Genomic DNA, 144179 nt, shown 5'->3' with positions numbered 1-144179 from the left:
ATTTGGTCCTGTGAGCAGCATGTCATCGACATAGAGAGCAATGATTAGATGTACACCATCCACACGTTTAACATACAAAGTGCTTTCTGTTGGACTATTCTGAAACCCATGTGCAGTCAAATATGCATGTATTTTTTCATACCAAGCTCGTGGAGCTTGCTTTAAACCATATAAAGCCCTTTTTAACCTGCACACTTTGTTTTCCTGCCCTCTTTGAACAAAACCACGAGGCTGCGATACATACACCTCCTCATGCAAATCTCCATTTAAGAACGCAGTCTTTATGTCCAGCTGATGTACATTCCAACCATTATGAGCTGCTAATGCACAGATGCTACGAACAGTGGTCATACGACATGTGGGAGCAAAAGTCTCATCAAAATCAATGCCCTTCTCTTGAGCATAACCTTTTGCAACAAGCCTAGCCTTATGGCGATCCACTGTGCCATCAGGCTTACGCTTCAATTTGTAAACCCACTTAGTGCCAATGGCCTTCTTGCCAGGGGGCAAGTCACATAAAGACCATGTACCATTCTTCATAATAGCATCGTATTCTGCTTGCATAGCAGCCATCCAATTTTCTGAACTTTGTGCCTCATCAAATGAAACAGGCTCACTTTCATCGCACATACTAGAAACAGCCAATGCATAACAATCTGACGCATAAGAGGCACCATGAGAGCCAGAACGAGTGCGACTAGACAAAGGGGCATCCAACTTGCTGTCACGCAAAGTCTGCACCAGCCATCTAGGCATATTCCTAGAGCCCTCAATCTCTTGTCTCTCATCCTCAAGTGCATCATGCACATCTGCATCAGATATAGGCTGATCTGTGCCATCATTTAAAACCTGCATAGGCTGAAAAACTGCCTCATGAGGTATTGCACTTGACTGTGCACCACTGAAAAGAGGCAACAATGTATCATAGACATCACGTGAGCTGATATCTGTCTCCTTAGTACATGAAACCAAGGGCTGAACTGCATCTTCCACAAATACAACATCACGGCTAACCAAAATGCGCTTTGTCTGTGGATGATACAAACGATAGCCTTTGCTCTCAGCACTATATCCAACAAAAATACATTTGACAGCTTTGTCATCCAATTTTCTGCGATGTTGCACAGGCACTAATGCATATGCCAGGCAACCAAAAACACGTAAATGGCCAACAGATGGCTTGCGGCTATGCCAAGCCTCATATGGAGTGACAACCTGTAATGCTTTGGTGGGACACCTGTTTAGTACATAAGTGGCACACATGACAGCCTCAAGCCAAAAACCATGTGGTAGACTTTGACTCTTAACCATACATCTTGCCATTTCCATGAGAGACCTGTTTTTTCTCTCAGCCACACCATTTTGCTGTGGTGTATACGGCACTGTACATTGGTGTTTTATCCCACGCTCAGCCAGAAATGCATTAAATTCTGAAGACATATACTCCCCCCCTCGATCTGAACGGAGGGTGCCCATCTTACTTTCTGACACATTTTCAGCCATAACCAAAAACTGTTTGAAGCACAAAAACACTTCGGACTTTGCCTTAAAAGGATATACCCATGCATGCCTGGTAAAATCATCAATGAAAGTCACGAAGTAAAGGTAGTTTCCAAATGATGGAGTTTGCATGGGACCACAAACATCACTGTGAACAAGCTGCAATCTGCGTTCAGCTCTCACTGATCCATCTTTGGGAAAGGAAGCACGCTGCATTTTACCCAATATGCAGCCCTCACAAACATGCTTGACAGGTGCCTCAAGCTTAGGCAAAGAAGACACCATTTCAGATTTCTGCAGGCGCAGCAAACTTGCAAAATTCAGATGACCAAAACGTGCATGCCACAGTTTTGCATCTGAAATAGCCTGCGTATCCATAATAGCACATGCTGAATCCTCTACACATTTGCCATCCATATTGAGCTTATACAGCCCTCGACATAGTGAACCAGATGCTACAATGATGTCACCACAAGAGAGATCATGAACAGTACATCTGTCATCCACAAATTTTACAACCAAACCTGTTTTGGCAAATGCGGAGACTGACAGCAGATTCTTTTTGATCCCTGGCACATACAATGCATCAAAAAGTGTAAAGGTGTTGCCATTTGCAACATTCAGCACAATCTGTCCAACTCCTTCAACGGGATAAGAGGAGTTATTGGCACAAGTGACAGTATTCCCTGTGGGAGCAGACTCAAGGAAAGTGAATAAACTGCGCTGCGAGGTGATATGCTTAGTGGCACCACTGTCAAAGTACCATACATCTGAATCTACTGCAGACATACATGTGTCATGCAAAGATGGGTCATAACTGCACTGCGCATTGAATGCCCATTCTGTATCTAGCACAACATTAGCAGATTCATTGTTAGAAGGAGAGGCATCTGCAACAGCCATACCAGCCTCTTTCTTCTTAGCCTCTTTCGCAGCCAGCTTAGGACACGCTTTGATGACATGATCATTTCCCTTACAGTACTTGCAAAATGTCTTCTGTTTGTCACCCTTCTTCTCATCTTTGTCTTCCTTCTTTGGTTGCGCAGCATTTGCAGATTTCTGCTTACTAGAAGAAAAGCCAGCTTTACCTTTCCCGCTTCTCTGACTAGCAACGAAAGCTTGATCTGGGACACGCATAATATTCCTGTTTTGCCTTGACTGGTCTTCTTGCAGCAAAACAGAAACTAACTCCTCAAATGATAAGGCATTGGGATTGCCTTTCATCATCAAGCGAAGAGTGGAAGCAAAACCCTGATAAGAATCTGGTAGACCATTCAAAACAGTCTGCACAAGTGAACTGTCTGACAGGATTTCATCTGCAGAAATGAGCTGCTCTTTGAAATCCTTGATCTTTGTCAAAAAGCTATCCATAGAATCACCTTCGTTCATATGCTCACTCTCCAACTGTTTTCGGAGATAAGCAACACGAGCCTCATTTCTTGCCTGATACAATGTGGCAAGTACATCCCAAGCATCCTTAGAAGTCTTGCAGGAGCGAATATGTGGGATAATGGTACGTTTGACAGACAGCGCAATCAAGGCATGAGCCTGCGCATCTCTACCATCCCAACGAATCTGCTCTGCTGAAAGTGGTGGTTCTCGAACAGCTGCTACAGCACTTGTGCCTGCACCATCATCAACAGTACCTGTTTCTGATGTATTTGCAGCATTCCCAGCCACAATAGGACGTGCATCAATACCCTGCACAATGTTCCATAACCCCTTTGCTACCAATACATGTCGCATCATATATGCCCACAATGGATAGTTGGTGCCATCCAACTTATCCTCAGCAGCCAACATGCGGAATACATCATTGTTGTCAGCCATGGCCAATGACTGTACTACTAGATGTAAATGCTGTCTGTAAGAGGTAAACCTGTATAAAATCGACCTGTGCTATGTAGCACAGCCCAAAACAGACGAATGGGCACCTGTCCTGCAGATTTTAATCTTGACTGAAAATCTGCACAGTAGGACGATTTTGCCTGCCCGGGAGGAGGAAGCCTGCTCTGATACCAATTGTTGGAATTAGGGTTGCAGGAATGCACACACAACTTCAAGAAGATGAGGAAGTTTGAGCACAACACAGTAGTGTATTATGAGTGCCAAAAAATGAAAAGATAACAAGCCCTAGAAGATAATGGGCGTATATACAATGCACGGGGGAAAAAACCTCCTAGTGAGGGAAAAAGTGCCTCGGCGGTCCTAAGTGTGTTCACACACATCACTACTATAATATGGTAACATGCATCTGTAAACTTCTTTATTTCTTACACATAATCATGGATGCTCCTTCTATTCCGCTTCACATATTATGTATCTGTTGTCGCAACTGAGACTTGCGAGCACTCGTGTGGGATTCTCAGCATCATGTATGTGTATGAGCATAGCATCTGAAATACATATAGACAGATAATGCAACACTTTGAATGCTCTTTCTGACCATTGCTTATGAGCTATAACCTGCTGTTGTGTAGGTTGTCAGGGTAGTTCCGGCTCTGGCTCAGCACCTATAATGAGATTCCAAAAACCTTTTCCTTTCAGAAAACTTTTGATCCTGTACTTCCATGCCTGGAAGTTCTTCCTATCCAGCTTTTCACCAACAATCTGTACTGGATTATCCGACATATTGCTCAATGCAAATACACCTTCTGTATACGTCCAAATCTGTAAACGAGCCTTCCTCAGCTCAACCACACTCCAATGAGTGTTCCAGATACTCCAAAGTACACAACAACTTTCAATTTTGATGTAGAAAATCAACCTGTATGTATCCAAAATGAACTGGCTCACACAATCCAAGATACCCTATGTTGATGCGCTTTCCAAGGCTCCAAATTGTAATGTAGTGGTTCAATCAAGTGTGCATAACTTGCATTGACACCTAAACAACCTCAATGTTGATTATCAACACCATCCGACATATGTACATATCAATTTTGTCAAACCCCCTTCTCTATTCTGATAAAAAAAACCAGAAAAACCAGTAGTAATTTTTCTCTAATTTCTTCAATATTTGTCCAAATTGAGCAACCAAGCATTCATTAGCTTAGCAATGATGTCCACTAACTCCATGTAAAAGGAATTAGTCTAATTGTTTAAGACCAAAGAGTAATTGATCGATTAATCACACTCTGTTTCTCTGCAACCACCAGTAGATAGCCTATTTAATCAGCTCATTTCCAGCTCAATTGATGATAATTAATCACACTCTGTTTCTCTGCAACCAGTAGACAGCCTGTTTAATCAGCTCATTTCCAGCTCAATTGATGATAATTGCTCAATCCAATCATATAGCAACCTCCTTGGGTATGTGAATTACAAATTTGCTAAGCCAATTGTGGCATTAATCAAGTGAAAGAGTTGATTTGTGGCCTCCTCGCATCAAAAAACAAAAAATCCGGCCTTGTTTCTCTGTATGAGCTGCGCCGCCTGCTCCTAAGGGCTTTGGGAGTGTTTACAATGTTAATTGATGATGGAATTAAGTCCCCAACACACCTAGGCAAGTGTGCAATCCATCAATGCTTTGATTTTTGCCAAAAACTTACTCCAAATGCATCAAAATTTGAGTTCCTTTTCTCTGTTTTGTGAGAGCTCAAAAACCAGTAAATTTCACACATTCAAATGCATCGAAATTGCTCCAAAATCAGTTTAGGGCTTGCATATGAGTTGCCAATATATTCCTCCTTGTCAGATACATGTGTTTTTGCTAGATTTACATCTAATTTCACCATACATCACCGCTTCCAAGCTTTAATGGAAAGCTTTCAAAAACCAGAAATTTCCTTTGCTTTAGGTTGCCCTAATTTGCTTTGTTTTTGCCTGAATCACCTGCAATCCACTCAAGGGTGTTTAGTAGACCTTACTTGGTAGGCCTAATTTGCTTTGTTTTTGCCTGAATCACCTGCAATCCACTCAAAGGGTGTTTAGTAGACCTTACCTGGTAGGCTAAGCTCTTAGATCCGATAGATATCGGTGTGCTCCAAGCTTCACAGCATCAATGGCAAGCTTCACAGCTTTTCTTCACAGCTTCTTCTCCCTCTTCTCTCACTCACTCATCATAAACCCTAATAGACAGTACAAGGCTCTGATACCATGTTGAAAAATAGGTAGAGGGAGAGGAGACACACACACAGGAGCAAACCCTAATGTATATTGCAAACCCTAACCAAAGAGGTGTTTAGTTGTGTTCCATGTCTTCTCTTTCAATCTCTTTTCATTAACACGGCATGATAATGCTTTTTTATAATTGTCTCATGAATGGTCTACCTAATATCACCTCATAATTTGGATCCTTTCCAAAGTCAACTATTGCAAATGTGTGCTCAAATTCCAAACCAGAAGTCTTGAAAATGTCGTTCTCTAGTAGCCTTGATGGCTTTTCAAGATTCCCATCGGCCAATTGAAGAAACATGCACGTTCTTCTGATTGTCAGCTTCCCCCATGTTTCCCATATTTCTCTCATAGCAATACTAATACCCACACCACTATCTAGGATAGCAGTGGATATTATCTTTTGTTGCTCTGGGAAATGTTGTGTTGCCTTGATCTTCTTCCATGTACTTGCCCACTTTATTGAGTGGCATTGGTGTACATTCTACAAGATTTGGATTTGCAGCCTTAGCGGATAAGAGATCAAATAGCACTGTAATGCTACTTACATAACCTTGACCCTTCAATTGAAGAGCTAATTCATCCCATAATTCGAGTCTTACCTTTAGCAAATCTAAGAGTGGTAATTTGCAAGTCATTGGTGTTGATAGGAATGCATGAAGATTTAGTGTGTCCTTTTATTTTGGAATTAATTTGCCCATTGAAGGCACATGCAAAATTTTAGACTCTTTTTCATACTCTCCCATGTATGATGGCATTGTTCGGAGGGTGAGCTTGCTAGGTGTTGAAGCCATAGTTTGCAAATCCTCTACCAATGATGCAAAGTTGAATTCACCAGTTTGTTGGCCAGTAAAATCCACGATCAAGAATGGTGGTGATCGGCATGAAGAATTGGTTTCCCCTACCTGTTTCTTAACATCATTCTGCATCTGGTTTGCCAACACTTTCTTGAATTTTGGAATCTCATCACTGAATTTTTTTGTGGTCAAAGGAGCATGCAATGGTTCATCTTGATTCTCGTCAGTCACTTGTGAAGGAGCAGCTTGCTCACTATCTTTTTCCATGCTTGGGGCTCCTTCAAAAATCATGTCTAGAGACTAGGATTTTGGGCCACTGGTCTCCAAAGTTGGAGGATTTCCTTCCAAGAGCGTTTGAGTATCTCTAATCATTTATTGAGGGACAGCCAAATTGATTTTCTCTTCTTGAGGGTTTGGATACTCTTGTAACTTTTTAGGTAGATCCACTTGAGCTGCTAGTCTACCTTTGTAGGCTTGCATCATCGTGTCCAAGGGCTTATTGATTTTTTCAACCAAAACCGATCCTCTTGAGCTTTCATCTAACACCGTGACTCTTTCCAATACCTCATTCTCTTATGGTCTATCTTCTCCCGATTTCAAAACATCGTTACTAAGTTCCGCTGGAGGTCTAGAACTCTTCCACTAATTTTTTGGACTTGGATCTTCTATTCCTTGGTCTTTTGCATCTTTTCTTACGAGCATCTATTTTCTTGGATTTACTCTCTATAGCTCCTAATCTTTCCTCTTGCTCCTTGGCGTTCTTCGCTTGGGCTCTTGTCAACTCTCAGCGAGACTACCTCTGGATCAGCTTCATTTTCAGAAGATTGAGGTGATGGAATCACTTTGACATAGAACTCATAGTAATCTTCATCTTTGCCTCACCATCCCCCCAATTTTCATTGGATGATCTTTGAAAAAATGGGTTATCCCCACACTCCCGACATTGCCTCCCGTCAGGTGGAAATTGGTCGTTTACCGCTCTACTTGGTCCAGCAGGCTATTTCCTGAAAAGGTAGTCCCTTACCCAATGGTCACCATTACATTCAAAACACGGACTATAGTTTGCACATGATATCTCCTTTGCTACTAGGGATTACCACGATCATTCTTGTTTGCCATATACATACCGTGTCCCCATACCTAAGTTATCCTCACGATAGATGATCTGTCTCTCACGCAATTCTATTCCCTTGAAATTGGAAGTGGCATAATAATTATTCCGTAGGTCCCCAAACACGACCATCATTGGATTGTCTTGATGGACTTTAGACACTAGGATTACTTTTGAGTCCCCATTATCTGGTTTCCTTCCCTCATTCTTTCTCACTGAATCCCATTTCAAATCAGAAAATAAATCAACATCAGGGTTTGTTGGATGCATACATGTGCTTTCAGCTTCTCTCGATGTTCCCGGTATGTCAAGCTTGGATGTGAATTCTGCTTCATTCCTAGCATGGCCCCTTGGCACTAGAATCCCCATTGAGTTGGTGTTGTCAAAATCCTTGTGGTAACAACGTAACAAGCTCCATCCATTCCCATGTACGAATCCTCTTGGTATAGCTGACCCATGGGTTGGATGATCTACCGTCTTTACAAGATACCTGCCCATAGGATCTCAAAAAATGTGCTCCATGAGTATTAGTCTTCACAAACCTTAATTTTACATCATACTCCAATTCATGTGCTGAGGTTTCAAATGGATTTATGGGTTGTTTCTATGGATTATGTGTCATTGCTCGTGCATGCATATCTTGTTTGCGACATGTCTTGTTCCATAGACATTTCACTCTCTGTTAGCAATATAGTATCAAAAAACAAATCGGTGGATAATTCCTCGTAAATACTTTCTCAATTTGCAACTAATTGAGTACCACTCCCGCTAAGCGTCATCTTTTAGGCAAAAATTAGTTCATTTCAAATATATGTATGTGGTGAAAAGTGTAAAAGTGATTGAAAGAATGTTTTGTGTGTAGATTGTGTTTCTTTTTAATTGCAAATGCACGTGTTTTAGAGCTATGGAGAAATGTTTCTTGCATCTTTGTTTATCCATGTATAAATTTTTGCTATGTTTAGTGAATTGTTCTTGTATATGTGCTTTAGAAAAATAATGGAAATATTGATATACTATAAGTTTGTGTGATTGTTTAGCTTATATGAATGTATATGTTTTTGCTTTTGACTCTTAGATTATATGATAAATTATGTTTGTAATAGTGTTCACTATTTGTATATTATTTGGTGAAAATGAAGATTCTTTATGTGCATAAAATCTTTTAAAGTATCTTAGTAAATATCTTGTTGATTTTGAAGTAGCAGAATATGTCATCATGTCTTAGTGGATATCTTGTTGTTTTTGAAGTAGCAGAAATTGTGAAGTATGAATAATTCGCAAAGGGTTGAAGAGGTTGAAGGTGTTGTACCTAGCGTTGTTATTATCGCTAAAATCAATCATAAACGTGTAGAAAGAAAAAGTCCCATGGTTTAAAGTGGAATTTTACAAAGAATATATGTGGTCAATTTATATAATGGGAATGTAACCTATGTCATGTCGTGAAATCTGGGGGAGAACCTCGAATCAGGGACCATTTTCTTGGTAGCTCAAAAAAATCATGCCACAAATGTACACACATAGGTGCAACTACAATTGCTAAGCGCTTGAGAGAGGAATATGAGAAGAGAGATGTGAAAAAGCTACACACAATGCCATCAAAGATTTACAATACATAGGTACAACATGATTCAAAAATAACCATAGTCCAGAGAACACACTAATGAACACTCCAAATCCTAGTAGTGTCCAAGGAGAGACTCATATATGAAGTGTATCATCAAAACATCATAATACTGATAGAAATATCAATATGCGTCTAACCTCCTTACAAGAGAGCTTCTGAGGTAATGACTTGAAAGATGCACATCTAGCCTTAGCACAAGCTATTTTCTTTACTGGGAATGCCATACTTATGGTGGATAGTGAACATTGGAAAAAAAATTGGTCAATTTTGGCCCGGATTCTCTCCACCTATGTATCACTCTGTGCGAAATTGTAAGATTCCTCCCCAGCTCCTAAAGGTGTGTAAGTTCTCCTTTCAGTCCCCAGTGATCATCCCCTTTTCAGAATGTAAAAAGGCATTTCCCTTGTTTTTGGCCTAGAGAGAGAAAATATTCTAGAGAGAGGTAATAAAAATTTAAAATATTTTTGGATAAGTATTTTCTTCCAGCCAATAGGAAGTGATCCCCTAAAACAGAATTTTTGGATAAGTATTTTCTTCCAGCCAATAGGAAGTGATCCCCTGAAACAGAATTTTAGTCTGAATTTTCTAAGTTGCATTAGTTTTGGACGGTGGGTGAACCAAGGAGGCCCCTAGTTCAAAGTTCTAAGCCTTATTAAATTATTTTGAATTTAAAAATATAATATCCTTATCCAAGAAGGTTGAAAAATAGGATTAAAATAAAAATAGAAAAATTTAAAATTATCCACAAGAAAATAGTAAAGAAAGGCTCACATGAGCTGGAGATTTCATAATTCATGAGTTTCTGATATGTAAAGAAAACTTTTTGGAGCTGGCCTTTTGACACCTCAGTGGAGTGGGAAGAGAGCTTCTCTTAGGCGCCTAGAAGTCCCATCAAACCCCCATTTTTTAATTCAAAAATACTCCAAAAGCATGGGATATTTCATCTCTCCTCTTCCAAACTAGATCAAAAAGTGGGCATAACTAGTCTAAATCTTGTCCAATTTGGCCCAAACTGAAGCTGGAAGCCTCTAGATCCCAGTTGGGCTTGGTTGGTGGCCTCCCTCACCTATAAATAGAGAGCCCTCCTTGTGAGATTTTAGTGTAAAAATGTTTCTAGGCTTATTTTCATTTCCTCCTTGCTCTCCCTCCTGTGGAAGCTTTGGAGCTCACCCTAACCCTAATTTTGGTGGCCAAACCTCTTCATCTCAAGCTTCTCTCACTCTTGGAGCTCTTCCATTGAATCTTGAAGACTCCCTCACTCTTGGAGGTAAGCCTAAACAATGTTATCTATTCCCTCTTCTCCTCTTTTCATGTTTGGAAACATGGTAAGCCATGGTTACCTATTCTTTTTCATGGTTGTTGTTTAAAAAAGATGTTTACTCTCTTCTTTAGATGTTAATCTTCTTCCCAACCTCTCTACATGCTTGGGAAGCATTTTATCTCATGGTTTCATCTTAAAACCATGCCCTTCTTGATTTATGTTGTTGTTTAGATAAAGTAATGTTAATCTCCTATGCTTAAGTGTTTTGTTTATGATTTATATTCACTCTTTATGAAGGAATACTCACTTCTTATGGTTAAATCCTTCTTGGAAGGTTAAACCTTAATTCTAACCTTAAACCTACTTAGAATGAGGTTAATTCATTTAAGCTTGTTTTTATGATAACAAATCTTATATTTATTCATTTTATGATGAAAGAGAGCTTATGATAACATTTATATATCTATTTTCATATAGAAGTTATATTTGAATATTTTTATTAAATAAACAAGATGTTTAGATGCATTTATGTTTATGCTTATGCTTATGTTTATGCATAAATATTCTAATGCTAAAAGAGAAAGTTTCATGATGTTTTTATGTATAAATATTTATATATGTTTATGCATAAATATTCTAATGCTAAAAGAAGGATTTTTAATATATTTTTATACATTCATAGTATGTGTATGCATAAATGTTTAGATATCAAAAGAAGAATTTTTGTTATATTTCCATAATTATATTCATACATGTGTATGAATAATTATCTAGATGACAAAAGAGGATGGTGAATGTATTCTTATGTATATATATTCATGGTATGCTTATGCCTAGATGCTTTTAGATATCAAAAGTAGTTGTGTGAACATATTTTCATGTGTATATTCATGGTATATCTATACATGAATATTTTTATATCAAAAAGAGGAAGTTTCATCACATTTTTATATATGAATATGCATAATTAATTTTAGCATCAACAGAGTATGTTTCGGCATACTTCCATGTATATATTTATGGCATGTTGATGCCTAGGTTTAAATGGAAAAGAGAATGTTTAAGAATATTTTCATGCGAATATTTCAATGAAATGATGCATGCATATTTATTGAAGGATAATTTAGAAAAGAAATATCCATGTTTAAATTCCATTAGTCCATGAGTAGAATTATTTATAGTTCTTTTATATCCAAAGTAGAATGAATTTTAATATTATTGGATGTTTATCCATGCGATTAGAATTCACATTTATTTTATGAGATAAATGGAGAAATATCTATAGAAAATTCTCGTCTATTTTATATAAATTCTAGGAATTTGTGTTTATGCAATTCCTTGGAAAAGGAAAAGGAGAGAATTTCTTATTTTTGATATTAATTATAAGTACGAATACTTATTTTCAAGTTCCTTGATTATTGAATTTAAATTAAAAAACTATCCTAAATACAGACAGGTTATGGCAAAGTTTTCTAAGATAGAAATAGGAAATAAATCTAGGAATAAATTCAAGCATTTTGGTGCTAGACCATGACCACTTGAGAAAGGTGGGACAGTAAGATCCCTGCCCATCTCTTGAATCGTAAATTAAGCCAACAACTTGTGACCATTCCCATTTCTTTAGTATGAAGAAGGGATACCTACTTGATTTAGAGTTTCCCCTAAGACTTGAAATTGTCTAGAAATAAGTTAGAAATTTATTTTGATTTGTATTTGATAGATGGATCACCCGAGATACGAGATTTGTGATTTTCATTGAGGAAGTCTGGGTTTTGAATGAAAGGTCTTGTGAAACCAACACTAGAGATGTTTTCTCATGAAATAGCTTTTCGTGAGATGAAAACAAACTCAATGGAAAAATCCTACTTGCATAGAAACTCTATTTTTTTTTGTAAAGGAATGTCTTACGCTAGAATGCTGGAAGAAGCATTTGGTTTATTTTTTAAATGAGGTCGTGGACCTAAGGAGAGTTTATGTTGCATATACGGCAGGGGAGTCAGTGAAGGACGTCTCTCGCGGGGTAAAGCCTGCCAAGGTCTTGACCAACCTCGGTACGGTTAAAAATGGTGCGCTCCTAGTGCAATGGGTGAGGGATCGACGAAGCGACCTCTGAGTGAAGAGCTAGGACACCTAAGGAGGATCCTAGAGGGTTTGACCAGATGGTGTCGGGCTCGCGATTATCGAGGACACCCAGTGTATTTCAAGGGAGATTTCAAGGAGTTGGAGCAGTGTACTATGTATATCTTTAAGTAGACTTGAAACTATGAAACTGGATCTCGTTGGTTGACTAGCCGGTCTTCAACGGAGAGTTCGGATGACACTTGATTGGAAAACAATGGAGCTAGATTATTTTTGAGTTATGATATTTTGTAATCAATGTATGGGGTCCTGCACAAAACCCATCTATTAAAGGTAGTTTATATTATGTGACATTCATTGATGATTTTAGCAGAATGACATGGATATACTTTCTTAGAGAGAAAAGTGAAGTGTTGGAAAAGTTTATGGATTTCAAAGCTTTTGCCAGAGAAGCAATATGGTTCTTGGATAAAATGTTTGAGGACAGATGGAGGTGGTGAATACACCTCAAATGCTTTTGAGCATTTCTTGAGAAAGCATGGTATAAGAAGGCAATTGACTTGCAGGTATACACCTCAGCAAAATGGTGTGGCAATTGACTTGCAGGTATACACCTCAGCAAAATGGTGTGGCTGAGAGAAAGAATAGAGTCATTTGTGAAGTGGCCAGGGCAATGCTCAATGAAAAGAGCATGCCAGATTATTATTAGGCAGAAGCTTGTGCTACCGCGGTGTATATACTAAAACACCTACAGTAGCCATACATGGAAGTATGCCAGAGATGCGGCTTACAAGTTTTCGGCCAGACATTGGACACCTCAAAGTATTTGGATGCATAGCTTATGTACATGTGCCTGACGAGAGAAGGAGGAAGTTGGATCCTAAGGCAGAAAAGTGTGTGTTTGTTGGATATGCACAGGATCGTAAGGCATACAAATGTTATAATCCACAAACTAGGCAAGTGGTTATCTCACGAGATGTGGCGTTTGATGAGCTTGCTAGTTGGTACAAAGCAAAGGATGAGGGTGTCATTGAGTCACTTGAAGCTGATGTGCATGTGAACTTGCCACAAGAAAGTTCTAGTTCTACTTCTATGTCTGGGCCAGCAGAGGCTGAGAGTAGCACTGTACATCCATGGTTAGGACGTTTGAGGCGTGAGAGTGTGAGCACTGGGAGTAGTGCTGTGGATAAAGGAAAGAAGAAGGTTGAAGAAATTGGAATTACAGGTTATGAGTCATCAAGTTCAGAGAGTTTGGATGAGGAACTTGGCATACCTGTTTTACGCACACCTGGTGCAAGGCAGGATAGATATGTGCCACCACATGCTAGAGTGACAGGTGTACAGAGTGATCCGCATGCATTGCGGAGATCCCAAAGGGTCAGATATCCAGTTGACAGGTTGACATACCGTGATTTTGCTATGCATTATGCATATATGACGTCTTTGGTGAAGCATGTGGAACCTACATGCTATACAAAAGCTATTGGAAAGCATGTATGGGAGAAAGCAATGGATGTTGAGATGGACGCATTGGTCCATAATGACACATGGAATTTGGTTGCATTACCACAGGACAAAAATGTCATTGGTTGTAAATGGGTTTACAAAGTGAAGTGCAAGTCTGATGGTTCCATCGAGCGACATAAAGCAAGATTGGTAGCTAAGGGTTATGCACAAACCCAAGGTTTGGACTATGATAAAACATTTAGTCCAGTGGCAAAGATGGGAACAGTGAGAGCAGTCATTGCTATGGCTGCAGCTAATGGTTGGAAAATGCATCAAATGGATGTCAAAAATGCATTTCTAAATGGTGATCTACAAGAGGAAGTGTATATGGCACAGCCAGAAGGTTATGTACACCCAAAGTATCCCACTCATGTATGTAGATTGAAAAAGGCATTATATGGTTTGAAGCAAGCACCTTGTGCTTCTCGTGCTTGGAGTGATAAGATGAGAAAATATCTTATCTCCCTTGGATTTTAGGTTTCTACCCGTAGATTCTTCACTCTATGTGAAGAAAACAGATCATGGGATTGTTTTACTTGTCATCTATGTGGATGACTTGATTATCACAGGTGATCATGGTACAGATGTGATACATGTCAAGAAAGCATGGAGTGGGCAGTTTGACATGAAAGACGTGGGTGAGTTGAGATACTTTCTTGGAATCGAGGTGATCAAAGACCATGCAGGTACATGGTTAATGCAACGCCAATATGCATTGGATATGTTGGCAAAATATGGGATGACAAGGTGTAAGCCTATGAGTACACCTTTGGAGCAGAATGTGAAGTTGCGGACTGATTTTGGTGAGGAGTTGGATGATCCATCTATGTACAGGAAGATGGTTGGTAGTCTCATTTACATGACTATCACATGCCCAGATTTGAGTTATGCTGTGGGGCTAGTAAGCCAGTTTATGCAAAGCCCCAGAAAACCTCATTGGATGCAGTGAGATGCATTATGAGATATGTAAAGACCACTGCACATTATGGTCTTCTATATGAGAGTGGTAAAGGCTTGCATATACATGGCTACACAGATCGTGATTGGGCAGGTAGCTCATATGACAAGAGGTCTACTAGTGGTTATGCCTTTACACTTGGAAGTGCCGTGGTGAGTTGGAGTAGCAAGAAGCAACCTACAGTTGCTTTATCTAGTACAGAGGCTGAATACAGAGGTGCAGCCATTGCTACTTGTGAAGGAATTTGGTTAAAAAGTCTCTTGGCAGATTTGGGTGAGCCTATTGATGGCAAAGTTGTCATTCATTGTGACAACATGAGCAGTATACAGTTGGCCAAGAATCCAGTGTTTCATGCGCAGACCAAACACATAGAGGTCCATTATCACTTTGTCAGAGAGAAAGTGCTGGATGGTACAGTTGATCTACAGTATGTGAAGACTGACGAGTAGGTGGCAGACATCTTTATAAAGCCACTTAGCAGGGAGAAGTTTGAGTACTTCCGTACTATGTTGGGAGTACGTGGGATGAGCTTGAGGGGGAGTGTTGAGAGCTTTGATAGCCCAAGCTCATCTACATCTTCATCTACATCTTCATCTATGGCAGTACATCATGAGCTTGAGAGGGGCTGTTGAGATTCAAGCTCGATGTCAATGTGTGCAAGTATGCTATGTGCTGGCATGTTAGGTAGGAACATGTGTGAGACATAAATAACCGCGTCCAGCTGGTCATAGAGTGTGGACATTAGCTAGGGTTAGATGTGTGTGGACACAACTCATAGTGTGTTGTGTGTATTATGGATTATGGCTTTATGCATTGTGTGAGAGAAGGGAGATGGCTTCCCTCTTTGGTTAGGGTTTGCAATATACATTAGGGTTTTCTCCTGTGTTGTGTGTGTCTCCTCTCCCTCTACCTATTTTTCAATAATGAGAAGATAGGAATAGTACCAATTCTGACAACTAGTGAGACTGAGTGAGAGTCACTTTTGCCCAAATTTGAGCGTTCCTCGTCATTTCAAGTTTTTGCTACCAAATTGAGTTAAAATATACTTGGTTGATTTTAAGCCTGCAACGGTTGTGGTGGTAGAACTGGTGGTGGTAAAGGTGAAGCGTCTTGTACCCGGAATATCCCCCTAGGTCCGTAGGAAGAGTTGGGTTGTCCTACAGTAGTAGTGATCTATCCAGTTGGCGCAGGTAAAGCCAATGGAGCTCTAAGTGTTGGTAGCTATGTGTAACATTTTGGAATCTTGGATATCTGCACATTGAAGTGTGAGGATTCCCTAATTTTACATAGTGTGCACAATAGAGTAATGGCCTTGCTCTTAATTTTACATAGTGTGCACAATAGAGTAATGGCCTTGCTCTTAATTGTGGACATTCGATGGTAGTGTGATTCAATCTGCACATAGAGCACCACACCAATTCCCTACGAGGATAATGATGCATGCCCAAATGTTTCTCTTCCCTCCTATCTCCTTTAGGCATTTCTGGGAAATGTAGAGATACAACTTCACTTCCCTTTTCCATGCTCCTCTTGCGTACATAGGTGGTGGGCCGTCTATTAGAGTCTGAGTATCCCTAATCAACTGCTTATGGATAGCCAAGTTGATTGTCTCTTCACGAGGGTTGGGATATTCTTGCAACTTCTTAGGCAGCTCGGTCAGAGCTGTGATCCTACTATTATACGCTTGAAGCGCTACATCTAAAGGCTCGTACACCTTGTCCACAAGGACTAATCCTCCTGAGCTTTCCTCAGACTCGGATGCTTTTCCCTTTTGCTTAGTTTGAGTTTTCTCTCCGATTTCTTTCGTTTTCAACATTCCTTCTAGCTCTTTTGGGATAGAGTTTCCTCCATCAGAGCTCTTCTGCTCCTTCAACTTCTTACTCCCCTTACTGCGTGGTTTACGTCGAGTTGATTTCTTTCTCTCTTTTCCATCTTTGGATAGAACCTTAATCTCAGAGGGTTTCTCAATAACCTCTTTGACATTCTTTTACACTTGGGCTCTAGTCACTACTCTTAGCGACACTAGTTCATTCTCCTCCTCAAATGTCGTGGGTGATGGAATCACTTCAACATAGTTGAGGGGCACTTTAGCTTTTTGTGCTGCCGGATCCGCAGGCTTCAACAAGCAATCCTTTGGTAGATGGTCAATGCTACACCCTTGGCAAAACCTCTCTATAAGTGGAAACATAGATGTTGTGCCTATGTTAGCTAAGAGGGGTTGTTTCTTGTTTGGACATTCTCTCGCCCAATGTGGTCCACCACATTCGTAGCATGGTCCTGTTTGTTGCGTGGGGTATAGTCTCTTTATAGGATATGGTCCTGGATAACCTTGAGTCTTGGTTGGCTGAGATCCTATAAGCATCAAAGAGCTTGGGTCTCCATTAAAGTCATGAGCTAGGCTTGGTCCGGTGGGGTTCTCAAAGTAGGGTTCGACAAGAGGATGCTCCATTTCGATGTAGGATGGTTGAGAGCTAACCATCTCCATACCTAATTTAGGATTCTCATATTCCACATATCTAAAGGAAGCTGTGTGCCAGGTGGAGGAGGTTGAGCTCCTAGCACCGGCCGTGCTTGCTCTTGAGCAACTAAGGTTCTCTCATGGTTCACAACTTGCTATCTAGGTGCAGAGTTGGCTACTTGTTCCCTTTGTATCCTTGCAATGTGATTGCAATCCAAAGTCACATGTGTGTAGTTCCATTTACAAAGCTGGCACCACTTCTTTGTTGGTTGATTGCCAACCAATGGTGAGAAGGTTGGGCACTGCTCGGTTTTATGGCTACCTCCACATCCTCCACAGACGTAGGGGCCTGTAGGTACAGTATGCATGTATGATGGTTGGGATCGGTAGAAAGGTCTGTAGTATTGCCCCATCTTTTTCAATACTATCTCGGCAATCTGATCTGGCTTAACTAATGGCACACTAGAGTCAGAGCCCTTCCCAGAGCTATGTTTATCATTCGGATGACTATATCCCATGCCAGTCATGTCAAAGTTGTCATCGTAATCCATGGCATCCATGCAACACTCATTGAAGATGACATGCTTCTTTGCGTACAAGTGAGCATGAAGCGTCTTGTTTCGTAAGCCTTCCAGGAAGATAGAAATTAATCTTCCTTGGCTTGGCTTCTCATCGTCAGGGCATCGGATTGATGTACTGCTTTAGCCTATTTACGCAATCTCGCACAGATTCTTGATCTTTTTGCTTAAAAGCGTAAATTTGAGCTACCGCATTGTGCTTAATTCCCATTTTTGAAAACGCAGCTATAAAGCTCTTTTCTAGCCCATCGAAAGATCGCTTTGCCTCAGGCTCTAAAGTCTGAAACCATGATAAAGACTTACTCTCTAGCGTCAAGCCAAATCCTTCGATTTGCGTATGCGTATCCGTGACTTGCTCCGCATGTATAGCTTGCTTAAAACCTGCTATATGGTCATATGGGTCACCGGATCCGTCATATTTCTTAACAAGCTTTTGCAGCGCAGATGGTCTCAAATTTCTAGAATATTCATCGTCATGTCTCCTATATGAGTCTCAGCCTCTAAATCTAGGCTCTTCAAATGTCAGTTCACTTGGTCTATGGGGTTCTCTTAGAGGTACATATCCACTTGCTCATGGTCTTTCTTCTCCCTTAGATTCTCTAATAGCCCCGGGTCTCCTCATATGATCAATCGTTGGAAAGACTGGTTCTTTAGCAGTTGTTCGCATGGAAGGTGTCAAGCCACACTTGGGGTTCTAGCCCATGGTGGTGCTAGTGTTTCTCCTCAAAAGGCAGATTCATCTAGACGTGCCGTGTCTAAGGTAGACACCTCAGTGAAAAGGGGCCTTCCTTTCCATGTCATTTCCCCTACCTCTGGCCATTCAAGGGTTCTAAAGTCATTCCCCCCATCTATCATGAACACACTTAGTGAGTCCTTCTAGATGCTCTACAGTTATTGTATGCGTGACTGGAAGCTCTAAGCTCGGGTGCTTTGTGGTTGCATAGTAGGTTTCTACCACATCCCTATAAACCTCTTTCATTGGGTCGTCTTGATAGATTTTAACTACTGGAATTTCTTTTACTATGTCCCATGGGTTTTTCTTGGCCTCTTTTTCTTTTCCCGTTCTTTCTCTATCCTCCCAATTCCTGTCAGAAAACAATTCTTCAAGTAAAGAAATGGGCATACCAGGTCTGCGCGATGTTCGTGGCACATTTAGGTCCAATGGAAGCTCCTTTTTCTGCTTTGCTTGTGCGCTAGGTTGAAGTACACCCAAAGCATCCACTTGTTCAGGATTTTTGGTGACCTCGTAGCGTACTCCATTTCTACCCATGTACATATTGTCTTGGTAGTTTATCCATGGTGTTGGTTCAAATGCAGAATGAATGTCTGCAATTTTAACAACAAACCGGCTCATTGGATCTTTGTAGATCTCACCGCCATGCGCGTTTGTATACAAGAAATGGAGTCTCATGTTGTCAATCAACTCCCCATCTAGGATTTCAAATGGATTAGCAGAATCCACCATACCAATGGGTGTGGATGGTCTATTCATGCTAAATGACTCGTTTACGTCCATTGAAATATCACTCTCGGTTCTTGAGAGGCTCTCTGTTTGAGACTCCGAAGATGTCTCGAGAATGCTCTCCAAGTTGCCAACAACCGATTGAGTGCCGCTCCCTTGAGTGGTTACCCTAGATGGTGCACTAGTGTTACGTCCCCCTAGTATTGTTCCCGAGCGTAGATGCATACGCTATTTTTAGCACGTTGCAGTGTCCAGTTTTGAAAAAAAAAATATGTTTATATATATATATATATATATATATATATATATATATATATATATATAAACCCTACCTAACCACTAAATGCAACTAACATGAATATGTATGTAAATACTTTTTTTATTTATTTTTTTTATTTCTTACTAATTACACGAAAATACTAATTATGTAGATTACACTAATTATGCAAAAAAATTATAGAAATTTAAAAAAAATATAAAATATGCAAAAAATGTGGACTCCTAATAAAACACATAATTTACATATTTTTTTAAATTACTATATTTTTATTATTATTATTATTATATTTTTAAAAAATACAAAAAAAACTAAAAATTACCTAGTATGCAGAAATTACAGATTTTTTTTAAAAAAAACTAAAGACTAACAAAACAAAAAAATTAAAAATTAAAAAAAATAAAACACTAACCTTTTTGGGCCGGCCACCTTACCTTCTTCCGAATCCTGCGCGCCGGCCACCTTATCTTCTTCGGCGCTCTCTCTGCTCTGTGGTCAACTCCTCTGCTACTGCAGCCACGTGTCTTTGCTACAGTCGCCTACTCACCTTCGCCTCCTCAGCTTCTGCAGCCGTCGCCTTCACCTTCTTGTGTTGCTTCCTCTTCCTCTGCTGCTCTCCTTCGCTGGCCACCTTCCTTTCCTTGCAGCCCTTCAGTGGCCAGGCACCCTCTCTGCTCTGCGGGTGAGGCAGAGATGGCCGCCTTATCCGGCCTCTCCTCCTCTCTGTTTGCTTCGCCTGCACCTTCTTGCGTCGCTTCCTCTTCTACGCTTCCGATGCCTTCGCCTCCCCACCTATCTTTGCTGCAGCCGCCTACTCACCTTCGCCTCCTCAGCTACACACCTTCACCTCCTCACGGCCCTTCAGCAAGCTCGCCTCCCCGCCTTCACTGACGCCTTCGCCTCCAGCAGTCAGTCAACTTCGTCGGCCACCTCTCCATCTCACCTTCGCTCTGCTGAAGCCCGTCTCAATGAGCCTCACCTTCACCGGTCACCTCCTCCGTCACGATCTTGAACGGGAACTGCGGATCGGCTTTGACCCGCTCCCTCCACCCTTCTGCCAGCGCCTCAACCAGTCCCCATTTCTAGAGCTTGTTGCTGTCCGACGCCCCTTCTTCTTCACCACAACCTCCGCCTCCTTTCTCCTGTGCCCAGTTTACCCCCACAGACAAGGTCAACTCGCTGGACGCTTCCAACAGCTACCTCAACTTTTTTGCTACAGCCGCCTTCTCCTCTCTGCTCTGCGGCCTCCTTGAAGCAGCAACAAGAGTCGACCATGCTTTTCCCCCTCAGATCTAGTGCATATATATAATATATTCACTAGTTGAGGGGTGTATGTTGAACTTGCAGCAGCTGCTGCTCTGCTGATGATCATATGAGCTCAAGCTGCATTTTATAAGTATCTAACATGAATGAAAGCATTGTAATAAACAAAAAACATTAACGGGAGTAGATCTCAACCGCACAAGTAAGTTCTAATCTACTTTTTCTCTTCTAATCACTAGCTCCGAGATTCCACACTCGTGCTAACCCTAAGCCTAAAAACAAAAAGAATTAGTGGTAGTAATGCAAGCTTCTCAACCGGTTTTGAGTCTTCTCGCCGGCAGCGGCGCCAATGGAGAGACGGCTGACTCTCTACACTTGTAGCATGAGTAGCATGATCCGTGTGTAGCTCAATCCAATGGGATTTACATCCCTTTCGGAGCTAGGGATTCAACCCGTACCGGTGCTGCACGAAAGCTTATCCACGAATGGAGAAAATGCTATGAACACCACTACCTTGACATAGACTTTACACACACAAGCTCAATCTCGCCATAGCTCATTCACTCATCATCCCACTCATTCATGCATCCAATACAAGAAGAAAGCTAAGCTAATGCATACACAAGCTCAAAGCATACTTCATTCTCAAGCACTTACTTCCCTAGCATGCACACAAACCTTGAAGCTTAATGGAACTTGAAATAAACATGCATTCTCATTCACTACTCAAACAATGCCTTACCCATGGATAAGCTACAAGCTATGGAGAAGCTTAAGCTTGAATCCACTACCACACAAAACCTAATAGAGAATCCACAAGCATCAACAAAGAAGCATACACACTAGAGAATAGAGATGAGAAGAGAGAAAAACATCATCTCATTGCATTGAATTAGAAGAGCATTGCTCATACAAAAGTGTAGATGGGGAGAGAGAAGAGCTTGCACTTCTATGAACAAGAGGGAGAGCTAGTCTCAAGAGAGCTCAAGCATGAGTTTAGCCCAATGTGTCCATAAGCTCCTAAAACTGTAGATGGGGAGAGAGAAGAGCTTGCACTTCTATGAACAAGAGGGAGAGCTAGTCTCAAGAGAGCTCAAGCATGAGTTTAGCCCAATGTGTCCATAAGCTCTCAAATGAGCCACTATTTATACTAAAACTCCTAAAACTCCCAAAACTTCCCATGTGGGATTATTCTCAAGACCACTCCCACACTCACCTACAACTTGGAACTCTTTACAAGAGCCCTAAATAAGAATGTCAAGTCTCTTGTTTTCCTGCTTGCATCTTTGTGTTGCATCCTTGCATTGATCACCACTCGTCACGCAATAGCGTTCACCTAAAGGATGGGCAATAGATCACAACTGTCGTAGGGCACTTACCAATGCTTCAAACTTGAGTCCCTTGAGGCCTCCAAGCTCACTTGTTAAGCTCCAAACCTCCAAGCTCCACCTCCACGCTGTCACCCTAGAGTCGCTCGCACCGTCACATAAGGCAATCACTCTCCCACACAAGCATGAATCATACAAGCATAGAAGAGGAACAATGCTAGAATGCTCTCTCTCTCTCAATCTCTCTTAAGACGCGAGGAAGAGCTCTCTATACACAAAAGGGGATTGTGTCTATATACACAATCCCTTATTCACACTTGGGCACCCAAAACCTACTTAACTAGGCCTTGGGTGGCCAATATCTCATAATGTACAACATTTATAGTGTCGTTTCATGACACTTATTAATGTCCTCAATTGGAGGATCATGTTTGTTAATCCAAAATGGGATTGACACACACCTATATTGTGAGAGTGCAATACTTACTGTGATTTAGTCCATTGTGTGTGTGTGTGAGAACGATTGAGAGAGAGAGACAACGATGATAACTTTATATTTCAGAATAGAAAGAGAGGGACTCAAGAGTATACTGTGCATTAAGGGGTGGATGTATAATACAGCGTGGTGGATTTTTTTTCTTTTTAATTCCCTAAGTGCTCTCATCTTTTGTCCAAGTTTATTTTTTACCCTACAATCTCCTTTATATATACATAGATTATTACCACATGTATGCTTTGGTTAACCTTGCACTATTTGTATCAATTTTTAATGGAAGGCTTGTATAAAATTTAATGTAATTACTTATCATAAATTTTATTATTTTCACATGAATGCTACAAGTAATTACTTGAACTATAGTTGGTTATGTTTATATAAAGGGAATGTTTCTATAAAGGCTACAGAAATCAATTGAATATGTAAATGCTACATTGAGTATTCCATAGATCCTACAAGTAGTTACATTCTATATATGCTACATAATGCAATTTGTATAATTTGTAGTCACTTTCTATAATTTCAATAATTCCCACATTGATGTCGAGGATCATATCACAATTAATTTTTTATAGTGGTTCACCCAGGTTTGGGACTTTTGCACATATATGAAGGGCACAAATATGAATTAACCATCAAACTTTATGTTATTATTTGGCAGTTCTAGTATGAATATGGGGCTTACCAGGGGCACTTTTCTCCCATTGGGTCCCCCCCTAATATCTGGTGTGAAAGGACACCTTATTTTTTTAGGGTTTTGTACTCTCATATAGATCACATGTTGGGACTATTGAGATATCTCAGTTCAATACAATTCTTCATGTTCAAGCTTCCATGTCTTCTTCTCTATCTCTTCTACTTTTTGTGTGTTGATCTGTTTACTTTCTTAGGTGTGTGTGTGCGTCGATCCAATAGTGGTATCAGAGCGTGGCTCATGCATTTTTGCGAGTCCGTGTGAACACACTTTTCAGGCAGTTTTTTGTGCCAGGAGTATGAATACACGCTCGTCGATCGAGGAGATGTTTGAGTAGGTGTCATGCGGTTCTATTTGTCTTTTGAAGTTGATTCCTTATAATTTCGTTCTAAAAAGCAACATATTGGAAGCTAGTATTTGGTGGCTCTCGGATACATACAGTGTATAGCTTTCTACACAAGGCTAAGGTAAACAAGTTATTTTCTGAAGCAACAGTTCTTGGCTTTGTGTTGAGAGTTTTACAGAGTTTTGTTACAAGAGATTACTATGAGAATTCCTCTCACTACAACCCATTATGTAGAGTGCAATGCACTAGGAAATGAGAATTCCTCACTACAACCCATTATGTAGAGTGCAATGCACTAGGAAATGAAGGGGAACTTATAAGTAAGAGATGCAAAAAATTATTTTGGTTTTGACAAACCTTGCCCCATCAAAATCTACCGTAACAATTGCCTAAGCTCATCAAAATAATTATAACTATGTCCACTTGAACACGTCTCCTTTCGTAACAAGCAAGTATACCTCACAATTCCATCAACAAAATAGCCTAGCAAAACGGGTACATCTTATAACCCTTGGCCCAAAAGGCCTTTATGTGAACCCCCCTCTAATTTGAGGGGGGGAGTTTAAAAAAAGAAGAAGGAAAGGAGAGGTTGTCAACAGCCACTAACCACCCCTCCCTTCATGCACGTGGGGAGGCACGGCCCAAGTGGAAGCCCCCCTTTATCCATCCACCTCCACCCCCTCTTCCCTCCTTGCGTTGGGACGAGCAGCCCACAAGGCTTTTCTTTCACTTTCCCTCTCGCTTGCAACCTATGGGTCTTCTTTCTCTCTCTCCTCGTATTTCTAAAGTTGCCCCACCTCCCTTGGCCGGTTAGCTGGCCCACACACACATGAGCATGCACACACATACCCACTCTCTCTCTCTCTCTCTCTCTCTCTCTCTCTCTCTCTCTCTCTCTCTCTCTCTCTCTCTCTCTCTCGCCTGCAACCTATGGGCCTTCTTTCTCTCTCTCCTCATATTTTTGAAGTTGCCCCACCTCCCTTGGCCGGTTGGCTGGCCCACACACACACACACACACACGAGCATGCACACACGCACACACATACCCATACTCTCTCTCTCTCTCTCTCTCTCTCTCTCTCTCTCTCTCTCTCTCTCTCTCTCTCTCTCTCTCTCTCTCTCTCTCTCTCTCTCTCTCTCTCCTATTTAAACACCCCCCTCCCCTCTGGTACATAATACCTTTCCCTACTCTCCCTCCCTCCGGGCTGCATAACACACACACACACCCTCCCTCACTCCCTCCCCTACTCTCCCTCCTCCCTGCAATTTGCATAATACACACACATATACCCTCTCTCACTCCTTCTCCTATACCGTTCCTCCCTTCAGGCTACTTATATATACACACACACACTCTATCACTCTCCCTCTCCCTCTCTCTATCACTCTCCCTCTCCCTCTCCCTCTCCCTCTCCCTCTCCCTCTCTATCTCTATCTCTCTTTATCCCTTCTCTATCTCTCTCTATCTCTAACTCCCGCTCAACCTCTTTATATCTCTATCTCTAACTCCCGCTCAACCTCTTTATATCTCTATCTCTATCTTTATCCCTTCTCTATCTCTCTCAATTTCTAATTCTCTCTCTCTCTCTCTCTCTCTCTCTCTCTCTCTCTCTCTCTCTCTCTCTCTCTCTCTCTCTCAATCAATCTCTTTCTATCTCTCTCTCAGTCTCTCTCTATCTCTACCTCTCTCTCTATCGCATAGAGTAATGTGGTCTCTTGGGATTATTCCAAGAGCATAGGAAGATCATTCTTGCTCCCGCAACGCAGCGAGAATTAAAATTGCTTCGCTTGTGTACTCGGTGAGAACTAGGCCCCCTTCACCATCTCATCGCATCGCAAGGTTTGAGTCTGGGCAGTCTAGTGATGCCGAGAGCTGGAGCTCGCACAAGATGAGGTCATCCATGCGTAGTGGAAATTGAGGAGGATGCTGCTTGAGAAGAGGCACCAGCAGTCACCAACGCTCTTGCCTCGGCTACTAGCAATAAGACAACCATCCCTCTTCCTGTAGCCACTTTCGCTTCTATGTCTCCACCGCGTCACATAAGTGTCGAAATAAAACTCAGTAAATTTCCCTCACATAATTTTTAATTAAGGCTCAAAAACTTTGATGTCTGTATGCATGTATGAAATAAGGATAAAAACGAATCGTTTTCAATTTATTTACAAACAGCTGTTTGATTGCATGTATGCATGGATGGTCAAACCCTTCAAGATGATAGTGGTAATGGTTTTTATTTTTCCTAATTAACCAACGTCACATTAGGGTACGCCTTGGGGTAACCAGCACCGGGTAATGCGCTGGGTAACTGGAGATAATCCTCGTCCCTCAGGGTAACCAACTTTAGGTCTGAGGATAGGGTTGCTTAGGATTTTGGCCCAACTCCGAGCAGGGTGGGGTCATTTCTAGTAGAGTAAATGTAAGAGTTTAAGAACCTACTCGTGTCTGTGAGTGAGGTGAGAGGACACTGGCAACCGACTAGTAGGATTCCGAGGCTACAACTACATTGTTGTCTAGATCGTAGAACTCGGTGCACTAAGGGTAACTAAGCTTGAGTAGTTGAGGGATGATTTTGTAATTTTTCAAGATGAATTCTAAGTACTTTTTTTGTTGTTGCTATTTGATGTGCGATAAAAGTATGTTTTTTTAAAGCTATTGCACTATCATTAAGAGCCAAAGGAAAACCGTGCTAATCAAAAAGGTGTAAGAAGGAACATTGTTTTGTACCCTTGCATCTGTGCCACCTTGTGATAATCATTAGATAACAAGCATCGCATACCTTTCTCTAAGGAAAGCGGGTGGCCAGGTGGGCTTGATTAGTCAAGTGCTTTCGTTTGTCTATGCACGAGACTCGGTTAGGTAGAATCCTACAATTGGGGGTAATTTTGTACATCCTCATGTCCTAAGGAGCCAAAGATAAGACGAACCTCCCCTGAGGGAGATCGTAGGGTAAACTACCAAGTGGGATACTCCCTCGATACTTGACAAGGGTACGGGGTGGTATCAGAGCGACGCATTGCCTACCTACTCACACAAAATCTTATGTGTTGTCTCTCTGCACAGACACATCTTGGTTAGTGCTTGGCATTAGCTTCGATCACCTGGCCACAAACCCCCTCAACTTTTGCAAAGCATGGACTAACCACTTTACGGCATTTTATTGCTCACGCGTGCTGCCAATCGATGGTATAGCAACATCCACTACCGCAAGTATATCTTTGTCAACGATATTCACCACAACTTAGACTCAAACCTCTTCTTCCTCCAAATATTAGAGAAACTTAGGGTTGTGCGTCACTTTGTATTTTATGGTGCACTAGTATTTGATGAAAAGATGGTAGTAAAAGGGTAGGATTACCGTACTAGAGAATTTGGAAAAATTCAAAGACTTTGGGAATTTTCTTTTCAATCTACTTTTTAGCGTGTCTTAAGCATATAAACTTGAAAGTTGTCAGAGAATGTGCATTTAGAACCTACTCTTTAATTTTTTTCCAATGATATGTCACATGAGGGGGTTTTGACAAAAGCTTTAAAAAAGGTTCACCATGGTCCCTTTTTTAGAATCTTGCAAAATGGGAATTGGGATTTTTCCAAATTCTCTAATATGGTGTTCAGGAAGTGTAAGTGTCCAAATACTACTATAATCGAAACTTAGAATTTATCCCAAAGCATACGATTTACTGCCTAGGTCATTTTCACCTCGGGTTTTTGGGTGTCTCTAACCCCAGGAAGATCTACAACGTAAATGTGTATGAAACTCCCCCTCGCTTTGTCAAAGGATTATCTGCCTTCCCGAAGCGGAAGTGATCAATCTTGTAAAAATCTTTCATTAATAAGATTTTTTTCACCTTTTTTGCTAGAATTGCAAGGAAGTCTTTCCGTGAAGTAGTTAATGTTTAAGTGCGTCCTTCCCATGATGGGGATGATGAGAGCAGGATCCTTCTTAAGTAGATGAAACCATCTTCTTTCTCTAGAGAAGGGAAAGAAGTTGTGAAGGATACTGAAGCCTAGATAGAAGCACTAGATGATTACTTCTTGCTTGTGAGGACCACCGCAAAAAAAACCAATTGATGTTAGCCCATTACAAGTTAATTGGTGAAGCAAAACTTTGGTGGAAGGAAATGATGCCGCGAGCAAGAAGTCGACAAAGCTTCAGTGACCTGTGAATTGTCAAAGAAGCAGTTAAAGAAAGGTACTTACCTCTAGATCATGAAACCCTAAAGATGAATGAGTTTTACAGGATCCTTGCTGAGCTCTGTCTCTACCAGGCAGTTGTATTCTTGCCATGCTATCTGCAACTCTTCTTCACAATTCTTTGACCATATGACATAGTGGGTGTAATCTTCTTTTCTTATTTCGCCCATTACTTATAACTGCTTGTAAACTCGCATGTATAGTAGGTACAAGTCCTCCTTCGGAGTATAAGTGGTTTCCTCTTCCTTAGTGTGAGGACCCTCGCCACATCTTTCATCTTGGTTAGCGAGAACAATCTCACAGCTTGTAGGGCCATGTCACAATCCTCAGCTTTTTTAGTCATACTACCAATGCCTTGATAGCTTGCAATTTTAGGGGCTCTTTGTATTCTTCTCGGAGATGATCTACGCCTTCCAAAATTTTCAGCCACCAAACAAAGTTGTAGAAGATCATGGGTTGGGAAAATCTTGTGGTCAATTCATATTCCTATAGATCCACCTACCCCACAAGGACACCTGCACTAATGTTGCTCGCTCTTCTTCTCAGCCCTTCATCTGAATGGTGTTCATTGCAGCGTAATCTAATAGATCGATCATGAACACATCATGTTGCAGCAACATTATCTTCACTTTGGTGGTGTTGTATAAACATTGTTGGATCAGACTTTGGGGCTCTAAGTCAAAATCTAAGAAACCAGCTCCTACCCTCATTACATAGTCCACGTGCTCTTGGTTTCTCTCTTCTTGGCCTAGTTTATCTTCTGACTTACTTGGAGTTATTTATATGCTTTCTCTCTTCTTGGCCTAGTTTATCTTCAGACTTACTTGGAGCTCTTTATATGCTTTCTTTTGCTTCTCCAGCTGGTCTAGAGATTCCTTCAATAGTTTTTGGGCCTTGTCTCATTATTTTGTCAAGTCCTCCTTTGTGAGGCTCGTTTGTGCACTATTTTATAGCTCTTCCTTCTCTGCAATTAACTTATCAACTGTCTCTTGGAGGACTGTAGTTGCCTTCTCAAATTGACTCTCTCTTTCTCCTGCTCTCCTATCGATTGCCCTAGGCCCTAGCTCCATCTACATTTTCTTTTGGAGGAGCTCTTCTTTTTCCTTTTTGTGTTGATGGATTTTCACATCAGTCTCTATCTTTTGGTTGCTCAGGGTCTCTGCCTCTTTCCTTCCCTTCACTTCCTCTGCCATAGTCTTAGTGAGATCTATCTCCTCCTTGGCACTCTTCAAGCTCTAAGAATCTTCTTCCGCCTAGGCCATAAATTTTTGGATTTTAACTTATAGATCTTCAATGCCCTTGACGTTGGCAGCCACTCAGCCTCTTTGCTCCTTAGCAAAATGACTCATTTTCTGTAGTTTGTTCTACATACCGCACCTTGAGGATGTGGTACTCTTTTAGTAGATCTTCCTTGATTCGCTTTGTGGCTTCCGATTCTCCTTCCAAAACTCAAATTTGGCCCTTTAACTTAGCTAGGTCCTGCTCTTTGACACTCAACTCTATTATACTTTTGAAGAGCGAGGCCACAACTCCCAATTGCATGTTTTTGACTAGATCCATCTACATTTTCTTTTGGAGGAGCTCTTCTTTTTCCTTTTTGTGTTGATGGATTTTCACATCAATCTCTATCTTTTGGTTGTTCAGGGTCTCTGCCTCTTTCCTTGCCTTCACTTCCTTTGCCACAGTCTTAGTGGCATCTTCTATCTCCTCCTTGGCACTCTTCAAGCTCTAAGAATCTTCTTCCACTAGGCCATAAATTTTTGGATTTTAACTTGTAGATCTTCAATGCCCTTGACGTTGGCAGCCACTCAGCCTCTTTGCTCCTTAGCAATGACTCATTTTCTATAGTTTATTCTACATACCGCACCTTGAGGATGTGGTGCTCTTTTAGTAGATCTTCCTTGATTCGCTTTATGGCTTCCCTATTCTCCTTCCAAAACTCAAATTTGGCCCTTTAACTTAGCTAGCTCCTGCTCTTTGACACTCAACTCCCTCATACTTTTGAAGAGCAAGGCCACAACTCCCAATTGCATGTTGTTGACTAGCAGCTACACATGCTCCTACATCTTCTATAGCTCCTTGGGGTTGCTAGCCAAACTATTGATGATCCCCTGCGGGCTTGTCCACTTCTTTGTGACAACTGAGACTAATCGTATACCATGTTCGGCTCATGTACTAGGCTCACATGACTCAGGTCAGTCATGGTGTACCTCTCATGAAACTTCACATCCGTCAAGAAGTACTCTTTATGAGAAACTCTCCACCATGTCCCTTAGCCCCAATGAGCGTAACTTCCCCATCACCTCTTACTCTTTGAGTAGGTCGAAGCATTCAGTGGAGTAGATTTCTAAATGGTATCGGGTTCCACCGCTCTCAACCTTGCAATGCACTTTTGTGCCGTGCACATCTAAGAGCATTTGTTCATTCGAGTAGCATGTCTTTGACAATGGCACTCTCGTCCTCCTCCCTTTGGAGCCAGATCCTCCATAGCTCTCTCTCCTTGCAAGGATGGGTGTGTGTAATGAGTAAGAGTATATGAATGCGGTGTGTAAATGTATGTGGCAGACCTTCTAAGCAACACTATAAACTACCCTTAAACATGCTAACCCTAGGATCATAGCTAACCAAATATAGGTTTTAAATGCTAATTAAAGTCTAGTTACCAACTAAATCTCTAAGTTTTATCTAGGTAGACCATCTCTAAAACTTTTAACTCTTAGGATTTTCCAAAACCTAGCCCTAACTCTACAAATTATCTAACTATCAACTTCTTATCCCTAAATCCCTCACTAGCCAACACTAACACTCCTTAAATAACCACCCTTAAATTCTTCTAATTTAATATTTTAATATTTTTGGTTTATCTTAATTTTGTTTTTAAACTAACTAACCCAAGAAATTTAAAACAACCTAATAACACTAAAACACACTAGAAATTCACTAAAACTGAGCCCTAATCTCTTAATCAATCTCCCTAAAGATTTCTTTTGTTTTATAAATAATGATTTTCTAAATTCTTTCCAAAAAAATTTAAATTCCTAGGGTCCCACCCTATAAAAGTCAAGGCACCAGGCCCCAGGGCAAGACTTCCCCAAGAACCTACTAAGTACCCTCATGGTGGTAGTTATCTTCCTATGGTAGTTTTTTTATTTTAACTTTAATTTCTTAATCTTTACTTCTACTTGCTCTTTTAATACCCACCCATCACACTCATCTCCTCCAATTATTTTTCAAATAAAACCCCTTCATTTTTAGCTTTTATTTTATTTATATTTTAACCTTCATAACTTAGTCCTAGCATTAGAGCATAAGCTAAGAACCATCTACCAAAAAGTAACTTAGATATCTTGACTAAAACAGAGCTCTAAATGAGTAAAAATTAGCTAGGATAGACATTGGTCTGCAAGAAAGATTGAGCTTTCTTCGTCATCTCACTAGCAACCTCTTATAGATAATAACTAGTTACTGTTCATCTCACTATCTCTCACACACATATTTTTATTTAGTTATTCTTTCACACCACAAAGATACAAAACTTTATTTTCACATATTATCTTTTCATTCTTCTTTAGTAGCTTAGTCAGGGGGCAACAATCTTTGCATAAGCTTTGATGATGACCCTATACCACCCAGTGATTCCAAGGAATCCCCTAACTTCTTTTGCATTTTTGGGTCACGGCCACTCTACTATATCCTTGACCTTTATAGGGTCCACTGAGATTCCTTCCTAAGAGACAATGAACCCTAGGTATTTAATTTTGCTAGAAAACAAAGTACACTTACTCTTCTTGGCAAAGAGTTGGTGTTTCCTCAGTATTTCTAGCACTTCCCTCACATGCTTCTTAGGTTCTTCTTGTTCTCACCCCCCCCCCCCTCGCGAGACTATTCCCCCCAACCCCCCCTTTACTATCCGTCCCCCTCATGACTATCCGCCTCAATCCCCCCCCCTCCCTCATGACTATCCGCCTCAATCCCCCCCCCCCTCATGACTATCCGCCTCAATCCCCCCCCCCTCACGACTATCCCCCTCACCCCCCCTCGTGTGACTAACTGCCTCACCCCCCTTTTACTATTTGCCCCCCCTCACGACTATCTGCCTCAACCCCCCCCCCTTTCGCCTATCCACCTGACTATCCACCTCACCTCCCCTTTTTTGACTATCCACCTCACCACCCCCCCTTTTAAGTGTCTACCTCACCCCCCCTCGTGACTATCCGCCTCACCCCCCTCGTGACTATCCGCCTTAACCCCCCCTCGTGACTGTCCACCTCACCCCCCTTTCGTTTATCCACCTCACCCTCCCCTCGTGACTATCCACCTCACCCCCCTCCTTCCCCCTTTTTGACTGTCTGCCTCACCCCCCCTCTCTTTTTCGACTATCCACCTCACCCCCCCTCAATTGTCCACCTCCCCCCCTTTTTGACTATCCGCCTCACCACCTCCCCTTTCGACTCACCGCCCTCAACCCCCCCCTTTCAACTGTCTTCCTCAGCCCCCCTTTTTTCGACTATCCACATAACCCCCACCCCCCCTTTGTCGATTATCTACCCCACCCCTCCTTTGTCGATTATCTACCCAACCCCCCCTTCTTGTCGCATACTCACCCCCCTCTATTGACTGTCTGCTGCCAACCCCCTTTTGTTAACTACCCGTCCCAACCTGTCGACCATCCGCCTGATTAAACCCCCCTTTGACAATTATCCCCCCCACTCATCGATTATCCAAAACCCCTTTCTCATCTACTTACCCCTTCCCCGTCGACTATCTCCCCCCCCCATCAACTACCCCCCCCCCAATTTTTTTCCTCTTCGTCAACCAACTCATCCCTGCCTACCTCCTTCCCTAATTTCTGTCTCAATCACAGCTCACCTCACCTGCTGTTATGGCTCACCCTAATCCTCCTTGAAACACATCCAAAAAGAGATTACTTGGTGAACCGCAACTGTCGTGAGAATCTTTCCAATGGCCGAGCTCGTAACCATTGAGGTCTCCAAGTTCTATAACTCATTGAGAAACAATTTCACCGCATCTCCCCGCGAGCGTTGTCAAACCACCGCACTAGGGGTCCTCGTCCCTCCTCTCACTTCACTTCACTCACACACACTCACTAGCATGGCATTAGAGGGAGAGAGATTAGCAAGAGCAAGACTCAATTACACAATGGGAGAGTATGTTGTATTATGAGAAAAATTCACTTATATACATGGCCATAAGTGTTCACACTCACTTAAATTGTGGTCGACCGGGCACTTTAGGCTCATAAGAGGCCTAATGCTATTACAATGACTACTCTCATAATATATCCATGAAGTACATCACTTAGGACTTCATCCTAACTTGCTACCACACGCTCTTGAAGCGGGAATTGCCATAAATACTCCATCACACCATTACGGGCACCCGTCCAAGTTGTAGCTTTGGACACTATTGCTTCATATCTTGAATGTGTGACCCTTTGGGTGTATCTACCGTGACTCCTTGATGTAAGATAATGGTGGTAGCTCTTATTAATCCTAGAATTGGAGTAACATTCCCCCCTTCCTATGACGATCGTGTCCTCGTGATCGTGTTGAAGACCTTTGTGTGGGGAGAATAAACAAGCTTTGTCGATGGCTTTGATGTTGAATGACGTTCAATGGTCTTTGTTCCTTCGGAAGGAATAAGAAAAGCTAGTTAATGAATGAAGAGGTTAGTGGTGTATTAGGAATTCCTAATGGGGTGGGGTTTTTTGCGAATGATTGCATTTTTATATTTGTGTGAGCCCTTTTTTTTCTTCTTCTTTTTTTGGCTCACTTTGTTTTTGGCAATCATCGGCAAGGTTACATGTGATTTTTGTTAGTGGGGACACCAAGAGATGTTAAGAATGGGAGAGAAGAGAGAGAAGGATCCAGAGGAACGTAAACTTAATCATCAGAACGAGATGGTGATTCTCAGTTCCTCATTTGATTCATTGAAGCGACATTCATCATTTGAAGTAATTGGCTTGTGATGATATCCCTTTGTGTGGCAGGATTCTTGTCAAATGTTGTTGAGTAGAACCTGATCTTGTCTTCTTCTTTCCATGTGCTTTTTATATTTTTATGCATATTTAAGTGCTCTTATGAAGCAGATTTACATGAAGTACAAGAATTGAGTCATATATACTCTTATTGAACTGCTCTATGTGTTGAAGTAACCACTTGTTGGTGAGGATTAAAAGAATTACGTTGACTTGCAAGGCTAATATAGAGATTTTCACTAAGTATTGAAGATAATTGATTTGTGAAGATGGTGGCATCATTTCGAGAGGTTCATAATTTGAAGGAAAATTCCAGGCAATGGGTTGTACCATTGACCAGGCTTCCGTCCACCATGGCCCCCCCATCCAAAGATGTACCTGAAAGTTGTCGATGGTAAGGCTTTGGTGCAAATGTTCTCTAGTGCATAAGTATGGATATGTACTCATGGAGAAACTGCTACATTTATTTAGCCAAAAGAATAGTAAGCAATAAGCTTAATAAATATATAGTAGCTATTGTGTGATATGGCTTAATCCGTGATGAGGCTTAAATCGTGAAAGTGCAGATTCTTAAGCCGTGAGATGGAACTCCGTGAATTATAATTCTGTGAGATGGAATTCCGTGAATTTGCAGGTTTTGACCTCGAGATTTTTTTTTAAATGGGTCTTCTAGGTCATGACTTGCAACAACAGCTTCTTATGTGCTCATTACTTACTTTTAGAGGGGTGACAAGAGCATTGTTATTTTGCTCTTAATGTGCTCCTGAGTCTCTGTTTTTTTTATCTTAAATTTGTTGCTAAAATGATGTCAAGGCAGTAGGGAAGACTGCTGATTGTTTGCTTGAACAGACAAGCTCTTGTTTTGGTGTTAAACGCACCGAAGTGGTTGAGTGATTTGTTTGCTGTTTTTGGGGCCTCTATTCTTGTCAAACTTTAGGTGAAGTTGTTGGTGTTGAAGTCGTTGGTGAGGTTTTCTTCACAATGTTTGGTTTTGGCAACCATATGATGGAATTACCATCATAGTACCCTTGTTGATTTACATGCATAGGCACCCATCTTTGACAAACACTGTAATTTGGTGGCCGATGTGCTTGGTGTTGAGGCTTTCTTCTTTGTGCAAGCTTAGGGGACTTTGTGATGCGCTTAGGGACCCAAGCTTTGGTATTTCTTTGGTAGTATCCTTGTGCTTGTAGCAATGTTTTTGGTACCCACACTTGTTGCATTGCTGGAGTTCTTTGAGGAACTTGCATAGGCTTTTGTGGACGGTGTTGTGGAGTACTCTTCTTCTTCATTAGCCTCTGAGTGTTGCGTTGAGAGGAAGAGGTTTTGACTGTCGAGGCACCCAAATTTGATTGACACCTTCATAGTAGACTTGAGCTACAAGTAGCTGCTTCTCCACCCACATTTTGATACTATTACGGTATCGTGATTGTAGTAGTCTCGGTGGAGTTTTCTTTTGGGTTGATGTGGAAGGTTTGGGGCCCTCCTTGATTTTGGCTGGTGCTGAGGCTACAGGTTTGAGACTCATGGCATTGTTGATGATGCTGAGGTTAGAGTCTCTTGTGGAGTGGCTGTGGATGACGAGGCCTTTGAGCATGTGGTTGTCTCCTTTGGTGAGGTTTGTTGATGAAGATGCATAGGATCCGAGGTCTTTTCCTTTGAGTTCCATGTTAGAGATAGATGGTTGGGCTTTGGGAACTTCTTCAGGAATAGCTACTGATTGCTAAGGTTTGGCATTGAACTTCGTAGAGTAGGTGAGGATGGGGTTGAAGGAGTAGAGGCTTTATCGGAGTTGGTTGTTGACGCAGATGGTAGGTCATTGTGTAGAGGGACTTTTGTGGAAGAGGCTTGTATCCTTTTGCATTCAGCATCATAGATATCCATTAAAGTTGGATCCTCTTCCTTGCAGTATGGTATTGTCAACTTTTTATCGTTGACCATCATGAGACGACTCTATCGCTTTCTAGCAAAGCACAGTGGTGCTTGGGCAGCAATAGTCTATTTATGCCCCAAGATTAAATCTACTTCCAACACACAACCATAAAAAACTTGCAAGTGAGGGGGTTAGTTTCAATATACATTGTATGTTCAAAGTACCCCATACATGGCATGTTCAAGTCTTGTGTAAAGGTAATCCTTTCAGGATGTGCCGTGAGTGTTGGTTGACCTAACAAATCCCATAGCTTGAGGGTTATGAGATTGTGTTCTCGTGTTGGATAAAGCTATGCTTGAGTTATGGTGTTTTATTCGTAATTTCCAATCCAACCAAAATCCTAGGGATCTTTTCAATAAGATAGGTTGGAAGTTCCAACTCCTACAGGGTTTCTTCCTCCCGTAATAACAATTGTACATTGCATGCAGGAGCGTTCAAGGTGACTGTTTACATGGATTCATCTAGTGAATACAATGATTCACTTATCCAAGGTCCGCCAAGGATGACATCATACTCAAGGGAATCTAGGGTGACATGAAATGTAAATTCCATATCGTCATCGATTATTCAAGTAATGTGTCTAAAGTAACCTGGAACTTCAATGTTTTGTTCATTGGTTCCTTTTGCAAGACTATTGCTTGTCGGGGTGAGTTTAGGTTATCCCAATGACACCCAAGTATCTATTGTCACGATGTTATGACTAGCTCAAGGACTAATCAATGCGCGTTTGTGGCGCTGAACATCATTACCTGTAGGGAAATCCAACCATACCATAATAGAATCTTCCAAAAGAACCATGGGTGTTTTGGTTATTGTTTCAGCTTCAGATCATGTGTTTGTTTCATATTCCCATTCACTTTCATCCTCTATTTGGGTCTCAGCTTTTTCAAGAGTACCCAATGCGTACACTGGCACACTTAGCCCTCTGACAATTCTTAATGAGGGCTGTTTGGAAACTTGAGAATCCTGACAGTCCTATTTTATGTAGTTTGTTATATCCTTGTATAACTCTGGTTGAACCATTAAAGGTGCAAGTGCTGATGTAATGCTGGGGCTTTATCATGAGAGAAGAGCATTCCTCTCCGAATGAGGTCTTGAGAGACTGCTTTAATCTTGTAAGGGAATTATTGAATTCCTCATGTGCTTTCTCAAGCCTATAGTTCATACAGTCTATTTCAAATGACTCTTCTGTAGGGAGTATATCTTCCTCTTGAAAGGGAAAGCGGTACTCCTCTAGGCTTTGTATCTTGGTTACTCTTTTAGGATTGGCATTATGAGGCTCAATCACAATCGGTGACCCTGTAAGACATTCAACCAAGCTAAGCATGCTCTCTTGAGCTTGTTTTTTGTGTTCTGCATATGTCATGTGATCATTATTATCCATTTGGGATGGTTGGGTGGGTTCTAGTTTCTTGATTGGTTTATGTGGTACACTGAGCGAAGAGTAAGAACTTATTTCATCCTCACTTAGTGATGTACTAGTACTTGTTTCATTCTCTGACTTTCTTTGGTTTGTCAGTTTTTCATTATGTTTATCCATGCGACGAGACCGAATTTTCTTTTGGGTTTTTATATCCTGTGTCGCACGTTTGGGTGTTCTGGTTTGCGTGGTGGTCTTTGAGGTGGATGCTTCTGCATCATGTATAGCTTTTGGCTCTTTTGTGTTTATGTCCCCTTTTGGGCCTTTGTCCTCTACAGGCTCCTTTTCCCTGTCTTTTAACTTGACCTTGGCTTCAATAGTTTTTTGTCCTTTGTTTTTCTTGGTTTTAGAAGGTTCTGGTTTCTCTTTTGGGTTCTGTTTTAAAGCATGTTCTTCTACCCATGTTGAGGTAAATATTATCTTTTATATTCTTTTTGACTGTTTGTCATGCCGCCTTGGCTTGTAAACGTGTAAGCACATTCAATGGCACTGTAAACAATTGCCCATTTTGTACACTTAAGATGTTAAGAGTTGTATTTTGACTGTTTGTCGTGCCTTGGCTTGTAAACATGTAAGCACATTCAATGGCACTGTAAACAATTGCCCATTTTGTACACTTAAGATGTTAAGAGTTGTATTTTGTGAGACAAGTTGCATTGACGCAACTCGTCTTGGGCAATCTTGGAACATGTGATCAATGCCGCATCGTTCACACATTGGTCGCAATAAGGTGTCAGTGATTATGGACATGGAAGTATTCCAAACTGTGCAGTCTGCCACCTTGTGAGATCCACGACAATAGAAACACTGAAGTGTCTAATTAACTGCCTCCTGAACAGTTTCTACTCTTTGGATTGTTTCTGTTTTATGTATGAGAGATGGAGGTTTTGAGTCCATTATGGATGAAGTGGAACACTTTTTAGTATCATGATTAAAGGTTTTACAATATATGCAGTACAGAAGAACAGGTGCCTTGTATGCACAATGAGGATTGGGATAGTCGTAGTGATTGCATTCAACATAAGGCATTTCGCTCGTCACTTTTATAGGCATTAAGGATGTTTGGTTTTGAAAGTTTTCATCCTCTCTTACAGATAAAGTTTTAAGCAAGGCTGCAAAAAGACACTCACTAAGTCCTTGGGCCACCTCACTTCCTAGACTTTTCAGTATGTCCAAGGTGTGTGCATCCCGGAAAGGGTTGGTACTTATAGGATTTGCGGGAATGTTAGGCAAGGGACCAAAGCCCGATGGGATCGAAGTCACAGGGGGTGTAAAACCCGATGACACTCTTGTTATAGGCATGGCCAATGGCATTGGGAGGTGAATTTGTGGCATAGATCTCAATGGCTCGAAGATGTCAGCCATTGGGTTCAGTGCTTGTGTAATCCCTAGTAATCACTCTATTGTGGCCATGTTTGAGTGCCTAGTAATCACTCTATTGTGGCCATGTTTGAGTGCCTAAATGCTCCTTAATGAGCAATCACAGTTTGTTTGTTTGTTTGTTTGTTTTATTTATTTTTTACTTTTTATACTTTCCCACAACTCGCCTCAAGAGGCTTGGCATACTCTTTGTTGGATCAAATGGGTGTCCATTTGCCCTAATTTAGCTTAGGCACTATACGTACGTGAATGACCTTTGAGAGATATTTTCCTGGAAAAAGCGTATGCTAGGAACTTCCCACATGGAAGAGGAGGTTCTAAAACCTATTTTCCATCACTCTCTCAAGACGAAAATATTTCCTGAGAATTTTTTCCCTGTTTCGCAGCACCTTTTTGAGGGTGTTCCAAAAGGAATTTTGAAAAACTCTATATGAGAGAGTTGTATTTTTGGAGTACTACAACTTTGTTTCCCTGAGTTGTCCGTGATTTTGTCGTTTAGACACTCAAAAAATAGCCCGAATATGGCTCATCGTCGTTTTCGCGCTAATTTTTGTGATTTTTGGACTGTTTTTTGCCTCGATTTTCAGGTCAAATTTTGAAGTTGCTGGTCGAAGGCTAAAATGGTCGATTTTGACTTCAAAAGACTGGGTCCAAAGTCAAAGAGCTTGATGTCAGCTTTCTGATGAGCCCTAGAGCACCTTCATCGGATATACAGTTTAGAAGATACAAGCCTTCAAACAGGGGTGGTTTCCAGAGTTTTTTTTGTTTTTTTTTTTGCCAGAATTTTTCACCGAAAATGTCTCACCGTCGAAAATTTTCACTGGATTTGAATTTTTCGCCGGAATTATCTTTCACGGCCGAAAATTTTTGCTAGATTTGCCTCACGCCCGGAATTTTTCATCGGAATTGTCTTTCATGGCCGGAATTTTTCACTGGATTTGCCTCACGCCCGGAATTTTTCGCCGGTTTTGTCTTTCACACTCGGAAATTTTGACTGGATTTGCCTTTCATGCCCGGAATTTTTTGCCGGATTTGCCTTTTACGGTCGAAATTTTCTTTCATGGCCAGAAATTTTCGCTGGAATTGTCTTTCATGCCCGGAATTTTTTCGCCAGATTTGCCTTTCACGGCCGAAAATTTTTCATCGGATTTGCCTTTCCCCACCACGGCCGAAAATTCTCGTCGGAATTATCTTTCACGGTTGAAAATTTTTGCTGGAATTACCTTTCACGGTCGGAAATTTTTCACCAAAATTGCCTTTCATGGCCAGAAAGTTTCACCAGAATTGCCTTTCGCGGGCCGAAAATTTTCGTCGGATTTGTCTTTCACGGTCGGAAATTTTCACTGGAATCGCCTTTCACGGTCGTAATTTTTTTTATATTAAAAAAAATCAATCTTTTTTTTTAGTCTAGCGGGAAATACGAATTTTTCTTTTTGGGGGGGAATATTTTTTGATTTAAAATGAAAGGGATATGGGCATTTTTCAAAAAGGTAAGTGGGAATCAAAAAAGTCAACCTTTTAATGACACCCCTTACACCCTTCATAAATGACCCCCAAAATGGACAAATTGACAACTCATGAGCATCTACTGTAATTAATCTAAATTAGGAGGTTAATTAGACTCTTAATTATATTCTCTTCTTTTGAGGTAAATTTAAGCAAAGAGAGTCAAATTTCTCCAATTGATAAAAAATTGATGTGATTAGGTGTATTGATGCATCTAGATGCTCTCAAAACACTTAAAAACCCCAATTTCGACTACTCATATGATCAATTTAGACCCCAATTAACACATTTTCTAATTTTTGGCCTCTTGAACAAGATTAATTACCCTTAATGACAAAAACTAGTTCATTAAGAGAAATTAGTTAAATTCAAGGATTTTTTGATGGTTTTAAGAATTTTTTTGAAAGATTAAGCTACTCCTAATGCTTGCTAATAGCAGTCTAATCCAAATTTACAATTTCAACAAAAAACACACAATTAAACTAGAATTAATGATCTTAGATCTATGTTTAAACTAAAGAGAGCTAACATTCACTAAAAATCGCATTCTATTGCATTTTTTGATGCAATGGATACAAACTAAGCCTAATACAACTATGTGCAAGCCTAATACAACTATGTGCGAGCCTAAGAATATGAAAAACCACCAAAACAACAACAACTTAATCTAAAAATTAAGCAAAAAGCATTCTTTTCAAAAACAAAACAAAAACAAAAAAAAGATTTATTCTACACCAAATCTCACACAAATCACCATCAAAACACCCAAATCACCATCAAATCCACATCTTTTTCATGGGAAACCATTATTTAGGATAATGGGCAATGGGTTATGCGTAGATTAGAGGCAAAACGATGGAAAAAGCCAAGGGATGGCTCCCCGCCGCGACAGCGGCGCCAAAAATGTTATGGCTCACCCTAACCCTCCTTGAAACACATCCAAAAAGAGATTACTTGGTGAACCGCAACTGTCGTGAGGATCTTTCCAATGGCCGAGCTCGTAACCATTGAGGTCTCCAAGCTCTACAACTCCTTGAGAAGCAATTCCACCGTGTCTCCCGCGAGCGTTATCACACCGCCGCGTTGCACTACAAGTCCTCGTCCCTCCTTTTCACCTCGCTTCACTCGCACACACTCACTAGCATACATTAATGAGAGAGATTAGCAAGAGCAAGAGTCAATTGCACAATGGGAGAGTATGTTGTATTATGAGAGAAATTCACTTATATACATGGCCATAAGTGTTCACACGTGGCCGGCTGGGCACTTTAGGCTCATAAGAGGCCTAAAGCTATTACAATGACTTCTCTCATAATATATCCATGAAGTACATCACTTAGGACTTCATCCTAACTTGCTACCACACGCTCTTGAAGTGGGAATTGCCATAAATACTCCATCACACCATTACGGGCGCTCGTCCAAGTTGTAGCTTAGACACTATTGCTTCATATCTTGAATGTATGACCCTTTGGTGTATCTATCGTGACTCCTTGATGTAAGATAATGGCGGTAGCTCTTGTTAATCCTAGAATTGGATTAACACCGCCCCCTTGCCTCTTTGTCATCTTTAACCACCCAAACCCCCTTCAACCCTCGCCCAATCCACCCATTGTTCCCTTCCTCTCATCTCCTCAACAACACCAAATCCCGACTCCCCCACAACAATCCCCCTACCTCCTTACCTCGTCGACCTCTCGGCACCTCTTTTTTTTTTGCCTCTATCCAACCATACCCCTCGTTACCTCCACCGCCTCGCTTGCTTCATGCTGCCGCTTCCACACCTTCATAGTTATAAACCTCATCATCTCCTCGTACTTCCCAAAAAAAAAAACAACTCGCCAAGGATACTTCCTTGTTAGCTTCATCTTACTTGTTTGCCCATCCATTCTTCTCTTCCCGTTATGGTTGACGATTTACCTCGCACCCTTGTGCCTTACCAACATTCCATCGCCCACTTTCTCCAACCGTTGGGTTCTTCTTCTTCCTCCTCAGTACCACCTCTGGGCTGCTCAGGTACATTTGATGGCACAAACTTCCGCGTCAGCACCTTTAATGGCCATCGAAGGAAACTCTACAAAGGTGGTGAACCCTAGACCACTACTCTCGCCAGCAAAAGGTGGCTTCATCGCACCTCCCTCATCTTATACTTCCATTCCACAACCGCATCCACCAGGTACCGAATTTACTGCACCACAATCTCCACCTCCCATCTCCGGTCGTTGCCCCAGAGGTAACTTTTTCCACCCCCTCTTTAATTTCATGTGATTCCTCATCTTCCCCGTCCTCTTATGACAGTGAGTATATGCCCTCTGATGAGGAGGCTGTACCGCCCCCTTCTAGCCGACCCCCTTCACCTGACCCTTGGCTATATAGATTGTGACCTTCTCGCCTTGTTAAGCCCCTTCTTATAGAAGTCCCTTGAAAAGCCATATTTTTGCCCTCTCTATAAAAGGAGTGGGAATCTTAGCTAAAACTCCCAAGAATATTCTCTCTATTTTCTTGATAACCCTTTTTTCTCTAAATTTAACCAAGTTAAAAAACACTTGTATGTTTTTTTCCACTTTGAAGTGCATTGGCACCTTCTTGTTTGCTTTAAGGAAAGTATGCACAAGACTTGGGATCTTCTAAAATGAACTAAAGCACAAAAGTTTTTAACAAGACATTTGATTAGCAATTTTTCCTTAGTGCAATATGCTTTTTCACTTTGTGCTTAATGCTTTACAATAGTTGGAATTGTGCTTGAAAGCGTTAGCACAAAACATTTTTATTCAATAATGTGTTCTCCACACATGTGCTTGTGCACTTTTCACATATGCACATGTGCATACATCGAACCCACACTTATATGCATACACCCATTTGTGCAAATAGAAGAATTAAAATTCCAAACGCATGCACCAACATTACATATATATATCTCACATACACAACATTACATATATGTATCTCACACACACAAAACATACCTTACTCTCTTTTTTTTTTTCTCTCACACACACGAGAAAATTACACATACATATACACACAAGTGTACACAATTATCTTTAATACACTTTAAAACACTCATGAGAAAAACACACATACACATTCACAAACACGCACATACACATGCATGCACACACAATTCTCTCCAACACACACACCAAGACAATTCTCACACATTACTAATATATGTCTCACACACACAAAACATACCTTACTCTTTTTTTTTTTTCCTCTCTCTCTCTCTCTCTCTCTCTCACACACACACACACACGAGAGAGAGAATTACACATACATATACACACGAGTGCAGAGAGTTCTCTTTCATACACTTATACACACTCATGAGAGAAACATATACACATTCACTAACACTCACATACACATGCACATGCCACTCCAACACACACACCCTTCTCTCTCTCTCTCTCTCTCTCTCTCTCTCTCTCTCACACGAGAGAGAAAAACCTTGCGAGTAACAGATGCTCCACACAAACCGGCAAAACTAGCGTCCCCCAAAGCACTGGCATCGAAAAGCAAAATAGCCAACACCATTTGAGTAGTATGACGTGGAAGCGATAAACCAAATACGATATTTTGGAAAAAATCTGCAAAATCTAAGGCATCTTAGTTCAAAGTTACACACAAGCTCGAAAACGTGTAAAATTCCAAGAGAAACCTTCAAAATTTCAACGCAGAATTTATGTGATTTGTTGGTAAAAATGTTTTCGATAAACATAACTTGGGGAAAAAAACCTAACAAATAGAAATGGCAGGCCTAGGCCCTGTAGTGTTTCCGACACTTGTAGGACTGCATTTAATACGGTGGTATCTTAGTTTATTATATGATACTTATAATAATATTATTTAATGTTCTGTCCTAAGAACTCCCAGTTTATAACTTTACACACTGTATATTATATTATCCTGTACAGCGTATACATAAGTATTTATTTAATATATGTATATTATATATTATATATATACATATAATATACATATTTATTGGATTACTACAACTATAATTACTATGATTAGGACTTCAATGCTCCCCGGCCATGGCGAGGTGAAGTTCAGCTTTGCTACAACTTTAAAGCCTTCTGTGTCCCTTGCCCCTCTGCCTTCGGGTTTCCCCTACATCTCCAGCTTGCAAACAAGCCTTGGTTTACCTCAAGATTTCCTGCATTTCCTGCAGACTTTCAGACTTTCTCTGCATTTTCCTGTTCTTCTGAAGCCTGCTTTGTACATGTATGCTACAATCAGGCGGTGGCTTGAAGCTATAAGAAGGGAAAAGGTTTAGCAGAAAATTTGTTTCTAGCAAAGGCCGCAGTTCTGACAAACGAGCTAGGATTTCTTGTCTGATAGACGGTAAAAGGTAGAGTTTTCTATGCCGATGGACAGCAAATGTTAGGCCCTTTTGTGCTTCTGGACGTCAAATGCTAGGGTTTTCGTGCTTGTGGACGGCTACTTGCTGATGGACAGCAAACGCTAGGGTTTCCTGTGCATATAGGACAGCAAATGCCGGGTTTTTCTGTGTTGACGGACATGAATTGCCAAGGATCCTGCCGTTGCGGTTGAGTCTTTGTTCGAAAGAGAACGCGCCGGAAAGACGAGGAGGTATGCTTAATTTCTTCTCTTTGCGAGTACCCGTTACTTGAAATTTCCACCTCATCCTTCCTTTTAGAGTGTGTATTGTATCAACACTAGACTTTTGTGCACGTTTGCTCCACGAAAAAAGAATTCTCTGGGAACTGACAAGAGCTCTTCAAGCAACCTTGTAACCCTTGGGGTATGCGAAATTCGGCAAACAGTAAACTTTGGCAGATCCTGAAAAGTGACCTACATCCTGGATCGCAGCTAATTTGTTGCCACCTGGAGATGTCCCTTGTCCCATCAGACTTCAGCTGGGGTGGGCAGAAGAGAACCATAAATACTTTTTGTTCAAGATCTTAAGATGCCTGTTGAACTGTCGTGTAATAGGTCAGCCACAGTGGAGAGGAAGGTCATTTCTGAACAGTGGCATGGTAAAGTTGTCAAGCATAAACCATATTTCAGTCGTTTCAGTGTTCCTATTTGGCACGAGGTAACATTGCGTTATAGCATGTGCATTTAAGCATAATTTCTGCACAAGGGAAGGAGGATACTTTCGTATCATTTTCACTTGAAATAATAGATTATGCTATTGCAAGGTAACCATTGCATGTTCCCTCTTGAAAAGGTTGGTAAACGATGTGAACTACATTTATTTCCATTGTACTATCGGACATGGATTGTGAGTTATATCTACTGTGTAAGTGAATTGTATTTTTTGGCCTAGCGAAGGTGATTTCAGCCTAGTGAAGTAAGAAAAATACTAAAGTCAAACAAATATCTTGCGTTGTTATGCAAAAGGTAGCCCCTTTCTCTTTAGGCCTGGTTTAGAATACCTGTCCTGTCAGGTCATTTTTGACCAAAAGCTGCAATGAAATTCCAAGGTGAGCTTAATGAGAAACCTTCTATGTATATTATTTTATGTCAACCTTGGAATCACCCACTACAAACATGTTAAGTTGATTCTCATGAGATTGCATGATTGATAATGAATTTTGAACTCAAAATTTAAATATGGAGACAAATGATAAAAGGTGAATTTAATCAAAGAAACTCTATATGGCAACTGAATGAGCTTAAATATTTCAATCAAGTGATTTGTTGAGAAGACAATTATAACCATACAAGACCGGTGTCACACATCACGATCAGCAGGCTCATTTCAGCTGGTGGGGTGGCACTGTATCCAGCCAAGGCAATGTGGTCAAAGCAGACACATTTATCTTGAAAAAAGGTTGATCAACAGTCTTTCCAAGGCTCAGTTGGGATGTTTCAGTTGGCACATGGCTTAAAATTTGTTATCAAGGGTCTGGTTGTTCTCAGCAGGTGTGCTATGAGTGATTGAGAAATTTGATGGTAGCATTTTGTGACAGTTGAAATGTAATAATGGGATATTGATTTCTCTCATGCTAGGATGAATGAATCTCGGTAGGCATGGTCACCATGTCTGTCATTGTTGAAGGATGGCCTTGTTTACATATGTTTCTAGGATTGCAACTGTGATTCAATTTATTGATGCAAGGCACAAGAGCACATTATGAACACACACAGAGACTCAAAAAATGAGAAGACTGAGACAAAACAGAGGAGAATGAAAGAAGAGAATGGCAGTGTACTAGATGGACGATTAGTGGGTGCTCGTTTGGGCCTGGCAACACGAGGACAATGTCCCGAGAAGATTTTCCTCTACCTTTAGTGCGGTCCGATATGTTTAAATCGTCTTGGCAGTTACATGTAGCCTACTTGTTGGCATGATGCTAAGACTACCTAAGCCATCTCTTAAGCATTTGGCCATATATGGCCTCGCTTCGGTGTCCAAACTAGGATCTATTGGGTGTCTATGCTACTTTACAACACAATGGCTTCTCCTCATAAATGGGGGCCTTACAATGTAGAGCTACCTGGTATACCCATGGATTCAATCATGACTAGGGTGAAGCATTGATTTCCATCAACATCCTCAATGTCCGCCCATAGGTGAACTACCTCTTTGTTGATTTCCATCTAACATCCTCAATGTCCGCCCATAGGTGAACTACCTCTTTGTTCCATCATGGAGTCCATGAAGATGCTGCTCCAAAAGATCTCTCCCAAGAGCCTTGGTGAAGGAATATGCACAATTATCCATTGTCACACAACTCATGTGAAGACAAAATTGACTTCATCTTGAACTTCTAGAGAGTGTAATTGGTACCATACAATTTTCCTTGATTGCTAAACGGCGATGGTTGTTCTGGAGGGGTGTTCCTTGCAAGTTGAGCCATTTTAGCTTCACACTACAACTTGCTACAAGTTTCTTGCAAGTTGAGCCATTTCTCGAGGGGCATTTCTCCAAGTTGAGCTGTTTCTTCAAATCATGATACCATGTAAGAAAATAGAACTTTTGCATTAACACAAATAGGACTTTTATAGAACAAGAACTCAACAAAAATAATTTCAAATTACAGATGCAAACCAATGTCACATTGATGGAAAGTGCCTTCCACCGGTGCACTTCTGTGAGGGAGCTTAGATGGCGATCTAGAAAGTCACAGGCATTGTGAAAGAAGAGCGTATAGAGTAGTGAATGTAGATCTCAAAATTGAATAAATATGATGGAAGCTACCAAACCTATCTATATATAGTACCCAAGCGTAGTCATATGCTAGGTCGGTTGATGTTAGTCACCTTAATGTTGAGTCTCAGTGGACCCAACTGACCACATCATTCCATTAGGGTAATAATATACTATAGAATCAAGCAAAGGTCTTTGCATAGCTTCTAGACTCATCTAAGGTCATCTGGGTGTGCGTTCCGGCCTTGCAACCCTAGGACAGTGTGGCATGAGGAGATCTCCCTCAAACCTTACAATATAGCCCACTTGGCATGATGCCGAGTCTATCTAAGCAATCTCTTAACCATCTAGCCACATATGTCCTCACCACGGTGTGCAAACTAGGCTGTCATGTGCATGACATGTACGTGCTAATCCCACAGCTAATCCTTGAAGGACAACAGACAAAACCAAATTTTGGACTAGATTATGGAGCTATTGCAGCTAGTATTGGTAGGGAAGATGCAATGGAATGGACCAGGTGGCTGTTGGCTAGCAGACAAGGAGAAGGATCATGTGTCGGCTGCAGCAAAAAGGGATTTTTGTCCAAGGGCTTGGCAGCAAGTCGGCCAGTCCATTGAAGCTTCCAAGACCTATATATAGCAGGCGCTTGGCTCATTGGTACCATCTCTTGCCTTGTTGGAGGTGATAGGGAAACTTAGCTCTCTCTCTTTTCTCCATCTCTTGCTTGCATTTTGCATCAAGTTGTTCCTGCAAGGTGTTTAGGGCTGAAAGAAGACTCCCAGAGCTTCTGCATGTCACATTGGTATCAGAGCCTTCTTCAAGTGTGAAGATTCAGCTAGAAAACCCAAAATTTTTTTTGGGTTTTTTTTTTGTTTTGTTTTTTTTTGCTTGTGATTGGTTTCTAGACTCCGGAGGACCACCCCTTTCGGTGTGGCTCTTGTCCCTTGAAGGACCATTGGCTTCTAGCCTCCGAAAGCCTTCAGAAAGTCTCCCACACACATAGTGGATGGTTTTGTTGCACTTCAGAAAGGAATGCATATTCCCACTATGGCGAACTTCGAAGAAGAGAGAGAACAAAGAAATTTGGAACAAGAAGCACCAGGCAGTCCTTCGAGGATAGCATACATGAGTGCACGAGATGTTTCAGATGAGGATGCGAGCACTCGCAACCTAGAACACCAAGTTGGAAGGGCAAAAGGCGCAGATTTTTGCCCTGTAAGACAAAACCCGTACGCCAGTCCCCTTTTTTCTCCGTCTCCTTCGCTTTCTCCTTCTCTTTTCCAAAACCCTATAGCATATCCTTGTTTGGGTAACCCTCCTGAAGGGTTACTACTGCAGCCAAGTTCGCCACTCGAGTTACAAATGCGAGCATTGGAGATTGATTGATGGAAGACCGTGCGGCAACATCCCGTGTTGCCACCCAAGAAGACGCTAGGCGATGCGTGGAGCATGAGAGATTTCCTGCGGCTTTAGATGCAAGAGCGATACCAGATTCTTCCTCGAGTCATTCTTCGGAGAGGATGAACTTCAGTAAGTATAATGATAAACTCGATCCCATGACCCTTTGTTCTTAGTTGCATCAATTTAAAGCTTATTTTGTTGTTGTTAAGAAAAAAGATATTGACAGAGTGATCTTGGCTAGTTGGTATTTAGAGGGCGAGGCTATTCCATGGTGGACTCAATGGGCTCATGCCCACACCAACTTTGGTGTGGCAGATTATGTCTGGGACGAATTCGTCTTAGATCTGAAGCGGCGGTTTTTACCGCCCCATTACCTTGAGCGATCAAAACGCACAACCAGCCCTGCTGTCACCATTTGGCCACCCAATTGGTCCACTCGTGCTTTCTTATCATGTATGTACATTGGACTGGTGTCCATGGCAGTTGTATATGCCAGGCATTGATGCCACTCATGTGATACTGTGGACTTGGCTTTCCGTTGGGACTTGTGCCTCCGTGTACATGCTCCGAAATGCTTGGTGGATTGGTGTTTCATTGGGTCTGGTACCTCGTGTACTTGCATGGAGCACGTCTATTTTGGTATAGTCTCATGAACAGGGATTGTCCATACCAATGCTGCATTGCATAGCATCTTAATGTGCTTGCTTGCAATTGAAATTGCATGCTGTTTTCATGCTTGCTTGACCAATGTGTAGTTCCGGGTAAGGGGACGCTTGCCCGCGAACCGTACGTGTGAAACTGTTTGCTGACATGGTTATGTGGCATGTGACAGGTGCTAAGTATTGGTCATAAACCTGGCCTTAGGAGTTAGCACTAATTTATAAGTGAGTGTGTACACACTTCATTAAGTTTTGGGCGACCAAAATTCACTTATAAATTATGACTAGCTTGGTGTTCACACACTAATGTCCCGAGGTGGACATAACTCAATGTCCACCACCCAAACCTTATCCCCTTTGTACAAAGGGAGTAACCAGCCATGTGTCCACTCTAGCTTGCTCCACAAAGCACCTGCCTGCCACCTACACTGGACAACTCACCACCTCACTCTTCCTCCTCTCTCTAGAGATGGGCGCCTCCTTCATGAGGACTGTTGGGCTGCATTTTCTGCACTTTCTCCTTCCCAACTCCATTTCCAAGCTTGCTAAGATGTTTCTCAAGCTTCCAAGAGTGTTTATGGATGCTAATCACTCTCCTACACACTCCCAATGACTGAAATTTAGCTCTCTTTGTTGTTGTAATTTTTGGTCTTTTTGCTGAAAACCCTAATTTCAGCCCTTCTTTCTCAAGTTGAACCATAGGGGAAACTTTTCCAAGGTTCCCTTCATTCTCTTGAAGACTTTTGTTGTGAAGAAATGCGACAAATTGAAGATCTCATCACTCCAAGGACTTTCATCATGAAGACTTCCGCTGTCATCGACTCTACTTGCAATTGGTAAGCTTTAATGTTTAAATATGGAAGCAAGTAGCAGGAGGGAGGAACCGGATTACAAGATCACATACCTTGTGTAGTGTTCTCTTGTCCTACGTGCTCTCCTGCAGATTGTTGCTACCATGTGTTGGTGGAACAATAGAGAGCAGATGGTAGGGAACATGGGCACTTGAGAGGGTAGTGTGGGTTGAAAGTCTACATGGACAACCACTTGATGGCAGCTGCTTTGGGTATTGAAGTGGAGGACATGGGTCCTCAAATTGAAGTAGGGGCTGCCTTTGTTGGTAGAGAAGTGCAGGTCATGCCTATTTTTGGCAAGTTGCGCATACACATTCAAGGCTATGTGGATCATGAGGATTTTCTTGTGGCGCCTTTGAATGGCGCCTATTTTTGGCAAGTTGCGCATACACATTCAAGGCTATGTGGATCATGAGGATTTTCTTGTGGCGCCTTTGAATGGCTGTGATGTATTGCTTGGAAAGCCTTGGCATACACGTATTGATCCGTGCAAGGCTTACAAGACCAATAGGATCACCTTTATGCATAAAGGCCGAGAGCATGTAATTGATGCTGGTGAAGAGGGTGATACCATTCCCCTTGTATCTCATGTACAAATTAAGAAAGTAATGAAAAAGAGTGTTTTTGCGTACTTGATTTTTGTACGAGATCATGTTGAGGAAAATAATGTACATGTAAACACTCTTAGTAACGATAGGCTGAAATTTTTGCAAGAGCACAATGATTGTTTTGCTGATGAGTTACCAAATGAGTTGCCACCCGTATGACCGGAAGATCATCACATTGATCTTGTGCCAGGTAGCTCACCACCTAATAGGCCAGCTTATCGTGTAAGTGCATCCCAAAAAGAGGAGATCATGAAGCAGGTGAATGAGCTTCTTGAGAAGGGTTTGGTTCAGCCAAGCTCTTCCCCATATTGTTCACCCGTCCTCTTGGTTCAAAGAAGGATGGATCCTTTCGTATGTGTGTGGATTATAGAGCTTTGAATAAGCCATCAAGAATCGGTTTCGGATTCCATGCATAGATGACATCCTTGACAAGTTGGATGGATCGGCATGCTTTAGCCGAATTGATCTCAAGAGTGGGTATCATCAAGTGCGCGTAGTGCCTGTTGAGGATGTACACAAAACTGCTTTCAGGACAACATTTGGGTTTTATGAGTATCTTGTTATGCCTTTTGGTCTTATAAATGTCTCGGCTACATTCAATAGAATGATGGATCGCATATTCCGTGGGTGTCTTCTTTGATGACATCCTAGTCTTCTCAAAGACCAAAGAAGAGCATAAAGCTCATTTGGCCATTGTTTTTGAAGAACTCCATAAGCATAAACTCTTCATAAATGCAAAGAAGAGTGAGTTCTTCTTGTCGGATACATTATCTTGGGCATATTGTGTCCAAAGATGGAGTGCGGATGAATCTTGCAAAGATTCATGCAATTCAGAATTGGCCCGAATTGAGTTCGGTGCATGAGATCCGTAGTTTTCTTGGATTATGCTCTTACTACTGTAGGTTCATATGGCACTTTGCATGGATTGCTTCTCCTTTGCATGATTTGACAAAGAAGAAGGCCGTGTTTAAATGGACTAATGTAGAGAGGGATGCATTCCTCAAATTGAAAGATGCAACTACTCATGGTCCAATGTTGATCATTCCGGATTTGCAAAAGCCTTTTAGTGTGGAATGTGATGCATCTGGAAATTGCATAGGAGCTGTCCTTAATCAAGAGGGACATGCCGTGGCTTATGAGAGCTGTAGATTGCATGATGGAGAGCTATCTCTTGGCATTTATGAGAAAGAGCTCTTGGCTGTAATTCATGCACTTACTATATGAAAACATTACCTTCTTGGGGTTGATTTCACTGTGAAGACAGATCACCAGAGTTTGAGGTATTTTCTTACCCAAACTAAGTTGTCAGAGAAGCATATGAGGATGGCCAATTTCCTCTCTATGTTTCATTTTCAGATCTTGCACGCCCCAGGAAAGAAGAATGTAGTGGTCGATGCATTGTCACGAAAGTCGTATGTAGCAGCTATCTCGGTTGCCTCTCATGGGGACTTGTCTGCCATGCGTGATTTGTATCATACGGATGCTGATTTTGCCACTATTTGGATTGATTTGATGGCTGGTCATGCACATCCCTCATATGTGATCAAAGAGGGTTATCTCATGAAAGATAATTGCCTATGTGTGGTGTCTGACATGAGGCAAAAGGTTTTGGATGAGTGCTATGCTCCTCCATATGCTGGTCATAGAGGCATAATGCCTACTACGCACATGATTGAGCGGTATTTCTTTTGGCCAGGTATGCGGAAGGACATAGAGGCACATGTACGTGCATATATCACCTGTCAAAAGGTGAAATTTGATAGGCAAAAGGCACCAGGTTTGCTTCAGCCATTGCCTATTCCCACGCAGCCATGGGAAAGAATTACAATGGATTTCATTATGGACTTGCCACGCACCCAACAGGGTTATGATGTAATTTGGACAATTGTGGATAGGTTTAGCAAGCAATCTCATTTCTTGCCGGTCAAAAAGAACATCAAAGCTGAGCATATGGTTAAAATATATCTTGCACGAGTGTTCAAGCATCATGGAATGCCGAAGTCCATTGTGGGGGATAGAGATCCCAGCACTACAAGTCTCTTTTGGCGGGCCTTATTTGATAATATGGGCACCAAATTGGACTTCTCATTAGCTTATCACCCTCAAACGGATGGGCAAAGTGCGGTTGCAAATTCAGCCGTGTTGAATCTCTTGAAATGTTATGTGGCGGATCAGAAGTCTTCTTGGGAGAAGTACTTACCGCTTATGGAATTTGCATGCAACAACACGGTGCATGCATCTACGGGAAAGGCCCCGTTTGAGATTGTTTATGGTACGGTGGGTTTACCACCCATCCTTCGCACAAAGGATGAGATATTTGTAGTTGATGAGTATGTAAGAGACTTGGATATTGCTTTTGATCAAGTGCGGACAGCCATTGTAAGGTCACAAGACAAGCATAAAAAGGCTGCCGACAAGCATAGAAGGCAATTGGATGTTAAAGAGAATGATTGGGTATTGCTGAAATTTGAGAAAGCAAGACTTGCGAAGAGGCCTAGCAAAGAGGGTGCATATCCTAAGCTTGCAACCAGGTACTATGGGCCTTTTCTAGTGATCGAGAGGATCAATAAAGTGGCTTTCAGATTGGCATTACCTAGTCACTGGCACATACACAATGCTTTTCATGTGAGTCTCCTTCGCAAGTATGTAGGGCCGGAGCCCAGTGAGACGGTCATTGAGGATCCACCAGAAGTGGATGATCTTGAGGAGATCTTGCAGCCAGAGCAGATTGTGTATCACAAGGAACGCAAGCTTGCTGCAGGCAAAGTTGTGAGGCGTTACCTTGTGAAGTTTAAGAACTATCTTCCCATTGATGCTAAATGGGTAGATGAAGAGTTCCTCAGAGATTGCCTGCATGTGCTGCATACATATTTGGATGCTTTTCAGTTGCGGACAACTGTTTAGAAGCCGGGGGGATGTCACCATTTGGCCACCCAATTGGTCCACCTGGGCTTTCTTATCATGTATGTACATTGGACTGGTGTCCATGGCAGTTGTATATGCCGAGGATTAATGCTACTTATGTGATACTGTGGACTTGGCTTTCCGTTGGGACTTGTGCCTCCGTATACATGCCCGGAAATGCTTGGTGGATTGGTGCTCCATTGGGTCTGGTACCTCGTGTACTTGCCTGAAGCACGTCTATTTTGATATAGTCTCATGAACGGGAATTGTCCATACTAATGTGCTTGCTTGCAATTGAAATTGTATGCTGCTTTCATGCTTGCTTGACCAATGTGTAGTTTCGGGTAAGGGGACGCCCGCCCACGAACTGTACGTGTGAAACTGTCTACTGACATGGTTATGTGGCATGTGACAGGTGCTAAGTATTGGTCATAAACCTGGCCTTAGGAGTTAGCACTAATTTATAAGTGAGTGTGTACACACTTCATTAAGTTTTGGGCGACCAAAATTCACTTATAAATTATGACCAGCCCGGTGTTCACACACATTGATGTCCCGAGGTTGACATAACCCAATGTCCACCACCCAAACCTTATCCCCTTTGTACAAAGGGAGTAACTAGCCATGTGTCCACTCTAGCTTGCTCCACAAAGCACTTGCCTGCCACCTACACTGGACAACTCACCACCTCACTCTTCCTCCTCTCTCTAGAGATGGGCGCCTTCTTCATGGGCTGTTGGGCTACATTTTCTGCACTTTCTCCTTCCCAACTCCATTTCCAAGCTTGCTAAGGTGTTTCTCAAGCTACCAAGAGTGTTTCCGGATGCTAATCACTCTCCTACACACTCCCAATGACTGAAATTCAGCTCTCTTTATTGTTGTAATTTTTGGTCTTTTTGCTGAAAACCCTAATTTCAGCCCTTCTTTCTCAAGTTGAACCATAGGGGAAGCTTTCCCAAGGTTCCCTTCATCCTCTTGAAGATTTTTGTCGCGAAGAAATGCGACAAATTGAAGATCTCATCACTCCAAGGACTTCCATCGTGAAGACTTCCGTTGTTATCGAGTCTACTTACAATTGGTAAGCTTTAATGCTTAAATATGGAAGCAAGTAGTAGGAGGGAGGAATCGGATTATAAGATCACATACCCTGTGTAGTGTTCTCTTGTTTTACGTGCTCTCTTGCAGATTGTTGTTACTATGTGTTGGTGGAACAATAGAGAGCAGATGATGGTAGGGAACATGGGCACTTGAGAGAGTAGTGTGGGTTGCAAGTCTATATTGACAACCACTTGGTTGCAATACTGTATTCATATGCATTGGTATGGAAATCTGGTTAGAAATGCCCATGACACTATGTACTTGATTCTCCCAAGATCAATATACTTTATTTGAGGGAGGGATTGGCCGTTCTGGCTCATTGTGTGTCTCTTGTCAATTCAGCAATTTACTTCTTGTATTTGAGCAAGTGTCCATCAAATCTTAGTGTATTTAAGTGTATTGATTAGCATTGTGTCCATCGAATCTCTATGGCCTTGACATGCAAATCTAGTGGGAAGTGTATATGTTTCGGCCAGTCATCTTCGAAGATGCACTCTCGCTTGTGCAAAGTGTTGAGATGAAGTACAATGGAGGAAAGCCCAAGACTTCTCAGCCTTCCACTCCCAAGGCACCCATCTTAGAGAGAAAAGCCCAGAACTAGACGTGATCTTTACACGGAAGCCTTTGGCTCGAAGAACTCGACTTATGCGCCCAAGCTTAAGCCCGACCTGAAAGCTCAGGCAGGCAAGACTGGTGGACGACTTAGCCTAGAAGAAACAGCCGAGTACAAGGAGGGTAGGTGTTTCTTTTGTCATACAAAAGGACACACTTCTAAGGATTGTCCAAAGAAGACTACCACTCCTTAGACCACCACCCTAGCCTCCACGGCTTTCGTGGTGAGACCCGCTCCCACACAGATCCCAGCAGTTGCCTTTAGTTCTTCAGACCCTGGTTCTTCGGTTGGTGGAATCATCAACCAGGAGCTCAAAGATAAGCAGAAGGGCCAGCAAGACCAAGAGTACGAGCGTAATGAACTGCTCAAGACATTTGGCTACATAGGTGGGCAGAGAGTCGTCGTCTTGCTTGATAGCACCAGTACGGTGTGGTCACGGAACAGGTCGCTTGGCGAGCCCGGTTCCTGTTGACTTCGGTAGACATGAAGGTAGAGGGATTTTGCAGAGGCATGATGACAACCATCAAGTTTGAAACTCAGGGTGCTAAACTAGTGATTTAGGTTGTAGAGTTTGTGCAAGACTTTATGGTTTTCCCTCTTGTAGGAGCAGACATTATTTTGGTTATTCAATGGTTTCACAAATTCCAACCAGACATTGATTGGGATAGGCACACTTTTCGGATTACCCAAAATGTGTCCAAAGCTTGAGTAATCATTAAGTGTGAGCTAGGAATCCCGAACTTTCCTCTCAGAAGCGACATGTAGGCTAAACGAGAAATATGGAACGGTGCACAATGTGAAGTGATTTATATCCAGACTGCCCATATGGTGGCGTGTGCTTCCGAGAAGTACTAGGCTCTCCATGACAAGTTCCAGAAGATCTTTCTTTGGGACAATCTCCCTCTCTAGCTCCCCTTGTCTAGATTGGAGGTCCACAAGATAGACCTCTTTTGTTACATGCACTGAGGTTGATCGTGGTAACGCACAACAGGGCCTTCTTTATACCTTTATGTGGTGAGAATATGTACCATCAATCTTCAGAGAATAGGGAATGAGTAGAGAATATAAAATTTAGAAGATGACACCAAATTGGGTCCCAATACCCACTGAAGCCCCCCTCACCCCCGCCTTGCAACAAGCAGGAGTATTTGCTTATATTATTCTTTGGAGAAATGCTGTACAGTGCTGAGTACAAAACATACGAATGCCCAACGCAAGGACGAGGAGGCCCAAACGTCGGCGGAGTATCCAGCTACCCCGAGGCTTTGCTGAAGACTCTCCTTGGCCACTGATGCAAGTCCAGATGATTGAAGGACTGCACATATGCTGGCTGAGATGCAGAGTGACTTCCTTGTTGCCTGGAGATGAGCAGGATGCTGAAATCTGTAGTCGCTTTCTGCTGAATACCTGAATGCTGAAATGGGAAATAAGTCTATGCTTTTATACTCCCCTCAAGCAGCAGTCGGCTGGTGCAAAAGCCTTCCACGACTGGATATACCTAGTCGGATGCTGAATTATATCCACGATTGCTGAACAGCCAGTCGGCTTGATGAAATAACCTCACGACTGCTGAACAGCCAGTCGGCCAGCATTAAATGCTGGTCGGGTACTGTCCCTTCAGTCAGCTGGATAATAAATGCTACATGACTGCCCAATGCACAGTCGGCTGCCCACCATGCTTGGTCGGGTGCTGCCCAACTGTGAGGCAAGGCCATGGCTGCCTTGGGGCTGGCCCCCTTCTATGTGAATGCAGCTAAAATGATTTCCAATGCAACTGTTGCCAAGGTTGACACCTACATGCTCTTGAATGATGTTTTCTCCAAGTGGGTTAAGAGGACTGACAACTGGCTGACCTCTAAGGCTTAGAGACTGACCTACGTAGCTCGTGCTTGTGACTGTCCTTGGACTTGGGGCTTACAATGGGGTCACAACGTACGACAAATAATCCTAGAAAAGGGTCTACTTCTGTACAAATTCTGCACTGAAGATCATGCCAATGTGTCACTGTGTACCCTAGTGCAGGGTGCACATGACATTCCCTCCTACTTAACTTTGCGGTAGGTTTAGAGCTTCCAAGTAGTCTGCCAATAACCAGGGGTACTCCTGTAAGAACTCTTCGTCGAGCCAAATTGCTTCATGGGTTCCGCGGTCCTTAAACTTCGTATAGAATTGTCGTATTCTTCGACCAGATCCATGCTTCCATCTATGGAGGAGAATCTGTTTTGGTGCTATAACTTCAACCTCGTCAATCATGTCTGGTTGTTGCTCTTCTGAGATATCTTGCAATGCTGGACCTACATATGGCTTCAACCAAGAAACATGAAAGACATTGTGCATAGTCCAACTTTCCGGCAACTTTAACTTTAAAGAGACATCACTTAACTTCTAAATGACTGGAAATGGGCCGAAACTACGGAATAAGAGTTTAGGACAACGCTTGCCCACTTGCTTTAGCCGTTGTTTCATGATGTGGAGATATACCCAGTCCCCTTCCTTAAAGTGGACATCTCGCTTGGATTTGTTGGCTTGCCGGGTATATGCTTCCTGAGCCTTGGTAAGGCGCTCCTTAACTGACTCCATGATTTCTGAGAATGTCTCGGTGGTCTTATTGGCCATCAAGAGATGGTGACACTTGTCTCGTCAAAAGAGATGAGAAACGGCATCCAAATGCTGCCTCATACGGCGTCGGGCCAATACTCGATGAGTGAGTATCATTTAGGATTGCCTGTACCACAGGAAGATATTGTTCCCATTTTGACTGCTGGTCATGGCAGTATGATTTGAGAACGTCAAAGGCCAATTGATTGTAAATTTTTGTTTGGCCATCTGTTTGAGGATGGAATGGGCTAACTGCAACTTAGTTCCAAAATTGTCAAACAATGCTCTCCAAAAGTGGGACGTAAATTTTGGATCTCTATCTGATGTGATAATCTGTGGCAAACCACCAATGGGGTGCACCAAAACCGAATGAACAAGCGAGCTATGTCCTCGGTCGTGGCTGTTTGCTTGCATGGAATGAGCATGCAAAACTTACTGAATCTATCAATAATGGTCATACAGTGTGTGTTTCTAGATCCAGCTGAGGCGAAGAGGGCCTACGAAGTCCATACTGATGTCATGAGGGTCCCTCAGGAATAGGCAAAGGCTGTAACAACCCTACCTATTTAGTATGAGGTAATGCTTACCCGGAACGTATTCAATCATTCCCCCAAATTGTTGGAACAATTAACTCCATCGGGACTGCCTGTCACTCCATTGAGCACTAGGCATGGTTTGCAACCATTTAAGTGCCTGGTGATTTGTCTTAATTGTGAAGTTCCTCCCGTAAAGGAAGTGTTTCCAATGTTTAAGAGCGGTCATCACTCCCAAGAGCTCTTTGTCATACACCGAATCATTCTTCTTGGCGTTATTCAACTTGCAGCTATAATAAGCCATTGGCCTACCATCTTGCTATAAAACAGTTCCAATGGCAAGATTACTGGCATTGGTAATCACCTCAAAAGGATGACCCCAAGACGCCAACTTCAAAACTGGAGACTCAGAGGCAACTTTCTTCATGGCCTGGAATGCCTCTTGAAATGTCTCTAGAGCCTTGCCCGTGACGGACACTTTTTGACGACGAGTCTTCACGCCCTTGAGCAAGTCAGTAAGAGGTGCTGCAAGGTCCGAAAACTTGTCCATATGTATGCTATAGGCCTGACAAAGGTCCACACATGAGCGGATTTCTTGGGCTGTAGTGGGAACATCCCAACTGAGCATGGCCTGTACCTTTTTAGGGTCGAGGCTAATACCTGAAGAAGTGATGATGTATCCCAGGTAATGGATTTCTTGTACTCGAAGCTCACTTTTCTTGGAATTGATAAACAGCTCATCGTCCTGCAAGAGTTGCAAAACCTGTGCCAAATCTCGCTCATGTTGCTGTGCAGTCCCTGAGAAGATAAGAATGTCATCTAAGAAGATGATGCATTTGCCAATGAGATCCCGAAAAACCCGAGAGATCATTTTGTTGAACGCCTCGCTGGTGCATTGGTGAGACCAAAGGGCATCACCACAAATTCGTAGTGGCTACGCTTGGTCCTAAAGGCCGTTTTTGGAATGTTGGCCTTGAAGATCCGAACCTGATGGTAGTCACTCTTAAGATCTATCTTAGAAAAAATCTTTGCACCATTGAGTCGTTCTAGGATGTACTCTATTCTGGGCATGGGGAACCTATTCTTCACTGATAGCTTGTTGATCGCCCTGGAATCCACACATAAACGCGCAGATTTATCTTTCTTCTGGACAAACAGAATGGGAGCAGCAAATGGTGAGGGAAACTTGCTGGGAGGTTTGAACCAGGAACCAACTCTATGCGATGGTCCTCAGGTTTAGGGGGTGGGAGGTTGTCGAGCAACATGATGTTGCTGTATTGCGACAAAAGACCAATCATCCGCTGCTCCCTTGTGGGTGCTACTTGAATTGCATTAGACTGTGAGCGGACGTATAGTAACGCACACTTTGCTCCTTTTCTGATCGCTCTTTGGGCCTGAATGTGGGAAATGAGTGGAATGCCTCGAATGCTGTTCAACTTTTACCCTCTTTGAATTCAGTGCCACTAGTGGTATTTGATGATATGCAGGAGGATGAGGTTGATAAAGGCTCTCATCCGTGCCTATGGCACTTCAAAGGGACAACAATTTATTATCCTCTTCGACATGGGTAGTTTTGAGGATGCCATCTCTCCGCAATTGGCTACCAAGATGAGTTGTACCTTGGTTCCTTATCATTTGGATGTGGACAGGATTACCCCTAGTCTACGTACACACATTACTCATAAAGCTCTCCAATTTGAGTTTCAGGTTCAGCGGGCCTTATTTCAACGGGATTTCATTGTCTCCCCTCTCTTAGGGTGTGATATGATCCTCGGGATCCGGTGGTTTAGACAGTATGCGCCCATTCCTGATTGGAGGCAGGACACTTTCACCATCATTGAAGGCTTTCCTGAGCCTCTCATGATTCGGGGGGAGTGGATGATTCTACGGTGGCTACCGTGGAAGTGGATGCCTTAGCATACTTTTCAGCCTGGAATTTAGGACAATCGTTCTTCCCATGTCCCACAGTGTGATAGAAGAAACAACGGTTCTCTGTCCGGTATCGTGTCTATTCATTAGGCTGGAGATAACCTCGAGTTATGCCCTCCTTAGCTTTTTTCTCAAGAGTCTTCTTGGGCTTAGAATCTTTCTCATGGCCCAATTGACCCAAAGAATTTTTCTTTTGGTCCTTTTGGTCTTTCTGTTTTGAGCCTCCTTACCTTGGGTAGATGACTGTTGGGTGGATGACTGCTGTTGGGGCTTTGGATTAGATTGTACCTTCTTGGGCTTACCTCCGTTCAGCATTAGCTCCTGATTCTGAGCGAGGGTCAGTGCCTGTGCATAAGTCTGAGGCTCAAAATTCCGCACTGGGTACGTAATGGTAGTGTCTAGACCTCGCATAAACTGCTTGAGCTTATTTTCTTCTGATATACCCAATTGTTGGGCTAGTGTAATGACCTTGTTTGAATAGGTCAAAACAGGGGAACCACCGTGAGTGAGTTTGTAAAACTCATCCTCAAGATTGGTCATGTACAGTGGTGGAAGAAAACGGGCTTTGAGATTAGCCACGAAGGTGTTCCAATGAAAACGGACTTGGCCTGTGATGGGGTTTGTGTGAAGTTGTGACCAATGTTGCCACCAAGTAACAGCTTCTCCAGTGAGTTGGGGGGTGGCCACATGGACTTTGTCTTGTGGATCTGTGATTTTAGCTAATGAAAAATGTGCTTCAAATTGAGCCGACACTCTCTTAGGAGTGTATCTTTGTGTCTGTGAAGCTCCAGTATGAAGAGTCCCAGGCAGTGCCAAATCCCCATCGGATCTCCTCGTGGAACGCTCCTGGTACGAGACTCGAAACCTGCAAACAAACAAACAACAAGGGGGTGCAGGCTTGACTCACCTCCCAACCATGACGGCCATGTGCAAGCCCACAGTCTTGGTTGTCCCCATCGAGCCACGAGCTGAGCTAACTAGGTTGACGTACCGACCAATCTCCACCTTGCGACATCCCATACTGCCACGAAGCTACCCTTGCGGGCCTCGGCTGCGTAAAGCAGGTGCACGTCTACACTAAATCCAAGCTCCAGACCATAGAGCTCTCACAAATCACGCGAGACTCTATATGACTAATGATTAACCTTGGCCACCCTTTTATAGGCTCTTGGCCGGTCATCGGGCGTCCACACTTGGGTGCCCGCCCGTCCATACTTGGGTGCCCGCCTGCTAGTCTATCCCTTACTCAGCTCGCCAATCAGCCTGCCTAGCTCCAAGCTTCCCCAAACCTCGAAGCTAGTCTTGTGTGCTACACGCACACTGTAGATACACACTTTGCACATGACAGTGTTGGTCCGGGAAGTCCATGATCCTCGATAATTGGCCAAAATGCGCACGGAAGAGACAGTGATATCTCCCACGGATCTCATAGTACACTGGGCAGTGAGAGGTATAGTGCTCCTTTGTCTCGACCCCTGCATGGGCATAATATGCAGATCCTTTTCTCCCAAGGTCTCCGTATGAGCTCTCCAACTCTAAATATGTGCTCGGCCCACCTGTCTCCACCCGTAGGCGGTGGAAGGATACTTGTAGCTGGCCAGTTGATCCGCATGGTATGTGACATGTGAATACTAAGGTAGTTTGGCTGCTGGATGAAGCCATCCTTTGTGAGCCTGAGGAAATGATCTCTGTAGAAGTCTGGAGCCTGTGTATGGAGAACGAGGTGGAAACTCTGGTGCACCATGCTTTAGTGTCACCCTCAAGTGCGAGCTGTCGTGAGAACTCCAAGGCAAGCCTCGGGTGTCCGTGGGGGCTCATCATGCTGATGTGATGGGAATAGGTGATTGTCTGAAAAAGTGCATCCCGCATCATCGGGGCTGCAGCGAACTCTGCCCGAAGGATCACATGCGGGACTGATGGTTTGCTGTGAATCATGCGAGAGAACATCATGACTTGGAGCCTCTCCACTCGTCAATCCTGCTCTGATAGATCTGGTTCCTAGAAAGGTGCTCCATACATGAAGGCTGGTGTGACGAGGGTGTCGAAGAGCCAACCCTTCGTCTTGGGCTCCTGGAAATGGGCCGGAAAGCACTGTTGCTCAAGTAGGGCCAAAGCTGCAAATCCCCGTGTTACTCTCGTGTTTGCTACTGTGGTCATGGTAAAGTGGGGGCCACTAAAAGTAGCTCCAAGATACACATGATGTTACAATCTCCACTGGGGCTCCCCTATATGTGAAGCTCAATTTGGATTTGTAGGGGCGGGAGGTGTTGAAAACCATGACCTTGGTTTTACCAAGGTTGATAGTGAGATCTCGCTGTGTTCAGAAAACCTGTAGAGCATCCAGGTGTCTTTGGCGTCTCTCTGAAGCCCCTCGGCTGAATCTGATATGAGCACCTTTTCATCTGCGTAGAGTAGGAGGGGAATGAGTTTGCAAGTGGAGCGCCTGGCCCGCCTAGTCTGTCTATGAACCTCGAGATCTCATCAATGTAAAGGCCAAAGAGAGTGGGTGATAAAGGGCAGCCCTGTGTGATCCCGATAGTACTAGAGATCTCCTATGACATCGCTCTTGGGGCTCTCACCTGTCTTGTGACTGACTCATAAAAGAGCAATGATGCTTCAAATCATGTCAGATGGAGCCCCAAGAGTAGTCGGGCCCCCCTTTTGTAATCCCATCAGTAACTAAAAGTGAAACCCTCTTGGAATCCTGCCCCGGGGGAACAATAGAGAGATGGTGTCACCGTGTACCACAGTGCATCAGTAACTAAAAATGAAACCCTCTTGGAATCCTGCCCGGGGGGAACATTAGAGAGATGGTGTCACCGTGTACCACAGTGCTGGTGACAGATGGCAGCAGAAGACCGAGTTTCTTAGCCCAAACTACTGCATACAATACTGAAAACAAAGTATTTACAATGATATCCGCAAGATCTAAACTCTTGATGTGTGTTAACTCTACTGCTATACTGCACTGACTTCTGCTACTTTCTTGAGTGGATCTTCTCTCTCTTGGTTGCTCCAAAAAGTCTTGTACGAGGGAATGTAGAATGAGGAGTGAGAAATCCTACTTAATCCTTGTTCAAATAACTCCAGTTGGCCAGCCTTTTGCAAGCCCTAAAAAGAATGTCATAAAGATCACTAAACGTGTTTATAACTTGTCCAAAACTACCCCAAACCTGTCTAATTCTACACAAGGCTGATTTGCTACTGATTGAACCCTGATGCTAACCCTAATTACACACATGCGTTCACCTAATATGTGATATGCGAGCGATTGATCGTAGTAAAACAACCTTAGGCTTAACTAAACTTCACTTAATTATGCTTGAGAGATAGACAATGGTGTCAAAACAATGCAATGCAGCTACATTAAATGGATGAGTTACAGTGAAGATCTATAAATAGATCTATGCTGTCCCTAGATGAGTATCTATCTCGGGAAGAGAGAGATAAGTTGAAAGCTGATGAGTTGAGGTCCACCTTTGGAATGCTGGCTTTCGTCTATGTAGGAGGTAGGAGATGACTAAATTCTGCATATGCTGAATATGCTTAATGCTGAATGCTTTGTGGATGATGAGCTGCCCTGTCGTACCTTTGGGTATGCTGTACTGCAAGCTGCCGATGAACTACTGACTCCCTTGGCTCCCTAGGAAGGAAACGCTGAGAAGAACGCAAGATATGACTGAATGAAGGATGCGATTGCTTTATATATGGGTTATGCTGCTGGTTGGGCTGTACCTACTGCTGTCAGCCAGCCTGTCTGGGACCTCACGACTCATTAAATGCTGGAAAAGCCCCATTAATTGCTATCGGCTAGTTCCCAGGCCATGACCTGATGTGTGAAATGCTATTAAATGCTTTATGGACCTGCTGTGCTGAAACAGTCCCATACACTGCAGTACATGCTGTGATAAATGCTTGAATGCTTGGATAATGCTTGAAGGCCTTTGCTTAATGCTCATAAATGCCTTCTTAATGCTTATGAATGCCTAAGATGCCCATGTCACGTGTACACCTACTGGGTGTGCACGTGACATAATACTGTGTACAAATGTCCTTAATTGTCACGACACATGCACGTGAGGACGGAGGCATGTGGCAATAGTCTTATATCTGACCAATATTCAGAAAACTTCAGCATGGTGGTGTATAAAGCTGGAAATTTTTGATGGATGTAAGTGACAGGTATAAATCTGGAAGTTCTTGATGGATGTAAATGATGGGTATGGATGCCATCTGCAGTTGTCTGAAGCTTTTTGAGTAGACATTATGAAGTCAAATTTGCATTCTCTCTCTCTTGTTGTTTGGAGTTAACAGAAATTTTCATTCACAAAAGCATCTGAAAACCAGAGTTTGAAGGCAGCGTAAGTTTGGCCCATGAGATACTAGGTACTCATAACAGGGTAGTTATTCTGCACAAAGCCTGTAACAGGTTTTTGTTAAATGATCTCTTTAGTGGTTTGTTTTATTTCTTGTATAGCGTTGTGTATTTTGCATGAATTTTTACATGTTTAATGTATTTGTTGTGCTATAAAAATTCCTTATTTGATGTGAGAATCGTGCATGATTTGCTGAAACGCATGGTGGGAATACACCAAACCCCAAGCAGGTTCACCTCCAGGTGACTGATGTGTAAGTACTGAAGTAATTTTTCAGAATACATTTTCTTGATTCCTTGAGCTCCTTTCTTAGTCATGTATAAATTGCATTACACGTTCTATTTGACCCATTTGTTTCCATGTTTGCTGGTAGCCTTTATTATTTTTGTTTTACAGACTCATAAAATGTTGGTTTGTCTTTTGAGCACTCATGCATGTGGTGTTTGATAGCATGTCTTAACTTTTCTCTTATTGCTCTACCTTTTAGGGGTGAGCTTATTATGATGGATTTCTGTAGTGACGAATCACGTTCACAGGATTTGGATCTTTTACCAAACATCAGAAAGGGTGAGCTGGCACTACTGAGAGAAGGCCATGAGCATTCCCTGCCGCATTTCAATGTCGATGAACAATTAGAAGTGCAGTTGAGGTTTGACTTGGGAAGTCTTGTGGATGCCCAGGTGTTACTTGATACGCAGGGTCCCAGAGATGGTCACTGGGATTTTATAAGGCAAGAGCAATCTGGACTTGGTTTCCAGGTCACCTCAGAGGAACATTTATCTCTGATGCCTCGTGACATGAAACAAGAATTAAAGCCATTTGGGAATTCTGAATGCTGGCCAAGTTCTCCATCTTGTCAAGAGGATACACACTTATTCATAGATGCGCAGGATGATGTTAATATGATCACTGAAATTTTTGGAGTAAAAGGGAGGAGTGTGGAAGTTACACACCATAACAAAGTAACTGCATTGCTGGATGTAAATGGAAAGGAACGGTTGGAAGCAGTAACTGCTGTGGAAGCAGTAACTTCTGTTGATGAGAAGTGCACTCAGGCTAGCTGTGGGGAAGCTAGAGTAAACTCTCTGCTCAGCCAAAAGGGGACAACAGAGGCTCTGCAGTTTGTTCAAAAGAGCGTGGCTGTTTTAGAATGCGAGGGAAGCGCAAGCCCCGAGAAGTACAGCCCTTTCCCTGAGGATATCGTAAGGGACAATGTTTTCAAAGAAAGTGGGACTGATTTAGCAGAGCAAGCTAATAAGGCAGAAGAGAGTGTTAGACTTGTTGCACAAACAGAAGAAACAAAAGAGCCATCAGTTTCCGAAAGTGAGACCATCTTGGCTGAAGAAAGTGCTCCTCTAGTTTCACATATAGAAGATTTAAAAGAGTTAACACCCTTGGAAACTGATTACAGGATGGTAAATGTTTTGGACACAAAACAGTCTGAGAGCGAAGAGAAGCTAGGAGCAGGGTCTCAGATTGCAAGAGAAACTAGAGGACAACGAGAGCTAAATGCATCAGAGGATGTTGGAAGTTTGCAAGAGCCTGTTTTGTCCTGTATCAAAGAAAAAACAGTAGAGGCCTACAAAATACAGACTTCAATTAGTTCTGAGGTAAAGAATGCCACCCAAATGTGTGTGAATGGCCAGACAAATAATTTTAAAATCGAAAGAGTCCAGCATGAAGATGCAGCTTCTTCTGAAGAACATGATAATAATGGCATGTTCATTTGTGAACACATTGCACCGGACTCGTTTGGTTGTGTGAGGTATAAAGATGATGCCTTGCTTTTGATGGTAAGGTCAGAAGCAATAGGAGTTGAAGGTTTGTCAAGCATAGCTGGGTGGACGGCTCCTACATATGCTAAAAGTATCAAATGTAGAGAATTTGGAAACAATAAGGTGGACAGTAGTGACACTGGTTGTGAATTGTTAGGAGAACAAGCACATCAAGAAGTTGATTTAGCAGAAAAGGTTAGAGGCCCAACCCCGGAAAAGGTAAGTGGCCAGGTTATGCCAACTGTTGATAAAACAACCCTATGTGAGGGAAGGGAAATTATTACACAGCTCAATGACACAATTCTGACGGTTGTTGCATGTGACAGTGGAGTTTCAGATGTGGCACACGTGTGTTCTGAAGAGAATATTCCATGCTCAGAGGGGGGCTGTTCAGGTGTGTCTGGCAGTGAAGCAAAGGGTTGTGTAGCCAAGGGAGGTGCCAGTGATGCATTTATTAGAGCAGAGAAGTCTGAAGTCACCACTGTATGTAATGAATCAAAGCAAGAAGCATCTGAAAAAGTTGCTGCTGTTCTGAATACTTCCCCTTCTATACCAGTGCAGTGTTCAGACTTAGATACGTGTGAGAAACCAAGTATCTCATTTGATGCTAAAGGACTTAGAGGGCCCATGGAATCAACAGGTGTTCAGCCTAAAATGACTAATATCGAGACTTCTTATGTTGATCGGGAAGGTAATGCAAAGAAACAGTAGCTTCTTTGTTGTTTCGATCCATTTTGTACTAAAAATGATGGGATTGCCATATATTTTTCAGTTGGACTGTTTTTCTGTCAGTGGTGGCTATTGCTTGGTTTCTTTCTTCAAAATTGTGTATGAATTATATTGGCTCATTTTCAACACCTTACTGTGCAGCAATTGTTTAACATTCTTGCATTTCGTGCTTGTGTTTGACAGATATGGCAGATATGGACTTGAAAGTGAGAAGTTCAGGGAATCATGATAAAAACATAGATGGTATTATGAAGTTATGTGAAGTTTCCCCAGTTCAAAAGGGAATTTTATTGACTGAAGAATATCCTCAAGAGAAGATGGCAGGAAGTTTGCAGGAAATATCCCAATTATCTAGAGGCCAGAACGCTCCTGATGGTGGCTTGGGGCATTCAGAGGTTGATGTTCCAGATGCCAAGGACCAAATGGCGAATGTTAGCTATGTTGTAGTCTCAGTACAGGACAATGAAAAGGTGTGTATTTTCCAAGGCACACTGACCACTGAAGCTGCTTCTTTAGAACTTAAAGAAGTTGACTTTAAAGAAGACAAGAAACTGGAGAGAAAAAGTGAGGCATTGGTTGGTGATGCCAGCTTAAGAGGTGTCGCACTTGAGAGAGAGAGAGATGAAATCACTGAAGAAGGTAGCAATGCACAAGCTGATCATGACAGATCTGGACAAGAATTACCTGTGTGTGTTACGGATAAAAACATGAAAGAACATCGCATGTTGGAATTCTTGGCAAAAAATGACGCTGAAGACCACAGCACTGTGGATGCTATGCTTTCTGCAGCAGAAAACAATGATTGTGGTGATTGTAGTAATGCAAGACAAGAGCAAGAGCACACTCAGGCAGGCGTATCAGTGGTGATATCATGTGCTGAGGCTGGGCCGCTGCAAGTTCCTAATACACTTCTGGTAGGCCTTCCAATAAAGAATGACGCTGATGGCCTGACAAAAAGAGTTGCTGTTGTAGAAGATGCTGAATTTGGCAACCTTGTATTGCATGGAGCTCTCCCACAACAAACGATTAAAGGGAAGCTCAAGGAGAATGAACTAGGAAGTTCAGAATTCAGAAATTTGTGCATAGATCCTCATAATATCAGAAAAGGTGACTTGACAGTCAGAAGAACTCATAATATAGCTGAAGAGGTGACCACTGAACTTTCAGTCAACGTTGTCTCGACTCTAACGGAAACAGCTGCCTGCTTTGTTGAGTCAGCAACATCTGCATCTCATGAGGTAAACCTAGTGCATCAGCATCTGAAGCGGTTGAGACTGTTCAAAAGGTCGTTTTGTTAGGAACAGAATAGTTTGCAAATAAAGCTCTGTAGTTACAGTTTTCGTGCACCTTGGCCCATGCCGGCCTGCCATTGCTGCCAGCCCAAAGGAAGTTGCGGATTGACCGCTGTACATGACCAATACACGCTCTAGTGAAGGCGCATCAAGAGGTGATGTACCACATGGTAGCAAGAAGGACCTGGTTTGCCACCACCACACAAGCAATGAGTGAGAGCCTCCGTGCTTCAGTAAAGAAGCATTCTTTCGTATGCTCAGAAGGAGGGGGGGCAAGCTGCTACTCTGAGGTGATGTCAATCCCGACTTGGCAGCCAAGATAACGAATTGGGGTACCCTTCGGAATCCACTGGAATGACTCAACTGGTTGCCAAGCCGGTGTACGGGACGTGCAAGCCCGAAATCCACACGATTTGTGCCGGTTGAAAAGATTTCAACTGCATCCGCAAACCTCTGGAGATTCTCCACATCTCCAGAGAGGTATGCTGTTGTTTTATCCTCGAACTCTGAATCGAGGAGCTCTTGAGATTAAATAGGAAGCCTGAGGTCTTGTAGTCTGGTCTCCTCCGCCACAAAGAGGAAGAGGAAGAGCGCACGGGACATTGCTGGCTATTGAACTAGAATTGGGCACCAGAGATTAGAGATTCGATGGATCTTCATAGAGATGAGGAGGACAGGCCTCAGTCGAGGATGGGAGGACAGATTTGCTTTGAGCATCCTGAGAGCTTGGGAGCTGCTGAGACCGGGGCTCTCTCAGAGACCTTCTTGTGTTGAGGAGCGGGCCAGACAGCCGCTCATCTGGAGCCCAGCGGTTCGCATAGAGCAGGGTCATATGCTGGGTTCTTGGCCTCGTCTAGCCTGGGGACCTTTGGCGGTAGGCCCAGCACGTAGCTTTGGAGACTGGCAGGCCTTTTGCAGTCTCCCAGAGGAGATCCAGGTGGAGAGGCTGAGTCACTTCAGAGAGGGGTTGATTATGAGGGATGACATTCAGGAGGCACTCACAGAGGAGTGGTTCACGCCTCTCGAGCTAGTGGCCCCACGGTGGATGGGAGCCTTTACACAGTTGGAGATCCTGATTGCTGTCAGAGCTTGCACTGAGGATGGTAGATGCCTCTACTATGAGATACAAGATGAGGGCAGACTTCAAAGAGTGGAGGCGGAGTTGCCTTTGGTTGCAGAGTGCATCTTTCAAAGATATGGGTAGTGGGGCCGCCGCTTCTCGGAAGTGGCATATTGACCCAGACCCTGCAGATGTAACCAGAAACGGCGTTTCCGCCCTCTGGAAACGGTTCGGCCGTTTCCGGAAACGGAAGACCGGCGGAAACGCCGTTTCCTTACATTTTTTTTTGGCAGCCGGCATGTTGGTTATTTTGTAGTTTTTGAACCATTTAATTTTGAAAATTGGCAGTGCCACAGTGGGCACCTCTGACTCCCAAGTTTGATGATCATTGCTGATATGTATGATGTATTATGATCACAATTTGCAACTCGCTATGTATGCTTCAGCCTTCCGCCTTCAGTTTTTTATGGTTCACATGAATTTGCCGTGACATCATACATGTCCATTATCTACATTCTGTTAAGTGTTATGATTCTAATGTCCACTTGAGTCTTTGATGTGTCTTGTTTGAGGTCTCTATGCATGTTTTTTGCATCTCTTGACATAAGTTTATTTAATAGGATGTCTCTATGCATGTTTTTTACATGTCTAAAATAAATTCAAAAGAAACTCCGTTTCTTGCCGTTTCCGACCTCGCGGAAACTCGGAAACACCGTTTCCAACCCGGTCCGAACCGACCGTTTCTGCCGGTCCAGGTTACTATGGCTCCCGGATTGGCGCATATGGGCATATGCCGCGTGCCCCTTGGCCCGGCTACAGTGGGACCCTGGTGAGTACGAGTGGCATGATCCTTATGCATCCCTTGAGGCCACAGAGATCACCTTTTTCCAGTATATTGTTCGGCTGAGACGGCATATTTTGACGGCGAGGAGGATGGTCTCTCCAGCTGCTGCGGGGCACTGGCGGCTATAGGGACTCTCACAGGAGTTCTTGGAGGATTTTTGGGCCCGGCTCTGGGCTAGTCGACAGGCCCGCAGGATCTCGACTTTCCAGTGGGGCTGGTCGCCCACAGGGGCTCAGCAATTGGCACCTGGCTTGTCTACAGCGGTCTTCCGGCGGGCTGCATCCGATGCGGCCACCCTATGGAGACACAGACATTGCCTATGGGATTGCCCTCAGGCGCAGCAGATTTGGCTGCGGATGCTGCGTATTCTGGCTCCCCTCTCTCCAGAGGGTATGTATACGTGAGATGCCACTGCTTGGTCGACTTCGTTAGGGCCTGCTATGGGCTATGAGACGGAGCAGGACAGCCAGGCCATCAGATTCATTAGGGGCCAGCCTTGCCTTGTTCCTTCACTGGATTTCTCGTCCGCCAGCTCGACATAGGAGAGGGATCTACGATGGGAGCTCCTCAGCAGCCTCACCATCTGGTTCACCTGGAGGGCCCGGTGTTTCAGGGCCTTTGAGGGGAGACTGGAGCCACCAGCAGAGACTGTACGAGGGATTTGGCAGGAGTTGATCCACACCCTGCGAGGACAGTATGACCGCATCCGGGGCGACTCGGATGAGGCGATCTTGCGGCGCCAGGCCTTTCACACCACCTCGCGCAGCGGCCCCTTCTATACCCTTCACGCGGGGTCCCCCCGTTGGCATTACATGCCACCTGTTTGGCTCTTCCCCCCTTCTATTGTATGATTTAGCCCTTAGTTCTCTTTACTGATACTTGTACTTTTCAGCACCTAGGGAGAGTCTCCCGGGCTGCCTTGCTTTGTTCACTGCTCTGTTTTTCATGTGAGCATGAGAGTATCTTTTGTAGCCCTACGGGCGTTTTTATATAACTAATGAAAGGATCTTTTCTCGGAAAAAGACGGATCCGTCCCATTCTCAAATAATCTTCGAGTTGTTTAGCCAACTCATCTTCCTTGGCTTGGCTAATCCTGTAAGGTGGAATACTGACAGGATGAACACCAGGGATCAAGTCAATACGATGATCTACTGCCCGTTCAGGTGGTAAACCCGATGGCAGTTCCTTAGGAAATACATCTTAAAACGAATCAAGTATCTTCTGTAATTCTTTGCTTTCAAACACACTTAATTCATTTACATCCATGGAAGGTATGAGAAATGAAGAAAGTGGAATCAATACACAATGGAAAGCGGTATACAAAGAAGAATCCATTATATTTCCAAAATTAATTGTATTTACAAGAGGTCCCTGAGAGGGATGAATACAATCACCTAAAATACTATACTTGGTGTCCCTATGCTGAAAAGAAAAAATATGACTAGACTAATCTATCTGGACTTAAAGAGTCTTAAACCACTCAATCCCTAATAACAAGTCTACATTTTCTAGATGCATTACATAGCATTCTAGAGTATCTTTATAGTCCTGAATCTGGATTGGAAGCATCTTCACCTTTCGATCCCATACTTGCCTTCCCGTAGGTAGGCGTACCTCATAGGTATGATCGCTGAGTGTCGTATCAAGACTCAATTTCTGCACAAGTTTGTAGTTAACAAAGTTGTGTGAGCTGCCAGGGTCTAGAAGAATGTGAATCTTATGGCCATTCACTTCTCCATAAACTCGGAGAAGATCATGCAAGCCAAATACTTTAGAATTGAACAGACAATCAGAACAAGTACTAGGGCGAGAAAGTACAGTAATTGACGTATCTGTCAAAGAGAACTGGTTAGCTGCCTTTGGCTTGGGTCCTGCGTTTGTCTTTGCACCCTTTTGCTTCGGGCACTCATTACGCATTTGTCCTTTTTCTTCGCAGATAAAACAACGTCCTTCCTTCTTGAGCTTTAAAGCCCTAAGGAGTCGTTTCTTCTTCGTTGGTGTCGAACTTGAATTCTTCGAAGGTTGGTCCGAAGACTTTCCTTCAGTCGTGTTAGCCATAGGTGCGGAGAACTTTCTTTTATGCTTGTTTCCTTGCTCGGTAACGGGTTTCGACTTGGAAGAGACCATTGTATCATCATAAATACGAGCTCAATGAATGGCCTCGTCCAATGTTTTACATTTGTTATTTTTTACCTGTAATCGGTATGAGTCTGGTAAACCAGCTACGAAAAACCCCAAAAGAGTAGTGGGATCCATCTTTGTAGCTTTCATCTGCAAGTCACGAAACTTCTGGAGGTAGACCTCATAAGTGAGGTGCTGCGAGGTCATGGTCAAAGCTGAAAACCGGGCAACAACATCAGAATCATCCTCTTTCTTGAGGAATTCTTTCTTGAAGACGTCTTTGAATTGTGCCCAAGTCGTTGGCTTAGGGTTGAGTTTCTTCCACCAAAGCAAAGCTTTGCCGGATAGGAAACCTGCTGTTAACTTTATCTTCTTTCCATCATCATATGGGTGAAACTGAAAGTGAACTTGCCACTTATGTAGCCACGTGTCCACGATCTCCTTGGTGCGCTGCTTTTGCTCGCGTCCAAACGGTTCCGGAGGAACGTTGGGGCCTAAAGCAGAGGCCAAGGTATCCATACTCGAGAAAGTAGAGAGGGTAGTGGTCAATAGAGCAATAGAGTTCTGCAAAGCTTGCATCTGGGCTGCGATTCGTGCCTGACGTTTCGTCGAAGAAGCTTCGAGAGCTACTTTGAACTCTTGGAAATCTGATTTTGACACAAAATTGTCAAAAAGATCGGCATCGGTACCTTCCGTAGCCGGCAAGCCTTCGTGTTCCACAAGGGGCTCCAACTCTGATTCTTGGGTCGACATCATGAAGAGGGTACGTGGAGGGAAAATTCGATCTTTGCACAACAAGAGTGCGAGTGAACTTGAGAGCTTGAGAGCTTGAAAACTTGAGAGATGTGTGGCAAGAAGCCCACTTAAGGGGGTTTATAAAGGTTTCAAAAAAAACTAAAAGTCCCCAAAAGCTATCTTTGGCTTTTGCTTTTCTGTTTTTTTTTTTCAAAAAAAATATATATATATATAAATTCTCTTTTCTTAAAAAAGAAAAAGAAAAAGAAAAAGAACACACGTTGAATCTTAGGGACCCGTAAACTTTTGAAAAAAAGTTTAATAAAAAACAAAAAAGCAAAGTACCGAATCGGGCTAGCGCATGCGTTTGCTGTTTTGCCTTTTTTTTTTCTCTCTGTCCCTTCGGAAAAACGCCGCCAGCTTCACCTTCGTTTTTGTGGGTGCCTTTACGGCAGGCTGCGCTTGCGCTAGCCTGGCCACATGGTGGTGTAGGCTTGGACGTTTGTCCGCCTGCCTAGGCGGCGTGGGCCTGGGCATCATGGCCGTTGGCAGCGGGCGCCTGCCGGCCTGGTAGGCGCCTACGTGGGCCTGGTCTAGGCGCCAATGTGGGTTTGGCCTGCCTGGCTACGCAAGCCCATGCACCAAACGCTACACCCGCCAAATGCTACCTCTCACACGCTTGCTCTCCTTCTCTTGCTATCGTTCGAGTTCAACCAAAAGCAAAGGTGCTTTTCTATTTTTGTTTTCTCTCTCAACGTTCATATGACTGCACAAACGAATCTCCTACTTCTTGCGAAGCAATCAACCCTTCCTAAACTACCACCTCCCATCAATATGGGTTTCTTTGATGAAGAAAAAACACATACTGAAACTGAAAACAGCAGTATGCACAGAAAAACAGCAAGCTTTTTAACACATACCTTTCTTCGACCTCTTCTTCTCTACCTACCGACTTGCTCGTTCACGAGGTATGCTCTGATACCACTATCAAATCCCCATGGATCTCCTCGTGATCGATCTTGGTATGCGACTCGAATCCTGCAAACAAACGAATAAACAAACAAACAAAGGGGTGCAGGCCTGACTCACCTCCCAACCATGACAGTCGTCGGCGAGCCCATAGTCTTGGCTGTCCCCTCCGAGCCACGAGCTGAGCTAACTAGGATGACGTACTGACCAATCTCCTCCTCGCGACGTCCCATACTGCCACGAAGCTGCCCTCGCAGGCCTCGAGATTGCTGCCAACCTCGGCTGCGTAAAGCAGGTGCACGTCTGCACTAGATCCAGGCTCCAAGACCATAGAGCTCTCACAAACTCGCGAGACTCTCTATATCCCAATAACTAACCTTGGCCACCCTTTTATAGGCTCTTGGCCGGTCATGGGGCGTCCACACTTGGGCGACCGCCCGTCCTTACTTGGGTGCCCGCTCGTTAGTATTTCCCTAACTTAGCTCGTCAATCAGCCTGCCTAGTTCCAAGCTTCCCCAAGCCTCAAAAATAGTCTTGTGTGCGTGTAGCACACGGTAGATACACACTGTGCACATGACATACTTGGGTGCCCGCCCGTTAGTATTTCGCTAACTCAGCTCGTCAATCAGCCTGCCTAGTTGCAAGCTTCCCCAAGCCTCGAAACTAGTCTTGCGTGCGTGTAGCACACGGTAGATACACACTGTGCACATGACATCCGGGGACGAGATAGGCTCAACATCGACATTGACTCAGCTATCCCCCAGGAATGGCTGATGCCTATTCCAGAACCCCCCCCCCCAGTGTGGTTAGGAGTGTTTACCAGGCACGATATCCTCGTGGCGGTCCATGGAGCAGATGAGGACAGTGGTCTGCTCACTTTTTCTGCTCACTTTTTCTATTGGATCCCATGACAGGCTAGAGAGATCAGAGCTTCCCTTGGAGGATTTCAGAGGCTGCACCTTACTGAGGGTGAGGGTGAGATTTTCGGGCATGGGAATGGCACATAGATCCAGTAGCGGCCAAGGCTATGGATTTCGGAGTGCCGACCTCTCACGCGGCTGCAGTGGGACCCGGGAGAGTGGATGTGGCATGATCCCATAGATTGGGAGGAGACTCTGGATGCCCCCTTCTTTGCATATACATCGTGGCTAGGCCGCAGGATTGAGATAGATGGCACACCGGCAACAGCAACACATTGGCAGCCACAAGACCTATCACAATGCTTCCTTTCAGATTTCTGGAAGAGGCTTTGGGACAGCTTTCGGCCTAGAAAGATCACACTTTCTTTGGTTGATGGCACACAGGAGTTTGGCGGTCGGTACTTGGCTAGCAGTTGGAGGTTGGTCAGCGGCTTGTCCGCGGTGCGGCCACCATCGGCAGTCTTAGCGACATTGCCTTTGGGATTGCCCGAAGGCTCAGCAGATTTGGCAGCGGATTCTTCGCATCTTCGCTATGGACAGGGCATCGACCTGGATCATCACTTGCGGCACTGTCGCTTGGGCCACAGAGGCTGGAGCGATCACGGCTTATGAGGAGGATGGGGGAGGGCTAGCCCTTCAAGTCTCTCACCATCGTATTGCAGTAGTACCAGTCACAGCCCCTCTTGCAGGTGATTGCCGGGCGCCCAAATTCATGGTAGAGATGGGAGGTTTGCAGTAGCATTGCAGCCACATTTGGTGTGCTAGATGCAGCGAGGCCATCGAGGGCACCCACACTCCGCCAGTTGAGACCATTAGGAGCATATGGCTTGATATCATTCACACCCTTTGCGGTCAGTGGGGGAAGCTACAGGGAGGTTCTAACTGTATGCGGAAGTAGCGGAAGTAGCGGGAAGCCTTCTTGAGACTTTGGAGGCCTGGCCCTTTCCTCACAGATAGAGGCGGTGACCCCATTTGGCATTACAGACTACCTGTGTGGTTGTCCCCCCCCCCCCCCCCCCCCCCCTTATGAGATAGCCTTCTCCTCACAGAGCAGCCAGCCGGAGGAGAAGCATCTCTTCCCCTTATGATCACTTGTTTCCGGCCCTTATCTAGCCCGTCGTAGTTTTACTTAGCCCTTTGTGGCTGTTTTTTCTTTAACTAATTGAAGGATATTTTTCCAGGGAAAAAAAAATAACCTTCTCAAAGCCTCTTTTAATTTTCCTATGCTGTTGGGGGGGCTTTAAACTCCAGTAGTTAGTTTCAGTACTTCTCATGGCCCTTTTGAATGCATCTTGGATAGTTTTTGGTGCAATCAGAGAAATGTTTTGGTAGAAGCTTCTTGATCGGATTCTGGAATAATCAAAGTTATGCAAGTGTGTGTAATGTCTACTGTTTGTCAACTTTGCTTAGTTTGAAGAAAGTCTGAACTCTCAACACTTGAACACGTAAGTGTTGCCGTTTTTTCATTCAGGTCTATGTTAAAGTTAGGAACTCAGTAACCCACAAAGGCCTTGGAAAGTCAAAAGATTGCTAGTTTGTTGGAAAAGTAAAAAGATATTTCAACTGTGTGCTTCCTGTTTGTTTTAAAGCCTGTTAGAGATTAAGTTAACATTGCCCTTTTTTTGTGCTTCTTCGTGGTGTTTGATGGGCAGATTCAAGCAGGGAACATAATCTTGCAAGACAAGGTGAGGACGAGGAATCTCTCCGAAAGTACTAGAACAAAGATTGATGCTCAACTTCAAGTGTTTGCAGATTTTGAAGAGCATGAGATATGCAGAGAGTTCAGCGGAAACCACAAAACTGGTTCTGCTTCAGCTTCCCAATCCAGCCCAAAAGTACCGATTCAAAACAGACACACTCAACCTACTGAGAAAAATGCACATTTCAGAGGATCAAAATTCAGGAATGCATCAGGCAGTGAGAAAAAAAGAGAAGCTTCCTTTTTTCAAATCTACGATTATCCTCAAACGTCTCCAAAGACGAAGAAAACTGGTGCTTCAGTAATCTCCATGCAGCGTAATGTTTTGACAAATGTAATCGGGCGACCTTTTAGTGAGTCGCAGCAAATGCAATTGCGTGCTCAAATCCTTGTTTATGGCTCTCTTATGTAAGCTGAAAAACCCATCTGTTTCCATTTACATCTAGTTTCCATTGTTTTTCTGAGAGAGTGGAAATGAAAATAGATGTCTGATGGCTTTCTTATGTTTTTGTGTGAACTTTATGACACTGTAGCCAGGGAGGATTACCGGATGAAACATTGATGATAACAGCGTTCTCTGATACACCTGAAGGTTGTGGCTTGTTGAGATAATCGTCTATCTTCTGGCTTGACATTTGATACTTTAAATAAAATTTGTACAGTTTGATGGAAGATTGTATTTGACATTGATTTTATGCCTTGCATGCTGTTACACATGAGCAGCAGGAAGGGGTCTTTGGGAGAATTCATGGCAAAAAGCTGTTGAGAGGATCCATAATAAATGTTCAGTCAGCACACCAAGAGGTTTGGCACGCTCATTCGGAGTTAATCTCTATGGCTTGTCTCAAGTACCGCCAGTTAGAAATTCGGAAGAAGGTTCAAGGGCCAGCGGCAACTCAGGAGGCCTTGGTTTGGGATCTGCAATCAGCACCTTGGATGCTAGAAATGTTTCTGTTTCAAATGGAACATTTGAAGACATCCCTCCCTCGAAGGGCTCCTCTCCAAGTGTGAGACAGGGTGTTGAAGCTGGTACTCGTAAGCAAGCAAGAAAAAATAGTCAACCAGTCCTAATGAGTTCTCCTCTATTTCCTGTCACATCAGCTGCAATGTGGTCACAGCCCTCTCCTCCATTGCATGAAAGTTTGGTACCTCCTCAATCAAGCGGAGCACATACTAATCAACAACAAGCCCCAATGTTTCCAACACCTCCTGGACAGTTTGTGCTTGGAGCCACACATTGCATCTCCCATCCCCCAGTTTCTGGTAGTACATGGAAAGCCCAACCACTGCAAGCTGGCTATAATTTTTCAGTTCCTTTTACCCATACTCAGTCTGTTATGGGTTCTTGTTTGACCAATGAAACAGCTGCCACTAGTAGGAAAGGATCCATGTCATCCAAGTCACTTGTGCCAGGGAGCTTTTCACTTTCAACACCAGTACTAGGGCCTTTATCCGCTTTCACATGTGCAGCGAATGACACAGGATTTCTACAGAAAAAGCAAGCTGCTTCAGCATCCCGACCGCGAAAGAGAAATAAAACTGAATCTGAACCCTTGGTTATGTCTACAGACAAGTTGACGGATACAATTCCTTCAGTAGAGATGGCCCCTCCTGTTGCAGCAGCTGCTCTCAATGTAACAGGGTGGAGCTCTGGATCTCACCTAAATGGTTTAGTAACATCCAGTCCGCTAATCTTGCCAACATGCACTTCTGCTGAGTCTCTTGCCGTAGCTGTTGCAAACACTCAGATCTTTTCTGAAGCACCACCTACTAATCAGATCTTTTCTGAAGCACCACCTACTAATCAGACTTCAATCCTTCCCTTGGCTAATTTGTGTGGTGCTGCCTCTGCACGTCCTACAGCTGAATGCCAGCTTGTATCTACCGTGGAGCGTCAAAGGCTAATGATTTCCCAGAATTTCGTTACTTATTTGGAGCAAGCAAAGGCAAGAGCAGAAGAAGCCTCTTTAAGAGCGGCTTCTTCTGTGAGAGAGAGTGAGTCCATGTGGAGTCAGCTTCAATCTCGAAATAGCTCTGGTCTTATCTCTGACATTGAAATGCAGCTTGTATCATCAGCCATTGCAATAACAACTGCTGCATCAGTTGCAAAAGCTGCAGCAGCAGTTGCAAGAGTGGCCTATGAGGCTGCTATTCAGGCAAAGACAATGAAGGAAGAAGCCTTGAGAGTCATTGAAGAAACGAAGGAAGGACAAGGTTCTGGTGGAAGTGAGGATCTTACCTTAAGACAGCTATTGCTAGATGAAATTGAAAATAATGATTTGTTCCAAAGGTGGGAGATGCCAAATAGTTTCAAATCGATAATGGAAGCAGCCAAAATAGCTTCTAAAAAGAGGCTTGAAGCTGCATCTGCATCTAAAATGAGAGCACAGAATCTTGACTCGGTTGTAAGAGCAGCTGAACTAGTCACTGCTGTTGTCTCCCAAGTTGGATCTGTAGTAGCAATAGGTGATTCTGTCCCTTTCAATATGGATATGCTGCTAGAGGCCGGTCCTGAAGGATTTTGCAGGTTGGCATCATGTGGTCTCTTGCAGGATAAAGATAAGTTTACTCAGAGGGGAAGTGAATCGAAAATTCCAGCACAGTACCCAGGGATAGGAGAGGATTCTGTTACACCAGAAAAGGCGTTAAATAAGAAAGATAATGGTGTGGTAAAAGAGATTCCGACACAGGAAGAAGTAGGAGGTGCAAACCAGTCGACAGAGCATTTCTTAGGAGATGCACTGGATACTTCGGAAAACAATAAGTGTGAAGGTAATGCTTATCCAGATTATGCAGGCATTCTCACTTGCAGCAAAGCAGGAGCCAATGAGCATCCAGGAATGGGCACACGTACAGAGATTTGTCACAAAGCGGGTTTAGTAACAGTGCAGGATGCACAATTTGCAATCCAGATTGCCAAGAATTCATTTGTTGAAGTTAGTACCTTTGACTTAGTTGTTTAGCTGTTTTGTGCTGCTTGTTTTGGATTTGCTCTGGTTCTGCCAATGGTTGCTTGTTGCTGTCAACCATTTTCAGAAGCTTTAGTCGCATTGTTGCTGCATTTCTTGCAGGCAGTGTAAAACGTTGTATGCTTATTCAGGTACTGTCAGACAAGGAGGGCCTCCTTGGAATATGGTTTTCTGCCAGAGTTCTGAATGTAGAAGGTGGAAAGGCTTTGGTGCTTTATGACAAGCTACTATCAGTTGATGGTCAGTAGTGAAGTTTTAACGCGAGTGGAATGCGCTGTCATGCTTGCAGAAACGGTGTGGAATCGCTTGGTTCTCTGCCCTTATCAATGCCCCCTCCGTGTTGCAACAGGTTGTCATCCTCTTGAGGAATGGATTGAGCTTGAGAACACAGCTGGTGATGCTCCTCCTAGGCTCCGATTGGCTCATCCAAACACCATTATTAGCTGTGAGGGCAAAAGAAAACGGAGGAGCGAAGCAATGACAAATATGAAGTGGTCTATGGGAGATCGAGTTGATGCTTGGATTCAGGATGGGTATGTTGTTTCTTATATTTGAGCATTTATTCTACTCAAATGATGCATGACAAAATTTGTTGTATGTTTCGTATGTAAGATTGGGCTACATAGGTAATGTACACTGATGCTATATGGCTCAACTTCTGTCCACACATGGTGTTGTTTTCATCACAAGTTTTGGTTACAGTGACCGGTACTGGTGGTTTTAGGTGGCGAGAAGGGAAAATAGTGGATTTTTTGGAGGAAAATGAGAGCAAGGCCAGAGTTCTCTTCCAAGGTGAGAACTGATGCACTTGTGATTTTTGCAAAGAATGTCTTCTCTCCCTGAAGAAAATTCTTCTTAATTCAAGAAGCAGCTACTTTGTCATTCTCATAAAGTGATGAGATTCTACACATAGATATGCACTATTTTTTCTCTTCTGCCACTTCATACAGGGGATGGTGGCACAACATTGATAAAAACATCCAAACTTAGACCATCTTTGGTATGGAGTAATGGCCAATGGGTTTTGTGGACCCAGATGAAACAGGAAAATCTCAGACTGCTTGATTCTAGTATTGGCTTACAGAAGGTACATGTATGTCTGTCTGTAAATTTTGGTCATGCTTGCTCCTTCCAGAACTTGAAATTTGGTTGCTGCCTGTGATTTTGTCAGGGTGAGACTCCCATTGCAAAGCGGCAGAAATTTGAGAAAGGGCAATTGGACATCTCTAATTCCACGAAAAGGAAGGTTTTTGGGGAGAGTGCAACAGATAAAGTTCTGTCATTGTCCCTGGCGGAAAAGAATCCTTGTATCAATGCTGTTAATCTGCCCATGGATGGTCAAATTTCTGAGGTTGTTTCAGAGGTTGCATCAGGAGTTTCGAAGCTCGCAAAGAGAAGGAAACTTTTAGAAGCTGCCAAGGCTTATGCTCCTGGCAGTGCAGCATGTAGCTCTCCTGGTGGGAAGGGAATTGGAAAGCATGAAGACCATCATTTACGTGCCTTAGAATTTCACATGGGATCTTCAGAAGCAAGTAAAGATAGTGCACAGGCAAAAAAGAACCATGCTTTCAAACAGGTAGTAAGAGCACAGGAGTTGTTTGTTCAAATAGCTCAAAGTAAGAATAATGTTCAAAAGAAAGAGAGAGAGATTCCTCATCTAGAATCGAGGACGGTCATGCGAAAAAATGCATCTAGCCATGAAAAATTGGCTTCTGGTCTTAAGAAATCACAGCCAAAGGGGGCAAACAAGAAGGTGCCTACAGTTGCAGGTCAGCTAAAAGATCATAGGCAAACCCGTAACACGTCAGTTACCCTATCAAAAGAGACCACTGCAATGCAGAAGCTGCAAGTTCTTGACAGCCAATATGTTGCCACCCCTGTGGATCTTGTTGGAAACGAGAAACAACCTTCTCGTCCAGTCAAGGAGAAGGAAAAACAACCCTCTCTTGAAGAGAAAGAAAACGGAAAACAAGCTACTTTTCGAGTTAAGGAATTTATGAAGGATATTGACTTCGGTACGTCTGGAGCAGAACTCTTGGAGCCAAGAAGGTCAGGTAGAAAAATTCAACCTACTTCCAAGGTATGTGAAGTGTTTCTTCCTCTTGTGCATAGCTTTACATTGTATTTACAACCTGATGCTTCTTAGTTTTACAGTCTTATTTCTTTTCTGATGTTACTAAGCGTACTTTGTTTTTTCACAACACATGCTAATTAGTATTTCCAGCTTGTAGGATTGCCCTGTTATAAGTAGATTACGTTAGAAACCTTTGCTTAAGAGGGTTTTTAAGTTCAAAACGTTGCATGCTAAGTGAAAAATGGAAAAGCCTTCTTATTTGTCTGTGAGAATTTTTGATCAAAGCACCTAACATGTTCAAACGAACATATGATGGAACACGTGCATTTTTTGTGGATGTTGAAAACATGTTAAAATGAATATATGATGGAACATGTGCATTGTTCATGGGTGTATTGCACAGGGTGCTTTTCTTTTTTTTTTTCCGAGAAAAGATCCTTTCATTAGTTATAAAAATAACGCCCACTGGGCTACAAAACCCCTCTCTTGCTCATAGGAAGAGGCAGAGCAGAGATGCAATCAAGGCAGCTAGGGAGACTCTCCCTAGGTGCAAAAAAGTGCAAATACAAGTATAAATAACTGAGAGGCTATATCATACAATAGGAGGGGGGAAAATCCAAACAAGTGGCCTGTAGTGCCATCAGGGGGTACCCGCGTGTAGAGTATAGAAGGGGCCGCTGCGCCAAGTGGTGTGGAAGGCCTGACGCCGCAAGATCGCTCGATCCGAGTCGCCCCGGATGCGGTCATACTGTCCTCGCAGGGTGTGAATCAACTCCTGCCAGATACTCCGAACAGTCTCTGCTGGTGGCTCCAGTCTCCCCTCAAAGGCCCTGAAACAACGGGCTCTCCAGGTGAACCATATGGTGAGGCTACTGAGGAGCTCCCAGCGTAGATCCCTCTCTTGTGTCTAGCCAGCGGACGAGAAATCCGGTGAAGGAACAAGGCGAGGCTGGCCCCGAATGAATCTGATGGCTTGGCTGTCCTGCTCCAACTCGTATCCCAGAGCAGGCCTTGACGAAGTCGACCAAGCAGCGGCTTCCCACGTATACATGCCCTCTGGAGAGAGGGGGGCCAAAATGCACAGAATCCTCAGCCAAATCTGCTGCGCCTGTGGACAGTCCCATAGGCAATGTCGCTGTGTCTCCAATGGGTGGCCGCATCTGACGCAGGCCGACGGAAGACCACTGTAGACAAGCCAGGTGCCAACTGCAGAGCCCCTGTGGGCAACCAGCCACTGGAAAGTCGAGAGCATGCTTGTCGGCTAGCCCAGAGCCTGGTCCCAAAATCCTCCAGGAACTCCTGTGAGAGTCCTTGTAGCCGTCAATGCTCCGATGCAGCTGGAGAGACCATCCTCCTCGCAGTCAAAATATGCCTCCCCAGCCGAAGTGTACTGGAAAAAGGTGATCTCTGTGGCCTCGGGGGATGCATAAGGATCATGCCACTCGTACTTGCCAGGGTCCCACTGGAGCCGGGCCAAGGGGCGCGCAGCATATGCCCATATGCGCCAATCAGAGTCCACATCTGCAGGGTCTGGATCAATATGCCACTTCCGAGAAGCGGCGGTCCCACTACCCATATATTTGAAAGATGCACTCTGCAACCAAAGGCGACTACGCCTCCACTCTTTGAAGTCTGCCCTCATCATGTATCTCATAGTAGAGGCATCTACCATCCTCAATGCAAGCTCTGACAGCAATCAGGATCTCCAACTGTGTAAAGGCTCCCATCCACCGTGGGGCCGCCGGCTCGAAAAGCGTGAACCACTCCTCAGTGAGTGCCTCCTGAATGTCATCACTCATATCAGCCCCCCTCTGAAGTGACTCAGCCTCTCCGCCTGGATCTCCTCCGAGAGGCTGCAAAAGGCCTGCCAATCTCCAAAACTGCGTGCTGGGCCTGCCCCGCCAATGGTCCCCAAGCTAGACGAGGCCGAGAACCTAGCATATGACCATGCTCTGTGCGTATCGCGGGGCTCCAGATGAGCGGTTGTCTGGCCCGCTCCTCATCACAAGTGGGAGGTCTCTGAGAAAGCCCAGGTCTTAGCAGCTCCCAAGCTCGCAGGATGCTCAAGGCAAATCTGTCCTCCCATCCTCTACTGAGGCCTGTCCTCCTCATCTCTATGAAGATCCACCGTATCTCTGGTGCCCAAGTGCCCCCTGTTGGGGGAGCTCTAGCCTGTAGCCGCTGAAAAAGCTCCTTCCAAGGCTCAGCGCCTGGAAGCAGCCCCCGAACAATAAGCTTCTCCAACAAGGCTCTACTCTCATCAGCTGGATCTATAATGCCCAAGCCCCCTTGGGCCAGCGGAAGAGTGATAACTGCCCAAGCACCCTTAGCCCGGGCCGGCTGACCATCCCGCCCAGACCAAAGAAAGTTCCTGATCAGCCTCTGTACCTGGCTGATACAAGAGCTCGAGAAGATCCAGCAAGTCGCTAAAAGCACCTGATTTGTCACCACCACCCTCCCAGCCAAGGATAGTCGAGCTGTACTCCAATATAAAAGCTTCTTCCGAATGCTCAGAAGAAGCGGGGCGATCTGTTGCTCAGGTGACAAATCAAGTCCAATCTGGCATCCCAGTACCGCACTGCTGTGCCAGGAGGAATCCATCTAAAACCCGGGTCTGGGCTCCATGACGGAGTGGGAGCGCTACTGATCCAAAAAGCCACTGTCTTGCGCCAATTGATCAATGCTTCCGAAGCCACACCAAAAACCTGTAGCGACTGCTCTGCCCTCTGCAGATTGGCCTCCTAGCCATGCAGAAACAATCCCGTGTCATTTGCAAACTCAGAATCGAGCAGGTCCTCACCCCAGATTGGAAGCTGGAGTCCTCTCAAACCAACCTCCTGTGCTGTCAGATACATGCTCATAGCCTTTGCAAAGAAGAGAAAAGGGAACGGGGCGAGAGGGCATCCTTGACGGACTGATCTGGTCAACTCAAAACTCGGCCCCCGTCCTCCTGCCATCAACATCTGGCTACGAGCTGTGGAGTATAGAGCCGCCACTCCTCGAATCTAGTCTGGCTCAAAACCCAGGCGAAGCATAGTGCCCTCTAGGAAGCCCCAATCGACCCTATCGTATGTCTTCTCAAAATCGAGAAGCATCACGACCAAGTCCTCACCGAGAAATCTAGCTCGGGCCGTCGCCTCCCAAAAGGTGAAAATGTTGTCAAGGATACTACGCTCCTTGACAAATCCTGTCTGGGTAGCATGAATCAACTCCCCAAGGAAGGGCTGGATCCTCAAACTCAAGGCCTTTGCTAGGACCTTGTAGATAGTATTGAGGATCGTAATAGGCCTGCAATGCCGAATATCATCTAACACTCCCTCCCCCTTGGGGATAAGAAAGATCAAGCCCTCTGAAAAGCCATGTGGCATCACCCCAGCGTCCAAAACATACTGAAAGCCCCTGCAGAGGCCTGGCCCCAAAAGGTCCCAATAGCGCATAAAGAAGGCAGGCGTCAATCCGTCCTCCCCAGGGCAACTATGACGCGGAAGGACCCTCAAAGCCTCAACAAGCTCATCCTCTGAAAGGGGCTCACCCAAAATTGTGCGCATACGATCTGTGACCCTCCTCTGCACATGGGCCCACACAGTCTGTCTGCAAGCATCACGTGCCTCTGTGGGTGGCTGGCTCCGCTGAAAGCAGGTCTCTATAGAACTCAGTGGCAATGGCTCTAATCTCCCCGGGCTCAGTGGCTAACGATCCGTCCTGCCTCCTGAGCTGGCGAACTCCTGCTCGGGCATGGCGGGGTCCGGTGATCTCAAAAAACTCCCCAGTCACTCTATCACCAAGCTGCGTCCACTGAGAGGCCTGGCGATGATAGTAGAACTCATGTCTCTGCTCCTCTGCCTCTCGAATCTCCTGGCGTGCCTGGCTCAGCTGGGACGCCACCCACTCACATGTAGGCAGCTGCTCCTGAAGACGCTGAAGCGAAGCAAGGCTACGTCTCAAGCGACGCTCCCGCTCTTGAGTCTCTCCCAGCCGTGTCAAGGCTGTAGCGTGCAGAAAAGAGCTGAGCTCGATGAGTCCCTGGCCACACTCGCCTGCTGCATCCAGGTCAGAGCTCTGGTTATCATGCCATATCCTCTCAATGTCCTCAGAAAGACTGGGATCTGTAAGTATCCTCTCTGGGATCCTCAACTGCAAGCTGGTCTCCCATGTCCTCTCCTCCAGTGTCAAAATAACTGGCGCATGGTCTGAAAAAGAGGTGCCAGCGAGAATGCCAACGGAGCCACACGCTCCCCGAACCTGTCGCCCACATAGAAGCGATCAATCCGTGATAGATTAGTCCCTCACTGCCGGCGATCAATCCGTGATAGATTAGTCCCTCACTGCCGGCGATCCGATCGAGAAAAACTAAGACTGTCCTGAGAACGAGAGAAAGCCTCATGCCGCCATGCATCAGTGATCCGCAGTGTCATACAAAATCGCTCCCAAGCTGCAAGCTCCGTGCCGTGCACTGTAACATGACTGCCTCCCACCCTATCGGCCGGGTCCTCAAGCATGTTGAAGTCTCCCCCAACACATTAATGTGCGGCCTCGGGCAATGCATCTGTAACAAGGGTCCAGAACTCTGCTCTGGCACTAGCAGGATTGGGCGCATAGACATTGAGCACACCAAAGTGCTCATCGTGCATCCTCAGAATAACATACTGTGCTCTACCAAGCACAATGACCCCGCGATCCACAATGGCCTGCCGCCATACATCCGCAATGACCATACATACTCCACCCTGCCCACCCAAGGGCCCAAGCCTGCAGACCAAAATGTGTCCCATCTACCAGGCATCACCGACCCATATCTCCGAATCCTGCTCTCACTCAGATGGTGCTCCTGCATCATCAGAATATCAATACTGCCCCCAACCAGGCATCTCTGAAGCTCCTGCCTCAAGCAACCATGATAACATACATAGTGTGCACCGCCAAGGCCCTCTACATTCCATGAGATGATCCTCATGGATGACCTGCTGAGGTGGAGGCTGTCTCAGCCATACGGCGGGCCTTCGCAAGCGGCTTGGATGGAGAGTAATCCCCATCCGAGCGGCTACGAATCTGCCCACCCGGTGTGCTGCAAGAGTCTCGAACCAGGCGCCAGTGGCAGTGTCCCATAGCGACTGCCTCCCGCCTTGCGGATGACACTTTTATGTTTCTCAGGGCCGAAAAAGCCAATATAGATCGAGCAATGGAAGCTTGGAATAATTTTGCGTTGGCTTCTGGGCTGAAAATAAATTCAACAAAATCAGCCCTCATTGTATTGATCTTGAGGCATTAGGGTGGCAAGGCCGTGTGGTGCATACAGGAGACATTGTTCGTCATCTTGGGCATCCGGTGGGTGTGGATGTGGACCCCCAAACGCTTCTTGCTTGGATTTCTGCTCAGATCTTGGATAAATTTGTGTATTGGAAAGCTCAAGGGTGGCCTATGCACGTGAGGGTTAAGGTAGCTCATGTTATTATGCTTAGCATGATTTCCTATTTTTTGCCTTTGCTACCTTGGACGCACAAAACTCTTCTCCGTTTGGTTGCTCCCATTCGGTTTATGCTGTGGAAGAGGCAAGGAAATATTATGGGTTAAACATGGATAGCTTGGAATCACATTACGACGCCCAAAAGAATTGGTGGGGCTGCTTTACTGGATGTCCGCTTGCATATGGTGGCGCGTAGGTTGGGGCTTTATCAGGATATGTGTTTGCAGGAGCAGCCTTGGGTATTCATGGCTCGTGACTTGATTGAGTTGGAGGGATTGTCACATGGACGGACACGTGTGCAGGCTTCATGGTGGGACATTGTGAATGCGGCTCATCCTGTCCGTATTCGCTTATCTCACATTTTATCGCATATTCTCCTTTCTTGGCATGAAGTTCTACTATTGGCTCGGTGGGATCCTGGTCATGAAAGACTACTTTTGAACTCTTTGCAGTTCGAAACATTTGTGGAGTCGCGTGTCATTGTTTGGCCAAACAGAGATGCTTTATGCATACGACTCAACCGCATGGTCAGGTTAGGCTTGGTTAGAATCCGAGATGCTGTGATACCTGGTCGTGACAGGCCATATTCGTTTCTTCATATTCGGAAGCACTTTAGGGTTCCTCGGACATTTCAGCCACTATGGGTTGACATCATGCATGCAATTGAGCCTTTTACTCCATTGCCTCGGCCATCTGCAGATCAGCCTTGGCTTGATTCGACACTATGTAAATCTGGTGACTTGATATCACTTTCAGCTAACCAGGTCTATCATAAGCTCGTATCAGAGAAAGATTGGGTTTCAGCCAAGGCCAATAAGGTGTGGGGATTGCACAAGTCTAAATCATGGTGGGAGAAAACTCTTATGCGTGGTTGGCAGGCTAAACTCCCTTACCAGGGTAAGGTTTTCATTTGGAGGATGTTGGTGGGAGGGTTACCTACACGAGATCAGCTCAGCCGTCCTAAAATTACATTGGCCTCTTGCTTCTTCTGCACGACATGCACTGAAACAGTTATGCATCTGTTCATGAGTTGTCCAGTGGCCCGTCAGATTTGGTCTTTTGTCTCTCGCGTTTGGGAGGCAGTAGAGAGGTCTACTGTTTCGGCTCATCAGTGGATATTTGGGATTTGTCCTCAAGTCATTACCTCGGACAGTCACCTTGTGATATTCCATTTCCTTAGATGGACAGAACTTTGGCATATTTGGACTACACGGAATGGGTTCATCTTTGATTCCTTGTCTAGAATACATGGGCACATTCTACGTATCTGAGGTTTGCTGCTTTGGCAGTTTTCTTCTCTTCTCTCAGCTCAGCTACTGGATGTAGATGTTATTTCATTATGGTCTACGGCGGCTCGGTTGGCTCATCTTTGATGCTTTTATCTTGGATGCTTATTTGGCTAGGAGGCTTTCTTATTAGTGTACAGGTTTGCATGGTCATGATCCTTTAGAGGATCTTTTGTGGGGTTTTTTTGGGGCCATAGGTTCTGTGTGAGCCATGTGGCTGATGTACATTTTTACATATAATATGAAACACCATTTCACGAAAAAAAAAAGAGAGCAAAACCCTGCCTGCAGCTCTGTGCGCCACCTGCTTTTTGCAAAGAGAGCCCAAGCGTGAGCAGTCCACTTCCTACAGTCCAGCCCACGTGTTCGTTGCAAGGAGAGAGAGAGAGAGAGAGAGAGAGAGAGAGAGAGAGGCGTGTGTGTTGCAGCCTGAGCAGCCCCATCTTTGCCAAAAGAAGCCCCCCTCCCCATGTGCAGTTGCAGTTCAGCCCTCCTGTGCCCGCCTTGCTTTTCACCAAGAGAGAGAGGAGAAGCCCTGCGTTGCAGCTCTGTGTGTTGCCTATGCTTCCTCAAGCTCTGCACCCCAAGCAACTCTCGCTGAATCACTAACCCAAAAACCAACAGATTTGTGCCAATTAATGAGTGCCCCTGCTACCAAACAAAACTCCTCTAGTGCTACCCAAAAGGAACATAAGCATATATGTGAAGCCTCCAAGGACATGGCTGTGTCATCGGCTAACTCAGAGTCAACCAATTCCTCTTGACTACGAAGAGGCAACCTCAATCCAGAAATACCAACACTGAAGCGGAGAACGATGCTCATGGCCTCTGCAACTATGATATATAATAATGGGGCTAAAGGGCAACCCTACAATACTGAGCGAGAACTCTAAAACCGCTCTCCTCTATCACCACAAGTAAGCACACTACTATGGGCATCACGATACATGCATGAAACTCCCTTGATCCATCTCTAAGAGAAGCCCATACGACTAAGAGTACCTTTAAGGAAGTCCCAATCCACTCTATCACAGGGCTTTTCAAAATCCAAGAGCAGAATGGCTAAGGGCTAATTGCTCGCTTTAACCCATTCGACGGCCTCCCCAAAACAAGAAAATGTTATCAAAGATGCTCCTGCCGTGTAAGAATCCATTCTAAGTATCATGAATGACATCCTGCAAAATTGGCTACAATCTGATGCTCACTGCCTTAGCAAGAATCTTATATACAGTCCCAAGTAAGGTGATAGGTCTCCATTGGCCAATCAATGTCTTATTCCCACTCTTAGGAACAAGATAAATAAGCCCCTCAGTGAGAGAAGAAGGCATAGAACCTTTGTCCCACATCTCCTGGAGAGCCGATGTGATCTCAGCCCCAATCTCATCCCAAAAAGTAATGAAAAGAACAGGGGAGAGGCCATCCTCCCCTGGACACTTACCATGAGGTAAGGCATGAAGAGCATGACTGAACTCCTGCATAGAAAAAGGGGCATCAAGAGCGGCACACATCTCCTCAATGATCAAATGTGGCAATGCATTCCAAACCTTCCTCTGTGCCCTGTGTCTCAAATCAGAGTGCGGCTCAGCACTAAGAAGCTGGCGATAGAAATCAGTGGAATCTGTCTAACCATAAGAGGATCTAAGTGAAGAGTGACATGTGAATCCTGCAACTGCCTGACACTATCTCTGGCATGAGATGGGCCTGAGTAGCAAAGAAATGTTTGTTGCATCTGCCACCCATCTGTGTCCAAAAGGATTCCTAGGCATGGAAACGGTACTCCGCATGACGCTGCTCAAGAGAGTGATGAAGTTCTGCCCTAACAATACATAAAGAATCTGCAACCCATTGAGCATGAGGATGTTTCTCGTGCTCTTTCTTCAAGGCAGCTAGTCTACGTCTAATATCCCTTTCTAAATCCAAGCCTCTTGCCTCTTAGACAGGGCACATGTGTGATAACAGAGAGCAGAGGCCAAGCTTTGAGAGGCTTGTGAGAAATCATGAGATCTCCAAATATCAAGCATACGACATGATAGCTTTGCATTTGAAAACAAATGATCAGGGATGCATACATGGATGGCAATTCGGATCTCTAACACATAAACCACTAGGCAATGATCCGATTTAGAGGTGCCTGTAGCAATAAAAGTATGCCCCCCCCTGTCAAGCACCCAATCATCCACATAAAATCTGTCTAACCATGCATAAATACATCCTGCATTCCTTCTCCTGTTAGACCATGAATAAAGAAGATTGGATAGTCTCCTAGAAATGTTATCCTCATGCCAACAATCTCTGCCCCATGAATGAAGAGTATAAACCTCTCCCAAGACACTCATTCAAGAGGATGCAGAAGGATCCACTGCACTCTAGCAGGCAAAATGACACCATGTCCAATGATGCAAGGCAAGATCAAAGCTGAAACAGAGATACAGACACCACCCTTGGTACCAAGGGCTGGTGACCAAAAGGTGTGTCCCCAGAGAAGCTTGCTTGATCTCTCACACTGGCTAGCATCCAGTTTATGCTCTTGCAAGAGCAATACATCCATAGGTCGACCTATAACTGCACAATCAAGCTGGGTTTGTACAATTTGTTTCCGCCGATGCGAAAAAGAACCCCCATGACCCTGAATGTTCCAAGAGACAATCCTCATAAGGACTTAGAGTAGGAATGACCAGATCTCGTGGTCGACGAAGGACCCCCTTTAGAGACGTAAGTACGTCTCGCATAGGTAAGGAAGGGAAAATGTGACAATGTAAACCTTACCTCTCTCTCCCACTCCGGGGAAAAGCCAAGGCTAGTCCTCAAAACTAGAGAGGTACCATGACAACGCGAATGCGCAACATCATCCTCAAGGATACAATCATGCTATAACTGTAATGCAGTATCCTCATGTGAAGGATCCATATCATGTGCCTGCAAAGCCTCATGCTCCAAAGAAGGATCCACATCCTGTGAGGCAAGAGCTGCATAAGGGTTAGGGTGCTCCACAAGGGGTGTGGGTGAAGGGGCAGGTACGCGGGTCCGAGGGTGCCTGCCATCCCTAACCACAACCCAACATTGTGTGGTTTGTTGTGGCAAAAGAGCAACTGGAGTCTCGGCAACTGCAGAAGACATCTGATGGGTAGGACCACACCGCCTCCTAGCATGGCCCCTCGATCCGGGACAATCTCTAGCAATGTAGCCCTGTCGACGACAGATCCGACACTGGTCAGGTTTGCCTGCAATCTCCATCCTCTAGCGGAAATGAGATCCGTCAGGTCTCTGAAGCATAATATGATCGTCAGTAATCGATGGATCAGGAACAAGCACAAGGACCCTGAGTACACCATCAAGAGTGGCGGTAACAACCACAGAAGTTGAGGTGGGACAGCTCGGAAGGATTGGTACCTCTAGAACCTGGCCAAAGGATGCCCCTATGGAAGCTAAAAAGCTTGCAATAGAACCGAGGAAGAGCAGGAAACCACAGTGAAACCGGGGTACGACGTTGATCCTCCGCCACTGGATCAAAGCCCACCTGGTACTGAAGGAAGAAAATCTTCCTAGGGCCAAGAGGGAAGGGGCTGCCAGCCAAAACCTAAGAAGTAGCTTCTGAAGAGTGAAAGTCCACCTGGAAGAAGGCTCGACCAAGCAAACGAGTATCCTGGAAGTGCACAATCGGCTCTGAAGAGCTGCAAGAAGCCATTCACGGAGCTGCGAACGAGAGGGGTGGGAACCATAAACTCTCACAGTAAGGGTGGTCTTGACCTCAAGGTCAATGTCGTGCTGAAGAGAGGTGAGCTCGTCTTGTGAAAAATTGATGATTCTCCCGGCCCCGCCGGGGGGGGGGGGGGGGGGGGGGGGGGGGGAGGGGGGCGCAAGATGAAAGATTGGTTGCGGCAGAAGAAGCCATAAAGCCAATCGAGAAAGTGTGGGTGGCCGACTTAAATCCAAATAAAAATGCTGCTGAAATAAAAAGGGCAACGGGGGAGGACAAGGCGGGTGCACCAAGGCCGAAGCAAAATGCAGGAGCAACAGAGGAGGGTGCAGAAGAAGGGGGGCACAAAGTGGAGCAGATGGGCAGGAGCAGCTGGGGCAGCAATGGGGCAGGTGGGGGTAGAAAATGGGCAGGCAAGGGCAGCAGTGGGCAGGCGGGGGCAGCAAAGGGGCAGGCGGGGGCAGAGGCAGAAGGGGCAGGCGGGGGCAGAAAGGACAGAACAAGGCGGAAGCAGCTGTGGTAGAGGCGGAAGGGCAGTCTGGAAAAGAAGGGACAGAGGCGGGGGCAGGAATCAGCAGCGCGAGCTCACCTCTTCACACGCTTGATTCGTTGGAATAGCCATCCGTGAACCAATCGACATATTATTATTTTTGAGCTTGGACAGGTGGACAAAAGGAAGCGCCTAGATGAAACTTGGGCATCAAGCAAGAAAAGCATAAACTTGATATTTTTGGGCAAAAAGTACAAGCCAAGGAAAGCATAAAGTGGATATTTTGGGTTGTTCAACCACTTTGAGTCAAAAAGGGTAAAAACACTTTACAAAATAGAGCTAGTCAACTCTATTTACGAAGAGTTGGGCTGTTTTATCATGTTTTTCTCTCTTCTCTCTGCTGGCCGACTTGCTCCAAAGATGCTACAGGACTGGTCGACTTCCACAGGACTGGTCGACTTCCACAGGGCTGGCTGACTGCAGACTCTCTCTCTCTCTCCTCTGTTGCGCTGGCCGTACAGCATACAGCCCTGTCTTCCCTCTTGCACAGGCTGTACAAAGGCTGTACAGCACCTCCTCCTCCTCCTCACTACACTGACTGTACGGATGGTACAGCAGCTATACAATGGTGTTGCAGCCGTACAGAAGGCGGTACAAGTTCCACAACAAAGGGCTATTTTTAGCTGTTTTTATGGACTGTTTTCAGGGCTGATTTGAGAGCTCTTCGGGGGCTGATTTGGGGCCCAGTTTGGGGGCTGATTTGGCACGGAGTTGGGGGCAGATTTTGGCGGGCTGATTATGGATGGTTTATGCGCTGATTTTTGAGGACTGTTTTGGGACAGTTTTGGACAGCTCCTAGACATGTTTGTATCTTGGCACCGGATAGAAATCTGGGGAAGATTTGTGCTCATGCTTTGTGGAAAATTCAGTGTTGTATGCACCCGCACCTTGGTATCTTGTAAAAGCTTCGGTGTGAATAAAGAAGTTCCTAGGGGGGGCGGCCATTCCGGCTCAGTGGTCTCTTTGGTGTTGTTTATGGTTATTCCGCTACGTCCCAACAAAGTTTGTTTCAGTGTTGTGCTATTTGTCGGTTGTCCCGAGTGCTCTGGGGTTTGTTTTCATAAGCCTGGACCAATCTCTATCTGGTATTATGAAGTGTTGGTCTTTCTCCCTGGGTCCTCAGCGGTTTCATTGGTATCAGAGCTTAGGCTTTCTCAGAAGTAGAGTCTTTGAGTGGGGCTTAGTTTTCAGCTATCCATATCCGAGATTTCAAAAAGGTTTTGTGTAAAATATTCAGACTTTTTAGTGCCCTGGCTCGCTTCCCTCAAATGACTATATATTGAGCAGAGCAGAGAACGAAAATATTGCAAAGCCCAACCCCCACTTCTCTCTCATAGGAAGATAGGGAGTGTTTGCAACGTATAATCTTATGATCATGGATTGGGCTCATAGGACCTTTATGTTGTATCAATCATAAATTTTTATGGGCTCATGTGAGTTCCAATTTGTATTAATAGGGCGCTTAGGGTTTTTAGCCGTATTAGGGTTGGGCGGCCAAATGTGAAAGGGCACCTCCAAATGGCTAAGAGAGCTCTAGAGAAACTTGTTCATAGTTTTTGTAAGCTCACAATGAGAAAGAGAAAAGATCAGAAGTGGAGACTACAGTGATCAACAGTTTGGCTATTGGGCTTATGGAAGTAGTCATGTGTCCAGAGCATGAGTAGTAGACAGCTTGGCATAAGGATTTATGGATTCACAAAATTTATCCTTGAAATATGGAGTTGGTTTTATGTGCCCGTGTTCAGCACTCGTTCTGCATTTTGAATCAAATTTTGTTCAAGCGAGTTATATGGAGCTATATTTCAAGGTATCTTATGTGTATCCTGAGGGGATATTTATTTTGGCTTCACGACGAACCTTGCAAAGAAAAGCTACGTATGCTTTGAGTTTTACCAAGTTGATGCTTTTTCCCATATTTCGAATTTTGCACATGTTGGACTCCCTTGCTGACGCAAGTGGAGATTGTTTCTCATGTCTATCTTGAGATGTGTTTCAAGAAGGTTATTTTTTGTGAAAGGCATTGGAAAACATTTCTGATTCTAGAAAAGGCTTTTCTATGATTTCAATAAATAGTTTATGGTTTTGGTCTTGTGTATTGGAGGCTCCTAGCAATATGGAATTCTAGAATTGTCGCCTACACAAGGATCTCATATGGAGAATATTCTAGATGGTATGGGACGCTAGAATATGTCGTATATGCGGTTACAAAACTATGAATTATTTATCAGTATCATGGATTAGCTAATTCTAGTCCATGAGCTGTTTTGAAACCAACATGGCAGGTATTTTGCGCTCGTATGGTTGATCAAAGATATGCAAGGCTGTCCTGGACAACAGAGTGCCAGTTGAGCTTCCCTAGCTTGTGTGAACATGTGCTTATTTTGGCGACATTGCAGAAAAGGATTTCTCACATCGATCATGCCATGACACATTCCTTTTGCATGTATGTGGATGGATCCCCTGGAAGAACTATGGTGTAAGCCCGCTGACATTGCAAGAGAACATGTGTGGCTTCTGAGGCTTGACATAATAGAACATTGCAAGAGAACATGTGTGGCTTCTGAGGCTTGACATAATAGAACATGTATGGCTTGTCAGGCTTGACATGACAGAACATGTGTGGCTTCTAAGGCTTGACATGACAGAACATGTGTGGCTTGACATGACGGAAACATGTATGGCTTATGAAGCCTAACATGACAGAACATGTGTGGGTCTCATTGCATTAATACTATATGGAGTGATATCATCCATACTCTCATGGCTACTTGGGCTCGTATTCAGGGGTCCTCTCGTTCTGCGCAGGCAAAGCGTGTTATATTTACGAGGGAGTGGGACCATGGCGTTTTCTTTTGCTCTAGTCCCACAGGTCTCTCATGGCATCATGATGCTCCTCGGTGGTTGAAATGACCTTACATATTGGGGTGATTCTATTCTTTTCTGGCTTACAGCCGTGATTATTGTATGCTTTTTTCATACTTAATAGAAGTCTTCTTGAAAAAAAAAAAACAATTTTGTGACACCATTGTCTTGTGTATCTACTGAAATCCACAGTAACTGGTTCATCAAGGCTCCTTCCAAAGTGAGCCCTTAAAAGATCTCTTACTCGACTTCATAGAGCTGCAGCACCTAGCCCTCATGGTTCTTCGTTGTAGTTCTCAAAGGCTTATGAATGTAGATCAAGCTTTGCAGAAAAGCACCCTGTGTGAAGAGTGTTTAGGGCTGTATTAGGCCAACTGCTTGGACAGTATTTTCTGATGAATACATCGCTCACTGAAGCCTTCGCCCCCTCACCCTGCTCGAGCTGCCGCTTGCTCGCACCCCCCCCTCCACGCCCCTGTGTGTCTCGCGCCCTCCGCCCTCCCTTTTCTCGCCCGTCGCCCCCTGCCCGCTTGCCCCAGTCCCATTCGCGCCTAACGCTCCCTCCCTTCCTCCGCATCCCGCCCCCCCTGTGATATGCAGCGGAAGTCTTTGTATTGGTTGATCCTGTCACACAATATGCTCACACCGTCTTCTGTATCCTGAGTTTCGTGAGTTTAGCAATCCACTTTAATTACTTCAAACTTTAAAGAGATGAGAGAGAGATATGAACACTGTACACCAGATTGGGTCCCGAATTACCCACTGAAGGGCCCCCTATCCCGATAACGAGATAGTATTTGCTTTATTACTTTAGAGAGAATGACTTCGGACTGTAGATAAGCCAAACGCAAGATCTCGGAGGATCGGAGTATGGCTGATCTGTACACTGCTGTAGAAACACCTCAATGACTTGATCTCGAGCCTATGCACTCCTCCCAAGGGCATGAGGAAGGGCTGCACACTTGAGGCTCAAAGAAGAAGAAGGTGGACTGTTCTACACACTGTTAGAATGCTGAAAACACATATGAATGCTGTGTTACCTTCACCAGATGACTGCTGAATGTGTGGATGATGCACAGAATGCTGGACACTGATGCAAACAACTGTTTCAGGGCTGGAAACTGCTGTAGACTGTTGCTTCAGGGCTGGAATCTGCTGTGGACAGAAACGCTGATCTGTGGGGATGCTGTGGACTGAAACACATGAGCAACAGGGGACTGCAGGGCTGCTGTACGGCTGGAACAGAAACGCAGCACTGCTGCTGTACTGCTGTGCAAAAACGCAGGTGAATACAGGCTGCAAACTGGCGTTGAACTGAACTGAAGAGTATGCTGAATCTATGGCATGAACTGATGCTGAATTCAGGGCTGAAAGAGGCTGAGGACAGGCACCTAGGGCTGGGCTGAAGCTATGGATCTCAAGGGCTGGAGAAGAAAGCTTATGGGCACTAGGGCTGGATTAGTCTTGGGCTGAAAGCAAGAGAGAGGAGAGCTCTTAGCACAATGAAGACTGAATGACAAAAGAGGCTCTAGGCAAGCCTATTTATACTAACTGGAGGTTGGTCATTTAATAAAAGTAATATTTATAAATGCCCAATAATGCAAATAATGATAAATAAATACTAATAAATATGGAAAAAATACCAGATAAATCCCAGTAAATTCCTTAAGGCTTTGGGGATGTTCTAAATGATGCACAGGCATATGAATGCATATTATGCAGGATGCAGAGTGCTTTCTGATGCAAACCCTAAGGCTTCTACTGACTCTACATGCATGAATGATTCTCTCCAAGTGGGTTAAGGGACTTGACTGACTGACTGACCCACTAAGGCTGAGGAATGACCTACGTAGCTCGTGCCTGACTTATCCTAGACTGAGGATGTACAATGGGGTCACCGCGTACGACAAATATCATCCTATTGGGTTCTACAACTGTACAACTGCTGCACTTCTGATGATGAGCCATCTTGTCACCATGCACTGAGTGCAGAGTGCATGTGACATTCCCTCCTGATTAGCTTGGCGGCAGGTTCATGGCTTCCAAGTAGTCCGCCAATAACTGGGGGTACTCCTGGAAGAACTCCTCGTCGAGCCATACGGCTTCGTGGGTGCCTCGATCTCGGAACTTCGTATAGAACTGACGAATCCGTCGATCGGAACCATGCTTCCATCGATGAAGAAGGATCTGCACAGGCTCAATAACTTCTGCCTCGTCTACCACGTCTGGCTGCTGTTCATCTGAAACATCAAACACTTCTGCACCAACATATGGTTTTAGCCAAGAAACATGGAAAACATCATGCAGTCCAACTGGCAGGCAACTTTAACTTCATTGAGACATCACTTATCTTCTTAACTATTGGAAAAGGGCCAAAACTACGGAATGGAAGCTTGGGACAACGTTTGCCCACTTGTTTCAATCTCTGCTTCATGATACGCAAATAGACCGAATCCCCTTCCTTGAAGTGGACATCTCGTCTAGATTTATTTGCCTGTCTGCTATATGCTTCCTGAGCTTTGGTCAAGTGGTCTTTGACTGACTCAATGATCTCGGAAAATGCTTCCGTGGTTTTATTAGCCTCTAAAGATGGAGACACCATTCTCGTCAAAAGAGAAGAAAAACGGCGACCAAAGGCTGCTTCATATGGAGTCCGTCCGACACTGGATGAATGCGTGTCGTTTAAGATAGCTTGGACCAACGGAAGATAGTGCTCCCATTTGGACTGCTGGTCATGACAGTATGACTTGAGGACATCAAAGGCCAACTGATTATAAATTTCTGTTTGGCCATCTGTCTGGGGATGGAATGCACTAGACAACTGCAACTTAGTTCCAAAGTTTTCAAATAATGCCCTCCAGAAATGCGAGGTAAACTTGGAATCTGTGTCTGATGTTATGGTGCTAGGCAAACCACAAATTGGATACCAATGCTTGAGAAACAGACGGGCTACGTCCTCGGCTGTGGCCGTATGCTTGCATGGGATGAGCATGCAGAACTTACTAAAGCGATCCACAATGGTAAAACACTGAGTATTATGGGATCCAGTGGATACTGGTAGAGGCCCTACAAAGTCCATAGATATGTCGATGAAAGGTCCGTCGGGGATAAGCAAAGGTTGAAGTAAACCTGTCTTCTTTGTATGGGGAACCTTGACTTTTTGACAAATCTTACAGGCTTGTACATGTGCATAGACATCACGCCTCATCTTTGGCCAATAAAAGGACCGTTCTAATTTCTCGAGGGTACTGTTGATACCCCTATGTCCTCCAACTAAGGAGTCATGGGCATCGTGGAGAAGAGCGGAACGCTTTTCCCGAGTAACACAGAGAGGGTTCTTGTAGAACAACCAACCGTTCTGTACTGAATAGTGGCCAGGCTCAGAAGTGAGGGCCAAACTATACTGAGTACCAAACTCAGGGGAGTCGACATATTGGTCTTTCATACTATCTAAGTCCTTCCCGTTGATTTCGAGAATGGTAGCTTCTTGAACTGCCTGGATGCTGGACTTCCGACTGAGAGCATCTGCTACTGGGTTATGCTTACCAGGGATGTATTCAATCATACCTCCAAACTGTTGGAAGATTTGACTCCACCTGGCCTGTCGATCACTCCACTGGGCACTTGGCATAGTCTGAAGCCACTTAAGTGCTTGGTGGTCTGTTTTCACTGTGAAAGCCTGTCCATAAAGAAAAGGCTTCCAATGTTTGAGCGCTGTGATCACACCCAAAAGCTCTTTGTCATATACTGAATAATTCTTTTCAGCGACATCCAACTTTCTGCTGTAGTATGCCACGGGTCTATTGTCCTGCTAGAGGACTGCACCTATGGCTACATTGCTGGCATCGGTGATGACCTCGAAAGGTTCGTCCCATGATGCTAACTTTAATACAGGTGCTTCTGAGGCAGCTTTCTGGAGTGCACGGAATGCATCAAGTGCCTTACCTGTAACTGAGACTTTCTGCTTGCGAGTCTTCACCCCCTTGAGCAAGTCGGTAAGAGGTGCTGCAAGGTTGGAAAACTGATGGACATGTGTGCTATAGGCCTGACAAAGACCTACGAATGAACGGATTTCTTGGGCGGTCTTAGGAATATCCCAATCTAAGATCTCCTGAACCTTTAATGGGTCCAGTCTAATCCCATCGGAACCAATGATGTAACCCAAATACTGAACTTCTTTAACACCAAAGACAGGCTCAGGAAAACCTTTACAAATAGTAAAAGTGTGCTGCCCCCAATTGGGAATAGGCTCATACTGACGGAACCACTGAATTCCTAAGATCATGTCACACCCTAACAGAGGGGAGACGATGAAATCTCGTTGAAATGAGGCCTTCTGAACTTCAAAGGCAAACTGCTGTGCCTTCTGGGAAATGTGGGTGCGAAGACCAGGTGTAAACCCGTCCACATCCAGATGATATGGGACTAAAGTGCAGTTCAATTTATTAGCCAACTGGGGAGAGATGGCGTCTTCAGAACTACCCATATCGAAAAGGACTACAAACTGTCGGCCCTGGGCAGAGCCATAAGCTCGGATAAGGCGCTTCTGAGCAGCATCACTCTCACCCTCCTGCTTAGCATCAAATACCACGGATGGCATAGGATGCATGGAAGGTAAAAGTTGAACTGCATTTGAGGTAGTAGGCGGGGCTGGAGGAGCTGGGGAGGCTGTGGCAACTGTGGCAGAAGGGGCTTTGGCAGCTTGTGCCGCTTGCCATTTGTGGCAATCCTTCTTACCATGCCCTATAATATGACAGAAAAAACATCTATTTTCTGACTGGTACTTCTTTTGCTCCTCTGGAGGAAGATAACCTCCAGTAATGCCTACTTTAGCCTTTTCATCAGGGGTTTTCTTAGGTTCTTTATCCTTCTTACCCCCGGAATTGGAGCTATTACTGTTGTCCTTCTTAGCATCTTTAGAAGATGCGTTACCTTTCCTTGTCTGTGCAGCTGATTGTTGCTACTGTTGGGGTTTGGTACTGGACTGAGATGCCTGCTTGGGCTTGCCCCCGTTGAGCTTCATTTCTTCATTCTGAGCGAGAGTCAAAGCCCGGTCATATGTACTTGGTTCAAAGTTACGAACTGTGAACCGAATGTTGGAGTCCAATCCACGAATGAATTGCTCCATCTTGGCCTGCTCAGATAACCCTAACTGCTGTGCTAAAGTAATAACCTTACCGGAAAACTGAAGCACTGGGGAACCGTTCTGTCTGAGTCCATAGAACTCGTCTTTCAGACCGGTCATATACTGGGGCGGGAGAAATCTGGTCTTCAGGTCATGGACAAAGATGTCCCAGTCAAAGGCTGTGACACCTGTGGCCTGGTCTGTATGAATACTAGACCAATGCTGCCACCAAGTGACTGCCTCACCAGTGAGATGGGGAGCCGCTAAGTGGACTTTGTCTTGTGGGTCTGTGATCTTAGCTAATGGAAAATGAGCATTAAACTGATGAATAAATTGATTAACTGAAGAATGATCACACTTACCATCATACTTGCTGAAATTCGGTTGACTGTGAATGATGGTGGTTGATGCTGCTGCGGGATGCTGGCTGGTGACACCTATGACTGGGGAGACTGAGGAGAGCTGCTGATACCTCAAGTGTATGGCCTCCTTTTCCCGTTGGTGTTCGAGTAACATACGTTCTCGATCAAGCTCACGTTGGTGTTCCCGAGCGGCGAGTTCAGCCTGACGCCGGTCTTCGTCGATCCTGCGTTGGGCTTCCTCATAGTCCCGTCTTTCTTCTTTTTCTCTTCTCCTTCGGGCCTCGTCCTCTCTCCTTTGTTGTTCCATCTGAAAGAAGAGGGAGATGTAGTCGGGTGCTGCTGGAGGTGTAGAAGGACGTGCTGCTGCTGCCTCCAAGAGTTGGAGACGCTCCATGAGTAGCTGGTTCTGAGCTCTAAGAAGAGCTATGGTGTCTGCTGTAGGCGGAAGAACAAGGTCTCCTTCGGGGGAGACGTCTTCCGGCTGATGAGTACTCTCTCCTGTAGACATGATGCTGAAGTCGGTGGTCGTGCCAGAACGCAATCTAACCATCCGAGGATGCCCCCACGCTAGGATACGGTGTGTGTGGACTATCTGAATCTGATACCAATGTGATATGCAGCGGAAGTCTTTGTATTGGTTGATCCTGTCACACAATATGCTCACACCGTCTTCTGTATCCTGAGTTTCGTGAGTTTAGCAATCCACTTTAATTACTTCAAACTTTAAAGAGATGAGAGAGAGATATGAACACTGTACACCAGATTGGGTCCCGAATTACCCACTGAAGGGCCCCCTATCCCGATAACGAGATAGTATTTGCTTTATTACTTTAGAGAGTATTTGCTTTATTACTTTAGAGAGAATGACTTCGGACTGTAGATAAGCCAAACGCAAGATCTCGGAGGATCGGAGTATGGCTGATCTGTACACTGCTGTAGAAACACCTCAATGACTTGATCTCGAGCCTATGCACTCCTCCCAAGGGCATGAGGAAGGGCTGCACACTTGAGGCTCAAAGAAGAAGAAGGTGGACTGTTCTACACACTGTTAGAATGCTGAAAACACATATGAATGCTGTGTTACCTTCACCAGATGACTGCTGAATGTGTGGATGATGCACAGAATGCTGGACACTGATGCAAACAACTGTTTCAGGGCTGGAAACTGCTGTAGACTGTTGCTTCAGGGCTGGAATCTGCTGTGGACAGAAACGCTGATCTGTGGGGATGCTGTGGACTGAAACACATGAGCAACAGGGGACTGCAGGGCTGCTGTACGGCTGGAACAGAAACGCAGCACTGCTGCTGTACTGCTGTGCAAAAACGCAGGTGAATACAGGCTGCAAACTGGCGTTGAACTGAACTGAAGAGTATGCTGAATCTATGGCATGAACTGATGCTGAATTCAGGGCTGAAAGAGGCTGAGGACAGGCACCTAGGGCTGGGCTGAAGCTATGGATCTCAAGGGCTGGAGAAGAAAGCTTATGGGCACTAGGGCTGGATTAGTCTTGGGCTGAAAGCAAGAGAGAGGAGAGCTCTTAGCACAATGAAGACTGAATGACAAAAGAGGCTCTAGGCAAGCCTATTTATACTAACTGGAGGTTGGTCATTTAATAAAATTAATATTTATAAATGCCCAATAATGCAAATAATGATAAATAAATACTAATAAATATGGAAAAAATACCAGATAAATCCCAGTAAATTCCCTAAGGCTTTGGGGATGTTCTAAATGATGCACAGGCATATGAATGCATATTATGCAGGATGCAGAGTGCTTTCTGATGCAAACCCTAAGGCTTCTACTGACTCTACATGCATGAATGATTCTCTCCAAGTGGGTTAAGGGACTTGATTGACTGACTGACCCACTAAGGCTGAGGAATGACCTACGTAGCTCGTGCCTGACTTATCCTAGACTGAGGATGTACAATGGGGTCACCGCGTACGACAAATATCATTCTATTGGGTTCTACAACTGTACAACTGCTGCACTTCTGATGATGAGCCATCTTGTCACCATGCACTGAGTGCAGAGTGCATGTGACACCCCCTGCCTGCCTCCGCCTTCCCCCCCCTTGCGCGCTTTCCCCGCCACCCCCTTTCGTTCCCTGCTCTTTTCATCATCCTTGCATATCTTCTTCTTGGTGGCCTGTGCGTGGAGGAGTGCTATGTACAGCCGACGGAGCTGTGAAACGTGTAGAGAGGAAAATCGTGTGCAGAGCCAACAAGCTGTGGAGAGTCTGTGAGCGAGCCGGGATAGCGTGAGGAGCTTGAGGACCGCCGTGTGGAGCCGCGTGAGCAGTGGAGTCGTCGGCGGGACAGCGTGAAGAGCTGTGGGAAAGCCGTAAAGGCGTGTGAGAACAGTTATCTTGCCGCTTTTATTCTTTACGGCTGTTGAAGCATCAAGTGCTCGGACAGGCGGAGTCCGTGTGGGGGCCAAGTGCCAGGATGCTTCATTCTATGGTCATATGGTACGCTTCGCTGATAGGACTCGCCAGCGATCTCGCTTGATGTAGTGTATGCATTGAGCGTATTACAGCGTCTGCATGGTGGCTGCCCTTCAACCATACTCTAGCCTGAGGAGCCCGCCGTTTGCTCCCCTTCAATCCTGCTCCCGCCACGTCAACAACTAGCATGGAACAGGAGCCACCAATAGGTGATATGCAGGCAGCAACCTGCAAATGATGGTGATTGGGTACGGAGGTCCACAAGACCCTCCAGACTCCCTGACAGGTTTGTTCCAGGGGTTGACTACTTGATGCTCACTGACTGTGGGGAGCCCTCATGTTATAAGGAGGCTTTACAGAGGGCAGACAAGGCTCTTTGGGAGCGTGCTATGAAGTCAGAGATGGATTCTCTGCACAAAAATGGAACATGGAAGTTGGTGCATTTGCCTACAGGCAAGAAGGTTTTGCCATGCAAGTGGGTTTACAGGCTCAAAGTTGCACCTGATGCAAAGCCAAGATACAAAGCCAGGTTAGTGGCTAAGGGCTTCAAGCAGGAATATGGTCTGGACTTTGATGAGATCTTCTCTCGAGTGGTTAAAATGACCACACTTAGAGCTGTATTAGCTTTGGTTGCTCATGATGATCTGGATTTGATTCAGATGGATGTGAAGACTGCTTTTCTTCACGGTGATCTCCATGAGGAGATATATATGCAACAGCCAGAGGGTTATGCAGTGAATGGAAAGGAGAAGCTTGTATGCAAGCTGAAAAAGAGTCTTTATGGGCTCAAACAGGCACCAAGGGAATGGTATCATAAATTTGATACATTCATGAAATCCCAAGATTTCAGGAGGAGTGACATAGATCACTACTTACACACCAAAAAAGCTTTGGATGGCAGTCTATTGATCCTCATCCTGTATGTTGATGATATGTTGATTGCCGGGAAATCTCGTTAAGAGATGGATGCCTTGAAGAAGAGGTTGCATCAGACCTTTGATATGAAGGATTTGGGTGATGCAAGTGGGAGTGGTTACTAGATACATGGCCAACCCTGGCAAGAAGCATTGGGAAGCAGTGAAAGGTGTCATGAGATACTTGAAGGGCACACAGGATATGTGCATCTGCTTTGGCAAACAGGATGCATTAGTGCATGGTTACACGGATTCGGATTATGCCGGTCATCGAGATAACCGGAAGTCTACTACCGGTTATGTGTTTACATTCACAGGAGGTGCTGTGTCATGGATATCCAGGATGCAGAAGTGCATTGCCTGATCTACTACAGAGGCCGAGTATATTGCAGCCACAGAGGCTTGCAAGGAGGCATTATGGCTATCTCGCTTAGTGGTTGATTTGGGTTATACGGGGGATATTCCATTGTTGCATTGTGACAGTCAAAGTGCCATCCAGTTGGCAAAGAACCCTGTCTTTCATGCAAAGACGAAGCATGTGGATGTGAAGTATCACTTCATCAGAGAGGTGATAGAGAACAAGCTGATTCAGCTTGTCAAGATTCATACGGATGACAACCCGGCTGATCTGTTGACATGGAACAGGAGCCACCAATAGGTGATATGCAGGCTGGACAGCATCCTCCAAATGATGGTCATTGGGTACGGAGGTCCACAAGACCCTCCAGACCCCCCGACAGGTTTGTTCCAGGGGTTGACTACTTGATGCTCACTGACTGTGGGGAGCCCTCATGTTATAAGGAGGCTTTACAGAGGGCAGACAAGGCTCTTTGGGAGCGTGCTATGAAGTCAGAGATGGATTCTCTGCACAAAAATGGAACATGAAAGTTGGTGCATTTGCCTACAAGCAAGAAGGTTTTGCCATGCAAGTGGGTTTACAGGCTCAAAGTTGCACCTGATGCAAAGCCAAGATACAAAGCCAGGTTAGTGCCTAAGGGCTTCAAGCAAGAATATGGTGTGGACTTTGATGGGATCTTCTCTCCAGTGGTTAAAATGACCACACTTAGAGCTGTATTAGCTTTGGTTACTCATGATGATCTGGATTTGATTCAGATGGATGTGAAGACTGCTTTTCTTCACGGTGATCTCCATGAGGAGATATATATGCAACAGCCAGAGGGTTATGCAGTGAATGGAAAGGAGAAGCCTGTATGCAAGCTGAAAAAGAGTCTTTATGGGCTCAAACAGGCACCAAGGGAATGGTATCATAAATTTGATACATTCATGAAATCCCAAGATTTCAGGGGGAGTGACATAGATCACTGCTTATACACCAAAAAAGCTTTGGATGGCAGTCTATTGATCCTCATCTTGTATGTTGATGATATGTTGATTGCCGGGAAATCTCGTTAAGAGATGGATGCCTTGAAGAAGAGGTTGCATCAGACCTTTGATATGAAGGATTTGGGTGATGCAAATCACATTTTGGGTATGCGGATACTTTGGGACAGAAATCAGCATGTGTTGTATTTGTCTCAGAAGGAATACATTGGCAAAGTTTTGCAGAGGTTCAATATGGAAGGGGGAAGAAGACTAGTACTCCTTTGCCTCCATATGTGAAACTCAGTGCTATGGATAGCCCACAGTCGGATAGTGACAGGGCTTATATGGCCAAGATTCCGTATGCTTCAGCTTGTGGCAGTCTTACGTATGCCATGGTTGCTACCAGGCCGGACATTGCATTTGCAGTGGGAGTGGTTACTAGATACATGGCCAACCCTGGCAAGAAGCATTGGGAAGCAGTGAAAGGTGTCATGAGATACCTGAAGGGCACACAGGATATGTGCATCTGCTTTGGCAAACAGGATGCATTAGTACATGGTTACACGGATTCGGATTATGCCGGTCATCGAGATAACCGGAAGTCTACTACCGGTTATGTGTTTACATTCACAGGAGGTGCTGTGTCATGGATATCCAGGATGCAGAAGTGCATTGCCTGATCTACTACAGAGGCCGAGTATATTGCAGCCACAGAGGCTTGCAAGGAGGCATTATGGCTATCTCGCTTAGTGGTTGATTTGGGTTATACGGGGGATATTCCATTGTTGCATTGTGACAGTCAAAGTGCCATCCAGTTTGCAAAGAACCCTGTCTTTCATGCAAAGACGAAGCATGTGGATGTGAAGTATCACTTCATCAGAGAGGTGATAGAGAACAAGCTGATTCAGCTTGTCAAGATTCATACGGATGACAACCCGGCTGATCTGTTGACATGGAACAGGAGCCACCAATAGGTGATATGCAGGCTGGACAGCATCTTGCAAATGATGGTCATTGGGTACGGAGGTCCACAAGACCCTCCAGACCCCCTGGCAGGTTTGTTCCAGGGGTTGACTACTTGATGCTCACTGACTGTGGGGAGCCCTCATGTTATAAGGAGGCTTTATAGAGGGCAGACAAGGCTCTTTGGGAGCGTGCTATGAAGTCAGAGAGGGATTATCTACACAAAAATGGAACATGGAAGTTGGTGCATTTGCCTACAGGCAAGAAGGTTTTGCCATGCAAGTGGGTTTACAGGCTCAAAGTTGCACCTGATGCAAAGCCAAGATACAAAGCCAGGTTAGTGGCTAAGGGCTTCAAGCAGAAATATAGTGTGGACTTTGATGAGATCTTCTCTCCAGTGGTTAAAATGACCACACTTAGAGCTGTATTAGCTTTGGTTACTCATGATGATCTGGATTTGATTCAGATGGATGTGAAGACTGCTTTTCTTCACGGTGATCTCCATGAGGAGATATATATGCAACAGCCAGAGGGTTATGCAGTGAATGGAAAGGAGAAGCTTGTATGCAAGTTGAAAAAGAGTCTTTATGGGCTCAAATAGGCACCAAGGGAATGGTATCATAAATTTGATACATTCATGAAATCCCAAGATTTCAGGAGGAGTGACATAGATCACTGCTTATACACCAAAAAAGCTTTGGATGGCAGTCTATTGATCCTCATCTTGTATGTTGATGATATGTTGATTGCCGGGAAATCTCGTTAAGAGATGGATGCCTTGAAGAAGAGGTTGCATCAGACCTTTGATATGAAGGATTTGGGTGATGCAAATCACATTTTGGGTATGCGGATACTTCGGGACAGAAATCAGCATGTGTTGTATTTGTCTCAGAAGGAATACATTGGCAAAGTTTTGCAGAGGTTCAATATGGAAGGGGGAAGAAGACTAGTACTCCTTTGCCTCCATATGTGAAACTCAGTGTTTTGGACAACCCACAGTCGGATAGTGATAGGGCTGATATGGCCAAGATTCCGTATGCTTCAGCTTGTGGCAGTCTTATGTATGCCATGGTTGCTACCAGGCCGGACATTGCATTTGCAGTGGGAGTGGTTACTAGATACATGGCCAACCCTGGCAAGAAGCATTGGGAAGCAGTGAAAGGTGTCATGAGATACCTGAAGGGCACACAGGATATGTGCATCTGCTTTGGCAAACAGGATGCATTAGTACATGGTTACACGGATTCGGATTATGCCGGTCATCGAGATAACCGGAAGTCTACTACCGGTTATGTGTTTACATTCACAGGAGGTGCTGTGTCATGGATATCCAGGATGCAGAAGTGCACTGCCTTATCTACTACAGAGGCCGAGTATATTGCAGCCACAGAGGCTTGCAAGGAGGCATTATGGCTATCTCGCTTAGTGGTTGATTTGGGTTATACGGGGGATATTCCATTGTTGCATTGTGACAGTCAAAGTGCCATCCAGTTTGCAAAGAACCCTGTCTTTCATGCAAAGACGAAGCATGTGGATGTGAAGTATCACTTCATCAGAGAGGTGATAGAGAACAAGCTGATTCAGCTTGTCAAGATTCATACGGATGACAACCCGGCTGATCTGTTGACAAAGAGTTTGCCTCCAGAGCGGTTTGCTCATTGCAGACACTTGATGGGCATTGGATGAGGCCAGTTTCAGCCTTGATATGGCCTTGTATATTATCATGTACATGCTGTTTTTTTTCTTTTCCTTTATTTAAGGGCACTTTGCCTTTAAGTGGGAGGTTGTTGGGGTAAAGGCACTATGCCCACCCTTGTAGTGTGTACAAGCCCATATAGTACATAGTACACTTAGTACTTTTAATGTACTAAGTGCACTATGTGTACTAGAGCAAATATACATGTGTGATAGGGGAGTCACACACTCATACTTGAGTTGACTTATCCCCACATGTCTCTCTCTCTCTCTCTCTCTCTCTCTCTCTCTCTCAGGCACTATACCCACCCTTGTAGTGTGTACAAGCCCATAAGTTTTATAGTACATAGTACACTTAGTACTTTTAATGTACTAAGTGCACTATGTGTACTAGAGCAAATATACATGTGTGATAGGGGAGTCACACACTCATACTTGAGTTGACTTCTCCCCACATGTCTCTCTCTCTCTCTCTCTCTCTCTCTCTCCTTTCTTCTCTGTGTGTGTCTCCCACATGAAACCCTAACTCTCTACAGCTGAGCTTCTTGAGCTCATTCAGTACCTGCAAGTCACCTGCTAGAAACCCTACCTACTGTACCTACAGTACCGGAAGCTGGAAACTCTTCTGTACGTGCAGTACTTGCGGAAACTATTGTACCTGCGTGAAGGATGACAAAGGGTAGAGACCTTACGTTGGAGCTACGATGGAGTGAAGGCCTTCGTTTGTAAAACCAGTTGAAATTGCATTATATCATAAATGTACAAAAAGGTTTGACATCAGGAGGATGTCTAAACCCTAGAACTTAAAAACAGCAGTAAAAAAGTTCAATGCAAGATCAGGGCAGTGCTCAAGAAAAGAGCCTATGCCCTATCCATCAGAAACAGTAAAAGAAAAGCTGAACACAAGAAACATCCAAATCTCCCTCATGCACGGCATCATATAAGGACTGCCGCAACGAGGCTCGGAAGAACTCATAAGGGTGCTGAAGGGGCGAATTCAGATATGTATGATTTCGCTGTAGCCAGAGGGTCCATAAGGCCCAGTATCTGATCCAATGGAAGAGAAGAGAATACTGTGACAAAGAGGCTGATAAGGTGCCAAACATCCAGAAAAACTTGTAGAACCTGTGTGCAGGAAATCTGAGAGATAAAAAATAGGAGATCTTGTCTAGAAGGTTTCTGGAATATGAACAAGACCACAATAAATGCGGAGCACTCTCAGTAGTATGATGACATCTTGGACAAATAGGAGAGGCAATCCTTCTTTGAGCCAATTTCACTCCCACTGGAAAAATACCGACAATGCATCTCCAGAGAAAGAGTCTCTGTTTCAATGGCATTTTCAACTTCCATATCAATGTTAGTTTTGCTTTCCACCAAGCTAAAGACTTATCCAGATGCCAAAGAGAATTAGCATGCTGAGCAATCCATGGAGGAGGTAATATCAATCGATAAGCCTGTATAGAAGTCAATAGATGCAAAGATTGAGAGGATAATCTTGAACGTGAAGACTGAAGATGCCAATCTTGAAGCCTGTCTCTTACATCCAATGCTGGAATCGGAATGAAAGGGTGTAAGAGATCTGCAATAGCTTTCCATATAGATCTATGATGCATCCCAAGATTGTATTGTTGGCATGCTGCTGGAAAAGAAAGAATTTGCCCTGTAGTATCCACTACGTCGTCAATAAACCGGATGCCCAATTTCATAAGATTGTAAGCTCTGATTGGTTGTTGTACAGCAAGGGGAGAGTAAAAAACAGCACTCCAATGTATGCTTTCCATTCGAAGCGAGGAAGCTATAGAAGCAGGATGGGGAGACCATTTGATGCGAGAGAGCACTTTCTTCCAATCCTGAATCAAGGAAGTAGAAAATGGACAACGAGGGATTTTACCTTGAAATTTGCCAAGCACTACTTCCGATGGATCAACCAACCAACGACCATAAGCATTTGTGCGCATCCGACCACACAGAATTGCCAACATGATAGACCAAGGCTGCTCTTGTCGAAAAAAGGTTTTGAGCATAGTTATCTTTCTTGCCAGCACATGAAATTTGATGTTTATAATATTCAAACCACCATGCATTTTTGGCGAGCAAAGCAGGTCCATTTTGAGCAACCTTAAAGCTTTTTTATGAAGCTTAGTTTTCCAAAAAATCTCCATGGCTTGAGACATAAAAGAAGAAAGATCTCGAGATGACCAATGTAAGAGAGGAAGGTAGAATTGGACATAAGCCAGAACAATGGACTGAACAATTCGAAGCCGTACATGTAATGGCCAAGTGGAGATCTTCCAATATTCTAATTTGTCCTTAATTTTGTTTAGCACCCAAGATATTTGTTGCTTATTTCTGATTTTCCAGCCAATGGGATAGCCCAAGTGTCTTACTATGCTTTCCGGATAAATAATCTGGCCGGGCCACAGGATAGCATGCCAGTCACAATGCTTAAGAGGTAAGAGTTTTGATTTCTGAAAATTAATTTTTAAACCAGCTGCCAACCCAAAATCTGAAAGAGTATCCATCAATAGACGAAGCTCCAGAGGACTGTTCTTTGGCATGAAGAATGAATCATCTGCATAAGCCTGTGCAATGAAAGGCCGTGAACCAGAAATCTGAAGCCCCTCTAACTGTCTAGTATCAACCAGATAATCCATGTAAAGAAGCAAAGGATGCGAAGCAATAGCATAGAACAGAGCACTGAGAGGGCATCCCTGTCGAACTGATCGTTCTAGAGTCCAAGACTCAGACAAATGTTTCCCTATAAAGCATTGAGCAGTGGAATCTGAGTAAAGCCAATATATGACATTAACTAGCTTTGGCCCAAAACCAAGTTTAGACATGATTTGAGAAACATAATCCCACTGTACCGTATCAAATGCCTTTGCCACATCTACCTGCATGACCAAGACATCTTGAGCAGAGTATTTTGCATATTCCATTGCAATGAGAGTATTGGAGATATTATCATGTATATGCCTTCTTGGAACAAAACCATATTGCCTGGGATGAAGTCCATCATGAAGGATATCCTTTATCCGGTGTACCAACATTTTAGCAATAAGTTTATATATAATAGGCATCAAAGTGATAGGCCTCCAGTCATCCATTGTCTCACACAGGGGTTTTTTGGGAAGAAGCTTAACCAGACCATGCTTCCAAGTTGAGGGAAGATGTTGATGCTGCCAGGCTACATTAACGAGCTTCAAGATTGGACCCTTCAATTCAGCCTAGAAGGCTACAAAAAATTCAACCGTCAAACCATCCCAACCTGGAGATTTATGTTTACCCAAATGCTTGAGGGCTTCATCCAATTCTGTATCCGAAAAGGACATTTCCAGCATTGAAGCTTTTTGCACAGAAACAATAGGAGAAACAAGCTCAATAAATTTGCTCTGAGCCAATGCAGCCTGAGATGTAGAAGAGGATGGTAGAGAAAAAAGAAGCCGAAAACGATCCAGACATTGTTTTTCTAGCTGGGATAAAGTCTGGGTCCAAAGACCATCCGATTTCCTAACTCTCATGATAGATTGACTTTGTCTGTACGTGTGTAAGTTTCGAAAGAAAGATTTCGAGGAGCAGCCCTTATCTAGCATAGGTTTAACTCTAGCCCTTGTCTGCCATTGGGAAAGCTTGCGTTTATCATTAGCATCAATTATGGAAGAAGCACAAGACAATGAATTCTGTTCAGAAGCAGAAAGAGACCTTTGATGGCTAATCTGTACCAAGGACTGCTTGTATGATTTTGCCCACTGGATATGCTGTCTGGTTTCTGCCATGTACCATCTTCCATATTCCTTAATGACATTTTGAATACGATGTACAAAAGAGTTCCAAGCAAAATCCAGATCCTCCTGAGCATGAGATAACAATGGCTTACAAGCCAATCTGATCATTTGCTGGAATTTTTCATGAGAAAGATATAATTGATTAACCTGCAAATGTCTGACTAAGGAGAGCTGAATGTCATCCAGAGGCATACCAAAAGAAAGGTTGAGCCAAAGTGGAGTATGATCAGATAGTTGTTGAGAATAATCAGTCCACATTTGACATGTATAATCATCATATTGCTGAGCATGAATAAGATACCATCTATCAAGCCTGGCCCAATAATCTGTAAAAGCATTATGATGATATGTGAATCCCAAAACCGAAGGGTGAGTTGCTGTCCATAAATCTGCAGTATGAAGAGAAGAAGTCATATGTTCCCATCGCTGGATTTCAGAGGGAATCATATGGGATTTATGTGTGGTATTGTCCTTCCAGTGAGGGGAATTATTAAAATCACCACAAAGTAGAGCATTTGAAGACCAAGGATATTGGTTAATGGAGTCCCACATTTGAGCTCTGGAAGCTGAAATTTGAGAGGCATACAAGGAGCCTATTTCAAAAATCTCTCCATTGATCATGCATTGGATAATCATCCATCGGCCACAAGGACCATTATATGCTACACAGGGCTGCAGATCATGCCTGACTAAAATGCACAGCCCAGAGAATTGTCCAGATCTTGCATAAAATATATCATAGCCTGAAAAGAACCCATGCTCGCCAGCAAAAGAATGTTGATTATGCTCTTGCAGACACACAACATCAGGATGAGTATTGTTTATATAATGCCATAGGAGCCTCCATTTATGCTGATTGCAGAGGCCCTGTATATTATAAGAAAAACATTTAAGAGAAGTACGCATGAAAATATGTACAAGAGATGAACAGTCCTGAAAGAAAAAGGGAGGCATCAAGCCTCTGCCATTGCCACAGGGTCTTGCTGACCCTCAAAATCCAATTCCCTGACTAAATCATCTTCTTCACAAAGTGGAATACCCTTCTTAACTGCATTGACCCATGCCTTTGAGATGGGGCTGTCCGAAGAGTAGAAGGTTGACCAGGAGATGGAGCAGAAGCATCCCAATTGCGAGATTGGAGAGGTCTTTGTTTGAGAGGCACCGTCTTCTTTGCATTCTGCCAACCCTCGTGAGAAGATGAATTATTTTCCAGTAGCTTGCTTTTTCCTTTATCCTTGTTTTGGGCTAAATTGGCTTGGTTCCCTGTAGGAACTGAAGGCTTTGCTCTTTTAGCTTCAGTCTTTTCCACATAAGTCTTTTGACCTCCTTTATTAGATGGCGGAGGAATGGCAGCTGGAGGAGGCGGATGAAGGATTGAGGGACACTCAGAAGCTAGATGCCCGAACTTGTGACAAGAAAAACAAGCTCCAGCAAAAATGCCCCATTTCAAAGTGAAATATTTCTTTCCCAAATTAACACCCTCAATCTCAACTGCAATAGAAGAGGGGGTTGGTCTATCAGTATCCCATAAGATGCAAAAACGATTTTTGTTACCTGTGGGACGAGGGGGACAGATCACTTGTCCCAATGTCATCGCTAAGCCTGGAAGCTCTGTTCTCATGTAATCTGGGAAATCAACGACTTCAACCCATACAGGACAGTGATGTTTGATGAGATTCTGATAATCCTTATTAGGAGCCCAGGGCATGATGTGCACCATTTGACGACCAAAAAATAAAGGGGACATTTCCAGCATCTTTTGTTTGTCAATGCATCCAAGAGATGAACTTCATAAAATCCTCTGGAGGCAAAATAGACTCCTTCTACATAGCATCCACCTAGGAGAGAATTCACCCATTGTCCCACATCATTAGCCGAGGGTATTTTACCTGGAAAAAAGATGATGACTGCAGTTTGAGAGAGCTTCTTCAGAGGATGCACAAGAGAAGGCAACTTCATCTTGTAGGTGAGTTCCGGAGCAGGTAGTATCCATTCTCTTCTACTTTGTTGAAAATCCTCATTCAACATATCAAAAACATAGGAAGCATCTTCAGATGAAGGAGCTGTGGGGGGCAGAGTTTCCCTTAATTGTCTTTTAGGTTCAGGAGAAAGAGCTCTCTTGATATAAAACTTGCTTGTTTTTGCCATCGAGACTATTCGATTCAGCAGAGGGCACAGAACAGAAAAAGGGGACAGCTCTATGGAAAACTATCTTACACAAAAGGGAAAAAACAGTGACCTGTTGGAAGTGCGCACACACACACACACACACACGCAGACACACAGACAGTGCTATACACGTACGCAGGTCGCAGAAGACAGGAAGAAGAGCAGATTGATGATGATAAGACAGCGCAACTGGGAACAAGAGAAGGGAGCGAAGAGAGCTGCAGGGCCAAAACAGACCAGGAAGGAGCCCGACACAGTCCGGGAAGAGGCGCCTCACCACACGTACTCACCCAGAGCAGGCGAGCAGATAGTCTAGGGAGCAGGCGAGCAGATCGAAGGAGCAGGCGAGCAGGTCTCCACCGCCGTCTGACACACACCTACATACATACACACACCATCAAACTTCCTTTCGCCAACAGCCACACACACACACACTCTCTGTCTCTCACACACACACAAGCCTCCTTTCTTCTCTCTCTCTCTCTCTCTCTCTCTCCTCCTCACTTGGCACACGGGCGGGTTGGACTACAGGCGCACAGGGGCTGTCCATGCTCTTTGAGAGAGGTTGGCTACAGTAGAACTGCAGGAGAGCTGCAGCACATTTACTCCCCTTATTTTTGGGCTGGCTTCAGGAGGCGCACAGCCGACAGGTGGCACAGGAGAAGACAGGCTGAAAACTCATCTCTCTTCCTATCTCACGATTGGGAGTCTGATGCTTGGAGTTTTGTTTTCCTTGAACACACATACACGTTCCCTGTGACATCAGTGTTTTGACTGGCAGCGTTTTCTCTCCTCTTCTTGCTGGCTCATCGTTGTCTCGGAGGTTCTCTTTTGGCCCTTTGTGAGAGGAAAGGTTTGGCGGCTTGGAGGGCAAGAACAGGGAAAGCTTCAGGGCTGTTTTGGACGAACTTGTGGACTGTGTTTACAGCTGTATGCATGGACACTTGGCTGCGTGTACAGCAGGGCTGTATCTTAAGACGAGACAGGAAACAGGCCTATTGTTTATGGGATACAGGTCTTTGGTTTCTTGTGGAAAACATGTCTTTGGATTCATGTGAACACGTTGTAGGTTTTCTCGAGAAGATTAGTTACATGCAAGCTGTGGCTATAGGAAAGGACATGTGGTTTGGTACAGCCCTACTGTTGTTTGGGAAAGGGTTTGAGGGATCCATGGTAGAGATGGAGAAGACCTTTGGAAGCAGGACATGTGTGCCCTCTCTATGGTATGCTGTGCTATAATATCGAGAGTTCTCTTTTGGAAACAAATTAGAGTCTTTGCTGTGAGACAGGAGCACTGGAAGTATCGGGATATTTGCTGCTCATAGGGTGAGACTATGGGTAGTCGTGGCAACCCGGATCGTGGGGGAAAACTTCTGTATGCAGGACTCATGTGAGAGAGTCTTTCGATGTGAACAATGGATGGATTTGTTTGTGGATGCCGAGTGGACAAGAAGCCATGATGCAGGGTCTTTGCAGGCTTCAGGGGTTCTACTTTGACGGCTGAGTTTCCAGCCTTATTGTAATCAAAGCTCTCTTATAATCAATTAAAGAAATACTGCAAGGGACGCCACTGCGTTTTGGAGCCAATCGGTGTCCGTGTACTTTTGCAAGAGCACTCTAGCTCCCCCTGTTTGTTTTCCTTTTCTAGGTCCTCAAAGGTGTTGAAGTGTTTTGTGTGTGAGTGTTTGTTTCACCGCCCATCAAGTTTCTGAAGGCCGGTTTCATGGTTCCGTTGGCCGGGACATCGTCGACTTTCTTACGGAGGCTAGCCCGTGGGTTGTTTCATGAGAGTCACATCAAAAGCTTCAACATGTGGAAAGTGAAAAGGCAGTGCAGGATTATGTGTCTTTGCCTGTATGAGGTGAAGAGCAAAAGCTAAAGATGAAGCGGAGAAGAAAAGACACCAAGGAGGGGAAGTAGTCAGCCAGGAACAAGGAGCAGTTGAAGTGTTATGGTCCAAGAGATGGGTTGAAGGCTATGGCTTTCAACACTTTGTCACCAATGGTATCTTCACGGAAACTTCATGGGATCGGAAGGGAGCTTCTTTCTATGTTTAGCAGTGGTGATCTACTATGCTTCATTGGAACTTGTGCTTACCACTTGGGTGGAGTGCAAGCAGGTTTTGGTGCCTGTGGATGTATCAAATGAGGCTCAGACGGAAGCGGAGGAACGTGATGAGGTTCTTATTCCCGAGCAGATACTGGCACACAAGGAAAGAAAGGTACAAGGTAAAGTTTCCCGTTGCTATCTAGTGAAGTCCAAGAACTGTTCACCGTTGGATGCGAAGTGGATGGAGGAGGGTGACTTAGTATATTCACCTAAGGTATTGCAGCTTTATCTTGATGCCTTTGAGTTCGAGCCGACTCTTGTTACGGCTCAGTCAGGTTCAGCAGAGCAAGGGTTTGGAGCATTGCCTGATGCTCAAGAGGGGAGTAGCACCTGCGCTCCCTTGTTACAGACAGGCTCAGTTGTCATCTAGGAGTCGCTTGGTGACATCTTTGTATTCACCCGAAGGTACTGAGGCTGACAGTACATCTGCTTATGGGACTTCTATGATATTGTGTACTAGTCACATGAGATGGTAAAGTTGGGTATGGTTCACAGTCGGCCGCACCATGAACTATAACTGCAACTATGGATGGTTTTTGCCTTTGGAACTGAGGTATGACTAAGGAAGATTGGGACATTGATCTTTGTCATATGGTTCTGGCTGTTCTTGACCACAAGATTGGTCAATTGGATATTGAGATGATGCTATTTGTGGAGTAGGTCTCCTTTGGAATGGCATGGTTTGGTTAAGCTCAAAGTCTGTAGCAACCTGAGCTAACACTTCGAGACTCTATGAAGGGCATAAGTCTTGTGAGCAGTCCTAGAGTTGGTTTGGTTCATGGATATATGGATTGAACTTTATTTGTGCATGTATGCATACACTTTTTGAGGTATTACTGTATTATGGTGCCATTGGATCCTGGTACCATTGAGAATACATTGGGTAATACTCTGGGTTGTGTCGTGTGATGCATGTATATTGGTATGATACATCAAGTACTTTATTATGTTCATGGATGCACCACTGGGTGTGACTCCTGCGGGATGGCTATGAGACATATGTGGGAAGTACTTAGTGGATGTATTGTTTAGATGCATTGAGTGCATTTATATGCTCATGTTGCACTTTCAGTCGTGGGTCCTTCGGGATGTCCATGGGCGTAAGGCTTGCGAGCAGCCCTGAGACTGTTATTTTAGAGTAGATAGAGCATCTTGAGGAGCATATTGTTTGCGAATGCATGTGTGTCATGCATATGTGTGTCATATGTAGAATGATGCATGGTTTTGTTTTTGGCTAACACAGATTACGTGTTTCCACTTGGTTTTAGACTTTTGGTTCTTGTTCCGAAGGAGCAAGCAAGATTTGTTTGTCACCTACACGTGACAGTGTGGCCATAATGTGCAGGATGATTGTTTCATCACCTAGATGCACTTGAGGGCCATTGCTTTTGTCATATGGGGAGTCTTTGCTCATAAGATACCTTATTGTGCCATTGAGTGCAATCAAGGACGCTTGCTATTTTTCAAGAGGGGGGTATGTTATGACCCTGTGTTTTTCTGTGGACAGTAAGCAGGTGGGAACGGGGACATGGTGGACAGGTGAATGGCATTGGTTTGGAGTTGATAAGGAAACCCATGTGTGGACAACCCCAAGTGTGAAGGGGACAAAAAGAATTAAAGTTTAAAGGTTTTGTAACCTTTGGTACAAAGGGAATTTAATTATTAAGGTTTTATAACCTGTGATGATTTAAAAAAAGCTAATTTGGAGGATGTGGTTTTTTGCTATTGCTATTGTGTTTGCTTTTTAGGAGAAAAACGGGCTGTTTTTGAGGCGCCTCCTTATTGTTATAAAGAGAGAGGGTGGAAGAGCCGACGTGGGGGGGGGGGGGGGGGGGGGGGCACTTCTTCTTGGATGGCTGGTCGCCGGGGAGCATAGGCGACACACAGAGCTGCAGCGCAGGGCTTATCCTCTCTCTTGGTGAAAAGCAAGGCGGACACAGGAGGGCTGAACTGCAACTGCACATGGGGGGGCTTCTTTTGGCAAAGATGGGGCTGGTCAGGCTGCAGCACACACGACCTCATTCAGTTGGACACTAGGAGGACATGGCTAGATCCCTCACAGGAGTTGGGGACGAAGATGGCTTTCTATAGAGACCATCTTCTCCGCAGCTCTGAGCATGGCCTTATACTTAGACCGCGCTACATGGATACCCACCTGTCTCATGGATTGAGGTACGCCATGGGGCAGATCTGCACCTCTTCACATCAGTTAGAGATAGAGACAGGCAGATTTAGAGGCATACCTCCAGGGGACAGGATTTGTCAGAAAGTGACAGTGAGTACAACAGTATATGGCTGGAGTGGTAATCATCCTAGGAGCTCTAGCATGGGTCTCTGCCGGATGGCTTGGATATCTGCCATAGTGAGATGCTTGGTCGGACGAGCCCGATGCCTCACAATGATGCTCTGAATCCTCCGGTGTAGGCACCATCTCTGATGTGAGGATCCGCGAACCCTCGGTTGTAGGGCTAGATACTTACCTTCAATTCTTTCTTTTCTTTTCCAGACAGTGCATCAAATGTCACATGGTTGTAACTTTGGTCTCATAGGTCACTTTGGCCTTTTGAAGACGTTAATATTTCATTTCATTTTATTTCTCTCTCCTTGCAACGAACACGTGGGCTGGACTGTAGGAAGTGGACTGGTCACGCTTGGGCTCTCTTTGCAAAAAGCAGGTGGCGCACGGAGCTGCAGGCGGGGTTTTGCTCTCTCTTTGAGAGAGGTTGGCTACAGTAGAACTGCAGGAGAGCTGCAGCACATTTGCTCGCCTTATTGGCTACTATCGGGCTGGCTTCAGGAGGCGCACAGCTGACAGGTGGCACAAGAGAAGACAGGCTGAAAACTCATCTCTCTTCCTATCTCACAACTGGGAGTCTGATCCTTGGAGTTTTGTTTTCACCGAACACATGTACGCGTTCGGTGTGACATCAGTGTTTCGACTGGCAGCGTTTTCTCTCCTCTTCTTGCTGGCTCATCATTGTCTCGGAGGTTCTCCTCTGGCCCTTTGTGAGAGGAAATGTTTGGCGGCTTGGAGGGCAAGAACAGGGAAAGCTTCGGGGCTGTTTTGGACGAACTTGTGGACCGTGTTTACAGCTGTATGCATGGACACTTGGCTGTGTGTACAGCAGGGATGTATCTTAAGAAGAGACACGAAACTTGTCTATGGTTTATGGGATAAAGATCTTTGGTTTCATGTGGAAAACATGTCTTTGGATTCATGTGAACAGGTTGTAGGTTTTCTCGAGAAGATTAGTTACATGCAAGCTCTGGCTATAGGGAAGGACATGTGGTTTGATACAGTCCTACTGCTGTTTGGGAAAGTTTTTGAGGGATCCATGGTAGAGATGGAGAAACCTTTAGAAGCAGGGAGGGGTAGCTTGGGGACAGCTTAAAGATCAACCCGCTTTGTTCATGTTTGATGATTGTGCATCGGAGAATTTCATATCCACTCAGATGGCAGCTGCTTTGGGTATTGAAGTGGAGGACATGGGTCCTCAAATTGAAGCAGGGGCTGCCTTTGTTGGTAGAGAAGTGCAGGTCATGCCTATTTTTGGCAAGTTGCGCATTCAAGGCTATGTGGATCATGAGGATTTTCTTGTGGCGCCTTTGAATGGCTGTGATGTATTGCTTGGAAAGCCTTGGCATACACGTATTGATCCGTGCAAGGCTTACAAGACTAACAGGATCACCTTCATACATAAAGGCCGAGAACATGTAATTGATGCTGGTGAAGAGGGTGATACCATTCCCCTTGTATCTCATGTACAAATTAAGAAAGTAATGAAAAAGAGTATTTTTGCGTACTTGATTTTTGTACGAGATCCTATTGAGAAAACTAATGTACATGTAAACACTCTTTGTAATGATAGACTGAAATTTTTGCAAGAGCACAATGATTGTTTTGCTGATGAGTTACCAAATGAGTTACCACCTGTACGACCGGAAGATCATCGCATTGATCTTGTGCCGGGTAGCTCACCACCTAATAGGCCAGCCTATCGTGTAAGTGCATCCCAAAAAGAGGAGATCATGAAGCAAGTGAATGAGCTTCTTGAGAAGGGTTTGGTTCAGCCAAGCTCTTCTCCATATTGTTCACCCGTCCTCTTGGTTCAAAAGAAGGATGGATCCTTTCGTATGTGCGTGGATTATAGAGCTTTGAATAAGCTTACCATCAAGAATCGGTTTCCGATTCCATGCATAGACGACATCCTTGACAAGTTGGATGGATCGGCATGCTTTAGCCGAATTGATCTCAAGAGTGGATATCATCAAGTGCGTGTAGTGCCTGAGGATGTACACAAAACTGCTTTCAGGACAGCATTTGGGCTTTATGAGTATCTTGTTATGCCTTTTGGTCTTACAAATGTCCCGGCTACATTCAACGAAGAAGAGCATAAAGCTCATTTGGCTATTGTTTTTGAAGAGCTCCATAAGCATAAACTCTTCATAAATGCAAAGAAGAGTGAGTTCTTCTTGTCAGAGATACATTATCTTGGGCATATTGTGTCCAAAGATGGAGTGCGGATGGATCCTGTAAAGATTGATGCGATTCGGAATTGGCCCGAATTGAGTTCAGTGCATGAGATCCGTAGTTTTCTTGGATTATGCTCTTACTACCGCAGGTTCATTCGGCACTTTGCATGGATTGCTTCTCCTTTGCATGATTTGACAAAGAAAAAGGCCGTGTTCAAATGGACTAATGTAGAGAGAGATGCATTCCTCACATTGAAAGATGCAACTACTCATGGTCCAGTGTTGATCGTTCCGGATTTGCAAAAGCCTTTTTGTGTGGAATGTGATGCATCTGGAAATTGCATAGGGGCTGTCCTTAATCAAGAGGGACATGCCGTGGCTTATGAGAGTCGTAGATTGCATGATGCAGAGCTATCTCTTGGCATTTATGAGAAAGAGCTCTTGGCTGTAATTCATGCACTTACTATATGGAAACATTACCTTCTTGGGGCTGATTTCACTGTGAAGACATATCACCAGAGTTTGAGATATTTTCTTACTGAAACTAAATTGTCAGAGAAGCATATGAGGATGGCCAATTTCCTCTCTATGTTTCATTTTCAGATCTTGCAAACCCCGGGAAAGAAGAATGTAGTGGCCGATGCATTGTCACGAAAGCCGTATGTAGCAGCTATCTCGGTTGCCTCTCATGGGGACTTGTCTACCATGCGTGATTTGTATCATACGGATGCTGATTTTGCCACTATTTGGGCTGATTTGATGGCTGGTTATGCACATGCCTCATATGTGATCAAAGAGGGTTATCTCATGAAAGATAATTGCCTATGTGTGGTGTCTGACATGAGGCAAAAGGTTTTGGATGAGTGCCATGCTCCTCCATATGCTGGTCATAGAGGCATAATGCCTACTACGTACATGATTGAGTGGTATTTCTTTTGGCCAGGTATGCGGAAGGACATAGAGGCACATGTACGTGCATGTATCACCTGTCAAAAGGTCAAATTTGATAGGCAAAAGGCAACAGGTTTGCTTCAGCCATTGCCTATTCCCACGCAGCCATGGGAAAGTATTACAATGGATTTCATTATGGACTTGCCACGTACCCAACAGGGTAATGATGCAATTTGGACAATTGTGGACAGGTTTAGCAAAGAAGCTCATTTCTTGCCGGTCAAAAAGACCATCAAAGCTGAGCATATGGTTAAAATATATCTTGCACAAGTGTTCAAACATCATGGAATGTCGAAGTCCATTGTGGGGGATAGAGATCCCAGGACTACAAGTCTCTTTTGGCGGGCCTTATTTGATAATATGGGTACCAAATTGGACTTCTTGGATGGCTGGTCGCCGGGGAGCATAGGCGACACACAGAGCTGCAGCGCAGGGCTTATCCTCTCTCTTGGTGAAAAGCAAGGCGGACACAGGAGGGCTGAACTGCAACTGCACATTGCAGTTCAGCCCATGGGGGGGCTTCTTTTGGCAAAGATGGGGCTGGTCAGGCTGTAGCACACACGACCTCATTCAGTTGGACACTAGGAGGACATGGCTAGATCCCTCACAGGAGTTGGGGACGAAGATGGCTTTCTATAGAGACCATCTTCTCCGCAGCTCTGAGCATGGCCTTATACTTAGACCGCGCTACATGGATACCCACCTGTCTCATGGATTGAGGTACGCCATGGGGCAGATCTGCACCTCTTCACATCAGTTAGAGATAGAGACAGGCAGATTTAGAGGCATACCTCCAGGGGACAGGATTTGTCAGAAAGTGACAGTGAGTACAACAGTATATGGCTGGAGTGGTAATCATCCTAGGAGCTCTAGCATGGGTCTCTGCCGGATGGCTTGGATATCTGCCATAGTGAGATGCTTGGTCGGACGAGCCCGATGCCTCACAATGATGCTCTGAATCCTCCGGTGTAGGCACCATCTCTGATGTGAGGATCCGCGAACCCTCGGTTGTAGGGCTAGATACTTACCTTCAATTCTTTCTTTTCTTTTCCAGACAGTGCATCAAATGTCACATGGTTGTAACTTTGGTCTCATAGGTCACTTTGGCCTTTTGAAGACGTTAATATTTCATTTCATTTTATTTCTCTCTCCTTGCAACGAACACGTGGGCTGGACTGTAGGAAGTGGACTGGTCACGCTTGGGCTCTCTTTGCAAAAAGCAGGTGGCGCACGGAGCTGCAGGCGGGGTTTTGCTCTCTCTTTGAGAGAGGTTGGCTACAGTAGAACTGCAGGAGAGCTGCAGCACATTTGCTCGCCTTATTGGCTACTATCGGGCTGGCTTCAGGAGGCGCACAGCTGACAGGTGGCACAAGAGAAGACAGGCTGAAAACTCATCTCTCTTCCTATCTCACAACTGGGAGTCTGATCCTTGGAGTTTTGTTTTCACCGAACACATGTACGCGTTCGGTGTGACATCAGTGTTTCGACTGGCAGCGTTTTCTCTCCTCTTCTTGCTGGCTCATCATTGTCTCGGAGGTTCTCCTCTGGCCCTTTGTGAGAGGAAATGTTTGGCGGCTTGGAGGGCAAGAACAGGGAAAGCTTCGGGGCTGTTTTGGACGAACTTGTGGACCGTGTTTACAGCTGTATGCATGGACACTTGGCTGTGTGTACAGCAGGGATGTATCTTAAGAAGAGACACGAAACTTGTCTATGGTTTATGGGATAAAGATCTTTGGTTTCATGTGGAAAACATGTCTTTGGATTCATGTGAACAGGTTGTAGGTTTTCTCGAGAAGATTAGTTACATGCAAGCTCTGGCTATAGGGAAGGACATGTGGTTTGATACAGTCCTACTGCTGTTTGGGAAAGTTTTTGAGGGATCCATGGTAGAGATGGAGAAACCTTTAGAAGCAGGGAGGGGTAGCTTGGGGACAGCTTAAAGATCAACCCGCTTTGTTCATGTTTGATGATTGTGCATCGGAGAATTTCATATCCACTCAGATGGCAGCTGCTTTGGGTATTGAAGTGGAGGACATGGGTCCTCAAATTGAAGCAGGGGCTGCCTTTGTTGGTAGAGAAGTGCAGGTCATGCCTATTTTTGGCAAGTTGCGCATTCAAGGCTATGTGGATCATGAGGATTTTCTTGTGGCGCCTTTGAATGGCTGTGATGTATTGCTTGGAAAGCCTTGGCATACACGTATTGATCCGTGCAAGGCTTACAAGACTAACAGGATCACCTTCATACATAAAGGCCGAGAACATGTAATTGATGCTGGTGAAGAGGGTGATACCATTCCCCTTGTATCTCATGTACAAATTAAGAAAGTAATGAAAAAGAGTATTTTTGCGTACTTGATTTTTGTACGAGATCCTATTGAGAAAACTAATGTACATGTAAACACTCTTTGTAATGATAGACTGAAATTTTTGCAAGAGCACAATGATTGTTTTGCTGATGAGTTACCAAATGAGTTACCACCTGTACGACCGGAAGATCATCGCATTGATCTTGTGCCGGGTAGCTCACCACCTAATAGGCCAGCCTATCGTGTAAGTGCATCCCAAAAAGAGGAGATCATGAAGCAAGTGAATGAGCTTCTTGAGAAGGGTTTGGTTCAGCCAAGCTCTTCTCCATATTGTTCACCCGTCCTCTTGGTTCAAAAGAAGGATGGATCCTTTCGTATGTGCGTGGATTATAGAGCTTTGAATAAGCTTACCATCAAGAATCGGTTTCCGATTCCATGCATAGACGACATCCTTGACAAGTTGGATGGATCGGCATGCTTTAGCCGAATTGATCTCAAGAGTGGATATCATCAAGTGCGTGTAGTGCCTGAGGATGTACACAAAACTGCTTTCAGGACAGCATTTGGGCTTTATGAGTATCTTGTTATGCCTTTTGGTCTTACAAATGTCCCGGCTACATTCAACGAAGAAGAGCATAAAGCTCATTTGGCTATTGTTTTTGAAGAGCTCCATAAGCATAAACTCTTCATAAATGCAAAGAAGAGTGAGTTCTTCTTGTCAGAGATACATTATCCTGGGCATATTGTGTCCAAAGATGGAGTGCGGATGGATCCTGTAAAGATTGATGCGATTCGGAATTGGCCCGAATTGAGTTCAGTGCATGAGATCCGTAGTTTTCTTGGATTATGCTCTTACTACCGCAGGTTCATTCGGCACTTTGCATGGATTGCTTCTCCTTTGCATGATTTGACAAAGAAAAAGGCCGTGTTCAAATGGACTAATGTAGAGAGAGATGCATTCCTCACATTGAAAGATGCAACTACTCATGGTCCAGTGTTGATCGTTCCGGATTTGCAAAAGCCTTTTTGTGTGGAATGTGATGCATCTGGAAATTGCATAGGGGCTGTCCTTAATCAAGAGGGACATGCCGTGGCTTATGAGAGTCGTAGATTGCATGATGCAGAGCTATCTCTTGGCATTTATGAGAAAGAGCTCTTGGCTGTAATTCATGCACTTACTATATGGAAACATTACCTTCTTGGGGCTGATTTCACTGTGAAGACATATCACCAGAGTTTGAGATATTTTCTTACTCAAACTAAATTGTCAGAGAAGCATATGAGGATGGCCAATTTCCTCTCTATGTTTCATTTTCAGATCTTGCAAACCCCGGGAAAGAAGAATGTAGTGGCCGATGCATTGTCACGAAAGCCGTATGTAGCAACTATCTCGGTTGCCTCTCATGGGGACTTGTCTACCATGCGTGATTTGTATCATACGGATGCTGATTTTGCCACTATTTGGGCTGATTTGATGGCTGGTTATGCACATGCCTCATATGTGATCAAAGAGGGTTATCTCATGAAAGATAATTGCCTATGTGTGGTGTCTGACATGAGGCAAAAGGTTTTGGATGAGTGCCATGCTCCTCCATATGCTGGTCATAGAGGCATAATGCCTACTACGTACATGATTGAGTGGTATTTCTTTTGGCCAGGTATGCGGAAGGACATAGAGGCACATGTACGTGCATGTATCACCTGTCAAAAGGTCAAATTTGATAGGCAAAAGGCAACAGGTTTGCTTCAGCCATTGCCTATTCCCACGCAGCCATGGGAAAGTATTACAATGGATTTCATTATGGACTTGCCACGTACCCAACAGGGTAATGATGCAATTTGGACAATTGTGGACAGGTTTAGCAAAGAAGCTCATTTCTTGCCGGTCAAAAAGACCATCAAAGCTGAGCATATGGTTAAAATATATCTTGCACAAGTGTTCAAACATCATGGAATGTCGAAGTCCATTGTGGGGGATAGAGATCCCAGGACTACAAGTCTCTTTTGGCGGGCCTTATTTGATAATATGGGTACCAAATTGGACTTCTCATCAGCTTATCACCCTCAAACGGATGGGCAAAGTGAGGCTGCAAATTCAGCCGTGTTGGATCTCTTGAAATGTTATGTGGCGGATCAGAAGTCTTCTTGGGAGAAGTACTTACCGCTTGTGGAATTTGCATACAACAACACGGTGCATGCATCTACGGGAAAGGCCCCTTTTGAGATTGTTTATGGTAAGGTGGTTTTGCCACCCATCCTTCGCACAAAGGATGAGATATTTGCAGCTGATGAGTATGTAAGAGACTTGGATATTGCTTTTGCTCAGGTGCGGACAGTCATTGCAAGGTCACAAGACAAGCATAAAAAGGCTGCCGACAAGCATAGAAGGCAATTGGATGTTAAAGAGAATGATTGGGTATTGCTGAAATTTGAGAAAGCAAGACTTGCAAAGAGGCCTGGCAAAGAGGGTGCATATCCTAAGCTTACAACTAGGTACTATGGACCTTTTCGAGTGATCGAGAAGATCAATGAAGTGGCTTTCAGATTGGCATTACCTAGTCATTGGCACATACACAATGCTTTTCATGTGAGTCTCCTTCGCAAGTATGTAGGGCCGGAGCCCAGTGAAATGGTCATTGAGGATCCACCAGAAGTGGATGAGCTTGAGGAGATCTTGCAGCCAGAGCAGATTGTGTATCACAAGGAACGCAAGCTTGCTGCAGGCAAAGTTGTGAGGCGTTACCTTGTGAAGTTTAAGAACTATCTTCCCATTGATGCTAAATGGGTAGATGAAGAGTTCTTCAAAGATTGCCCGCATGTGCTTCAGACATATTTGGATGCATTTCAGTTGCGGACAACTGTTTAGAAGCGGGGGGGAATGTCACCATTTGGCCACCCAAATGGTTCACTCTTGCTTTCACACTATGTACATATTGAATTGGTGTCCATGGCTTATGGAATATGCCTATGCAGGTGATTGACACGTGTCATGCTGTATAGTTGGATATGATATTCCGCTGGGACTTGATGTTATTATGCCCGGAATATCTGGAGGACTTGGCTTTCCGCTGGGACTTGTGCCTTTGTGTACATGCCCGGAAACGCCTGGAGGACTTGGTTTTCCGCTGGGACTTGTGCCTTTGTGTACATGCCCGGAAACGCCTGGAGGATTGGCTTTGCACTGGGTCTGGTATTGCGTATACTTGCTTGGAAACGCCTAGTCTTATATGGTTTCATGAACGGAAATTGCTCATGCCAATGCTGCATTGCATAGCATCTTTATGTGCTTGCCTGCAAATGAAATTGCATGCTGTTTTCATGCCTGCATGACCTATGTGTAGTTCCGGGCTAGGGGACGCCCGCCCGTGAACCGTGCGTGTGAAACTGTCTGCTGACATGGTTGTGTGGCATGTGAACAGGTGGTAAGTATTACCCAATCTAGGCTCAAATAGCACTTAGGACTTAGCCAATATTTATAAGTGAGTGCGTTCCCACTTCATTAAAGTTTGGGCGCCCAAAAGTCACTTATAAATTATGACCGCTTCCAAGTTCACACTCACTGAAGTCCCGAGGCGGACAAGACTCAATGTCCAGGACCTGATCCTCCCTTTTTACTCATAAATGGGCATCTCCCCATGTCCCTTCACCTGATTGGACCCCAATTCACTTACTTATTAAGAGAAATTCGTGTTTTCTCTTCATGAGGATTTTTGGAGGCTGAAAACTCTGTTTTTTCCACCATTTCTCTCCATTTCCAAGCTCTCCATAGCCATACCCAACTTGCTAGGGTGTTTTCCAAGCTTCCAAGAGTGTTTCCAAGTGCTAATCACTCTCCTACTCACTCCCAATGACTGAAATTCAGCAAAACAGCTCTCATTTTTGCTGTAATTTCTGGTCTTTTTGCTGAAAACCCTAATTTCAGCCTTCCTTTCTCAAGTTGAACCATAGGGGAAGCTTTCCCAAGGTTCCCTTCATCCTCTTGAAGACTTTTGTCGCGAAGGATTGCGGCAAATCGAAGATATCAACACTTCTAAAGCTTTCAACGCGAAGGCTTCCGCTTGCAACAACTTCTATGAAGACTGGTAAGCTAATTGGACAATGTGTTGTCATTACTTACTCAGTAGAAGGGCAAGACTCCTTGTTTAGCCGCCCTGTGTAGTATTTCTCTTGTCCTATGTGCTCTTGAAGATGTTGCTACCTTGCTTGGTAGAACATAGAGCCAATGGTAGAGAATATGGGCACTGAAGTCGGGCCGGGCATCAAGGCAGCTCCTTGGTGATCTACATCGATATACCATTGTTTTCTAAATGCTGAATTTCATATGCATTGGCATGGAGGATTTGGCAATGGATGCCCGTGAAGCTATGTATTGAATTTCTCCAATAGTAATACAATTTACTCAAGGGAGGGGTCGGCCGTTCCGGCTCATTGTGTGCCTCTTGTCAATTCGGCAATTTACTTCTTGTATTTGAGCAAGTGTCCTTCAAATCTTAGTGTATTTAAGTGTATTGATTAGCATTGTGTTCAACCAAGCTACACGGAGATGCATACCCCGCCCTGGATCCCGAAGGGGCGAAAGGCATGGGATCTGAAGGTGTGGCTTTTGCCTTAGAGAATCTTCCCGCGTTTGTGGATGTGACCCTGGGAGAGATGGTGCTCCTAAAGGAAGAGTATGCCAATAGGTCCACCGACTACGGCGTTGTAGAGCTCCTCTCCGAGGATCCTGCGTCTCCTCAAGCACTACAGTCCACCCAAATCTTGAATGTTCCATGAAACAATCCACACATTTGAGAGCAGAGGGAGGCGGAACTATCGGGAATTTCCCTCCACTCTCAGAGTCTTGGGCAATGGTTTGGATGGTGAGTAATAACAATCTGTCCTAAGGCGAAGCCTCGTGAGGTGGTCACGAATCCTACCCTCCATGTGGAACCACTCTATCCGGGCCTTGGAGTTGGCATACTCTGGACTTGATCTATCATAGTTAACGTATTTGTAGGAGGGGGAGGGTGTTTCCATCGAGACATGAAGAAAAACGAAGAGCACCTCTAAGCTTGAGGACACCAACTCCCCGCCTTCATCCTTGTGGCCGGAGCCACCCAACTCCATCTGCGCTAGCGGCCAAAAATAAGTGAGCATGTTAGTAATCCGTGGGTCTTGCAGATGGTGAGAGCTCTACCGCTTTGCCAATGAATGGCGGTAGCAGACACGGAGTCCGTGCTCCATACTGTCCCCAGAGGTGTGCTCAAGAAAAAAGAGAAGATTATCGCGCCACTCTCCAGGGTGGAAGGCTCGGAGTGATGTAGAACCGCACAAATGCGGATGGGAGTCACCATCACCAAAATACTGACTTCCATTACAGGAAGGCATTGAAAGAAACTATAATCCACGGGATACCCCAAGACGTGGGGCCGCGGGGGCAAAAATGGTCATCTTGACAGGCTCAATAAAGTGGTGAATTAGTCGGCGTAGCGAGCTGGTATGCTATCTCCTCTTTGGATCAGGTGGGGTTGCTGGACGGCACGCATGCTCAAAAGAGGCAGTTTTTTTTTTTTGGGGGGGGGGGAGGGGGGGTAGGGAGGGGGTATTGTAAGGGATTTGCTACACACGTGTGAGGACACATCTATAAGGGGATACTTCTACTTCGTGAGATTTATTGACGATCCTCCATGTGTGCTTGGGTGTATCCATTGAAGCAGAAGTCAAAGGTTTTTATGTGCTTGAGATACTTTCCATGGCTGAAAATGTGTCTGCATGTAAGGTTAGTATCCTTCGTATAGTTCGAGGGGGGGAGTATATGTCTAAGGAATTTGCTACATGTGTGAAAGAGGCAGAAAACATCGATATACGGTGTCCTACACACCTCGGTAAAACGGTGTGGGAGTCTCTTATGGCATGTTGCATGGTGAAAGGGCAAGATTTTCCTCATGATTATTGGACAAATTGATGTACATGGGATTCATGGATGTAAAAGAATTAAGGCTAGATCATTTGTTCAAAGCTTAAAAGCCTTGTAGTAGATCTAAACTGTGCTAGTAAAGGTGAAAGAATCCATGAGGTGTACTAGGAGCCAGGAGCATTTAATGAAGCCCCTTATGTTGACTTTGGAAGGTAGAATCTAGGACATGTGAAGGCTAGAATCATGGAGATACTTTTTGGAGAGAATCATGGAGGATTATTAGCTCTTAAGCATGATTAGCTTAAGCCTAATCACTTTGTACTCAACATATAAAAGAGGCTCATTCTAATAAAGGTTACACTCTCTCATTCTCATCATTATGTTGCCATTACCTTAATCCTATTATGTTTAAGCTAATCTCTTTTACTTAATTTAATTAACATGGTCATTATGCCTCAACCATGATTTGGATCACTATCTTTGATCCTCCATGATGCCACCAATTTTGGTTGGAGACTATTATGTATGTCACTTATGTGCTGAATAGATACCCCACCAAAGCCTCGCAAACAATGACACCTTATGAAGCTTGGAATGGGATGTCTTGCTTATGCTCTTGTGCTTGAGCAACACCACTATAAGCTTGATGAGTGACAAGGTGGTCAAATGCATTTTTGTGGGATGTAGCCTTGGAAGCAAGGGGTATAGGCTCTACCAAGAGAGGAGGATTTCTTTAAGCAGAGACGATGTTTTTGTGGAAAACTCAGTTCAGCCCATGCTTACATACAAAAAATAGCAAGGTGTATGCTAGTGGGATTTGTTTGATACACTCCTACCTTTGTACAATTTGGGTCAGCCATATTTAGAGCAATCAAGCGCTCAAGAAGGTACTATAATTCAGTCCCTAACAGCTGCCAATGAGCCTCCATTGGTTGAGATTTAACCTGCTTTACAGCACAGAGATCAGCCCACAGATGAAGCTGGTGTGGAGCGTGAGGAGAACGGACAGCCATTTGGGAGTCTAGATGGGTGCGGAGATGGTTGTTGGATACATTACGTGACAGTGGAATGGCAGCTTCTTTGCCGAGGAGGGTATATGCATCATTAAGCATCTACTATGTTGTGGATTATTCTCTCATTGCAAGTTCATGCAATGAAGAGAAACTTGCTTCCTTTGAGGAAGCAAAAGAAGATGATCACCGGATGTGTGCCATGCTAGATGAGTATGACTCAATCCTTAAGAATAACACTTAGTATTTGGCTGATTTGCCTCGTGGCAAGAAAGCCATTGGTACAAAGTGGGTTTACAAGCTAAAGAGAAAGGCAGATCGTAGTGTTGACCACTACAAGGCTAGGCTTGTTGCAAAGGGTTATTCTCGACAGGAGGGAGGCTAGGTTTGTTGCAAAAGGTTATTCTCAGTAGGAGGGCATTGACTATGATGAAACCTTTGGTTCACATGTCACGTATGACTACCATTACTTGTATCATCGCATCGGCAGCACACCATGGTTGGCATGTACATTAGTTGGATATCAAGACTGCCTTCTTGAACGGTGATTTACATGAAGAGGTATATGTAAACTCAACCTCGTGGTTTTGTTCAAAAGTGGCAAGAGAAGAAAGTATTGTATGGCCTTAAGCAGGCTCCCAGAGCATGGTATGAGAAGATTGGTGCATACTTGATTGCACATGGTTTTTGCAATAGTCCAATTGAAAGTGCCCTCTATGCTAGGAAGACTAAAGATGAATTTTCTGTTATCGTTACGTATGTTGATGACTTGGTGCACACAAGCCTTGATGATGAGAAGATTTCAGTCTTCAATGCGTCATTTGAGATGACAGATTTGGGCTTGTTGCATTACTATTTGGGCATTCAGTTTCTTCAACGTGATGATGGTATTGTCATGTTGCAGTTGAAGTAAATACATAAGTCGTTGAAGATGTTTGATCTTGAAGCTGGAAGCTTGTTGTTACACCAGTAGAGACCGGTGCCCAGCTTAGTCTCCAGGATTCAGGTGATCCTAATTACACAACAATAGTCACGTGTTCATCAGTTTTAATAAAGGTGCACTGGATGTTCACCATGGCTTGCACTGGATGTTCACCATGGCTCCTCAATCACTTTGGATCAAAGAAGACTGGTGGCAAAGAAATTGATGAGTACAAAGACTGAACCATAACGTTAGCCTCATGCTCACACATGCGACCTTGCGATTCCCTGAAACCATAAACATTCATATCTAAAATTTATGGCAATGCCCACGCCTACATGTTCATGTCCCAAGCAACATGCAAACATGACACAAAGCACGCAAGCTATTATCAAGTTTTTGTGGAGAGCATGGTTGGTGACACCAAATTGTCTGGAAAAGTATTTCAAGTCTGTCTCTCTAAATGCTCTGACTCAAGATCAACGCCTTCAACACATAAGTACAAGATAATCCAGTAACTTGACAGTTGCATGTAACCCGCCATCTAGTACTTGTTGTGGATCGTGTTGTGTAGTGAGCATTGGGTTGTTTTAAATTGAGAGCTTGGTGAGTTACATAGTCAGCACCGTGAAACAAGTCACCTAGTATTGTTTTCGTGTAATAGTCCGTCCACTTTGGTGTGTATTTTACAATCTATGTTTTGCTGTCATTGTGGTTCTTTCATTTATGGAGTGGATCTGCATATAGGCAATAGAAGAAAAAGACCATCCAATTCGTACATTAGTTTGATTGACCTTTTTTTTGGGTGCCAGCTTTTAGAAGGGCTTCAAAATACATTTCAGATTGGAAGAAACGGAGTAGCTTTCACACATGAGAAGGGAAGCAGATCCCTTCCAAAAGCTTGAAAGATCTGTCTCCACACAAAGAGGTACCGTTCATGGGTTCCACAACCTTGTTATATTATGTTACACCATCAGATGTGACCCTGTTGCACCTTATTCTGACTGAATCTTTGACCACCCGTTGCTGGTTCAGGTTGGTGTCTTTCAAGGGACAAGCGACCTTCAAGAAAAAGTATCTTAAGCAGTTCGAAAGGAGACCTGTTTTTTATGGAGAAAACACAGATGATGATTTGCCGCTAAAAATACTGGGTGGTTTGCTATAGGTTGAGGTTGAAAATAGTTCATGAGTGTGAACCTGTGGAGTCAAAGTGTTCATCTGTGATCACAAGCTGTTTTGAAGATCAGTTAACAGGTTTCAAGCTATGATCAGAAGCTTTTTTGAACCTCTTACTCCTGTGTACTTTATGTAAACATGTAATTTACAGCTCAATTTTACTACTCGTTGGCCAAACCAACGAGAAAATGTTTTATGTCAGGCAGTTGTGTAGCTGGCAGCTGGATTTACAGATAGTGGGGAAAGCAATAAGAAAGGAAGAGGAGGTTTTTGATAGGAGCAAGGTGAAACTTTCCCTCTTCATTTCGCCATCACTATTTGGTTCACTGGGGTGTTAAAACTATCAGGGCTGTTGGTAAATAATATGGAATATGGCCATCTTTGTAGTGATAGAATGGGGCAGCATTACTTTAGATGGGGAAGTGTTTTGGTTGTTTACATGGGTTAGAGAAGGGAGGGTGGAGCCAATTGCTATGTTGTGAGGTAATTTCACAACTTAGCTCCATGCTGCTCAATGATGCCCTGAACCTGAAGTTTAGTAATTCAACAAGGCTGTGGCTGTTTAGTTGGGTTGCAAAACAATACTGATTCCTGTGTACAGAACAATGCCCGCCAATCAAATGGTCGGGACAGGTCAAATTGCTGGTCCATCCCGAGGGCAACCAAGATGGGGCCTCCTGATGTGCAGAGTGACGGACTATTCTGTACCCAGATTTGTTCTAATCTTAGAGATCCTCAATGTGATGCCTTTTTCTTCTCAGCCCACATATTTTAATACTGATTGATATCATATATCCTGAGACTGACTTCAAAGACAAAACTGTGAAACAACTCGACAAGAATAAAAACCCAATACTATGCCAACTTCTGACAAAAACCCCAGCAATTCTCCGTCACCCACAAACCCTCCCCGCCCCTCCTGCCCCCCCTCTCCCCTCCTCTCTCTCTCTCTCTCTCTCTCTCTCTCATTCAGAACTCCAGGTCTTTATTTATGTTCTGGTGTTTGCATGAATTGCCACAACACTGGCAGCAATGACTATTTGTGATCAATGTGGATCCATATTTCAGGTACACAAGCAGGAAAATGGATACACAGTTTTGAAAAATAGTTTTATTTTAAAAACTATTTGTACCCAAAGAAAAAGATACAACGAAGCCTTATAAGCATTTATTATTGTTATAGACGACCCGTACGTTGATGTAGTATGTAAAAAACATTAAGAAGCGAAACGTGGGAATGGAAGCCAGAATACGAAGGGTCAATTGAAACACAAGAATGGAAGCAGGAATACAAAGGGTCAATTGAAGAGATTTTTTCCTCTTATTTTTTAGAGATCCATGATTTCTTTTTTCTCTCCTTTCCTTGTCCCTTGGTTGTCCGTGGTTAATATGTAATAGATAGTAGTTCAAAATCCACGTCCAAAACTTAGGCGAAAGGAAAATAATCATCATTGCGCTGAATGGAGCCAAATGTATTGGCTCATGATAGAAGGGGGCCTCCCACTCACTTGAACTTGTGCCAATATCTGATAGCCTTATGGCTGATACATCGACAATAGGGCGGGCTCCAGGAACTGCATCTGCACGCCTCGTGAATAGGAAAGAATTCATCTCTGTGATTATGGGTTTGCGTTAACTTGTATACCGCATTTGTGGGCATTCGGGTTTCTCATCATAAGCGGGGAGAGCGCTGTTACCTGTAGCTTCAATTTTCAGTTGGAAGGCTTGAGAAGTCTGATTTATATCATGGTGAAAGAATCCCTAGAAAATGCAGTTTCTGAACTGCCGAATCGAGAGTTCTTGCAGATTTAAGTAGTCTGACAGGCTCACTGCCTTCGTGGGGCGACACTGGCTCTTTCCAAACCTCGAATGCATTTTTGGGATCAGCCCAAACGGAAGACTGACCGCTTGAACCAGTTGTGGAGGGGCAGTCGGTACTCTGGAGAATAAGCAAGGCAGTAGGTGCCAGGCAAGAGGTCGCTCAGAGAGAACACTCGACGTCATCACGCAAAGCGAGATGTAATCACAGAGAACGAGATGTAGCCTAGTTGGATCTCCGACTTCCTTTCTACTCATGCCAATTTTTTAAAAACAAGAATAAGTCTTCGCGTATATATAGCGTCCTCTCTGGACAGGCTGCTACGTCCATGTTCGACAAAGAAAGACTGACTGCCGTCGCACACTCGGGATAGAGAAAGAAATGAACGGCTGGATGAGAGATCGCCTTCGCAAATAAGCAAAAGAGGCCGACAGTATACGTTCAAATACAATAGGTTTTAATTTATATTGTTTTGTAGTCTTAGACTGGGTTCGCCTGCAGCTTGTACGCGCCAATCGATTGGCTCCAACTCTGCACGATCTGTGTTCACACGAGGCCGCAACCACCACAAACCTCGCCTCCTCTAAGTGCCTCTCAAAATATTTCACCTATGGTTCCACAATCATCTCCTTACATACCTCAACCTCCTCTAAGTGCCTCTTATCCTAATTCACCTATGGTTTCACAAACTTCTCCTTTCACACCTCAACCATGGCCTAGCCCATGCCCTAACTCCATGCCCTCTCAATCCACCAAAGGTCGTGGAAAGCCTTCGAAGAGGAAGTCTCAAACGGATGAGGACGTGGTGCAGGATAGCCAAGCTCCATCCAAGAAGACAAAGGCCTCCAAGAAGAAGGTGGTTGTCGATTTGGGAGGTGACGATGACATACAATGCAAGCATGTTTAAGCGTCGCTTGCGAGTGAGTAGAGAAACTTTTCATTACCTTTGTGGAAAGCTTTCTCCCTCAATGAGCAGGACGAGCACAAACATGTGGCAAGCAATATCTGTTGAAAACAGAGTGGCAATAGCTCTTAGTAGGCTAGCTACAGGTTCAGGCCTAGAAATGTTAGGTAATCTCCATGGTTGTGCAAAGAGCACAAGCTGTCGCATAGTTATAGACTTTTGCAAAGCAATTGTCACATCAGGTCTCTTAGAGATCTCTACATTAGGTGGCCTTCACCTTCACGGCTTGCCACACTAGCTAGTGAATTCGAGGCTATACGAGGCATTCCATTTGTTGTTGGTGCTATTGATGGTTCCCACATCCCTATCATCGCCCCGAAAGACAACCATGTGGATTACTTCAATCGAAAGGGGTTCCATTCAATTTTGTTGCAGTTGACCGTAGCTTCGAATTGTTCAATATGGAACTATGTAGGATGGGCTGGGTCAATTCATGACTCCTTAAACTTCACAAGAAGTGAACTAGGGCAAAGGTGTGTAAGAGGTGAACTAGGAAACTTTTGTTTGGTTGGTGATTGTGCTTACCCGGCACGACCATACATGCTAGTGTCCTTCAAAGGATGCAAAGAAGGCTTGTCACGAAAGAAGTATTATTGGAATTTCATTCAATCAAGCACTAGGATGCCTGTTGAGAGAGCATTTGGCATGCTTAAGGCTAGGTTTCGTATCTTGTTGAAAAGGTGTGACATGAATTTACGGTATGTGCCAGATGTTGCTGCTGCTTGCCTTGTGCTCCATAACATTTGTATTTGCCATGGAGAAGCTTTTGATATGGAATGGGTACGAGAGGCGGAAGCTGAATTAGCATGTTCGGGCCATGTGGAAGAGGATCGAAGAAGTGCGACTACTTCAATGATGGAATTACGAGCTACGAGAGGAGTCGAAACTGAGGAGGCAATGGAGCGTGCGCAAAGAGGCAATGAAGGTGCTAGTGACCTTGGCTTAAGCTCAGAGAGACGGGACAACCTTGCTAGGGCAATGTATCGAGAGCAATCAAGAGTGAATATTCAACAAGTATTTGGTGAGTAGGCGCTGGCGGACATGGATTCATCATCATCTTCCACCTAGTATTTGTAGCCGAGGCACGCATTAGTGAGAAAAGTTGGATTTGTAGCACAAGCATCCATTAATGAGCAATATTTCATTTTTGTGTCCAAGTGTGTTCTTATATGGTTCTCTTTATTAAGGTTTAGCAGGTAAATTAAACTTTTTTCCGTCGGCACAGTGTGAACCTTGGGGTGGCCCGGCGGAAGAATGGAACAGAGGCTTCTCCACCTCTCCGTGTGAACTGGGGGGCGGCGGAAGAGCATGCACATAATGGATTCCACCTGAAAATGGGGGTTTTAGGCTCCCAATTTCCGCCGCCCTCTTGTGAACCCAGCCTTATAACCTTTGATTGGCAGCCTCCAATCACAAGTTGTCAAATATATAAGGCCATCCAAGGGACGTTTTTTGTCAAAGGCATCCAGCTGCATTTGCCTTTGTTCATGGAGCTTCGTTTTGAAAAGCATACGAGCAAATTCAGTGTTTTGCAAAGGTGGTTCATCAATTTATCATCAGAGGTATGGGTGTGTGGACTATTTTTCGTGTTTTGGTTACTTCTTGTTTTGTAAATGCATGCATAAGCTTGCCATGCACATGCATATGGGCGGGTTTATTACATAAGCACATGGGTTTATCATATAAGCACGCGGGTTTATTACATAACCATACAATCGGGTTTATAAAATAATCATGTGGGCGCAAGTTATTACACACATGGGCTTGTCGGTCGGTCGGACGACATCCGTCAAGTTCTTTGCCATTGGTTGGGATCATGTGTGAGATACCATTCCGTCCGGCGAGGTCCGATCAGCCACTCTTTTGCCGGACGGAGCCCACCGGTCAGAGACATGTGCGCAGGCCAAGAGACTCCCACTTTCACGGTGTTAAACTTCCTCAGACAGTGTTGGCCCTTTGATTAGAATATATCTTAAAAAATGAAACCTATGTGTCCCCTTATAAAAGTGCAAATGAAAGTTTTTTTTTTTCATATATATTCTAAATTCTCATTCGTTGGACATGTTAAACAACATTAGTCTTTGATTAAGATAAACCATTTTAACTACAACAACGATTCTTATATTCATATTGGTGTGAGCAAGAAAATAAAAGATTATGTATAGGAGGTGGCACAATTCTCTATTTAAATTTATATACTTTGGTATTTATTAGAGATTCAATGCTAATTATATTAATGATCATATATATTTTTAGTTTGATAATTATTAATATCAAAATTTTGATTCTTATAAAATTATTTTGTTCAATAGTCATATTTGTCGATTAAAAAACTAGTATGTAGTGTATTATTGTAGTGTTTTTCTTTTTGAAGTTACTACACTATTAAAGCCGGACTTGATTAAAAAAGGTATATTGAAAAATCAAAATCTATACATTTTTAAATAACAAGAGTCAACTACAAGCTCATGTAGCTTAGGCATGATGTATTGGTGAGGCTTCAATCCTATTTATAAAAAGTGTAGGCAATTTTATTGAGGTTCTTAGAAAATAATTTAAAACATATAAAGACTTAAGTAATAAGTAATTTTAAAGATGTTTGTTATATCATAAAATTTTAATCATTATAATATTCATAGAATTAATATATCTTTGACAGTATATGCCTACATATAAATACACTATATATAAAACTTAAATATTACTAGATATCATGAGTAATATTGTATATGATTATCTTACCATAGACCCATCCTATGAATTAATATGTTCTATATATATGTAATATGATCTTTTCTCCAAAAAATTACATAAGCTCACTTAAATTTAAAAAAACAACATAAAAATTACACAATTAATATTATCACTTCACCATATCTTAGCATAAAGAAGAAAAATACTCAACAATATCAAGAATAAAATATTATAATGATTTAATCTCATTATAATATTCACAATTAATATATCTATTACAGTATATATTTATATATAAATATTATAAGATGTCTCTTATAGTATATGTATACATATAAATATACTATATACAAAACTTAAATATTATTAGATATTTTGAGTAATATTATATATGATTATCTTACCATAGATCAATACTATTTATTAACATGATTTGCATATATGTAACAATCTCTTCTCCAAGAATTTACGTAAGAGCTCACTTAAATTAAAAAAACATGAAAACTACACAATCAATATTATCATTTCACCATAGCTTAGCATAAAGAAGAAAAATAGTCTCAACAATACTGAGAATAAAAGCATTGGCCAATCACTCGCTCGACGTGTGGCTCTCTTTCAGACGTGATATTTTAATCATATTTGTATTTTTAGTCCATAGAGCCATAAATAGCACCTATTTTAATTTTGGGCACTTGCTTTTACAGTAAATAACTTTATGTAAAGTTTTAAGGTTTCACATGATAAAACTTGGTTCATCAACATATAGAAATGGGTCTATACGGACAAATTCACTTGTGCTCACACACATTAAACTATCTTGTGCACACACATACGTAAACTCTAAACTGGAGGATGAATGGTTAAAAATCTGGACATGAGATCACGAAGGGTGTTTTGTCATGATTTCTATCAAGGTAATACTTGAGTTTTTACTTCAAACATATGCTTTTGTTAGCTCATGGAACGACAAGAAATCATTTGGGATATAGTATCAAAGATGACCCGACAATTACCAATATATAATTTTACTTGTTCAAATTATCTTAAATCTAAATTAGTATCAAATTATACTTGTGTTGTTAGAGCAATTTTCTATCACTAATATTGTTACCATTTTTAAATTTTTTTATAGCAATGAAATTATCAATTTAAGGTGAGATTCTTCTACTCTAATATCAATAGTTAGTTTTAATCCACTTTGTGATGCCAAGTTTTATTTGAACATTTATTATTTAAATCTATTGAAATTACAATTCTTTAAATGATTTAAATATAGATGCTATTTTTCTTTTCATAAATCTTCGATTCTAACATAAAGCTTCTACACCATTCTTATAAATAGTAAATAGATTTATACTTATGAAATACACTCTTGAAGTATTAATCTATTTTGCTAGGACTTTCAAAAAGCGTAGTCCATATTTCAATGAAATTGCTTTCTTTCCATCTACGGTAAATATCTCAAGCAAGAGGATAACGCAACTGACACACTATTTAAAGGTAGATATATATAAATTCACATTTGCAAACAGTTTCATATTTTGTATTGTATTATTTGGTTGTATTGTGTTGTTTAGTATTTTCTAATTCCAATAGACTTTGGATAGAAAGCCATAGTGGATAATAGTCTCCCATGGTACCTTTAGTCAATCTAAGACAATAGGAAGACTATAACATCATGTGACACCATGAGCTAATTCACAAGAGAAAAGTATTAGTGAAATATCAAGTTAAGATTTATTTGAGTCTTAGAATTTATAAAAATAAGATTTGACCTAAACTCAAGTTTTAGATTTATATAAGAAGTTTACTCAACTTCAAGAGCAATTAAGTATATGTTAAGTTTAAGATTTAGAAAAAACCGTAACAAGTTTGCAAGAATTACTAGAAATTTAAGATCGGCTTAAGCTAAATCATAATTTTATTGACACCATAGGAATTTTAATTTGTTGAGAGGCTATCTATCTAATCAAGATATAGAATTTACAAATATAAGATTTGACCTAAGATTTAAGTCTTCAATTTATTATAAATCAAGTAATTTATTATGGTCAGGAGTATAGTCTACTGTCTCAAGTTATTAGTTCTAGTTAACAAACAAGTATTTCTAAGTTATAGGCCTAATAAGTATTTTCAAATTATTATTTCTAGTTAACAAACAAGTATTTCTAAGTTATAGGCCTAATAAGTATTTTCAAATTATTATTTATAAGATTTGACCTAAGATTTAAGTCTTCAATTTATTATAAATCAAGTAATTTATTATGGTCAGGAGTATAGTCTACTGTCTCAAGTTATTAGTTCTAGTTAACAAACAAGTATTTCTAAGTTATAGGCCTAATAAGTATTTTCAAATTATTATTTCTAGTTAACAAACAAGTATTTCCAAGTTATAGTCATAACAAATGGTGTATATTTGGAAGAGAACAATATTAACCCCTTTTAAATTTTAAAAACAACAAAAATACCAAATAATTGCTACAAGCAGTGAAAGTTTCATTAAGTTCAAGTGTAAAAATATAACATTTGGATTTTTATTCTTGTGAGTATGCTAAGACATTAGTAATTCAAGAATTATAAATAATCAAGGAGAAATTATAGTTTTGGAATTCAAGTATTGACATTTATCCTAAGACATCCAAACAATTTATATTTGAGACAAAGATAATCTCAACCTCTACAAGAAGATTTAAAATCATTTATAAAATCAATAACTACAAGTGTTTCACTCATTGAGGAATATCCTAATTGTTGAGAATATTTCACTAAAAAGATACTAACTTTTGAGTTAACAAGTCTTGCAGATTCTTGCAAACATTAATTATATCTTTTTGCCACATTAATATTCATTTAAGATGTTCCAAGTAATAATAATTATTAGTAGTATATTGCTAATTTATCTTAAGATAAGAAAAAAATTTATCGGGATGAAAATTTTAGGGAGAATTGGTCCTTTTGTCTCTTAAACTTCTATTTTTAAGGAGCGTTATGTGGGAGTAATATGGTAGTATGGGACATGAAATTGATTTCATATAGATATGCCAAAGACATTTATGTTTTTATCTTGTATTATCTTATGTGTATGTTGAATGTGCCTTTGTTGTATATGGGACACTTAGCCTACTTAATGCTTCAATTGCTACCATTAACTACAAACTTAAAGATGTATAGAATTTATCTAAACTTAGTCGGTAAGGGATACGGTTTTTGTTGGAAATTATAATGAAGCAACAACTTTAGATTAGGTCTAGGACCACAGTCATGGGCTCAAGTATAAAAGGGGGCTCATGGACCATATCTTTTAGACATATTTTTATATTAGTCATCTTGACTCTTGGAGCCTTATGGCTTTCATACCTTGGCTTATGGAAGGCTATTTCCATCCTCTTGGTGTGTGGGAGGTTAACTCACTTAGGCATCATGGCCGTTGTATGAGATTATCTCTCTTAATCTTGTATTAATTCATGGTGATTGTCCTTTATCTCAGTATTATGATCACTCCATTTCAATTGGTATCATAGCTCATGTGTTTTGATCCATTGTTCCATTGATTTTTGTCAATTTTTTTGGTTAAGACTATGGTTCTTGGATCTAATCTGACCACATGACCAAATCTTTTAGGGTTGTAGACTAAATTTGAACTAATTAAAAGTGATTAGTATTAATTTTTTGATAATTATATTTTTATCTTCTCTTCCACTTTTCTTAAGCTTTCCATAGCTAGGGTTCATCATACATTAGTTGTTTTCACACATAACTTTGGGGCTTTGATTGGGCACACTTTTGGCAACAACACATAGAGCACCATTTTGAGCTATTTTTGGAATAGTGATATTTTAATTTTTCTCCCTCTTCCCAAATGCTCAAGAAACCCTAGAAATTACAAAACCAAGCTTCCATAGCCAACATTGGACAACATACACATCATCTACAAGTCTTGGAGCATACTTGGGGACTTCATATGCATGCACAACATCTCCAAAGGGCCATTGTAGTAGGTAGTGAATTTAGGTTGCAGGGTATCTTGTGATCATCAAAAACTTGCTTAAATGTAAGTAATGGAGTTTCTCTAGCTTCTACTAACATTTGGGTACTCTTGGGAGTGTGGTAGACTTGTGAAGCTTCTCCAAAACACCATGAAAATTGGCGGCGATTTCTGTTTGTAGGGAAACTCTATTTCATCAACATGTCTAAATGCAAGCAATCACATTGTCAAGCTTAGCAATGGTGATTGAAGGCCAAAGTAAGTGTTCTTGGTGATTGGGGGGGTTGGGTTTGGAGCTCTCTTGAAGTGGACTAAACCATAGATTAGGCTTCACAAATCTACACAAAGAGAAGACTATTTCTTTATCAACACACAAGTTTGAGGCTCCATGGTAATCATTGATTAATTGCTACACACTTTCTTGCATTAGTTGATTAATTTCTTGAGTTAATTGAATCCATTTCAAGATTTAGGGTTTCCTTTCAAGAAACCTTAATCTCATTGATTAAGCCTTGATTTTATACTAATCAACTTTCCAAACAACCATGACAAGCAACATTATGGACCTTATGCATGTGAAATGGCTTGAATTTTCTATTGATCAAACCATAGATCAATAGATTATGGTTTTTGAAGCTATTGCAATCTATAGCAACAAGTATTGGATGGTTTTAATGGTTCCATACATGCCATTGGTAATGCTACATGCATGATTGCAAGCTAATGGGATGTGTTGTTGCCATCATTAGCTATCACATGCTATGCATTGGACAGATGGAGGTGGATGCATTGATGGCTATGATTCATGGTTATTGGTTGAAGGAAGCATGAGTCCATGCTAGTTTGATCATTGATATGAAATTGTGACATGAGTTCATGCTAAAATCATTGTAAGAAACTCTACTTTTATTATTGAGATTCTTCCACACCAACACTACACATTACTATTCCTAGCATACTAGTGATGTGTTAGGGTACCTTGGCATATGATGGAGAGGCCAAGGAGAGCATGTCTTGAACTGACTGTGCCGTAAGTTCTTTGGTAAAAGTG

The 144179-nt window shown here is 43.6% G+C and overlaps 1 protein-coding gene across 4 annotated transcripts; it reads left to right on the top strand.

The window, feature by feature from the left end:
* The first annotated feature begins 44312 nt into the window (after positions 1-44312).
* LOC147642232 (uncharacterized) lies at positions 44313-134421 on the top strand. Of its 4 annotated transcripts, none has more exons than XM_086804217.1 (14): positions 44747-44885; positions 65473-67451; positions 67673-68727; positions 77083-77537; positions 77663-77721; positions 77853-78896; positions 78927-80065; positions 80230-80338; positions 80448-80631; positions 80823-80890; positions 81049-81185; positions 81270-82178; positions 133300-133415; positions 133523-134421. In XM_086804217.1, exons 2-13 carry the CDS (start codon positions 65486-65488, stop codon positions 133390-133392), a joined length of 7218 nt encoding a protein of 2405 aa, XP_086660343.1. In that variant the 5' UTR covers positions 44747-44885; positions 65473-65485; the 3' UTR covers positions 133393-133415; positions 133523-134421. The 4 variants fall into 4 exon arrangements, with proteins under 4 accessions (XP_086660335.1, XP_086660343.1, XP_086660327.1 ...); XM_086804226.1 differs by having other exon boundaries at positions 44830-44885; positions 65473-65552; positions 65666-67451; positions 77853-80065; XM_086804209.1 differs by having other exon boundaries at positions 44313-44885; positions 77856-80065.
* Positions 134422-144179: the final 9758 nt, after the last annotated feature.

Source organism: Cibotium barometz, chromosome 1 (assembly GCF_041138505.1).
Source record: "Cibotium barometz isolate CiBa-2024 chromosome 1, ASM4113850v1, whole genome shotgun sequence".
Lineage (NCBI taxonomy): Eukaryota > Viridiplantae > Streptophyta > Polypodiopsida > Cyatheales > Cibotiaceae > Cibotium > Cibotium barometz.
The sequence above is the reverse complement of the archived record's forward strand: the minus strand, read 5'-3'. Positions and strand labels throughout refer to the sequence as shown.

What these genes read in the sequence shown, in the direction of transcription:
- LOC147642232 (XM_086804201.1), top strand. Translation starts at nt 65,486, where the DNA reads ATGATGGATTTCTGTAGTGACGAATCACGTTCACAGGATTTGGATCTT. An exon ending in GGCCAGAGTTCTCTTCCAAG is followed by an intron (nt 80,891 to 81,048) that starts GTGAGAACTGAT and finishes CACTTCATACAG; the next exon opens with GGGATGGTGGCACAACATTG. An exon ending in CTAGTATTGGCTTACAGAAG is followed by an intron (nt 81,186 to 81,269) that starts GTACATGTATGT and finishes TGATTTTGTCAG; the next exon opens with GGTGAGACTCCCATTGCAAA.